Source organism: Malania oleifera, chromosome 3 (genome assembly GCF_029873635.1).
Source record: "Malania oleifera isolate guangnan ecotype guangnan chromosome 3, ASM2987363v1, whole genome shotgun sequence".
Classification (NCBI taxonomy): Eukaryota; Viridiplantae; Streptophyta; class Magnoliopsida; order Santalales; family Ximeniaceae; genus Malania; species Malania oleifera.
The window spans coordinates 121,862,377-121,969,954 of NC_080419.1; the positions used below are offsets into that span (position 1 = coordinate 121,862,377).

Below are 107,578 nucleotides of genomic sequence, written 5' to 3' on the forward strand. Positions count from 1 at the left end.
GTGCCGATCATACATAGATACGTCATTCTGAAAATGTCATTTTATCATACATTTATCAAAATCATAATGTACTGTACACTTCCATAATTTCTCAAATTATACTGTATTCATATCATTATCATTTCATAATATTTCTTTACGTAAAATAATATTCATGCCACATCTTGGGGTGGTTAGCACTAATTTGAACATAAATTTCTGATCTATATAACTACGGTACCGAGCTCCTGAACTGAACTAAACTAACATCCGGGTTCTGATAATATATAGTACATGATAATATAGTATCTTTCATAATTTCATAAATACGGTCTCGTACTGAACACTTCATAAATACGGCCTCGTGCCGATCATACATAAATACGTCATTCTGAAAATAGTCATTTTATCATGCATTTATCAAAATCATAATGTACTATACACTTCCATAATTTCTCAAATCATACTGCATTCATATCATTATCATTTCATAATATTTCTCTATGTAAAATAATATTCATGCCACACATTTTCTGTATAAAACTATACATCGTATTCTGAAAATCATGATTTCCGGCATCTCACACATATATACACGTTTCAACATAATAATAATATTTTTCTCAAACATGCATTAATTCCATAATATTCAAACATCGTACGTATTTTTAGGAAATCAATTTGCTCATAAATAATAATAATTTGCATGAAAAATAACTGTTTTAGTTTATTCCCTTACCTGGCTACTGAGAAAGCCCCTAAAATATCCTAACCTAACCCCCGTAGGATTTCCTGATCAATACCTTGAAACTGAAAACTCACAGTACTAAACTTCAGTAGTTCTACGTGTACATCGTTTCTTATAACTACCGTAAAACCAAATTTGGCTTAAAAAGTCTTACCTCAACTCAGGGATGATTTCCAACTTGCTTTCACCAAAGATCCGCTCCGGCAGATTTGGAGAGAACTTTCCCAAGAGCGTCGTGGTGACTTCGGATTGTTGATCTGGCGTAAAACTGGCCCAAAATTGATGAAAGAGAGAGAGAGAGGACCGAAGAGGAGAGAGAGAGAGAGAGAGAGAGAGAAGAGAGTTTGCTTAAGGATTAAGTTAAAAATTTGGATTTTTCATTTTTATAGAACTGGATTCGACGACGAGCCACGCCATTTGTCAACGAATCCTTCAATAATTTCGTCGACGAAATTCAGTCCTCATCGACGAAATTCAGTCGGTTCAAAACTCTCTTGGTATTTCTTCGTCAACGAAATTCAGTCTTCGTTGACGAATTCTCTTAAGTCCTCATCGACGAATCTCTTGTATTCATCGATGAAGCCCTGATGATTTTCCCTCGATTTTTCCTTCCAAAATGCAATGTTGTCGACGAACGCTAAGTCGACTTCCTCCTTCTGTTACTGTTTCTATTTTTATTCGGGTTGTCACATTCTTCCCTCCTTATAAAATTCGTTCTCGAATTTACTATTCACATAGTTTATCATCCCTTAGGAAAAATGGTCTAGTTACTTTATTACTTACCCTCACTTGTGGAGGAGGAATACTGTGGTTACAATTCAAGTGTTAGGAGATTACACATACCAAAATACCTCATACTACTAAACATTACATGTACCCACAAAAGAAAACTACATATTTACTCAAATTTTCTAATTACATCTAAACTTCATGAAATAATTGTGGATATTTCTATCTAATCTACTCCTCGAGCTCCCAAGAAGCCTTTTCTATCGCATGATTCCTCCATAGAACTTTTACCAGAGGAATCTTCTTACTATGTAGTTCATGTTTCCTCCTATCCAGAATCTACTCTAGTATCTCCTCATAAACTAGTGAGTCACTAAGATCAAACTCACTATAGCTGATAATATGAGAAGGATCTGGGATGTATTTCCTCAACATAGATATGTGGAATACGTCGTGAATTCTAGATAATGTGGGTGGCAAAGTTAGCATGTAAGCCACCGACCCCACTTTCTCTAAAATCTCAAATAGACCAATAAACCTAGGGCTAAGTTTACCCTTCCTACCAAACGTCATAACTCCTTTTAACGGAGCTATCTTCAAAAATACGTGATCACCCACATTAAACTCCAAATTCCTGTGGCGATTGTCAGCATAACTCTTTTGTCGGCTTTGAGCGACACTGATTCTTTCCTTGATGAGTTGTACTTTATCGTACGCCTGTTGTACTAGTTCTGGTCCCACAACTCGCCGCTCACATGTCTCATCCCAATACAAAGGAGATTGACATCTCCTACCGTATAGTGCCTCAAACGGTGTCATGCCAATACTAGACTGGTAACTATTATTATACGCGAACTCTACCAGTGGCATGAACTGAGTCCAGCTACCTCCAAGATCTAATACACAAGCACGGAGCATATCTTCTAGTGTTTGTATCGTCCTCTCAGTCTATTCGTCTGACTGAGGATGGAATGTCGTACTAATCGATAACTGAAACCCTATAGCCTCCTGTAAGCTCCTCCAAAATCGTGACGTGAATCGCGGGTCTCGATCTGACAATATGGATACTGGCACTCCATGAGAATGAACTATCTCCTAAATGTAAATCTCCACTAAACGGTTGAGGGAATAGCTAATCTTGATAGAGAGAAAATGGGCGGACTTAGTCAACCGATCTACTATCACCCAAATCGCATTATGACCATGCGATGTCGATGGCAGCCCTGAAACAAAGTCCATGGAAATATGATCCCACTTCCACTATGGGATAAATAGTGGCTGCAACTGACCTACTGGCCTCTGGTGCTCAGCTTTTACTTGCTGGCACGTCAAACACTGGGCTACATACTCGGCAATCTCTCTCTTCATACCACTCCACTAATAAAACACTCGCAAATCCCTGTACATTTTTGTACTACCGGGATGAACCATGTACAAAGATCTGTGGGCCTCATCTGAAATAGTCTTCCTGATGTCAGCCTTAGCAGGAACACATAATCTGGAATGGAATCGTAAAGCTCCATCACCTGAAATGCAGAATTCCTCCCCCTGACCACTTTGCACTATGTCCATCACCTCTACCAATTCTGGATCTTCTTTCTGGGCAACTTTAATTCTTTCCTGCAGAATAGGTTGTACCACTAGGCTGGCAATACATATTGGGGTATTACTCTCTATCAATTCAATGCCAATTCTCTCTAGATCCATCATGATGGGACGTTGGATCTCCATAGATGCCAACGCTGATACCCCAGATTTCCTACTCAGTGCATCAGCTACCACGTTTCCTTTCCCTAGGTGGTAATTGATAGTACAATCAAAATCCTTAATTAACTCTAATCACCTTCTCTGTCTCATATTCAATTCCTTATGGGTGAAGAAATACTTTAAGCTCTTGTGGTCAGAGAAAATCTCACACTGCTTGCCGTACAGATAATGCCTCCAAAATTTTAATGTGTGCACCACTGCAACCAATTCAAGATCTGGGTAGGGTAGTTCTTTTCGTACTCTTTCAACTGCCTAGACGCATATGCCACTACCCTGCCATGCTGCATCAACACATGACCAAGTCCCTTCAAGGACGCATCACTGTAAATAGTGTACCCCTCACCCCCAGATAGGATGATCAATACCGGCATTGTGACTAACCTCTACTTCAGCTCCTAAAAACTCTGCTCATAGTTGTCGTTCCATTCAAATCGAGTATTCTTCTTCATCAGTCATGTCAAAGGCTCTGATAAATCTAAGAACCCCTCGACAAAACGACGATAATAACTGGCTAATCCCAAGAAACTCCTAATCTCCTTAACGTTCCTCGATCTAGCCCAATTCACCACCGCCTCAATCTTACTAGGATCTACAGAAATTCTAACTCCTGAGATTACATGCCCCAGAAACACAACTTCCTCGAGCCAAAAGTCACATTTGCTAAACTTTGCATACAACTTCTTCTCCCTAAACATCTACAAAACCTGCCTCAAATGTATCTCATGCTCCTCATAGCTCCACGAATACGCCAGTACATCATCAATAAAAACAACCACAAATTGATCTAAATATGGATGAAAAATTCTATTAATCAAATCCATAAATATTGCGTGAGCATTCGTCGGACCAAATGGCATAACAAAAAACTCATAATGCCCATACCTGGTCCTGAAAGTCATCTTTGATACATCTTCTGCTCTCACCTTTACTTGATGGTAACTTGACCTGAGATCAATTTTAGAGTATACCCGTGTACCCTGGAGCTGATCGAACAAATTATCGATATGGGGTAGAGGATACTTATTCTTGATTGTAATTTTATTAATCTCTCTATAATCTATGCACATCCTCATAGACCCTTCCTTCTTCTTTACAAACAGCAGCACTGGAGCTCCTCACGGCAATACACTAGGTCATATGAAGCCCTTATCTAACAAATCCTGCAACTGATCTTTTAGTTCTACCAACTCTACTGGTGTCATTCGGTATAGTGCTTTAGAAATTGGAGTTGTATCTGGAAGTAGATCAATGGAAAAATCTACTTCACGATCAGGTGGCAAACCTGGTAATTCATCTGGAAACACGTTTGTAAATTCTTTCACTACAGGCGTATTAATAAGCTTTAATTCATTTTCTGACATTTCTTTTACAAAAGTCACGAATCCTAGATAGTCATTCTAAAGCAATTTCCTTGCCTAAACAGTTGAGACCATCTAAGGTAAGGATTGCACTCGTGACCCTGTAAATCTAAATTTTGGGGTCCCTGGAGGTCTGAATATCACTTCTCTTGCACGACAGTCTATAATGGCAGAATTAGCTGCTAGCCAATCCATGCCGAAAATGATATCAAACACGTGCATATCCAACACCACCAAATCAGTAGATAAAATTCTCCCCTGAACATCAACTAAGCAACCATGGAGCATCCTACTACATCTCACCGCTGACTCGGTCAGTGTAGCCACTAATAACCCGACATCTAATGATTGTGTTTCTACCCCACATAATTTAACACATCCCAAAGACACAAACGAGTGTGTGACACCAAAATCAAAAAGTGCAATAACTTTAAATGAAAATATACTAACAGTACCTGTCACCACGTCGCCAGCTGCATCAGCATCACCAGACGTCAAAGCAAAAACCCTAGCTGGGGCCATATTCCTCTACTGGCCTCCTCATGACGCCTAGTAACCTCCTCGTGTAGGTCTAGGAGTAGGAGCAGCTCCAATCTGTTTTGGGCACTCCCTCATCATATGTCCTTAATCTCCGCACCTGTAGTAGACACCTCGCCTGGCACGACACTCCCCCAACTGTCTCTTCCCACAAGATGGGCAAGCTGGAGATGGCTGCACACCCTGGAAACAGCGATTCCCGATCTCCTGTCTCTGGTCTCTATAATAGCCACCTCTCTTCCACGTAGCACGGCCGACTCCCTGTTGGAAACCGGAAGGTGCGAATCTCTTCTTCTATCTCTGTTCCTTAGCTTCCAATTGCTTACCAATCTCTGCTATAGTAGCCCTATCAACCAGCTCGGCAAAATCTTGCAACTTCAGAATCGTTACTTGCTTGTATATTTCTCTTCTCAGACCTCTCTCAAACTGTTGTACCTTCTTTAACTCATCTAGAATGATGTACAGGGCGAAGCGGGATAACTCGATGAACCTCACCGCGTACTGCTGTACTGACAGTTGTCCCTGCTTCAGATTCAGGAACTCCTCAATCTTAGCCTCCTTGGAAGAGGCTGGAAAATACCTGTCGAAGAATATTTCCTTAAACTGCTCCCACGTCATCTCCACAGGTATAGTCCTCTGCTGCTCTAAAAGTCTCACTACTAACCACCATCTCTCAGACTCTCCAGTCAGTTTATAGGTGGCAAACAACACCTTCTGCCCCTCTAAACACTGCAGCACCACTGCAAATATTTTCTCTATCTCCTGCACCCAGTTTTTAGCAATTGCAGGATCTGTCCCTCATGAGAAAGCCGAAGGATTCATCTTAATAAACTTCTCAATCAAACTACCATGGCCTGCCGATGGACCACCCGGTTCCTTCGAACTCCTGGCAATTTCTGCCATAACCTGCTATGCCACGTTGCGTAAAATTGCATTTAAATCACTACCCAAAGCGCTTGAGGGTCCAGCACCCTCACTCCCACTGGCATGGGCACTATTGCCACCAAGGTCCATCCTAAAAACAAATAACTTAACTCAGGACTCCTTTCACTATGTGTACCACTCAACTTATATAGTATATTTTCCTATAACTCGTCATTCCTCATCTTAATTCAAGGCTCAATCATGCAACCTAAATACCCAACCCAACGATAGTTTACAATGACTTTCCTGAAATCGTCACCCCAGGAAAATCACACAAACCACCATGGAAGTCCTGCATTTAGACTACAAAACCATACCTCAAATCCCCTTATCCTATATGAAATTAGGAATAGCTTCCCAAAAGGGGGGGTGAATTGGATTCTAAAAGTTTCTTTTAATTCCTTTTAAAATACTTTAAACTTCTTTTATTTATTTTAACCAATTCTTGACTTATTTTTTAATTCCTTAATCAATCAAGAACATAGTTCTCTTATCCAATCAATTAAACACAATCTTCAAAGCAAACAATCAATTTATTTGCCAAGTACAAGTTAAACAACAAACAACCAAACCAAGATATAAAGTATTCAGCAATTTGGTAATATAAGATCTTGAGATAGTTTATTTGTTTATATAAGCCCTGTGATTATGAATTATAATTTATGCTTACTGAAGTAAAGCCCTGTATAAATAAATCCAATCACTCTTTCCAAATATTTAGAATTCAAATAAACTCTTGGTAAATTTATCTTTGGGGTGTTAACCAAGTAACGTACTCCCGTATGGTTTCCGCAAGATATGGTGTAACCAACGTACTCGCTTTCGGTTTCTGCAACCCAAATCAAAATTGGATTTTAAGTTTACTTGATTTCCAAATATGCATAGTATGTATAATTTAGATATTTAAATCATCCACGCAGTTGTATATGAACTGAAATTAAAGAATAGGGAAAGAGAGAGTGAGACGGAGATTTTTACGAGGTTCGGCTTATACCCAGCCTACGTCCTCGCCTTTGGCAAACCACCAAAGGATTCACTAAACCTGTTCTGTTGACGGGTGGAACAAAACCGATTACAACACTCCTTGGTTAAGGATAGAGCCTGCCTTCTCCAAACGATATTCCCTCGTTCGGTCACTCCTTACATAGGCTAGAGTCTGCCTCTCTAAGCAATATCCCCTTGCTTAGCCAACGATCCAAACACCTTGGAACGTCAATGAACTACAAGAAACATAAGATAAAATCTACGTACAAGTATACTCTCTCAAAGAGCAAGTTAGTACAATTTCAGCACTATATACTTAAATGTAAAATATCAATAGGAAATAGAATGAAGATCAAGTGTAGAATTTACCAATATCCTTCTTAGAAGAGGATTAGCAGTAGGAATTCAAAGGAAGAAGGATCAACACTTCAGAGTTCTCAGCAAAGGAATTTTTCAATGAGTGAGCAAGAGAACTTAGGAAGAACAAGAATACTTTCAGCTTCTCAAAACAGATTTTTCAATTCTTGGTTTTTTTTTAATTTGTTTTCCAAAACCATGTATTTATAGGCTTTCAAACTTGCAAAAGTTTCCTTAAAGAATTTCCCTATTTATTAGAATATTTAAGGTTCAAACGGCTATAATTTAAAACATTCGAATTTTAAAAATTTGCCCGTTGATCAATTTTTAAATGTCTGACAGCAGTGACCTTGTTTCAGTGTTTTGGCTATAACTTTTTCTATATAACTCCAAATTAGGTGATCTTGGTGTCAAACGAAATATAAGAGAAAATCCTACAACTTTCGTGTTATCACTGTTTAAAATAATGAGTTATTGATAGAGAAAAATTCATCTCAATGCGGCTGTATAAAAACTGACAGCATTTGGGAAAAAAACTCTTTTTGGTGCTCTTTATTCCAAAAATGATTTTAACCTTTTTAAAATAATTTTTGACCTTATAAAAATATTATTTAGGTAATTTGAAAAGTATCTAGGTCTAAGAAGTTAACCTAAGAGCTTCAAAATATTTCAAATGATATTTTAAACATTAAAGCACTTACATGAGACTTCTAAAATATTAACATTCTAAGTTCTTGAGTCTTCATGCTTTGTCCTTTGATTGAATCCATCTTTTCTTCAAACTTCCATATTCTTTAAGCTTTGCCTTTCTTTGGATCTTTTGACTTTGATATACCTTGGCTTTCAACAACTTATTCATGTCCTCATGTTCTTCAACAAGTAATTCATGTCTTGGCTCATTTAAGCTTCATTTGATCCTTGTGAGCACTTTAACCTTGCTTCCATCATATTTGATCCTTGTGGGCACTTTGACCTTACTTTCACATATATGAATCCTGAAATATCATTACTCACACAATTACATTAAATTTCACTTGTTTGTTAGCATCAAAACAAGATAACAAGATTTTAAGCCTTGTAAGGCCAACAATCTCCCCCTTTTTGATGATGACAAACAATGAGCAAAAATTTGAGTAAGCCTTAAAAAAAAAAAAGGCTCCCCCTTTCAATAAGTTTCATCTTAATAAAATCAATATTAATTTCATCGATCGTGCTCATTACTTTCTTTTGGTTTTACAAGCTTTTTCAATCAATATTAAATACTTAAATACTTCTTTTGAATAGATATAATGTTCATGCTCAATTTTGCCCAATTTTTGCTTCACAACTTCTCCCCCTTTTGACATCAATCAAAAAGAAAAAAATGATTTAAATTCAAATACAAATCATTTTGAGTATATCAATAACCATGTATTCCAAATATATGTACACACTCAAGTTATTGTTTTTCAATATAGCATGTGTAGTGTGTAGCTCACCGCATTTATTCAAGATACCAACTAATATTAATTTGATGGTTTTTATGATACCAATTTAAAGTTTTAAAAAAATAATAATTCATGATATCAATTGATTAATGATTCATGACACTCCCCCCGAATTCAATACATTCAGTTTTGTTATTAATTTTGCTTTTATCATTTCATGTAAAATATTGAATCATATCACATATCAAATATCAATATCATGCTAAGATCATCAATGTCACATCATGCTCATAGACATAATCATGCTCATGAATAATTTGACTTTGTGATAACAAGTAAGCTTTTAGGTTTGATATCTATTGAAATTTTTAACATGTGAAACCAAAAATACTTTATAGATACCAAAGCTTAATATCACATAATATATAGTTCATAGATACCAATATAACTACTATTATCTTTCATGGCTCATAGATAAAGAGTAGTTTGTTTATCCATGTGATTCATTTAAAATCATGCATGTTCAAGAATTATCCTTATATCAAAAAAAATTTATGCTTAAGCTCAATAATCTCATTCTCAATTTTCAACGTAGTGAGCCATACTTTTCAATATAAATCAAGTCAAGTTAATTATTACACATGTAGCATATAGCATATCAACACATCACATATAGGCAAGCAAGCATGTAGCATGTAACAGCAAGGCGCTTATATAATAAGCTCAAATTTGATATTTTCTCTATATTTCTTGAGTTAAGCCTTGTAAAAAGTCATCCTATGATTTTGGCCAACAATGCCATTTTCAAATTTATATATGTGTGAAGTCATTATTTCATTTTTGGTACCCATATTTTCTTGGGTCCGGAAGATTTTTCAAGAGAGGTTTCTTTTATTTTCTATACTTGTTTGGTTTTAACACTTTTCCTCTTAAACGGACATTCAAACTTTATATGCCCCTTTTTCTTGCATTGATAGCATATGATGTTTGTGTAAGCATTAGAAGATGTGCAAGTATAGTCTTTGGATTCTTTCAAGAAATATCCCATGTAAGAATTCTTTTTCTTTTTATTTTCAATTCCATTGAAACCAATGCTTTCTTTATTTAAAGACATTCTTTGTAAGCCAATCATCTTATCAAGATTTTCTTTTCCTTTAGTGAAGTTATGAATGATCTTATCTTTATCTTCAATCTGACTCTTGAGATTTTCTATCTCTTTCTTGTTATCAACTTTCTTTTGTGATTTCTTTAACTCTAGAGATAATTTTCTTATTCTATCCTCTAATTCAGAAATATACAAATCTTTCTCATATACGGTAGAGGATAGAGATCGAAGGTCTTCTATCATTTGTTCATTCTTGATTTCTAGTTTCTCAATTTTCAAGTTGTTTTCTTTTTCAGCAAGATTTTTGGATTCTATTTCTTTCTTTACTGATTCATACTTATGTTCTAATTGCTTGAGTTTTGAGTCTTTATCTCTTTCAGCATTCTTCAAGAATTCTATTTCTTTCATTAAACTTTCATTCTTATTCTTCGATGAGGTGTTTTGTTTATTTGCTTTCATCAGCATCTTATGTACTTTGAATAGATCATTTTGAAGTTCATCATAAGATGGCATATCCTCATCACTTGATTCATCACTACAAGAATTATTTGAAGATTTAGTTGAGGAGCTTTCTTTGTTATCCCATGCCATAAAGCACGTGTAAGCAACCTCTTGGTCACTTATTTCATTCTCCGAACTACTTGTACTATCCCAAGTAGTGGCTTTCATGGCCTTCTTCTTTTTCTTCTTAGATTCTTTCTTTAGTAGTGGACATTCCGGTTTGATATGTCCAGCTTTGTTGCAATTGTAACACGTAAGAGTTTTATTCTTTGATTTCTTACTAACTTCTTCTTCTTCTTCTTCATCTGATTCAGATTTTTGAATTCTTCTCTTGAATTTGTTTTTCCTTCGTAGTATCCTTGCTAGCTTTTTAGATATAAAGGCTGCTTCATCTTCATCCATCTCTTCACTACTAGAGTTTTCTTGTGAAGTTTTAAAGGCTATTTTTTCTTGGGTTTTGGTTTTCCCACTCTTTTCATTCATTACCATTTCGTATGTGAGGAGAGAACCTATAAGCTCATCTAAGGATGTATTTTTCAGATTTCTACCTTCCGTAATAGCAGTAGCTTTTGGTTCCCACATGGAGGGAAGGCCTCGTAGAATTTTTCTTATCATCTCATAAGTAGTGTAAGTTTTTCCTAAGGCATTTAGGGAATTTATTATATGAGTGAACCTAGTAAACATATTTGTAATTGATTCATCCGGGTTCATCTTAAAGGCTTCATACTCGCTTGTGAGCATATCAACCCTATTATCCCTAACATCCGTTGTTCCTTCATAAGTAACTTCTAGCTTATCCCATATTTCTTTAGCTGATTTACAAGCCATTACTCGATTAAATTCATTAATATCTAAAGCACAATATAACGCATTCATAGCACTAGCATTAACTTGTAGTATCTTATAGTCTAGGTCGGTCATATCATTTTTCTCTTTGGGAACTTGTTTTCCATCAACTATCTTAGTGGGTATTTGGTCACCTTCCATGACAACTTCCCATGCTTTCCAATTCATAGTTTGAAGATATATTTGCATTCTCTTTTTCCAAAAAGTGTAGTTCAAACCACAAAAGATTGGTGGCCTAAGTGAAGATTGTCCCTCTCCAAAGGGAGCTATGCCTAAGTTAGCCATTTAGATCTTTTTATAGCTACTATTTAAGATTTGCTATAACCCCGCTCTGATACCAATTGAAATTAGGAATAGCTTCCCAAGAGGGGGGGTGAATTGGATTCTAAAAGTTTCTTTTAATTCCTTTTAAAATACCTTAAACTTCTTTTATTTATTTTAACCAATTCTTGACTTATTTTTTAATTCCTTAATCAATCAAGAACTTAGTTCTCTTATCCAATCAATTAAACACAATCTTCAAAGCAAACAATCAATTTATTTGCCAAGTACAAGTTAAACAACAAACAACCAAACCAAGATATAAAGTATTCAGCAATTTGGTAATATAAGATCTTGAGATAGTTTATTTGTTTATATAAGCCCTGTGATTATGAATTATAATTAATGCTTACTGAAGTAAAGCCCTGTATAAATAAATCCAATCACTCTTTCCAAATATTTAGAATTCAAATAAACTCTTGGTAAATTTATCTTTGGGGTGTTAACCAAGTAACGTACTCCCGTATGGTTTCCGCAAGATATGGTGTAACCAACGTACTCTCTTTAGGTTTCCGCAACCCAAATCAAAATTGGATTTTAAGTTTACTTGATTTCCAAATATGCATAGTATGTATAATTTAGATATTTAAATCATCCACGCAGTTGTATATGAACTGAAATTAAAGAATAGGGAAAGAGAGAGTGAGACGGAGATTTTTACGAGGTTCGGCTTATACCCAGCCTACGTCCTCGCCTTTGGCAAACCACCAAAGGATTCACTAAACCTGTTCTGTTGACGGGTGGAACAAAACCGATTACAACACTCCTTGGTTAAGGATAGAGCCTGCCTTCTCCAAACGATATTCCCTCGTTCGGTCACTCCTTACATAGGCTAAAGTCTGCCTCTCTAAGCAATATCCCCTTGCTTAGCCAACGATCCAAACACCTTGGAACGTCAATGAACTACAAGAAACATAAGATAAAATCTACGTACAAGTATACTCTCTCAAAGAGCAAGTTAGTACAATTTCAGCACTATATACTTAAATGTAAAATATCAATAGGAAATAGAATGAAGATCAAGTGTAGAATTTACCAATATCCTTCTTAGAAGAGGATTAGCAGTAGGAATTCAAAGGAAGAAGGATCAACACTTCAGAGTTCTCAGCAAAGGAATTTTTCAATGAGTGAGCAAGAGAACTTAGGAAGAACAAGAATACTTTCAGCTTCTCAAAACAGATTTTTCAATTCTTGGTTTTTTTTTTATTTGTTTTGCAAAACCATGTATTTATAGGTTTTCAAACTTGCAAAAGTTTCCTTAAAGAATTTCCCTATTTATTAGAATATTTAAGGTTCAAACGGCTATAATTTAAAACATTCGAATTTTAAAAATTTGCCCGTTGAACAATTTTTAAATGTCTGATAGCAGTGACCTTGTTTCAGTATTTTGGCTATAACTTTTTCTATATAACTCCAAATTAGGTGATCTTGGTGTCAAACGAAAGCTAAGAGAAAATCCTACAACTTTCGTGTTTATTACTATTTAAAATAATGAGTTCTTGATAGAGAAAAATTCATCTCAATGTGGCTGTATAAAAACTAACAGCATTTGGGAAAAAAACTCTTTTTGGTGCTCTTTATTCCAAAAATGATTTTAACCTTTTTAAAATAATTTTTGACCTTATAAAAATATTATTTAGGTAATTTGAAAAGTATCTAGGTCTAAGAAGTTAACCTAAGAGCTTCAAAATATTTCAAATGATATTTTAAACATTAAAGCACTTACATGAGACTTCTAAAATATTAACATTCTAAGTTCTTGAGTCTTCATGCTTTGTCCTTTGATTGAATCCATCTTTTCTTCAAACTTCCATATTCTTTAAGCTTTGCCTTTCTTTGGATCTTTTGACTTTGATATACCTTGGCTTTCAACAACTTATTCATGTCCTCATGTTCTTCAACAAGTAATTCATGTCTTGGCTCATTTAAGCTTCATTTGATCCTTGTGAGCACTTTAACCTTGCTTCCATCATATTTGATCCTTGTGGGCACTTTGACCTTACTTTCACATATATGAATCCTGAAATATCATTACTCACACAATTACATTAAATTTCACTTGTTTGTTAGCATCAAAACAAGATAACAAGATTTTAAGCCTTGTAAGGCCAATACTATACACTAGTATTATTACTGCTACACTCTAGAGTTTACAAAACCTAGTATCCTAGGCTCTGATACCAAATGTAATGTCCCCAAATTCTTAATATAAAAAGTAACATAATGAATAAAATGGTCAATCCGAACCCGTGGGTAACGGGGACACCTGTCAATCACAGCGAAAACCTAAGCAGCAACAAGCATAAAGTCTAAATCATCCATCCATAAGCATAATACCACATTTTACTACAATATCATTATTACGGTATTTTTATACATCCTCATAAATATCAAAATAACTCTAGGGTCAAATACAAAATAATTCTAACCCTAGTACAAAATCTTACCCTCCTAACGAGGTAATATCCCTAACTCAACGGCGGCCACGACGCGCTGGTCACACAGGGTCTCCTGAAAAATATATTAAGTTCAGGGGTGAGACACTTCTCAGTAAGGGAAAATAAACTAAATACAGCTGTGTAACAACATGAATATTTAATGCAATTATACATATACAATACATTTCATATATCGGTAAACATTCATCATAACATACTAAATTCTCATCTACTTTCATATATATTAATAAATCATAACGTACATAAAACATCTGTTATAACTGATAATACTAAAAACATAGCAAGGATGAATAGCTAGCTAATGTTATGTATTACCCCCCATGACAGGTTGTGCAGCCCGAAGGCGGTACCCGACAATGGCTAGCCAACCACTGCCGAATCAAATATGTCTGTAAGTATGATGAGCCCGCCACACCATGGTCCGAACTGCTAGGTGGACGTCCACACTCTACTGAAAGCCACATCGACTATCCATCTCCCACCCCCTCGTGGGGCAATTAGCACTAATCTGAACAAAAATATCTGATCTATATAGCTACGATACCGAGCTCCTAAACTGAACTAAACTAACATTTGAGTTCTGATAATATATAGTAAATGATAATATAGCATCTTTCATAATTTCACAAATACGGCCTTGTGCCGAACATTTCATAAATATGGCCTCGTTCCGATCATACATAAATAGGGCCTCGTATCGATCATACATAAATACGGCCTCGTGCCGATCATACATAAATACGTCATTCTAAAAATAGTCATTTTATCATGCATTTATCAAAATCATAATGTACTGTACACTTCCATAATTTCTCAAATCATACTGCATTCATATCATTATCATTTCATAATATTTCTCTACGTAAAATAATATTCATGCCACACATTTTCTGTATAAAACTATACATCATATTTTAAAAATCATGATTTCTGGCATCTCATTCATATATACACGTTTCAACATAATAATAATATTTTTCTCAAACAAGCGTTAATTCCATAATATTCAAACATCGTACATATTTTTAGGAAATCAATTTGCTCACAAATAATAATAATTTGCGTGAAAAGTAACTGCTTTAGTTTATTCCCTTACCTGACTACTGAGAAAACCTCTAGAATATCCTAGCCTAACCCCCGTAGGATTTCCTGATCAATACCCTGAAACTGAAAACTTACAGTACTAAACTTCAGTAGTTCTATGCGTACATCGTTTCTTATAACTACCGTAATACCAAATTTGGCTTAAGAAGTCTTACCTCAACTCAGGGATGATTTCCAACTTGCTTTCACCAACGATCTGCTCTGGCAGATTTGGAGAGAACTTTCCCAGGAGCGTCGTGGTGACTTTATATTGTCGATTCGGCGTAAAACTGGCCCAAAATTGATGAGAGAGAGAAAAAGGGAGGACTGAAGAGGAGAGAGAGAGAAGAGAGTTTGCTTAAGAATTAAGTTAAAAATTCAGATTTTTCATATTTATAGAACTGAATTCGTTGACAAGCCACCTCATTCGTCGACGTCGACGAAATTTAGTCCTCGTCGATGAAATTCATTCGGTTCAAAACTCTCGTCGACGAAATTTAGTCCTCGTCGATGAAATTCAGTCGGTTCAAAACTCTCTCGGTATTTCTTCGTCGACGAAATTGAGTCTTTGTCGATGAGAATTTCGTTGACGAATTCTCTTAAGCCCTTGACAATGAAGCCCTGATGATTTCCCCTCGGTTTTTCCTTCCAAAATGTAATGTCGGCGACGAACGCTAAGTCGACTTCCTCCTTCTATTACTGTTTCCGTTTTTATTCAGGTTGTCACAGTTTATCATTTATATATAATAAAAATAGTACGGAAGTATGTTTTACAGTTTTCAGTACCATGATTATATGAATTTTAGTACCATGATTGTACAATTTTCAGTGTTACGATTATACAGTTCTCAATACCATTGTAACATCCTCAAAATTCATACATTTTTTTTTATATATCTGTGTATCTATATCCATACCTAAGCAACGGAAACATAAATCACACAACCACATGTACATGTATATACAATATCAGAATCTAGTGTGTACAGACCTTAGTCATACAAAAATAACCCTCCAACATCATCTACTCAAAAATATACACAACTCTGTCAAAAACTCACCCTATAACCAGGGTAATCAAACTAATCTCTATCCGCGAGCCTGATCTGCTCGCCTAGTTAGCTCACCTGAAAAATGTTAAAGTAATGGGGTGAGTCGACGCTTAGTAAGTGGAAATATGCTATTACTAATGTGTGGCAACTAAGTTAAAGATACTTTTAAAATAGTAACTGAACTGTAATGTCAAAAATCATTTGTAAAGCATATCATTCTTTCACAATTTAAAATATACTGTATCGTCTGTTTTTCTACTTTTCATACTAATAATATCATACTATACTCATCGTATACTATAAAACTGTATACATATACATAACTGTGCTTTATCCCTGGGACTCTATATGTCATGATTTAACCCCTCATGACAGGGTTGTGCGGCCTGTAGGCGGGACTTCATCTGGTCGGCCCTCCAGATAAGTCAATATACTCTACACTACCTCAGCCCGGCCAAACTGCATCCTCTCCTAAGCTCGGGACTGGCTACTACCTCGTCAAACTGGCCCCCTCCACCCAGTGAACTGGGGAGTTACAAACTCTCCGAGCACGGCTGACGGTACCCACACACTATCTAAGATATGTGGTTGCACTCTATTTGTATCTAGTAACGGTACCGTGCTCTATATTCTATATTTGTACTGTATCTGTCTGAAATCTTTCCATAGGGATCTGATACTATATACATATCTACATACATATATATATATATATATATATATATATATATATCTATATTCTTTTACCGTTTTCTTCATCATGTTCCCAAAATTACCATAACTCTATCTTTCTGTACTGTAAATACTGTGATCTCTATATATTGTATCTGTAGCATCTTGATGCTACCTTCATATCTCTGTCTGTATACTCTGTCTATATACTCTGTATGTTATGGTAATAGGAAACATGGCATACTATAACTCTATATATACTGTTCTGTATAAAGTTGTGATATAAATACTGATCTGAGTAAAACTGTATGCATGTATACATATATATATATATATATATATATATATGTATATATCTGTTTCATAAAACTATTTATATAAAAATTGTATATGCATGTACATTTCTCTATATACTCTTTGTGATTATAAACCTATATCTGTATAATCCTAGATACTGGAAAAACTATAGAAACTGCATATATAATTTAGTATAAAAACTCTCTGTGTATTCAGTATAGTATGATACATTATAAAAACTATATAAATTTCTTCATCATATGAAAATCTACTCAGGCCACACAAATATTTAAACTCACATTCTGCAAATACTGTATAACAAACTAGTATAAATATGTGTCTATGAAATCTCTGTTAATATTATGAAAACTCCTAGCATAGCATATTTTCTTTACCTTAACTTTGAAAAGCCCCTATAAAATTCTGGCTCTATACCCGCAAAGTTCCTAGTTCAACATCCTGAAAACACAATATCTCAGAACAAAATATCAATATTTCTTCACCTACATCATTTTCTATAACTATCATAAGGCCAAAAATAACCTAAAAGGCCTTGCCCTGAATTTGGGATGAATTCCAACTCAATCCCACCAACGATCTGTCCTAGCAAACTTGAAGAGAACTTCGTCAGGAACGTTGTGGTGGCTTCAGATCTTCGATCCGGTGAGAAACAGGCCCGGAAACAAAAAGAGAAGTGAGAGAGAGTCGTAGGAGAGAGAGAGAGAGGGGCGCGGATAAGTGATAAAAATATGAGTTTTCCCCTTATATGTTGTGGCCTTTGTCGACGAGACACGTCATCTCGTCAATGAATCTTTCAATAAATTCGTCAACGAATCCCTGTATTCATCAACGAAATTCAGGCTGCCCCATAACCCCTCTCGGTATTTTCTTGTCGATGAGGCCCTGTATTCGTCGACGAGTTCTGGCAATTTCTTGAAATTATTATTATCATTATTATCTCCAAAATGCGATGTCGTCAATAAACACTCCGCGTTCATCGACGAAGTCTATTGCCTCCTTATGTTCCTATTTCCATTTTTCCTCTCTCTTTAATATTTAAATATAAGTATTTTCTAGGTCATTACAACCATGACGTATGAATTACAGTTCAGTTCAAAAATATAGCTGATACGGTTACAGTTTATTCAGTGTCATGGTTTATACAGTTATTCAAAATCATGGTAAATCAGATAGTTGTATATAGAAATATATTATATAGTATCAGACCCTGTTGGACCATACACTTACAGAGCACGGTACCGTAGCTACAAATATTTCAGTTATGAGTGCAACCAACTATTTAGATAATATGTGGTAGTAGATCGATCATATAGCGCCCTAGATGTGGACAAGCTCCCCATCAGATATGGGTTGAGGAGGGCAGATCAAACCGAGGGAGTATAGTGCTTTACCCTAGTCGGCTAGTCAGGGTAGATCCCACTACGGGCCGCACAACCCTATCATTAGGGGTTAAATCATGACACACAATTATCCACGGGAGAAGTTTTCAGTTATTATTATGTATATACAGATTTACAGAGACGGAGAATATATCTATGTACAGTAGAAGTATTTTAAATAGTAACCTAATATACTGATATGTTAAGCAACATGGAAAAAGTAGTGGTTTCTATTACTTGTACCGTATTTTTAGATTCAGTTATATGCGTTTATACAAAAACAGATTTTCATAGTATTATAACTCATTTGTCACACACTAGTAATAACATATTTCGTCTTACTGAGCGTTGGTTCATCCCAATTACTTTAACATTTTTTAGTTGATCCAGGTAGGCGAGTAGATCAGGCTTGCAGATAGAGGGGCTTCAGTATTGCCCTATCAGTAGAGAGTGAGTATATTTTTAAAAATATTTTTGTGTAACCCTCAACAGTTGAGGATATTTGAGGAAATAGTCGTATGTGTATATTTTGGGAAACATGTTAGCACTCTGGTATTGTATGTGATTACATATGGTTATGTTTATTTGATTTCTGCTTCTTGCTGCTTAGGTTGATGATTGGGTTTAATCTAGTTTGGTATCAGAGCATGTTAAATGTCATAGTATATATATATATATATATATAAAAAAAAACCCAATTAAATGGTAGGTTGTTACAGTGTGCCTTGTTTATATTTATGCATTTTATATTTAATGCACATGTATGTTATAGTGTGAATGATGCGCTTGATTTAAATTTCTGCACATTATATTATTGGTGTATGGGAATTGCATAAAACGACCCTAGTTCATATTATACGGGTATTTCATTTCACCTAGGAGATAAATTTTTAAAATTCCAATTCACCTCCCCCTCTTGGGAATACACCAATTCTAACAGATGGGTTAGATAAGATCTATACTGGTGGTATTGACAATGATATTAAATTGTGGGATTTGCATAGAAATGAGGTAACCATTACACTTCAAGGCCACCAACATATGATAACAGGTATGCAGCTGAGCCCTAATGGTTCATATCTCCTTGCCAATGGTATGGATTGCAAGCTGTGCATTTGGGACATGCGTCCCTATGCCCCTCAGAACTATTGTGTGATGATATTGGAAAGGCACCAGCACAACTTTGAGAAGATCTTGTTGAAATGTAATTAGTCACCTGATGGAAGCAAGGTTACTGCTGGTAGTTCAGATTGAATAGTGTATATCTAGGATATGACCACTCAACGCATCTTGTACAAGCTCCCTGGCCACATTGGATCAGTAAATAACGCCGCCTTCCATCCCACTAAACCTATTATTGGATCCCGCAGTAGTGATAAATAGATTTATTTTGGTGAGATATGAAATTTTGTTAACCTGAACATAACCAATGGCAACAATCCATTGTTGTGTCCTATTGTCACGGTCCGACTATTTTCACACCACCCTTGTGAAGGGTCGTGCGGCACTAGCGAAAGCACTTTTGTTTAACTAGCCAGCCTATTGTTTACCAACATTCATCCACGAAACACTTTCATTAGCATTCAATCAAATGGCAGCGAAAATAGTAAGCATTCATGAAAGTAGTGGCAAGCAAGCATTAAACATTGAATCTACGAAATTCATTAACAACACCTCTGTTGACATTGTGTGTTTAGCGAGGCAGGCAAGTAGGCTAAACACGTTGAAAATAGATAGTGAGTTTTATAATGACTGATGAACACTCACCCTCCCCTAAAGAGGTTTTTATGTAATTATCATCCTGACACTAGGAAACATCAAAGTGACCGAGGAGTCATACTGCCTTATTTGACATACAAAGACACTACTAGCAGAAAATAACCCTACTCTAGTATTTACATGATGGAAACTCATCCGAAGCACATGAGATAAGTGGTCACATGCAAGCATAATGCCCTGAAAAAGCTTAGATCGTGACATTCTCCCCCACTTATGTGGTCAATGTCCTCGTAGACTTTGGCGGTAGGTACACTTAGAGTTTGTACACGAACGGTTGAATATCTTTCGCAGAAATCTAGCTGATTTCTTTGTCACCAAGGCATTTTCACTTCACTAGGAACTTCTGCCGCTTCTTCCTTGAGGATATGAACTTTCTGTCTGCAAGAATCTCTTCAACTTCACGTCTGCTAGGTTGCACTGTCTTCAACTCTGCTTTGTTGAACTAACTTCTGCTCAGGTCATTGGTGTTGGCGTTGAACGGCTTGAGGTAGCTAACATGAAACTGCGGTCTTTGCCCTTGATCTGCTCACTTCTTCATCTGCTTAGAAGCTTTCTCCAGATTGACTTGAGCAAACTCTATATTCTGTCTCCATTATCTGGTGAAGATGTATGCCTTGGGACTCTTTCGTCTATACGGCTCGCCCACTGTGTGAGGTAACAGCGGCAGCTGGACTGTAACAAGCTCAAAAGGGCTTTTGTTGGTTATTGAGCTCTTTTGAGCATTGTCACAGAACAGAGCCACATCAAGTAGTTGCACGCCATTCTTCTGGTTTTCATTGACAAAATGGCACAAGTACTCTTTCAGTAGCTCTCTAAATCTTTTCATCTATCCGTTTGTCTGTCGGTGATAACTCGAAGAGATGTCAAGACGTGATCTGAATATCCTGAAAAATTCTATCAAGAAGTTGTCAGTGAGCATTAAGTCTCGGTCACAAATAATAACTTGGGGAAAACCCCAATGTTAGAATTGGTGTATTCCCAAGGGGGGGGTGAATTAGAAATTTAAACTTTTTCTCCTAGGTAAATCTATCCAATGACAATATATATACGTCCTATGATTTTTCTGTGCAATTTCCGAATGCATAGATAAAAATGATATGGAAATCAACTCAAATGCATCATTCACACCATAACATACATGTGCGGTAAATATAAAGTGTAGAAATATAAACAAGGCACACGATATGTTATCGGGGTTCGACCAACTATGCCTACGTCCCCGCCTCTAGCTCGCAAGCTAGAGGATTTCACTAATAGCTCACTTAAGGGTGGAGCGGCACCGTTTATAACCAAGTCAAATTAACACAGGGCTGACCTTAACTTTAACCAGGTCAATTAGCGGGGCTAACCTCAACCTACACGCCTTAACAGGATGATGCACCTAACTTTCCTAACCGGATCTAAGCCAATCCGGGACTATTCTAAGGCTAGTCTCCCTCTTCAGGCTCGTGCTTGGAAATACAACAAATGTGTATATAATCAAATGGTACAGTGATTGTGCTTTCGTGTAAAGCAGATTTGTATCCAAATATTTGCAATAACATACACCATAATATGATTCAATATGTAAGCTTAGTGTGGTCTAGATAGTTCAACTCTCAAAGGTATTTTCTATCAGTGTAATGCGTACGTGAGAATGTCAAACAATCAATCTTTGTATCACAAGATATTCAGCCAATAAGTTCACACAAAGATGCCAAGTCTTAAGTATTTCAATCAGTAGGTTTTCTCAAGCATGCAAGTATCAAATGATGTATATGCTTGGTTTGCAAAAGATGTGTAATCTTTGTATTCAGCAAGTAAGATATGAATGAGTGAAATATTGCAACAAAGATCATAATAACACAACCAAATATCTCCTCAAATATTTTCAAGATAAAGCACACTAGATATTTGAAAGTATTTTGAAAATATTTTGCAACCAAAAACAAATACAATCTTCTCAAGATATTGCAATAAGGGTGCAAGCTTAGAAGATCTATCAAAGTCTTATTAGGATAAACTTATCAACAAAGTCTCCTAAGAATCCTTAGGTTTGACTCTCAAGAAAATCGTGTCAATCAAATAGAACAAGGAGAGCAAACCTTTCAAAACAAACACTCAATCAACTTATAGATTGATGTAGGCACTAATAGAGAGTAAGCATGAGTGAATGAGTCTAAAAAATGAGTAGTATAGGCTTTTGGATTTTCAGAGAATTCTCCCCTAATCAAAGTAGTTAATTTCTATGTAATTTTCACAAATGATTTCATATATATAGACATGGGAGGAAATATGACCGTTGGGGACCTATTGGGTATTATTAAGAAAGTTTAATGATGTTTCAAATATTTTATCTCTGTTTAAAAAATATTTAACTGTGGTAAAAATCAGGGCAACCTGAGAGGTCCGGTCGACCAGAAAGGTTTCGGTTGACCAGATCTCAATGGTTTGGTCGACCATAAGTATTTTGAACTAAATGGTCAGTTGACTGAAAGTCCTCTTCCAAAGGTGATTTTCCTATTTTATAGAGGTTCAGTCGACCAGACCATTTTGAACTAGTTGGTTTGGTCGACCAGACCGTTGGGATTTCTCCCGATGACCCTCGGTCGACCAGGTAATTGGAGTACAAAACTGGTTTGGTTGACCAGATGGTCAAAATGTTGACCCAGGAAGGTTTCGATTGACCAGGGCTTTTTGAACTACCTAGTTGGGTCGACTAGGACCTTTATCAACTGTTGAACCAGGCCCAATTCGGTCAACCAGGGCATAATGAACTGTCTGTCGATTGAAAGTACACCAAGTGTGTATCTCGGTCTCATTTTGAAATATACAAACCCTATTCAAGTGCCTAACAAATATATGTGCAAATGTATGTGTCCTAGGGTCATTTATGTCCAAAATTAAGACACCGAAAAAGTCCGGTGTCGGTCGATCGAAACCTTAGGTCATTTCTCATTTTCGGTTTGTTTGAACATTACATATTATCATACATGTGATGTGTGTGAGCTTATTACAAACCAAAACCCTAGTTACTATTACAGATCAATTAAATGAAATATATTACAACATTGAATAGAAATTAGTCTTCAGGCTTTACTTGCTTTGTGCACATCTTGATCTTAACAATCTTAGTTCCTGCACAAAAACCTCAAACACCCATTAGACACAATGAGTATTTGTCATAATCAAAACCGAGCGTGATCAATAAGGTCAACACCCAATGTTTCACAACACTTACAAGGAACAATTGTGTCGTCTCCTCTACCGAACAGTACTTTGGTGCGCTCATGAAAGTACCATACTTCTTCCACTCCCCCTTATCTTGTTGGCAAGTGAGACAAGTTTTGGTATAATCAAGCACATCATCCCGTGTGTGCGGCCAACAATACCTCCCCAGTAGTCCTGTCATTGAAATCATTCTCCATGAATACCCCTCAACAAACTTCCTGCAATATATAGTAAGGTCAAGAAAGGAACGCAACTCCTTCACTATCGTGGGAATCTTCTGTTCTACAATTTGATGAAGTATTTTATGGATTTACAGTTGTAGACCTACATCTATGTAATAGTAGTTTCATTTGCTTCTTTGTAGTTTTGAAATGTTGTACCTTGCATAGTTGCTCATGGGAAAGAATAGATTTGTGTTGAGTACTTTCTCTAGGATTGGTATAATGTTGAGACCATTTTGTTCTTGTTAGTGAAGCTCTCTTTGATCTTGAGCATGACATAATTTTATGTATGCTTGTTTTATTTTCCAAGAAATTATTTTGCCAATCTTTTCTGGTTTCTTTGTTTGAAAAGTTGATTTCGGTTTGTTTGGAATTTGAAAAATTTTAGGAGAAGGAAAGAAAAATATTAAAAAAATCTTCATTTTCATGTTTTATTATTAAGGAAAGCTAAAAAGAAAAAAATATATTAAGTTTATAAGTAAAAATTTGATTTTATATATTATAAATATTAGATATTTTTTTTATATTTTAATCATATCAAAAGTATTAAATATAGAAGGAGAATATAATTTTAAAAATGAATTTTATTTTATTTTTCTTAATCAAAATTCTTAATTCCAAGGACGACACAAGTTTTTTTTAATGAAACCATTATGATTCCTAAGGTCTCAATCTTGACTGATTCAATGAACCTGGACAATAACCAAAAAATTTGAATGGAGACAAAATTTCCCCTTTAGAGAGAGAGAGGTGAAGGACATCTCTCCTTAATGAAATGACATTTGTGGTCACAACTCAAAACAATTTGTTTTATTATGGAAAGGCATTTAAGATAAATGAAGGAGTTTTAGATTTTTTTCATATTTTATTATTATTTTATAATAAAATATTAAAAAAATACTTTATTCGGAAAAAATCTTTTAAAGCTTACGTAATCTCGCAGTTAGATTTAAACCGCCAAGAAATTTGAGTACTCACGCGGCCAAATTTGACAGAATGGTCTATGAGATTTACATGGTCATTTGCATGGACATGTTTTTCCTCTTCCGGCAACTGGCACAAATCAGACAATCTCCCATCATGTGAATATTTGAAAAACCACCACAAAAAATTACGGAAGTTTATTCTGAGCAACACCCTGGCATAACTCATCCTCGTAGAACAAAACCTGACTTGATGCCAAAACGGACGGCACCATGCATCTTGAAGGAAGTGCCGACTCCGGAAAGAGAACGGCAGTAATCTGCCTCATCTCAGCTAGTTTGGTTCGAGGAGGCCGAGGGCCATGCTTCGTTGCCTTGGGGGTGTGTGGGCTTGGTATACAGATGCTCTTTCCATCTCTTTTGCTTATGATTGGCCAGTGTTCTGTTGGGAGTGGAGTCATTGTGCTCAACATCTCCTGTCTAGAGCGATCAGGGGTTGTGTAATTAAAGTGGAGCTGCCTGGCAAGCAAAACAGCCTTTCTAATCCTTTCAGAAATGTGAAGGACTACTCGCAGAGCTTTCCCTCGCGATTTACAGAGCCAAGATGCGAAGAAAAAAAAAACTAAAAACTAAAAAAAGAAGATAGAGATCAGGGAGGATTGTTGGCTCTATACCATGTGGATTAAGGTATTGAAAGGAAGAAGATGGGAGGAAGATTCGGCAGCCATAGCTGCGAGTTGGAGATCGGAGGCAGAGGAGATTAGCGCAGCAAGGTGGGCGTGTGCTGGCTACGCGCAACCTTGGAAAAAAAAATGAATATTAAAATTGAGGACGAGACACACTGTGGCACTGTCAAGAAGGCGTGCGCTTGCTACAGAGAGAGAGATGGGGGCGTTGGCGGGTACAGGCGCTGCGGAAAAAGGGTTAATATATGGGTTGGTAGGGATGGAGTATTTAATTTAATGGATGGGAGTTAATATACGGGTTAGTGATGGGAGAAATAGAAAATAGTTAAATGAGGTTTGATTTATTGAAGTGGAGATGTAGGAGATTGTTGCTCCAAGCAGTGAAGAAAAGAATATTTAATTGGGGAGGGAGATAAGATATGTAATGGGCAGAGAATTGTGTCAAATTTCATGTGCTGCGGCTGAAAAATAAAAAATTAGATTTGGGACTCTAGTGGCAATTTCAGAATGCCGAAGAGATGGTCGGAGTTGGACGGGAAGACGGATAGTGGAGAAAATGCCGAGAAGCTAATTGAAAAATAAGCAAGAGATGATTAGAGAAAGAAGACAATTTTAGAGTTGGGGCGGTGGGTGGTCCTCCCGCGAGATTTGGGCATCACGTGTCAATACATGAATTTTCCTAACTGTTTAAATGTCGTAAGATGATCGAGCAAGATTAAGTTTTTAATATTTTATTATAAAATAATAATAAATTTTAAAAAAAATTAGATATTTTCTCTAAGTTAGCCAAAAAGAAGAAACATGTTTAGTCAAATCTGAGAGCCACATCAATATGTTAAAAATTCCAATATTCTGAAGTTCGTGCATCAATAAAGTAGGATTTGTGAATCTGATTCTGGCACTGTTTTTTTATCTTTTACTTTACTTTCACTTCTTACCCAAAAAAATAAAAATAAATTATTAGATTCTTTTTGTTAACATTCCAAATTCATAAACAAATAGGCACATAAAAATTTACAAAATAAGGTTGGATTTTCTTTATTAAATTGATAGTTAATTAAGTAATAGTTGCTACATTAATTTTTTTTTATTTTGAAAATAAAAGAATAAGAGTAATATTAACTATTCGTTTAATTCAACGGAATAGTTATTCATTCAAATAAGATGAAATATGAATTAAATTTTAGAAATCAAGAGAATAACTATTTCTTAAATATTTAGATATTTTCCTAATGAAATTTGAAAATAAATATTTTTTGTATATCCTTATTATAGAGTCATAAAATGTTTCACATTGTTATTTATGTTATAGTAATAATATAATTTCTTATATAACTAATTGTAATGAACCTCCTAAAATTAATCTATTCTTAGGAATAAACATTTCACAAACCCATAACCTAAGTGAAAGAATGATGTTAAATATGTAATTAAATAGATTTAATTTATTGAATTAGTTTATAATTAGAAGTGTGGTATGAGAAATTAAGTGTAAACAAAATAATTTAGTTTATAATTTTTTTTTTGGGTAGAATCCGTCATTTGGAATTCAAATTTTAAATGTGTTTGGATAAAAATTTTATTTAAATTTTTTATAAAAAAGAAAAGTTATTCTTATTTAAACCAGATGATCATACCAAATATTTCGTTATTAAATGCTAGTATAGATTAGATGAGAAATTAATGACCATTCTAAAATTTCGCAATGTAAATATCTATTTTTATTACATCCATATCAGTTAGAATAATATCAAATTGTATAGATGCCAATTATCTCTCTTGAATTTCTAATAATAGCAATTATCTCTCCCACTTATTTTGAAAATAAAAGAATTTACTTCCCCTTCTGTTTAAAATTTTACATTTTATTTTTAATTTTAATAACAAGAGTTCATAATGGCATTCGTTTACTTTTTTAGAGACGAATTAGAATTAGAATATAAGTTGATTTGGGTTACGAAAAGAAATTTTAGAATCATTTTTCTTACAATAACTAGATCTATATACACAATATATAGTTTTGATCGTTTTAGAAGATTGGTTACCAAAATATTAAGCAACAAAGAAATAAAATATTAAGAAAAAATTAAGGTTGTAAGTCATTAGTTCATCATCTCGATTTTTGTTTAGTTGGTTTAGATTTTTTGATTTTAGTTTATTTTATTATTTTTATTTTTAATAGGTCTGTTTAGATTTGTTTTTTGTTTAACTTTATTTGGATTTGTAGTATTGTTTTGGTTGGTTGTTGGTGTTGTTTTTGGGAGGCCTTTAATTTATTTATTTTTATCTGTAATCCCCCAATGCTTATCTTGTAATTACGGTATTTCTCCGTCAAAAGTGAAGATATATCAATAAATAAATAGAGGTGCTGCCCTCCTTTAGTAAAAAAAAAAAAAAAGTGGTATTACTCAAAGGTTACGTTTGAGTTGTAAAATGAAATGGGTTAAAAATGAAATACAATAACCCTAAGTTTGGATAGACTTTGAATTTGAAGTTGTATTGGATTTGGATAAAATATAACATTACAATTGTATAGAAAATTTTTCAAATCCACTCAAATTCAAATTCAAAACTTGAAATTCATACTTCCAAACGTAGCATAAGAATATAATAGTATAGAGACAAAAAAAAAACATTATGATATGCAAAAGTTTTTATTAATTCAAATATGGATTCATATAAGAAGAGACATTCTTATAGTAACATTCTAAAGTGATCATTCTTCTTCTATTCTATGTTTATTTATTGAAAAAACACTAACTTTTGATTATAATTTGTTTTAGAGTGACACGTGTCTTAATATGCTTTCTACTTCTATTCCATTTTATAAACTAAATACGAATTAAAAGATAAATAAAGAAATGAAGAACCGTGGTTAAGTAAGAAAAAAAATAAAGAAAGCAATAATTATAATATTTTAAATACTTTTCAGCATAGGTCAACTAATGCATTGCAAGAGGTCTTGAGTCAATAATTATTAGTAAACAAGAATAAGACTCCGAGGTGTGGAGGAGAGGCCTTGGGAATGTTATCCGACATCAAGGGAATAATTGAGCGGTGCTTGTTATTATTGTTGTAAAAATATAAAATAAGTAAAATTATAGTGTTATACTTATTTTTGAAACATCACACTTATACTCGTTGAATCAAAATTTAAGAAACATAGCGTGCTTTCATTCTTAGGGAGAATATTTTTGTGATTAAAATTTTAAATTTTAAGTTTGAAAAATAAAACTTTTTATCATTGAGTTCATGCACACACTCATATAAGTATTCTGTATTTATTAAATTTAAATCATAGAAAAATATTTGTATGTTATAAGAGGACACTTTAACCCTATATTTAATTATTAAATCAAATTCTTTATGGTGACTGAAATTTAAGAGCACAAAATATTTTTAAAAAAATTCAAGAGAATTAAAATAAGATATATATATATATATATATATATATATATATATTTTAAATTTTAAAAAATAAAATAAATAAAATCCATGAACAGCTGCGTATAACAATTAACAAGTCAAACTTGAAACCAAAAGAATTTATTCTCGAGAGTTTATTGCGAGCCTTTTGTGGCCTATACGCAGCGAGAATCATAAGCGAAAGGGAAAAAGCAAGACGACATAGCTGACTGGCTTGAAGCAATCTCTCTCTTCTCCTCAACAATGGCTTCTGCTTCCTTGTACAACCCCTTGACGTCCCTCTGCTACTCCAAATCGGAGCTCCGTTCGGACAATCGGGTCCCGAAACAGCCTCGGGTGGCCCCTGCGCCTCTGAGCCCCAGCCAGTCTCAGTCCGGGAAGCTCTCTTTCTCTGTAGCCTGCAAAGCCGTGTCTGTGAAGCCTCAAAAAACTGAGACAGAACGCCTCAACATTGCTGAAGATGTGACTCAGGTGATGAGAAATGAAAAATGTTTAGTTTTTTTGAGTGATTCATGGGAAATACCAAGTGGGTCGTTTGTAATTCTTGACGTTTCGCTTGGAATTGTTTAACAGTTTAAAATTTAAGATTTTCCGTGCTTTAGTATGGTCGTCTTTCATCCCTGAATTTTGGCTCTGAAGTGCTCTAATTTTATCAATTTTTCTCGCGGATTTAGAAAATTGTTTGTTTTTTCTGAATTATTCATGAGAATTGCCAAGCGGGTCATCTTTCAATCCTGAAATTTGACTCTGAAGTCTGAAGTGCCCTAATTTTTCAAATTTCGCACAGCTTTAGAAGGCTTATTTAATATATATTTTTTTCTGAATTATTCATGAAAAATATGGCTGTCAAGCGGCCTAATTTTATCAAATTTTGTATAGCTCAGAAGGGTCCCAAGATTGCTGAATATGCCATTCTGGAAATGAAGTTTATTGGTTTTTTGAATGATGCACGAGAATTTTCATGTGGGTCGTCTGTAATTCTTGAAGTTTGACTTAGAATTGTTTAATAGTTCAAAATTTCCACCATCTTAAAATTGTTAATATTACTGAATATGTTATACTGCGATGAATGTGGTGTTTATTTATCTATATATTTGTTATTTATTGAATTATTCATGAGAATTGCCAATTTGGTTGCTTTCAAATTTTGTACAGATTTAGAAGGGCCCTAATATTACTGAATATGTTACTCTGGGAATGAAGTTAGTTGATGTTTGAGTGAAATGCTAAGTTAATTCTTCTACTATTGACTGGAATCTATTTTAGTCATTATACTTTTTCTGCTAAGTGAATTGTAATATTTTACTAGGAATTTTTGAATGAGGCGATGCGAGCTGTCAAAATTTACTGGTTAGAAGAAGAAAATGAACTAATTTTACATTTAGTTATTTTTAGGTAGTTTGGGTTTATCCTTTTCTGTTTTTTCCCCTTAAAGATTATTAACTTTTATTTATTGTTGACTATTTTCCCCCCTTTTGAGTTGGATTTAGATATCTTGTATTTGATAATTTTATATATCCTATAATGCTTTTTTTCCTTCTATTTTTTTTTTCTTTTGATTTTTGGGAAGGCATGGGGATTTATTTTGAAATACTTCCATTATTTTGTTAATACTGATCTTGAGCAGGGAAAAAAGTCTATTCTCTGTAGTCCAAAAAAATCAAATGATTGCTTTGGGTTCAAAAAATTGGTGGAAAAAGATTCATATTGCCGATCGCACATAGTGGGACTTAAGGGTTGTTATTGTTGTTGTTTTTGGGTTCAAAATCTGTGTCTCTCTGTGTTTTTATCCCTCGCCCCCCCCCCCCCCCCTCCTGCTTTCACGTTATGGTCATTACATGAATTAACATTTCGATTTTTTAATTTATTTTTCATATTACATTTTTGCAACACAGCTTATAGGGAAGACACCAATGGTATACCTGAATAATATTGTAAAGGGAACTGCTGCAAACATTGCTGCTAAGCTTGAGACCATGGAACCATGTGCTAGTGTCAAAGACAGGTGAGAAATGTTAACTGTTACCCAAGTTTTCGACTTTTATAAGCATCTTGTAGTCTGCATACATGGCATGCTAGCTTAATAATAGGACCAAACAGATACAGAGGTAGCAGCCGAGAGTATTCTGCATGAAGTGACTTGATCCAATGATGTCGGACCCTTTGCTTTTGATCCTTTCTTTAGAAGGTAGAAAATTTTACTAGAATATATTTTAAATCAGAATCTTCCATAGTTAATTGATCGTTCTGGAGATCCTGCACTATTATAACTGGACCATGTGTTCATTTTAAATTGGTTGGGGATGCTAAATGTTAAATCTTGGGTTTTAGAAGCAAGATGTGCCAGTATTACATGTATGTGATAAAAAAAAATCCTGATCCTGTACTGTTCCCAAAAGCAGTTGGGACTGGGATAAAGATTCACTTTAATTGTGACGTTTAGTTACTGTTATTAATTTTGTATGTTGTGTGTGTGTTAATTCTTCTAATATATGATTTCAGGATAGGTTACAGTATGATAGCTGATGCTGAGCAAAAAGGGGTTATTATTCCCGGGAAGGTACAGATAGTAGATAGAACTCATATAAACTAGTGTAGACTTAAGCAATTCACAATTTCTATTTATTTTATTGTTTATTAAACACTACTATTACGTTTCTCATAACATGAGAATATTGCTGCCGCTGTTTGTTTATCTTCTAAGGAGGATTTCCTATGCTTTTTTTTTCGTAAGTCTAGTTTCTCTTCAATAATATCTCTTATTTTTCGATAAAAAAATGATGTTGTTGCCTCCAAACACTCAAATCACATAAACATGTAATATAAGCAATATTTAATATATACTTAGTCTAAATGACATTGTTCCAGCTTAAGAATTTAGGTGGGTGGCTCTTGATATGCTATTAGGAATACTTTGTAACTCATTATTCAATCATTTGATTTGCTCTTCCTTGTCTTTTCCTGGTGTTAATTGTATTTGGAATGCTAAAGTTCCTTTGAAGTTCAAGGCTTTTGTTTGGTTGGCTGTCCTTTAGTAGTTAATATTAACAATCTGTTGCAGAGTAGGAGATCCTATAAAGCTCTATCCTAATGTTTTTAGCATGTGTTTGATATTGCTGGGACCCACTCTCATCTTTTATTGTACTGCTCAGCAGCTTGGAATTTTTGGAACGAATGGTTTGGTTTATTTGGAGAGAGTTGGGTATGGTCAGACTTAATACAGACTTTCTTGCTTATTTCTTTTAGAGGATTTGGAATAGTTAGAGCTTAATATGAGGAAAATTTTAAAATTTTGAGGGGTCTATATGCAAATTTTCAACCCTGCCACCCCTCCTTCCACTACTAAACATGGAGTTTATGACACAAAACTCTCCTGTTGTAGAAACTGAAGCCAGCCTGCTTTTCTGTTACTGACTTATATGTTGCTGTATTTGGGAAAAATATATCTTAAGTTCTTTTTTGTTTTCTTTATGCAATTTTTTATAAACAAATAAGATATAGCACATAATGACTGATTCGAAATTCAAATCGTTGGCAAGATTATTCTGCATATTCTGTTTTTTGTGGAGTGTGGGCTCAATGCATTCCTTGCTTCTGCAATTTCTAGAGCGTTCTGGTGGAGCCAACAAGTGGAAACACTGGCATTGGTCTTGCATTTATAGCTGCCTCAAAAGGATATAGACTCATATTGACTATGCCAGCTTCAATGAGCATGGAAAGAAGGGTTCTTTTAAAAGCATTTGGAGCAGAGGTTGTACTAACTGATCCAGCTAAAGGCATGAAAGGAGCAGTTGAAAAAGCTGAAGAGATTTTGAATAAAACACCGAATGCTTACATGCTTCAACAATTTGACAATCCTGCAAATCCTAAGGTTTGTGGCAACTGTTACCCTGTTGCTTCTGGGGTGCACTTCAGGACTAATTCTATTCCTCTTTTTCCAGTAATTTACTTTTATTCCAACCTTTTGACCATGAGTTCATTTAGTTATGTCAGGCAGATAGAATGCCATATGTACAGTTCGTAACTTCTTAACCAGCTTCATGATGGAAATGGGGCTCGAATCTTCCAAAATGAAACTTTCCTGCAAGCTTGAAGCTTATGCTCTTTAAGATTGAACTCTTCAGAATGAGAATTTATTTATTTTTTATTTTCAGACAAAATAAACAGTCAAAGTAGATTTAGTAAAAATGATCCACCATAGATATTCCCTATTTCTAGATTTTGTGTTGCCTGAAATGATCATGATTGTATCAGTTCTTGGACAATTAACCCCAAAAATTCAAAAAGTAATTCTTTTCATCTCGAGTGAATTCAAATTGTTCAAATTGGTCTGATATTTGAATTTTCTTGAACTGGTAGACCTTTTAGGTGACCCCCGCTATGTGATCATCATCAGAGGACTTGCATACTGGACATATGTTATTTATAGAGGTTTAAATACTCGATCCATGTAAACCATGGAAAAATGTCAGCATAGTGTGTTCCTAAATGATGTCGATATTAGATAGGACCATCTACAGGATGACTTCCTGGACATGGTCTCTTGAATCTCTTATATCTGTGGATTGTACAGTTGCATGGCGCTTTGCTTTGTCTATCCTGAAGAACAATGATTTTGAATCCATTCCTTAACTGTAGATTAATGACAATAAGACATTTTTGCTGGTTTTGTCTTTAACCCTTTTTGTAATTTTTGATTGATAAGGAGAAGACACTATTTCTTATTTTGTGAACTTGGCTGTAAATTCACTTATTTTGTGTAGATACACTATGAAACTACTGGTCCAGAGATTTGGGAAGATACAAGAGGCAAGGTGGATATCTTTATTGCGGGAATTGGAACTGGTGGAACCATTTCTGGGGTTGGCAGGTTCCTTAAAGAGAAAAATCCTAGAATAAAGGTAGATCTTCTCCCATTAAGAATGGGAAAACCTCATATTCATGTCCATTAGCATCCTTATATCACTTGGTAATTTATCAGGTTATTGGTGTGGAACCTTTGGAAAGCAATATTCTATCGGGTGGAAAGCCTGGTAAGTTACAATAACCGGAAAAAGGAAAAAGAAAAAGGAAACATTTTTAGCTCTCCCTAGTTTTGAATGATGTTTCTTTAATTCTTTCTTCCATTCAAAAATTTAATTTTTAATGTGTTCTTCATACTATTAAATGCAGGTCCTCACAAAATTCAAGGGATTGGAGCTGGTTTTATACCCAGAAATTTGCATCAAGATGTGGTTGATGAAATAGTCGAGGTTAAGTCTGATTCCCTTCATAATTGTTAGTATAAAACTGTCCTGTTCCTCCTTTATTCTCTAAAGAAGGTTATTCTTTGTGGTCCGCCCCTTCCCCGGACCCTGCATACGCTGGAGCTTTGTGCACATGGCTGCCTTTTATTTTTATTTTTATTTTATTTTATTTGGTATCTCATGAATTTGACAAATTATAGAGCTATTACAACTGCATGGACTTGTCCTTAATTTTTTTTTTGTTTGTTTTTGGGGGGGGGGGGGGGGGGGGTGGTGTGGAGCTATAATATTAGGAAGAAAAATGTGATGATTATCTTGTCTAATCTTCAAATTTCATATTTTTGGTAGGCTTACATTTGCCTTGGGCCTCACAATAGGAGTTAGCCCATCTCCCATTCCATACCCCTTCACAACCTTCATTTGACTGCTTGTTTGCTTTTGATGATCCTTGTCCATTAATTTGCACTTAGAAAGCAGTGGGGATCTTCCTAGGAACAGTTTTAAAGAATTCGGGATCCACTGTACAACAACAACAAAACCAAGCCTTATTCCCACTAAGTGGGGTCGGCTATATGAATCCTTTTCCGCCAATTTATGCGATCATGGACCATTTCTTTTGATAGATTCAAGGATATTAAATCCTTACTCACTATTTCCTCCCAAGTTATTTTTGGTCTACCCCTACCCCTTCTACTGCCCCCCACAGTAACTAAGTCACTCTTCCTCACAGGTGCACTATAAGGCCTACGCTGCAAGTGTCCATACCATCTGAGTCGTCCCTCCTTTATCTTATCTTCTATAGGAGCTACACCTAACTTACCATGAATATGTTCATTCCTTAATTTATCTTTCAATGTTATACCACTCATCCATCTAAGCATCGTCATCTCGGCAACTTTTACTTTTTGAATATTATGTTTCTTCGTCCCCCAACATTCCGATCCATATAGCATAACTGGTCTTATAGCTGTCCTATAAAACTTCCCTTTCAATTTTAAGGGTATTCTACGATCACATGGCACACTTGAAGCACTTCTCTATTTTACCCAACCTGCTTTAACTCTATGCATTACATCATCTTCAATTTCTCCTTCAGCTTGCATAATAGATTCAAGGTATCGAAATCTGCAAGTGCTATTTATTTCTTCATCATCAAGTTTAACTTTGTCTCCAATATTCCTCCTATCATTACTAAAATTACATTTCATATATTTTGTTTTATTTCTACTTATCTTAAAGCCTCTAGATTCCAAAGCTTCTCTCTATAATTCTAGTTCAACCTCTACTTCATCCCTAGTTTCGTCAATTAATACAATATCATCTGCAAATAACATACACTATGGAACTTCCTTTTGAATACTCTTAGTCAATTGGTCTATCACTAAAGCAAAAAGATAAGGACTCAAAGCAGATCCTTGATGTACACCTATGGTAATTGGAAATTCTCTAGTTTCTCCATCTATAGTCCTTACACTAGTCATTACTTCATCGTGCATATCCTTAATGACATTGATATACCTACAACATACACCTTTTTTTTCTAAAACCCACCATAGAACTTCCCTAGGTATCCTATCATATGCTTTCTCAAGGTCAATAAATATCATATGCAAGTCCCTCTTCTTTTCCCTAAACTTTTGCATTAATCTTCTTAAAAGATAAATAGCTTTTGTGGTAGATCTCCCAAGCATAAAACCAAATTGATTTTCTGAGATCTTCGTTTCTAACCTTAATCTTTGTTCAACTACTCTTTCCCATAGTTTCATCGTATGACTCATAAGTTTAATTCCACAATAGTTATTATAATTTTGAATATCTCCTTTATTTTTGTATATAGGTATTAAAGTATTTTTCCTCTATTCATCTGGCATTTTCTTAGTTTTTACAATTGTATTAAGTAAATTAGTTAACCATATAATTCCGTTTTCACCCAAACATTTCCAAACTTGAATTGGGATGTTATCTGGTCCCATAGCTTTCCCGTTTTTCATCTTTTTTAGTGCAAACTTAATTTCGTTAACTCTAATTTTGCGAATAAATCTTATATTTTTAGTCTTTTCCTCATTTGACAATTCTAAGTTTAAGCCTTCTATTTGGTTTTCGTTAAACAACTTACTAAAGTAACTTCGCCATCTTTCTTTAATATCTTCGTCCTTAACAAAGACAATATCATCCTCACTTTTTATATATTTTACATTTCCTAAGTCCTTGCTCTTCCTTTCTCTAGCTTTAACAAGTTTAAATATATCTCTTTCCCCTTCTTTTGTACCTAATCTATCATACAAACTATTAAATGATCTATATTTAGCTTCACTAACGGTCCTTTTTGCATTTTTCTTGCCTCCTTATATTTTTCAAAGTTATCTTTGTTTCTACATTTTTGCCACGTTTTATTCCAAATTCTTTTTGTCTTTATGATTTTTTGTACATCTTTATCCCACCACCAACTTTCTTTGCTATTCGAGAATCTTCCCCTTGATTCACCTAAAATCTCTTTTGCTATCTTTTTAATAGAGCTAGCTAATCTATTCCAAAGAGTATTAGTATCTATCCCATCCTCTGAGGTCCAATCCCCATCTTTGATCATTTTATCTTTAAATTTTATTATATTTTCTCCTTTTAGGTTCCACCATCTAGTTTTCTTACACTGGTTTATTTTATCCTTTTTCTTCTATTTTTTAATGCATATATCTAACACTAAGACTCTATGTTGTGTGGTTAGACTTTCACCTGGAATAACTTTACAATCCTATTCGGGATCCACTGTAAAAGTACAAAAATTATAGTCGTAGAATATGGTTGCAGAAAAGTTGTAGACTGTACTGCTTCAATAAGCAATGCATATTTTAGATTCCATTTACTGAGCCAGGAAGGGTGGGACTGAGGGGGAAGGCTCCTTTATTGAGAACTAAGTTGAAATGATTCTGTTTCCATTTTGTCTCCTTGCATGAAGTGTTAAATTATTAACAATATAATTTGATATATTTTGAATTCATTTAGATCATAGGTTTGAGAAAGGAGAAAAGTTGCAGAGAAGATAGGCCTTAGTATCTTGACTCATGAACCTAGTTCCGTTGGATGTCATTTGATAGATTAGTAAGCTTAGTCGCGTTCAGACCATTGAAAAGTTGGCAGCATAATACAGCTTTGATATCCACTAGCCCAATGTTGAGAGGTAGCTTTGGTCTCAGCTACATCAAGGTACTTAGCGAGAAAGAGAATAAAAAAAATTTCAAACGAAAATTAATATATATGCTAGTCAGAAAGCAGCCTTGATCCTGTGAAGTTGACATTTGATTTTCTTTTCTTTTCTCTTTCAACAAGAAATTAAATTCAGATGAAAATTAATATATATGCTAGTCAGAAAGCAGCCTTGATCCTGTGAAGTTGACATTTGATTTTCTTTTCTTTTCTCTTTCAACAAGAAATTAAATTCAGATGAAAATTTCCTATGATAGAACTGAAGCGAGTTCTTAGCAAAGTCCATCTTGGTCTGTTTGGAACTTGGAGAAAATTAGGGAAAAGAAAGGAAAATAAAATGGAATCCTCTCTTTCATGTTTGATTATCAAGGAAAGTGGGAAAGAAAATGAAGAATATACCAACTTTTTGATTTTACGCATAGTTAACATTTTATTTTTATTAATTCTTAATAATATTAGAACAAGTTTTCATTTTTAATTGTACTTAGAGAGAAAATACACTGAAAAATGACTTCCCTTCTTATTTTCCTTTCCTCAGACAAAATCGCTGATCCAAACAGACCCAAAAATTTCTGAGTCTCTAATTTAGCATCCTTATCAATGTAGATTTAGTTCCTTTCATTTCACACTGCCAAAGGTAATATTGTGCATAAAATGCTGGGTACCCGAATTGCTGGTAACTTGGCTCAAGGCTGTAGCCATTAGGAAATTAATGAAATCTCAATAAACTTGTACAAAGCATATCTTTTCTCTTTTTCTTTTTTTTTCAAGAAAATAGTTACCACAAAATGGAGGCTCAAAACCTGTGGACATGCCCTATTTCTTTAGGCATTCCTGGTAATGTGTTCTTCACATTTAACTGTTGTATGTGAATTTGCATACACAGATGATATATTATTATGTTCATAACATACGAGGTATATTATGTACGACTTGTACCTTGTAGGATATGTGGCTTGAATTCTGAGTTGCTGATATTCATGACTTTTCCCAGGAGCAGTGCTTTCACTATTGTGTATTTTAGTTCTCAATGGTTGTAAATTTTTTCAGATATCAAGTGGTGAAGCTGTTGAAACGGCAAAGAAGTTGGCACTCGAGGAAGGCTTATTGGTTAGTTCTTGCACTATATATATATATATATATATATATATATATATATATTCTTGGAAGAGGTGGGAGGTGGGAGGTGGGGGTTGGGGGAGAGCTGAGTTGTTCTTCTAGACTATATTTTTCATAAAATGAAGTTTTTGAATTTGCCTTGTTTCTGAATATAATTGTTCCGTTTTAAAATCTTTCCTCGTGTTTTTAAATTTCTTAACAGGTGGGAATTTCTTCTGGAGCGGCTGCCGCTGCTGCAATAAGGGTTGGAAAGCGAGCTGAGAATGCAGGAAAGCTTATTGCGGTGTGTATTTCTTCTCTGGTATTACAATTTGAGTTCGAAAGTAATACAAAACTACAAATGACACTGAAGTTCTATGGTTCCATCCATTCTTGGATGCCAACTGTTAAGAAGCTATGTAGGACTTTGGGTAGAAATTGGGGGGAAAATGCATCTTTGGTATATTAGCCATAGATGTTCCATCATCCTTTTTTACATTTTTCTTCTTCTGTTCTTCGTTTTTAATGAATTCCTTTGCTCTCATTCAAAAAATTGATATGCTTGAGCCAACCATATTTGAAACTACTCTTGATAATCAGTATAGCTAGAAAGCAATATGAGTTCCTGCATCTGCAGTTCAAGTTATTATCTTGAACATCTTTTGTTGTGTTCGGACACTTGCAGGTTGTATTCCCCAGCTTCGGCGAACGATACCTCTCCTCAGTTCTTTTCCAGTCAATTCGTGAAGAATGTGAGAAAATGCAACCTGTTCAGTGAAAATCCTTCTACCCAGAGAAATCTCTGAGACACAAATTGTTGGAGAAAAAAAATTCTTTTGGTGATCAAACAAACATCACTGGTTCTTATTATAGCTTTTCTTCCTTTTCCCTCTGATATCTGTACATACATTTTGCTCTTTTTATCCTCCAGGTTTGCCTGTAGGATGCATGGTGGTCTAACATTCTCCATTCATGACTGGTTTCTTCCTATTTGAAAGTTCATAATTTTATTGCTGAAATTTTCAGTATGCATTTCACTTGCAGCTTTGAGTGCAAGAAGATTTTATTTTTCTTTGAAATGTTTCCCCTCTATAAAATATATGTGTGTTTGGTTAACAGTAAAATGCTTTCTATTACTACCCTTTATGAAGTGATTTTCCATTGCAGTGTTTAAGCTTTGAAAATTTTTCGGTAAAAATAAAAGCAAGATCAATCTCTCCTATGCATAACTTTAAACATTGAGATTAAAATTTTTATGATAACTATTTTATGATTATGCTTTTTTGTTTTTCCATAATATATATTCTGCCAAAATTTTAATAAAACCATTTAACTTGGTAATTATTTTTTTTGGTATATTAACTTTAGTTTTGAGTGTTTGAGTTTATGGGTGACATATTTAAATTATATGACATTTTAAATAGTCTTTGAAATGTGATTGAAATATATATATATATATATATATATATATATATATATATATATATATATGAAAAATTGTTGTCAAAATAGATTTCAGTCCCTGAATGTTTCACACTAGTTTTTCCAGTTATTTCAGGAAAAAAATTAAAATTGCAATTTGCATCCAAAGCAATTGGGAAATAATGAAATTCTTTTCCGCAACAGAATAATTTTAATATCTATTTAATGAGAATATTTTGCTGCAAAACCATATATTAAATAATGAAATTGGCTAATCAAAACTTCTTAAGATGCAATCATACACTTTGAAGAACCGAAATTGAACCATTTTAAAGGTTAATCGGAATTTAATTAATTGATTTTTATGCTAGTGTAATAGTTAACTGGATTGAACCAAATTATTGGATATGATTTAAAAATTTTAAGTCATTAAAAATTAATATTTTAAAATTTATTAAAATTAATATGTAAATTTTAAAATTCAAGCATCAATAAGTTGTCTGCATAAAATTGATCGCTTTTTCATTCTACTATTTTGTTTTTTATTTTTTATTTTTTCAACCTGAAATTTAACTTTAAAAAATTGGAGAATGAATTAATTTTATTATTTTAAAACTTGGTGACATAGGAAATATTTTTATATCAGGTTTTATAGAAGCAAGCAATATTCGATTAATTTGGTAGTTTGCAAATGTGAAAAAACCAAAGCAAAATTTTATTTTTGTTTTTTTAAAAGAAGTTTCGACACATTGCGTCGAATTTTGTGAAGCTAGATGAAATAAAAACAAACTAAAGTGATGATATTACAGAGTATAAAATTGAAATAACCAATCACATGCTAATTAAGTACATTATAATTCATACCCATATGAAACTTACATATAATAACACAAAAAGAAGAACAGAGGTCCCCTACCTATAGAAAGCCACAGGCACATATTTTATGTATGTTATGAATTACATGCATGCAAAGTGAAAGGGTATCTATATTAATTCCAGTAAAGTATAGGTTTTTTATTTATTGGACTAACATTTTTGAATTAGACCATTTTTATAAGTCCAACATCTTTGGCAAAAGACATTCACCTCCCTTGAGATTTGACAAAAAGGCAGAGACATTTTCTGAAGTTTCAAAAATTTAATTGACATCTGCTAAGGTTTTAAAAATTTTAAGAGGACCTCCTTTGAGATTTGTCAAAACGATACAAACTTTCCCTTATATTTGTAAAAAAGACAAGTTTTTTTAAGGGAGTTTTGTGTCTTTTGCGAAACCTTAAAGGAGGTTTGTGACATTTTTGAAATCTCATAAGAGGTTTCTAGAATTTTTGAAATATCAAGGAAGGTCAATATCTTTTTGTCAAATTTGAGGGGAGGTCAGTGTCTTTTGTTCAAATAAAAATTATATGGGGCTGTGACATACTCTTTTGACTATTCTTTGACGTTATCTTTAGAGTGTTCTATAGTTCTATGTACAATCCAACCATATAATAATATTCTTAGGATGCCTTTGACATCAAATTAATGTAACAGTTTTGATCTAATTTTGATGAGGTATTATTTATTTTGCCCCACTAGATTTCCAATTTAGTTGTATAAAAGGAGCCTCAGAGGCTAAACCATCCTTGTAAGTTTTTTTTAAAATTTTTAAAATTTTATTTTATTTCTAATATTAATAAACCGAAAATTCACTATAAAAATAGGAAAATGAATTATTTTTATTTTTAAAACCAAAAGGGATACATATGATATATTATGTATATCAATATCATAGATGCAGTCAATATTTGATAGTTTGGAAATGCAAAAACCAAGGCAGAAATTTTTCTTTTTTAATTTTTGAAGAGAGATATATTGATCAATTCGTATAACTGATATTTTTAAAGCTGATTAAGGATGTAGAATTAATTAACTAATTAATTAATTAATAGTAGTTATGCTTTGCATGCTTGGAATCATGGAATCCACAAGTTGTCAAGAACCATATTGTCATATTATTTCATATGAGTTTATGTGTCTAAAAAAGTATGAAAAAAAAAAAAAAAATGTACATATTGTGCATTCATATCGATTGACTTAGAGTTGGCTTGAGAAACCCTTCAGTCCATTTTGATCGACAAGTGATGATGCACAAGGAAGGAAAAAAAGAGAGATAGAGAATTAGGGTAAAAGATATTACTTCATTAGAGACTTCTAGATTTTTGGGTACCTTAGCGAGGTAGGAGACGCTTCTCATTGCTCACAAAATCTCAGTGGCCCCTTAGTGAGGTCAGGGTGCCTTGACGAGGTAGCAACCTCTTCTCACTTGATGTCTATGTGGCCCCTTAGTGAGGTCAAGGTACCTTAATGAGATAACAACCTCTTCTCACAAAATCTCGACGTGGCCCTTTTGTGAGGTCAGATTAGCATCCTTTCCTCATCGCTTACAAGATTTTTACGTGGGCCCTTAAGGATGAGGCATGAGGTTGGCGTTATTGCAAGTAATTCATCTCCCCTTTAAAATTGTCATAAAGAATGATAAAACGCGGTAAAGGTTTTCAAGGATCAAATAAAAGTTCAAATAGGCATAAATCATATCCGCACTTCTTTGAATTTGTCTAATCCATATGGGTAGGAGGACTTCGCACCAAGCACTGGTTATTAGGTATATTAATTACTGTTTACGATTTTTTTTTTCATATCAATGAGTACAAATCTCTTTATTTGTATGACTTAAATAAATAAATCTTGTATTCTTGAAGAAGTGATTCAATTACAGGGATTTGGAATGATACTTATGAGACTTATGATATTGATCCACAAGATTGACATTCAAATATTCTTCTTAAATATAATACTAGAGCGTATTAACTTAAACCAACAAGCTCTAATTAATTTCTCTTACCTCAAATGGCAAGTGATTTTAAAAACCAATGGGAATACGTTTTATTTTCTTAAAATGGAAAATATATATTTACATGTACACTGAAAACTTAATAAAGAAAATAAAATAATGACAAAAATAAATAGATCGGTTCATTAATTATGTGGGTTGATGACTTGTGTAGTCACATGCTAATTTTTGTATAAGTGATATAATTTTAAAAGATAAAGTATTAAATGCTTAAACACATTTGTGTAATATTTTGAATACAGATACACATGTATATATATAGTAAATAATTATTTTTAATTTATGTTGGAGAGAGATCATGTGAGATAGAGGAAGAGGAATTAACCTAGAATATCTTCGATAATATGGTAAAAAGAAATTTCCAATTTTCGGCTATAATAACCTCTTCTTTGATATTTTTCAGCAAAGACTTACGAATTTGAAAAAGAATAAAAAAATGTATATACCTCGTAACCTCTTCGAATTTGATTTGAATAGCCACATCAAACAATAAAATGGATTAATATTCAATGGCAATTTTTTTTATTATTATGTTATAATTCGTCTTAACTTGATTTCTTAAATTATTAAAACGGCTTAAAATTCTACTATTAACATAAATTGTAATATATATATATATATAAATTGTGCACAATTGCGAAAGAAGATCCATATATATATAGACACAAGTCGATTTTTTGTAACAAAAATACACTTTTGCGCATGCCTGAAAAAAAGAGAGATCGATCCATACCCAATTTACTAAATACCATATCGATCGCAATTAATTAAGTTAAAAGTGAATTAATTTGATGGTCAATTGCTAGTTCATGAATGAGGCCCTGGTCAAATAAGTCAAGTTTGGATTATTTAAGAAACGATTACAAAATATATTAAAAAATAAGAAACTGTTGATGACCACGCGGGGTGGAAGAACATGTTTCCTAGCTGCCTTCCGTAGTTCACATGCATAGGGGCTGCTTTGCTCAGAAATCAATACAATACAAACAGCCCCTTAATTAATTCATTTTTTTATTATTAAAAAAATGGATTCAAACTGCAGGCTCCCAACTCCTACTTAATATAATTAACGTGATCTCCACACACCTACCCTTTGATCTTAATTCTCTCTCTCTTTCTCTCTCTCTCTCTCTCTCTCTCTCTGTACATATAGGGTTTGCAGTCTTGATCCCTTCTCCCATTGCCATTGCCTGTTCTTTAAATTGTTGCCAAATTGCTATATACATTTCCCTTAGTTACAATGGAATTAAAGGAACAAGAGATCTTCTTCTCTTCTCCTTCCTTCTCTCCTCCCACAAGGTATGATCTCTCTCTCTCTCTCTCACACACACACACACACACACACACATGTTAGGACCCTGTGAGCATCTAGAAGAAAGTGACACAAAAAAATTTACGTGTTTCGGTAAAAAACGACCTACGTCCATGGAGCACACACCAACTATTCAATAACTCGCCGAAAAATGTTACAATTCTCTCTCTCTCTCTCTCTCTCTCTCTCTCTCTCTCTCTCTCTCTCTCTCTCTCTCTCTCTTCCTCCCTTCTTCCTCACAACTCTCTCCGCACTCTCTATGCTCTCTCTGCACTGTGCTATGCTGTGCAATTGTCACTTTCCGCAACCTCTTTATATAGGCTTGGATTTTACATTGTAATTAAATGTGAATCAATACAAATTAATCACAAATTGGAAGTTTATAATCAAGAGATAAATGGAGAATAAATTCACACGTTTTCTGACTCAGCTCAACGTGTCTCCAGCTGTGTTTCTGGCTCCATCTCTAACAATCTCCCACTTGGAGAAAGAGACACCTCCTCAACCAGAGTATCATGAATAAATGATGTACTCATAATATGTGTCTTCAAGCATGAAGACCAACTGAAGTTGAACACAACTTCAGCTTCTCTGTAGTCGCCACCTTCCTGTCTACTCGATTCTTGCATACTAATCTGATGGCTGTCTTCACAACTGGTGTAAAAATGCCGGTGTAGTCAATCCCTTCCTTCAGTTTGAAGTCTTTGACTACCAACTGAGGCTTGTACCTTTTGGAGCCGTCATGCTCCTCTTCGATTCTGTACATCCACTTGTTATGAAGGCCTTTAGGCAACTTCCACATTCTGTTGGAGGTGAGGGACTTCCTCTCATCCTTCATCGCAAGCTCCCACTTGCTCGTATCTGCCACCTGACATGCTTCATCGTAGCATTCGGGCACTCCTCCATCTGTAGGAAGTAAGTAATCAATATACTTTCTGTCTGGTATATGGGACCGAGTAGATATCCTAAGCTCTGGAGTTGGAGTAGGAGATGGTGGTGCGACGATCTGCTCCACTGGTTCCTCCACCTGAGGATTCTCGGTATTCTGCTGATGTATCCCAACACATTCATGGGTGTTTATCTAGAAACTAACCCTCTTCTATTTCCTGACTATACAATCCTCACACATGTCAACCTGCACTGACTGTAGACCACTCAATTTTTCCTTTGAGTGCTTCACCCTAAGTCCCTTCTCGCTCATGTGACGAAGTCGTTGGTGCCAGATGTTGCTGTCACCATTTCCTGCAGCAACTAAAATAGACATGGAGGCATTGGAGGTTAGAAAAAGTGTTCCGCTTTTCTTACCTCGCACAATCATTAGTACACCCTTTGAGACTTTCCATTCATCACCAATGAATTTCCTCGTGTATCTCTTATCTTCCAGCTGACCAACTAAGATCAAATTCTTTCTCAGGTCTGGAATATACCTGACATCCTTCAGATTCCATATTGACCCGTTTATACTGATTTTCACAACTCCCTTGCTGGTTACGTCGCAAGGTTGATCGTTGCCAAGGTACACTTTACCAAAATTACTTGGTGTGTACTCCTCTAGGCAATCTCTGCAGCATGTGGCATGGAATGAAGCTCCAGAGTCTATGACCCAAGACTCCTGCTTGCTCTCCGAAGAGCATATCAACATCTCATCATTCTCAGAAGCAATATTTGCTTTTGTCTTTGCCCTCATCTTGAATTCTTTCTTCTGACTCCTGCACTGGTTCCTGTAATGATCAGTTTTTCCACAGTTCCAGCACTCAATAACTTTAGTGCTCTGGGAACTTGTGTCTTGAGTACCTCTGGGATTTCCGGATTGAGATCGCCTAGGCCTAGATCTGCCGTGGTTGTTTGATCGTCCATGCCTATTTCCTCTACCTCGATTCTCTATGTTCAAGGCTGAACTTGAATTGGAGTTATGGTTCGGCAGTATTCTTATTTCCTCCGTCAAAATCATGCTGACGACCTCATCGTATATAAGCTTCGATTTTCCTGCGGAGCTACTGATGGCAGTGACGACACCATTCCAATTTTCAGGTAGCTGACTGAGAATCAGTAGAGCCCAACTCTCATTATCAAACGTTATCCCGACTGAGGCGAGTTGATCAGACAACTCATTGAAATTATTTAGATGCCTGCTAAAACTCTCACCTGCAGACATGTTTATCGTAAATAGTCTTTTCATGAGATGTACCTTGTTTGCGGATGAAGGCTACTCGTACATATTTGAGAGCGCATCCATCAGAGACTTGGTGGATGTTATATGCTTGATATTGAAATCCACAGATTTCGACAACGTTATTCTGATGGCTCTAAGGGCTTTTCGATCAAGCAACTCCCACTCGTCCTCGTTCATGGATGTTGGCTTACCCTTCAACGGTAAGTACAATTCCTTCCCAAATAAATAGTCTTCTATCTGCATCTTCTAAAAACCGAAATAGTTCCCGTTGAACATTTCAATTTTTGAGCTCTTTTCATTTGACATCTTGATTCGCTAATTTAGAGATGGAATTAGCTCAAATGGATAGCACGGTTGGATCCGAAACGATTGAAAACCCTAGAAATGGTTCAAGTCGCTCGAACAACGGACTCAAAACGACCCCGAAAAGCTCAGTAAAACCTGGCCAAACCGCTGACGTGGCAGTGGGGTCCACCTGCTGACGTGGCTGTGGGACCCACTTGCTGACGTTGCAGCGGCTCTGGCTGACGTGGCTCTTGCTGGCGTGTCAGCTGACTGGGCCGATTTTGAGGCGCGGGTCGGATCCAGTTCGTGGATCGGATCTTGGGTTCGCTTGGGACAAAGAGTTTTTTGGGTCGGGTCGAGGCGCTCGGGTGAGGAAGACGCGTGCGGCGCATCGTCGGCCCATGGAGAGGCATCTTGCTCTGGCAAGACGCGTGGGGGAGCGTGCGGGCTTGTCTGAACTCCGTTCGAGCTCCGGCGGACACCCTTCTCTTCGTCTCAGCGAGGTGAGTGCGATGGTGGCCTCAAAACACACTTTCGATCTACTGGATAGAGCTCTGAATTTCGGGATCACTTCTGATATGGATTTTCTGCTCCAACCGGGCTCTGATACCACTTGTTAGGACCCTGTGAGCATCCAGAAGCAAGTGATACCAAGAAATTTACGTAGTTCGGTAAAAAACGACCTACGTCCACGAAGTACACACCAACTATTCAATAATTCGCCGAAAAATGTTACAATTCTCTCTCTCTCTCTCTCTCTCTCTCTCTCTCTCTCTCTCTCTCTTCCTCCCTTCTTCCTCACAGCTTTCTCTGCACTCTCTGTGCTCTCTCTGCACTGTGCTATGCTGTGCAATTGTCACTTTCCACAGCCTCTTTATATAGGCTTGGATTTTACATTATAATTAAATGCGAATCAATACAAATTAATCACAAATTGGAAGTTTATAATCAAGAGATAAATGGAGAATAAATTCACACGTTTTCTGACTCAGCTCAACGTGTCTCCATCTGTGTTTCTAGCTCCATCTCTAACACAAACACACACACACACACACACACACACACACACACACACACACACATCGTCTGTTTGTGTGGACATTCATTCTGATTTTGAGGTCTTAGCTAGCTTGAGTGAGTTTAAATTAAAATATGTTTATGTGCAGCAATAATATTATTCTTTCAAAAAAAATAAAAAAATAATAATAATGGAGAAGATAAGGTTAAGGGTGACCCATTAGATATATATGTGTGTGTGTGTGTGTGTGTGTGTGTGTGTTCTCGATCTCTCTTGATCATCTTGGTTCGACTTTGTGCCTATATGTTTGTCTTCAATTTCAATCCTCATGCATTTGGGGGTCTTTATGTGCAATAATATTTTTTCCAAAAGAAGAATGGAGGAGATAGGGTTAAGGGTGATTGATGATATATATATATATATATGTGTGTGTGTGTGTGTGTGTGTGTATGTATGTATGTATGTATGTATGTATGTATGTATGTATATGTATATTTAAGACAAGTTTTTTTAGGGGAGGTTTGTGTCTTTTGCTATACCTTAAAGGAGGTTTGTGACATTTTTGAAATTTTAGGGAAGGTTTCTAGAATTTTTGAAATATCAGGGAAGGTCAATATCTTTTTGTCAAATCTAAGGGGAGGTCAATGTCTTTTGTTCAAATAAAAGTTATATGGGACTGTGACATACTCTTCCGACCATTCTTTGACATTATCTTTAGAGTGGTCTATAGCTCTATGTACGATCCACCCATATAATAATATTTTTAGGATGCCTTTGACATCAAATTAATGTAACAGTTTTGATCTAATTTTAATGAGGTATTATTTATTTTGTCCCACTAGATTTACAATTTAGTCGTAGAAAAGGCGCCTCACATAACTGGAGGCTAAACCATCCTTGTAAGTTTTTTTTTTTTTTTTTTTAACTTTTTAAAATTTTATTTTATTTCTAATATTAATAAACCGAAAATTCACTATAAAAATAGGAAAATGAATTTATTTTTATTTTTAAAACCAAAAGGGATACATATGATATATTTTATATATATATATATATATATATATATATATATATATATATCAAATTTCATAGATGCAGTCAATATTTGATAGTTTGGAAATGCAAAAACCAAGGCAGAAATTTTTCTTTTTTAATTTTTGAAGAGAGATATATTGATCAATTCGTATAACTGATATTTTTAAAGCTGATTAAGGATGTAGAATTAATTAACTAATTAATTAATTAATAGTAGTTATGCTTTGCATGCTTGGAATCATGGAATCCACAAGTTGTCAAGAACCATATTGTCATATTATTTCATATGAGTTTATGTATCTAAAAAAGTATAAAAAAAAAAAAAAAAAAGTGCATATTGTGCATTCATATCGATTGACTTAGAGTTGGCTTGAGAAACCCTTCAGTCCGTTTTGATCGACAAGTGATGATGCAAAAGGAAGGAAAAGAAAACGAGATAGAGAATTAGGGTAAAAGATATTACTTCATTAGAGACTTCTAGATTTTTGGGTACCTTAGCGAGGTAGGAGACGCTTCTCATTGCTCACAAAATCTCAGTGGCCCCTTAGTGAGGTCAGGGTGCCTTGACGAGGTAGCAACCTCTTCTCACTTGATGTCTATGTGGCCCCTTAGTGAGGTCAAGGTGCCTTTATGAGATAACAACCTCTTCTCACAAAATCTCGACATGGCCCTTTTGTGAGGTCAGGTTAGCATCCTTTTCTCATCGCTTACAAGATTTTTACGTGGGCCCTTAAGGATGAGGCATGAGGTTGGCGTTATTGCGAGTAATTCATCTCCCGTTTAAAATTGTCATATAGAATGATAAAACGCGGTAAAGGTTTTCAAGGATCAAATAAAAGTTCAAATAGGCATAAATCATATCCGCACTTCTTTGAATTTGTCTAATCCATATGGGTAGGAGGACTTCGCACCAAGCACCGGTTATTAGGTATATTAATTACTATTTACGATTTTTTTTTTCATATCAACAAGTACAGATCTCTTTATTTGTATGACTAAAATAAATAAATCTTGTATTCTTGAAGAAGTCATTCAATTATAGGGATTTGGAATGATACTTATGAGACTAATGATATTGATCCACAAGATTGACATTCAAATATTCTTCTTAAATATAATACTAGAGCATATTAACTTAAACCAACAAGCTCTAATTAATTTCTCCTACCTCAAATGGCAAGTGATTTTAAAAACCAATGGGAATATGTTTCTATTTTCTTAAAATGGAAAATATATATTTACATGTACACTGAAAACTAATAAAGAAACTAAAATAATGACAAAAATAAATAGATGGGTTCATTAATTACGTGGGTTGATGACTTGTGTAGTCACATGCTAATTTTTGTATAAGTGATATAATTTTAAAAGATAAAGTATTAAATGCTTAAACACATTTGTGTAATATTTTGAATACAGATACACATGTATATATATAGTAAATAATTATTTTTAATTTATGTTGGAGAGAGATCATATGAGATAGAGGAAGAGGAATTAACCTAGAATATTTTTCAGCAAAACTTACGAATTTGAAAAAGAATAAAAATATATATATACCTCGTAACCTCTTCGAATTTGATTTGAATAGCCACATCAAACGATAAAATGGATTAATATTCAATGGCAATTTTTTTTTTTTTGCTTATGTTATAATTCGTCTTAACTTGATTTCTTAAATTAGTAAAGAGACATACAATTCTACTATTGACATAAATCGTAATATATATAATTCGTGCACAATTGCGAAAGAAGATCCATATATATATAGACACAAGTCGATTTTTTGTAACAAAAATACACTTTTGCGCATGCTTGAGAAAAAGAGTGAGATCGGTCCATACCCAATTTACTAAATACCATATCGATCGCAATTAATTAAGTTAAAAGTGAACTAATTTGACGGTCAATTTGCTAGTTCATGAATGAGGCCCTGGTCAAATAAGTCAAGTCTGGATTATTTAAGAAACGATTACAAAATATATTAAAAAATAAGAAACTATTGATGACCACGCGGGGTGGAAGAACATGTTTCCTAGCTGCCTTCCGTAGTTCACATGCATAGGGGCTGCTTTGCTCAGAAATCAATACAATACAAACAGCCCCTTAATTAATTCATTTTTTTATTATTAAAAAAATGGATTCAAACTGCACGCTCCTAACTCCTACTTAATATTATTAACGTGATCTCCACACAGCTACCCTTTGATCTTAATTCTCTCTCTCTCTCTCTCTCTCTCTCTGTGTACATATAGGGTTTGCAGTCCTGATCCCTTCTCCCATTGCCTGTTCTTTAAATTGTTGCCAAATTGCTATATACATTTCTCTTAGTAACAATGGAATTAAAGGAACAAGAGATCTTCTTCTCTTCTCCTTCCTTCTCTCCTCCCACAAGGTATGATCTCTCTCTCTCTCTCTCTCTCTCTCTCTCTCTCTCTCTCTCTCTCTCACACACACACACACACGCATCGTCTGTTTGTGCGGACATTCATTCTGATTTTGAGGTCTTAGCTAGCTTGAGTGAGTTTAAATTAAAATATGTTTATGTGCAGCAATAATATTATTCTTTAAAAAAAAAATAATAATAATAATGGAGAAGATAGGGTTCGGGTGACCGATGAGATATATATATATATACATATATATATATATATATATATATATATATATGCGTTCTTGATCTCTCTTGATCATCTTGGTTCGACTTTGTGCCTATATGTTTGTCTTCAATTTCAATCCTCATGCATCAGGGGGTCTTTATGTCCAATAATATTTTTTTTAGAAAAAGAATGGAGGAGATAGGGTTAAGGGTGATTGATGATATATATATATAGATAGATAGATATATGTATGTATATGTATATGCATTCATCGATCCCTCTTCATCTTGGTCCGACTTTGTGCATATCTATTTGTGTCTTGAATTCAATCCTCATGCATCAGGAGGTTGTCTTCTCTTCATTCCGATCACTTAACCCGACTCGATAATCCGTTTTCTATTTATCTAACATGCATGTATATAAAAATAATTAATATATGTAATTTACAAAGCTACATTTTCTTAATTTATATATACTTATGTTTGTTTTTTTATTATGTTATTGTAAATTATGGTAGATGAATTTTCTCAACATATTTGCAGGAGATGGTGGTCAGAGGAGACAGTAGCAATAGTGACAGGAGCCAACAAGGGCATTGGGTTTGCTTTGGTAAAGAGGCTGGCGCAGTTGGGACTCACAGTCATCCTCACAGCTAGACACCCCACAAGAGGACACCAAGCCTTTCATTCCCTCAAATCCCAACCTGGCTTCCAACATCTTCACTTCTTCCCCCTTGATGTCTCCAGTCTTGCTTCCATCGCCTCCTTTGTCTCTTGGTTCCAACGCCACTTTGGGCTCCTTGATATTCTTGTAAGTATCTTTCATATATATACCTCCATATATAATTATTAGAAAATAATTAACATCTCATTTTTATAATCTCGATCTGTTGCTGCCTCGGGTTTATATATTGGAGTGATCGTGCCGATCGTATACGTGGAATTAACATGGATCTAACTGGGGTCAGGCCACTCCTGTGTCTATTAGGGATAGCTGTCGAATACAAATACGCACACATGAGTTATCTGTCCAACGTTGTATAATTATTTAAAACCACCCATTTGATTTAGAAACTAAGTCCTGAGGCCATCGCAAGTTTACTCAAACATGACGTGGTGTATAATTCGATATGGCTCGATTATGTTAAACGTCAGATTTGATCGATCTGCATAATTAAGTATTGCTTTGACAATCCCAATTTGAACAACTTGAGAAAGTAATATCTTTTTACTTATATATATTATTAGTTAGTTGATCTCTTTACTATAAAGTGTTTAGTTTGACCTAAAGAATATATGGGAATATTATTAGCGCATTCAAATCTCTTCTTCCTTAATTAGTACTTCGGGCCATTATTCTCAAACTTAATTGTCAATTAATTAAGATATTAAATTATTAATGAAAAAAGAGACCTACATACCCTCCAAATCAATAATTTAGCATATGTAGGTATTTATTTATGATTTTATTCAGTATTTATTTATTTTTATTGATATATAGGTGAATAATGCAGCAGTGTCGTTCAATGACATAGATGAGAACTCAGTGGAGCATGCAGAGACAGTGATGAAGACCAATTTCTACGGACCCAAGCGGCTGACTGAGGCCCTCTTGCCCTTCTTTCGCCGCACCCCACCTTCCATGGCTCGCGTCCTCAACGTTAGCTCCAGACTGGGCTTATTGAATGTAAGTAATTCATTTACTTTTTTAAATGATTACTTGTTATTGCTCATTATATAAACTAAAATTAGTCGATTTATCTTATTTTTGATTCAATAAAAATCAATTCGTTTCAAAATTCACTTTTTTTATAGTTTAAATCACTCTTAATCAATATAAACTAGAAGTAGTTACTTAATTAGTTTGTTCGATTCGATTGAATGACGTATAAAAATGACTAGGAGCCCAGTCGGATCTGTTCAAGTGGTAAGGGCGACTTGTGATTTTGTGACCCCAAGGTCACGAGTTCGATTCCTTCTTGAGGCATTACGTCGGTTAATTACTAAGGGTGCGTCAATGAGCAAACGGCTTTCACCCCCCTTGGGTTTGGTACCGCACCATAATGTTTAAAGTAGCGCGATGGTGACTGAAGTTTCCGGATTATAAAAAAAAAAAAAAAAAGACTAGGATGACTTGGCAATCATTATTATTTATTTTTTTGGGTGGTATCTGAGTAATAAAAGGCAATTTATTTGAATCAAAAGTAACTTTTATAATTTCAAACTTAATTATTTGATTTGATGGAGAAACATGTATAAGTGACTCTTATGACTTCTTGGATAATTGGTTTTTCTCTCTGTCCCATCATATTATAAAAACGTAATTTGTTTGAGCTAAGGTGGTTTTATAGTTTCACGCTAGTTTTAATTTATGCAAACCAGAATTAGTTTTCTTAACTTACTTGATTCGATGTAATGACTTATAAAAGTCATTCTTAACTAATAGAAACAAGAACTAGTGTGCTTAAATTTGTTTATATAAACTAGAATTAGTTTGTTTAACTTATTTGATCGATGAAATGACTTATAAAAGTAACTTTTGTGACTTACCACTCAAAACAATTTATTTTTTCTTAGCATCTCTTGTGATGATAAGTAATTTGCTTGAGTCAAAAGTCACTTTATATTTTTAAATCATTCTTAATTAATATAAACCTAAATTAATTTTTAAACAATAAAACTGACTTTTATCTCAAATAATTAAATTGATTTTCAATATATAATTAAGGTACTCAAAAAATAAATTATTTGATTGATAAGTTGGAAAAATTTTTGAATGTGCTTGCCCCTCCACGTGTGCATATACCTATCGACATTCTATAATTTCTCTAACATGTCAATCAAATAATTTATTTATTTTTAGTCTGTTATATATTAAAATCAATTTAATTATTTGAGATAAAAGTCACTTGAATTGTTTCAAGTCACTCTATAAAATATGAATTAGTAATTTTAGTTTCAACTCGCTCTTATTTGAGATAACTTATTTGGTATGAAGTAAAATTAATTTTCTTAAATTATTTGATTTGATAAAACGACTTCTAAAGTGATTATGAGACCCGTCACTCAAATGATTAATTTTTTCTGTCTTATATAATAAAAAGCAATTCATTTGACTTTGAAATAATTTATACTTTTAAGCATTTTTAATTAGTATAAAATAGAATTAGTTTACTTAATTAGTTTATTTGATTGGATTGAAGTACTCATAAAATAACATCTCTACTTACCACTTAAATAGGTGAATTTTTTTTAGAAAAAATTAGTACCTCAAACGATAAAAAGTAATTTATTTGAGTTAAAAATGACTTTAAATTAGTTGCTTAATTTATTTGGTTTAATGGAATACTTAAAGACTTGTGTGAGTTATCACTCAAATAATAATTTTTGTTTTGTAATCTATTAATCGTTGTAGTATAATCATTTTATTCCTAAAAATAAATATCTCTCAAGCAAACATAGCCTTACCGTTTTAAGTTACTCTCAATTAATATAAATTGGAATTTGTTTACTTATCTTAATTGATTTGACATGACTTATAAAGATAATTAGTGTGACTTGTTAGTTAAACAATTAATTTTTCTTAGCAAATAAAAAGTATTTATTCAAGACTCAAAAAGTACTTATAATCTCAGGTCGTTTTTAATTGATTTAAAGTTAGATTGGTTGATGGAATGATTTATAAAGGTGTCCTATGTGACTCATCACTCAAATAAGTTGATTTTTTTTTTTTTCTCAATTTTATGATGAAAAGTAGTTTATTTAAGAATGTAAATCGAGAATTAGTTCACTTAGTTTATTCGATTCAATATGATGGCTTGCAAAAATAACTCATGTGGCTGCTTACTCATTTTCATCTTTAAATCAAATAATATTATAAAAATATGACTAAAATAATAAAAGAATAAATAATATACATTAAAAAAATTACTATAATAAAATAAAATTTATTGTAATTATTTTACTTAATTATTCTACTATCAAAATATACTTTACAATAAAAATTTTATTGAACATGACAATTGAAAAATAGTAAAAGCATTTTACAATTGACTTTATTATTATTTTTTGAAATTTATGTGCATTTCTCTTTTAATTATAATTAAAAATTCATACGACCATTTAATTTTTATTTTAATTTAAAAGTATATAAAATGAATAATTTAATCTAAAAAACATATTTATAGATATTAAAATTTCTGACAATAGGTTGTTAAAACAACTGAAAATCATAATTTTTTGACAAATAGCTGAAAATCGATAACAGAAACAAAAAAACTAACATACCCTTAGGGTGTGGTTCAGGTGGTAGTACGGGCTGTGGGAGTACCTCTCACGAGATCAGGTGTTCAAACCCTCCCGAGTTCGTTTCCGCCCCTGGACTCCTAAATTTACCCTCCCTTAGGAGTTATTGGGTCAACTTCAAGGGGCGCGGAATTAGTCACATGCACCGTAAAACGGACACGTGGATACCTGGTGCGTAATCCAAAAAAAAAAAACTAACAATATAAACAAACGTATTTTTATAATGTGTTTCTTCAACAAAAAATAATATTGATACCAAACATGCCCTTAGCTTATTTGATTTGATGGAATGACTTGTAACTCAGTCTGAACATCATTTGATTATTTGCCGACGATAATCATCCATTAATTATATGGTTATCGCAGAAGATGGATAACCCTAATATAGTAAAGATTCTACAAGATGAAGAAAGACTCTCAGAGGAGCACATCGAGAGCATGGTCAAGTTGTTTCTGGACAACGTGAAGAGCGGGACATGGAAGAACCAAGGGTGGCCAGCGATATGGACAGATTACTCAGTGTCAAAGCTCGCCCTCAATGCCTATTCAAGGGTTCTGGCGAAGCGCTTCGAGGGGCTGGGCTTAAGTGTGAACTGCTTCTGCCCAGGATACACACAGACCACCATGACTGGTGGCAGAGGCACTCATACAGCAGACACTGCTGCCATGGTAGCTGCTAAGCTAGCCCTACTTCCACCAGAAGAACTACCATCTGGGAAATTTTATAAAGGGGTCTCTCGTCCTCTTACATATTCTAGGTTGTAGAGCGCATAGACCATTTATTGACGTAAATTTTTCAAGAAAAAAAAATGGGATAATGTTCATACAAGCTTTCTTTTTAAAATAGAAAGTGGTATGTATGTGTTTTTTAGGAGTTCCAACATCGTTGTTTCTAATTTTAACAAGCATCGTAAGTGTGTTCTTGTGAGCTTACATTCTAGTTTATTTAAATAGAGAGGTTGAAGTCATATAGAAATGAGATTATTTATTATTTCATGGCATAAAGGTGTGGAAAGTTGAAAAAATTAAATCTAAAATTGAATCAAATCGAACTGAAAAAAAACATCAGATAATCATTTTTATGGTTTAGTGTTCATTGAGAATTTTTATTCTTTTTAGTTAATAGCTTGATTTCGATTTGGTAATAATTGTTTTTAATGTATTTTAATATTATTATTTTATTTATTATATTAGAAAAGAGCACGCATCTTGGAATGTGTTATGTATCTGCATTTAATTAATTAGGTTATTCATTCATGTATCTCATAAATTCATCAAACCAATTATGTGAGTGTATCTTAAAATTCGGTGTATACCTATTTAATATATATACGTCTTATTTATTAAATGCATGGAGAATGAAAATTTATTTTGTGCCTATAAATAAACCCTTAAGGCATTGGCACTACGCACCAATCTCTTCCTGTCATTCTCATCTAATCATCTTGCTTTCAAGTTTAGAGAAAATAACAAGCGAATAAAAGTGTTTTTAATGGAGCTTTGGACTCCTCCGTTTGTGTAAAATTGGAGAGTCATACGATTCAAATCGGGCATTTGTATCTTGGGGAGACAAGTCTCAAGCATTTCTGTTGCGCCGATTCATGGGCTAAACCAAAAAATCACAAAGAGCTTGAATCTCTTTAAAGAGAGTGAGATATTCATGTCTCAACTTATTTGTGAATCGTGTTTATATTTGTATTTTTATTTGTGTTTAAGTTTTATTTTTTTAGTGAGATATTCATGTCTCAACTTATTTGTGAATCGTGTTTATATTTGTATTTTTATTTGTGTTTAAGTTTTATTTTTTTTATTTTATTAAATTTCCTAAAAATTTTAAGGAGATTTTAAAATATGGAGCCTATAGTTGAGAAACAGAATGAAAATGTAGCCTATTTCAAGATATTTTAAAATATAAAGCTTACAATTGAGAAATGAAATGAAAATTTGGAGATCTTCTCCTCAAAGTTGCTTATGTTTTCACCGAGAAGGATCTAATAAAAAAGGTGGTACCAAAAAAACGAATTAGATGAGTTGGTCAATCACCATGAAAAATTGGAACAATACGGAAAAGATGAGTATATATGTCAGTATTACATTTTAAATTGTCTAGCTAATCATTTTTATGATTATTATGATACTACTTACTCATCCGCAAAGAAAATTTGGAAGGATTTGCGGAATTCGTGTGATACCGAGGAGGCAGGGGTGAAAAAATGTGCTACTAGCTTATTTTTTCGCTATCAAATGGTGGACAAAAAATCAGTAGTGGAGCGAGCACAAGACTTTCAAATGATAAGTGCAAGCATGTTTGTACTCCTTTTAATTCTAGTAATCACTCATTTCCAATTGAGAATGAAGACAAAGTGGTTATCAAAAGGAAAATAATAGCATTATTGGTTGCTTAAGATATGCAATTGATTTAATTAGATCTGACATTGCGTATGTAGTAGGAATACTTGATAGATTTTTTAGCAAGTTAGATAGAGAACATTGGAATGTTCTTGAACGTGTAATGAAATATTTAGTTGGTACCAAAAATTACGATTTGTTTTTTACTAAGTAACCTGCTATACTTGAAGGTTTTTGTGATATCAATTGGAATACTTTGTCTGTGATTCTCTCTCTACCACTGGTTATATTTTTATTTTAGGTGGTTGTGCTATTTTCTAGGAATCTAAAAAATAAATAATAATTGCTAACTCAACTAAAGTTGAATTTTTAAAACTCTTAATGATAATCTATGTCTTATGAGTAAGGTGTAAGAGTTACAGGAGCACTCTTGACAAATTTCACCTATATGAGCATGAAAGTGTGGCCACTCTTTATAAATTGGGCTTATTCTCAAATATGCTCATGAAACCGGGATTAACACAAGGACGAAACGTGTTGACTATTAAAAACTCATGTCAACACCTGAATGATTATGTGTGAGCAGTAATACTTTATTTCTCTTAAATAGTCATAGTTCAAGTTTGAGACACTACTGCCTCTGGAGTAAAGGTTATTGTTCACTAAGTGAAGGTTTAATATAGAACATACCTTAATTATACATAATTATTCATATTTAATTATTAAACTCTCTACATGCATGGTACATACATAATATTAAAATAAGGAGGAAATTGTTAGTGTATTTTAATATTATTATTTTATTTATTATCTTGGAAAATAGCATGCATGTATCTTGGAATGAGTTATATATCAACATTTAATTAGGTCATTCATTCATGTATCTCATAAATTCATAAGATTAATTATATATGTGAGTGTATCTTAAAATTAGGTGTGTACTTATTTAATATATATACATCTTATTTATTAAGTGCATGGAAAATGAAAGGTTGTTTTGTACTTATAAATAGACCCATTAAGGCATTGACACTATACACCAATCTATTCATGTCATTCTTATCATGTTATCCATTCAAGTCTAAAGAGTTTGACATGCAAAGAAAAATGTTATTTTTTTTTTCTTTGTAGAGCTTTGGACTCTTTTGTTTATACGGAATTGGAGAGAGTCATGTGATTCAAATCGAGCTGTTATATCTTAGGAGAAATAAGTCTTGAAAAGTTCTACTGCATCAGTCCATGGGTTAAGCCAAAAAATCGCAAAGGGTTTGAATTTCCTTAAAGAGAACGAGATATCCTCATCTCAGTCTATTTGTGAATCGTGTTTATATTGGTATTTTTGTTTGTATTTAAGTTTTATTATTTTTATTTTATTAAATTTCTTACCAACTGTGATTGACTAAACTAAATAGGTAAATTTTATAAATATAAAAAATATATTATATAATTATATATATATATATATATATATATTTCTAATATTAGAAAGGGAATACCCTTTGGTCTGATTTTTAATATCCCTATAATTATCCATAAAAATTTTTAAAAAGTTTTTATAACACCCATATATGTTTAATATCTTCAAAATGTTTCTATGACTACCCATAATTTAAAAAAAAAAAAAAAAAAAACCCTATGACCATCCATATAGGCAAGAGACATTCACTTCCCCTAAGGTTTGGTAGAAAGATAGAGATCTCTCTTAAGATTTTTAAAATATTTTAGACCTCCTCTGAGATTTTAAAAATGTCACAGATCTCCTATGAGGTTTGTCAAAAAGATAAAAATCTCCTCTTATATTTTGTAGAAAAAGAAAATTTTTTTTTAAGAGAGGTTTATGACTTTTTGAAAATTTTCATGAGAGATCTATGACATTTTTGAAATTTTAGAGGAGATTTGTAATATTTTTTGAAATCTCGGGAGAGATTTTAAATTTTAGGTGAGTATCTTTTGTTCTTTATAATATATTTATTATTTTTTATAAACCAAACACACTAACCTTTCACAAGGTTTAGTAAAAACATAATGATCTCCCTAAGATTTTAAAAATTTTAGAAACCTTTCTCGAGGTTTCAGGAATTAAAATTCTTTCCCTGAAATTTTAAGAATTTCAAACACCTATCCTAAGATTTATTAAAAAAGATACAAACATATTTCCTTTTATTTTATAAAAGATTAATTTTTTGAGAAAGATTTTTATCCTTTTTGTAAATTTAAGAAATTTTAGGTTTTATCTTTTTAGCAAAGTTGGGCGAGGTAAGTGTGTTTTGTCTTTTTTATTTTTTTCAAAGAATGTTTTGCAATTGCAAATTAACGAAGAATTCCACCCCTCACTCTGCTTCTCCCAGACTCTCCATCGTGCCCTCTCTCTCTCTGTCTCTCTCTCGGAGCTGCGGCCGACGAAGTCTTTGGTATCACCGCACGAATCATCTATAGAACCCTAAACCAGGTTTCATATGTTATGAGTTCTGTTTACATGTAGTTGTTTTAATTGGATTTCACTATTTTACTAACGAACTTCACTATTTGTGTATGTTGAGTTCGCCCTTTTTTGGGATTTATTAACTTTCCGAATTTTGTTCCTTTTTGTTTCAGATTGTATTTTGAAAGTCTCTGTTCTTTTTGCTACCCTTTTGAAAAGCCGCATTCCAAAAAAAAAAAAAATCTCAAGTTGCTGCTTCCAGCTTTTCCGGCCTTTGTTTTCTATTTGTTTCAAAGGAAAACGGTGCCTGGAATAAGACGTGTTTAATATAGTTCTTTAGGGCTTCATATAGTAGTAAGTTTTCCTTTTGTTGGACGCGCATTTTTTTGTTTTTAATAGTAGCTGAGTTGAAATTTATTTATTTCTCTTAAATTAGCTTCGTTGTGGAGCTTGGACATTTGGTTTCTCAAAGATGGAGCAACATTTTTGTTGAATATTTATTGATATTAAAAGGGGCTTTCTCAAAATTTAATCAGACTTTATTCCTTATAGATTCGTGCAAGAAATTTCTTGCATTTGAGATTGTTGAATTGTGCTTTTAAATCTCTCAAGTGGGTGAGTGATTCTTGCTTAGGAGGGATTTCTAGTAACTGGTTATTGGCATGTAGTTTGGGCTCTGATTTTTATAGGGATCTTAGAGGGATGAACCCCAAAATATTGTTGGTTTAAATCAGGTAAAACGATGGTCAAATGCTGACCAAAAATGATTGAACAAGTGATGCAGAATCAAACCAAACTGAACTAAAGATCTTATAAATCCTAAATATTCATTTTAAAAAGTTAAGCATTCTTTCTTGGAGATCCTTCATTTGTAAATGATTTCTAACATAATGGACCATGAGCCCTTTAAGGCACACTTAGCAAAAGATCTTTCATCTGTTTGTACCATCTTTGTGCATGCCCTAGATGGAGATGTGGCAAGGTGGGGTATAACCACGTAGCTAGGGTACTCAGCCAAAAGAAAGACAGGTGGCTGGCTGTGATAATCACAGTTGTTGAGAGCCAAAGATGCAGGTTGCCCACCCTATCAAATGTGAAGCGAAGAAAGTATTCAATCAAGGTGGATGGATGTAATTAGTCTCACGAAGAGTGTTGGTCAAGAGTGAGGCATGAACATAATAGCTGGCTGTAGATAAAGTTACGGCCCTAGGCCGAAGGATGGAGTTGATAATGAGTTATGGTGCCCATTGTCGCCCAAAGCACCAGTCAAGATTAGTCATTGTCTTGCAAGACCCAAGGCATGTCACCAGGATCACCAGTCACAATGAGAAAACAACTGATTAACAAGTCTTGGTCAAATTGGGACCCTATGAGTCAAAAAATGTAAATCACTTCCAAGATATTAGGACATGAGGTGTCATTACACTCAAATTTTGATTCAAATAAGTCATTTTATCATGTGAGATAAGGGGGAGAGCCGAAGAGGTTGAAAATGCCGAGATATGGGAACTTTAAATGGTGAAGATGAGGATGATGTAGGCTTTAAGATAAGTTAGTTGAATTATAGCCCTGGTTGTTAAAATAGTGACTTTAATGATTCTAGGATCCAATTTCATCCCCACGATCCAACTCCTAAGGAAAATCGCATTGCTGTAGAATCATGGCAGAATCGCTGGAATCATGGAATCGAAATCATAAGTGGGATCATAACAATCCTACATTGCTGCCTGGATTGGGTTTTTTCCCTCTTTGGGCTTTAATGATAAGGCCCAATATGTGTTTTTATTGTACCAGAGGGTCCAAAGATTTTACATTTAGCCCAAAATATTTAAATCTAGAGCAAAATAGCTCCCAGCAGCAGTTGACTTTGGTGTTCAATCAACAGCTCTGTTCTTTTCGATTTTTTGAAAATCGACTATTGAGTGATCACTGATTGAACAGCTCTGTTCAACAAGTACAACCAGAACCAGGGAGCTTTGGTTTTGGATCAGCAGCAAGCCAGCAACCAGCCAACCCTTCGAACACCTCTTGTCACTCTCCTCCAGTCGACTACTTGTCTACTCCTGTTCGTGTTCAATCAGCACTCGCCAGTCGCCACTCAATTGTTGATAGCTCTTTGGTATTTGAATCCACTCCTCAGCCCTCTTCTCTCCGTTGAACACCTCAACAGTCGGCACTATTCAGTCTTCAACTAGATTCTAGGTATGCTTGAGCCTTGAAACATTTTTTTCTTCTTGAATCTTGAAAAGAAATAACCATTCGGCAGAATCAGCATTCAGCACTAAGCACTCAGCACTCAGTGCTCAGCTCAGCAGTGAGCTACAGCTACAGCTACTGAGCTCTGTTTTTCTCTTTCTTCCTCTTCTGTTTTTTTTGGCTGAGCAGCTGTTCATCTTTTTCTTGAAGAAAGAATTGACAATCTCTTAAAGTTATTTAAGTAATTAACTTCATTGAAATTTTCTATTTTTAATTGATGATTGATTTGGTTATTTTTTTAACTTGATTAACTTATTAATTAAGCTTATAATCTTAAGAATTGTCATAAAATTCCATGTACATTGATTTTGAATATTTATTTTGCTCTGAAAGTAGAATCTTATGACTCTTGATCCGATTCTACGATCCAATCCTGCAGACCACTCCAGCGATCCTATTGTAGAATCCCGATTCTGACAACCTTGATGATAGCAGCTATAAATGGCCTTTTGATGATATTCTAAAACTTTTCGCTACAATCTCAATAAATATTATAAGTTTTTTTTTAGCATTTGACCTGTAAAAGCATGTCCTTGATTCATAGTTTTATTTGGAAGGCCAAAGGCCCCTCAAAGATTAAGGTTTTTATTTGGTTAGTTGTTCTTAATAGAGTTAACACTAACAATCTGTTGCAGAGGCCTTCTAAGTCTTTATTGATGGATCTGTGTTTTTATGTTTCGATTGTTTAGAATCTGCCTCTCATCTGCGCCTCCATTGCTCATTTTCATGGTGGTTATGGAATCTTTTTGGCTTATGTGGAGAGTTTTAGGTGTGTCTGAAGTCAATTGAGGATTTTTTGGCCCTCTCATTTTCAGATTTTGGGAGGGATAAAGATGGGTCAACTTTGTGGAGATGCACGTTTTTTATTCCCCTGTTTTGAGGGGATTATGGTTGGAGCTGAAAGCTTGTTTTTTTACGTCTTAGCTTCCACTCTTGTTTCTCCTCAAATCTGCCTCTCCTCTCTCTTATTCTCCCCTTCTTTCTATCCTGCCTCTCGCTTCTCTTCTTATTCTATAAGTTTCTATGATTCTACTACCCCCCCCCCCCCCCCTTCTCCTTGGAGAGCAATTGCCTTTTGAATTAGGGACACCTGCCCCTCTAGCAAGGTGACGCAAGTTCCTATTTTTGCTTGATCATCTGTTCTATCTTAAAGGGGTTTATTTTGTTATAAACAATATCACATAATTTTGATACTCTCAAGTTCTGTGCACATAATTTCTTCAGGAGGTTCATTAGGCCTATGCGACACAATGGGCGTCCCTACCACCCAACCCTGCTCCGCCTGTCTCCTCTTTTTTCCCCATAAGTTTGATTTCTCAAGTTCAAACTATTAGTGTGTCCACTAGATGACTGCTGTGCGCATCCTTAGTGACTGACAAAGTAAGCTGCTAAATATTTTAGTACCATTTATTATCCACATAGTATCACTTTGCTAAATTGCAAGCCAAGATGAAAATTGGAAAACTTCTGCTTTCAAAGGCCATAAGGTCCGCCGTGCTTCTACTTTGCTATTCCTTTTTTTTTTTTTTTTTCAATTCTAAAACTTAATTGGTTCAGGTTTTTACATTCTTAAAACTCATTTTGAGACTTGGGTGGTGACATGTTCATTTCACTTCAATTTACCAAAAACTAACTCTTACATGATTTTCACAAGAAATTACACATGAACCCCATAAAGATACTTGCAATTACAAATGAACCCCTAAAAGACACCTCTATTACAAAAAAAAATTGATGTAGGACAAAGCCAGGACCATGGAAAACCCTTGTTGGAGACTAATGCAAAAGAACTAGGTCAAGGGATTGTTGGGTTTAGTTAATAGTTTATTATGTGTTTAGTTTAATTAGTGTAGGATTGTGTGTATTTGGGGCTTGTTTGTAATGTTTGATTACTTTAGGGGTTAGTTAATAGCTTATTATGTGCTTAGTTTAATTAGTATAGGATTGTATGTATTTGGGGCTTGTTTGTATTGTATGTACTTTAGGAGTTTGTAATTTCATGTATTTTAGGGGTAAATGTGTAATTTCTTGTATGTTAGGATGTCTTGTAAATAGTGTGTGAAAGCCATGTAAGAGTTAGGTTGATGATGAATTTGAATTTAAAGTGAACGTGTGAGCCCCCTTGTATCTCCTCTCTCCTCTCTTCCCCTTCATTTCTTCTGTTTCTGCTAACCTTGGCCGCCGATCCTTGATGCTGTCGTGCATCATTTGGTTTCTTTCTCCTCCCTCCTTCTTCTCCCTTTTCCTTTTCTCTCTCTTTTTTCTGGTCTGTTTTGTTATCCTCTTTTTGTCTCTCTCCCCTGTTCCTGTTTCATTTTCTCCTCTGTTCTGTCTATAAATATGTCTTGCAGTTTCATTTATTTTCCCCCCTTCATTTTATGCTTCTCCCCTACTCCTCTTATCTCTTTGATTCTGATTTTTCTGTTCCTCTCTTCAATTTCTTCCAATCTCTCTCTTTAGGTTGCAGATTCTTGATGCTGTCCTGCATCATTCCCCAAAGATGCATAAGCCTACTATTGAAAAAAAAAAAACTACTGATTAACTAAGCACATTTGGGTTTAGGACCAAACAATCCTTGATCTGGGGGAGGGGTGTGGGGTGTTGGGGGGCTGATAAGGGATACAATTGTGCATATTATGTCATTTCCCTCTAATTTGTTGGGTTTCATTGATGTCTTTTAACGTTTCATCGATAGCATAAAAATAGAGTAGTGTGGAGTCCATAGGTGAACCTAGACCTCCTTTTTCAAGTTAACATCCTTACTCATAGGACCATTAACTGCAAATACTTTATCTGGTTGACCATAAACCCTTTGAGGCCCCTTCATAGCAGCAGATTTTATATCTCTTAATTTTACTGTCTCTGATGCTGTGCACATCCTTTGTGGCTGAGAAATAAGCTGCAAAACATGTTTTAGTACAATTTATCATCACTGTTGTATCCAGTAGGAATTCAATTGGAAATGTTTTGCTCCCACCGGCCATAAGATGCCCATATACCTGTGCTGCAAATCCTTTTTTTTTTTTTCAATGGAAAATTTAGGGCATGTTTTGTGCTTGAAAAGAGTTTTATTATTATTATTATTATTATTATTTATGAAAGGAAGATCTGTTAAGAAAGAAAGAGCAGTTACATCCAGGTTAGTTTGAGAAATCCTCAAAAAATTGAAATAGAAATAAAAGTAAAATAAAAATTAAAAAAATAAATAACTGCAAGAGTCTATCATGAAAACTCCTCTTTAAACCTTTCCAATCAAAATTTACTGAACTCTTCAAATTTGCTAGTTCCCATGGCCCTTCTTTGCCTTAGCTTAATGGCATCAAGCTAAATTTTGTTTCATCCAGAATAAGACTGGCAAGTCCATCTTATCCATCAAATGCTGAGCTTCTGGATCCTTCCAGAAATCTTCTCTACAAGAATGGGCAAAATTTATTTCTTACACATTTGCTTCTCATCCACTCCATCATTTACAAAAATATTTATCTCCTCCTATCAATCCTTCCATTTTAGGTGGCAACACGTACAATGAATCCTTTAGAAGATCAGATCTGAAATATGTTCATATTGTCTTAGATCTCATTTACAAGCAAACCCCAATCACGATCAAAGTCACTCAGGACTTCACTCTCATTAACCAAGACCTCATTTCTTCTTTTCCTTGCCTATGCTAACCCCCTCACCTGTATTGCCCTTCTCGACATTTGGCTGTTCTACTGTACATGAATTTCCTCCTATATCTCTCAGAATTTTTTTCTTGCTTCTTTTGAACTTTTTCTTCACTTCCACACCCATCTGTTCCAAGGATAGACCTTTTGTCCCTAACTTATCAAAACTAGTTTCCTTACCACTAGATTTTTCTGCAGAACTACATTTTTCCCTTGAATCTTTCTGACACAAGCTTTTTGGTTTTTTGTAAAACCTTCCCTTTCTTTTCCTGCTGGTAATTCTCTCCTTTACGCAGATTTCCTATCCCACTTAACTAGTAATCATCAATAAAACTTTCGGAGTTGTTGGAGAAGAATTTGGCTATTGTCACATCTTTCTTTCACAAGACTTGTGGAAATGTTCTCTTGTTGTGATATGTGGCTCATATACTTAATGGGATGCATGCACAAGGGAGAGAACATGGTAGAAAATCAAAGTGCTGAGGAGCAGTAGAGAAACTGTCAACAGATTTCGTTGACAGTTTCGCACCTGATTTCAGACAATTTACATTATGTCTGAAACCGTCAAACGGATTGGCCCAATCCGTCAATGGTTTGGCTCGGGATACTGAGCACAAATTTCAAATTTTGAAAGGGGGGTGTTAATATGGTTGGGGTTTAGAGGGAAAACCTTTGGTAACTCTATTTATATGTCATATCAGATGTATTTGTGGAGGATGTTTGTAAATGGTTAGGAGGGTTGATGTATTGTTCATGTAATTTGGACAAGAAGACAGTGAATCTTTGCCATTTGCTTCCGTGGATGTAGGCTTTGTCGAACCATGTAATTTCTTGTGTTCTTATTGTTGTTATTGCTTTTATATACTTGTTGTGGTTGTGGATTGTTCTGTATATTTATCATTGATTACTGTATTGTGCGTTTGATCCTACATACAAATATATTCCGCTGTGCAAATTGGTTTTTCACAACAAGTTGGTATCAGAGCATTGTTGTAATGACCTTGGGATTTTCATATGCAAAATTTGACGTTGTCAAATTTGATGGAATCGGGAATTTCGGTTTGTGGCAAAGAAAGGTGAAGGATCTCTTAGTGCAACAAGGCATGGTAAAGGCCTTATACGGAATTCAACCGGAAGGCATGGATGAAGCAAGTTGGAATGAATTGGAGGCAAAGGTAGTATCAACCATTCGACTTTGTTTGGCTGATGACGTGTTGTATCACATCATGGATGAGGATTCTCCGATAGCAGTTTGGTGTAAACTGGAAAGTCGCTATATGTCTAAGTCTTTATCGAACAAACTATTTCTTAAGCAAAGGCTGTATTGGCTTAAGATGGTGGAGGGTTCAGATTTGAACCAACATATCAACGCATTCAATCAGATTGTGAGTGATTTGATGTGTGTTGATGTGAAATTTGAGGAGGAAGACAAGGTGCTGATGCTATTGAATTCCCTACCAGTCTCTCACACGTATGAGAACTTGGTTACAACTCTTACATGGGGCAAAGAAAGCCTGAATTTGAAAGAGGTGACAAGCGCATTGCTTGGTATCATCAAAGAAAAATGGTTAGCGATGAAGTTTTACATGGTAAAGGGCTTGTGGTGAAAAGTAACCAAGAACATGGAAGACATAATTCCTGAAACGGATCTCGGTTGCAGTCCGAGAAGAGGAAGGACATAAAGTGTTTTAGTTGCGGTAAAATTGGGCGCATAAGACCGGGATGTCCAGAGTGGAAGAAAAAGAATGCTAAAAATCAGCAGGGTCCGTCAAAATTTGCAAATGTAGCGGAAGGAGACTCAGGAAGGAGTGATGGTGATATGCTATGTGTTCCATTGGGTTCGGAGTGCCTCGCGGATTATTCTTGGATTCTAGATACTGGTTGCTCTTATCACATGACAGCAAATAGAAAATGGTTCAACACCTACATATCAGTTAATACTGGTTGTGTTTTAATGGGAAATGATATTTCATGCAAAATAATTGGTATTGGAAATGTCAAAATCAAAATGTATGATGGTGTTGTGAGAATCTTATGTAAGGCATGTACCGGATGTAAGGAAGAATGTAATTTCATTGGACACTTTAGATTGTAACAAATATAGTTATAGGTCTGAAAGTGGGAAAATGAAAGTGTGTGAAGGTGACTCGATAGTGAGGAAAGGACAAAAGGTAGCGGGAAATATCTATGCATTGCAGGGTACAACAGTTGTAGGTGGAGCTGCAACTGTAGAATCTGAGTTAGATGTTCTGTGGCATATGTTGTTAGGGCATATGGATGACTACATGTATTCAGATGTTTGGGGACCGGTGAGGATAGCATCATGGGGCAAACATATGTTTTTTGTGGGTTTATCATGAAAGGTCCTGGTGTATCTCATGTGGCACAAGTTTGAGGTATTTACCAGGTTTAACTTGTGGTTGAGGTGGAGAATCAAATCGGGAGAGAGATCCTCGGGTCAGACATTGGGACCAAGTACGCTGATTTTGTTCAAGGAATTTTGTAAGCAGAGCTGGTTACATGTAGGGCTTGTAAGGAACTTCTTGGTGAAGTCAGTGAATATGACGCGTTTTCTGTTTAACCAATCGCCAAAGGTATCGCTAGATAGGAGAGTTGCAGGTGAATTGTGGGTAGGTTTTGCGATAGACTACTCGAGTGTGAGTGGATGTCCACAGGTGCACGTTTCTAATGATATTGGATCTAGGCTAAGTGTTATGTCCGAACAATACATCTTTCTAGGGTATAAGAAAGGTGGGTTCAAGCTAGATGATCAGTAGAGATATGACTTTTGGTGAGAAAGTCATAAGGCAGCGTACTCAGTTAAAGGAAGAGAAACAAATTATAGAAAACCGCGACAGCAGCAAACATGTAATTTATGTGGAGTTAGATACTCAGGGCAAAAATGCAAGGAGTTGAGTTTAGGTCAACAATATCACAATATAAATGGGCATATGATGTAGGTAGAGCTATAGACTCAGGGCAGAGATGGCATTATTCATATTGCAGGGAGTTTCAGCTTGGGAGGCTAGCAAGATCACGATGCGTCCAGGTGCCCTATTAAACCACTACTCAAGTATAAATTTGACATTCTGGTGTTTTATGCATTCATTACTACCAGTAGCAAGATTCCTACTATTTTTTAAGTTGCAGTGCACAGAAAAGGGAAAAATAGATGGATAAATGTTATGGTGGAGGAAATAAAGTTATTGCATAAGAATCAGATGTGGGAGTTGGTGAGGCTTTCAATGGGAAAGAGGGTGATAGGATGCAGTGGAGTGATGTATCTGTCATTTGTGAATGACATGTTATTGGTTGGGAAGACTCTGATTAAGGCTAATTAGTTGGGAACTCTGTTGAAAGGTTTTGACATGAATGTGTTGGGTACGACCAAAAAGGGTCTTGGTTTGAAGATTCGCATGGACAAAGCTGCAAGGAGATTAGTGTTATCTCAGGGTGACTTTGTGGACAGAATTGCAGGGAAACTTTGTTTGTCGTCTTAGGGGAGTTATATGGAGAATCAATGTAAAATGTCTACTGCTCGGTACCTAAGGACGGACTTTGATGTTCGAGATATGTCAAAGGTCCCCCATGATAGTGCAATGAGATGTTTTAGCAAGCAACAGAGTGGTTTGTCAGTTGTGAGATTTGTTGAAGACTATGCAGGGGGCTTTGGTGGTAGAAGGCTTACAGCAGGTTTTGTGTTTACTGTTGTGGGAAGGCCTTGTTGGAAGCCTAGGGTGAAGTCTTCGGGTGTAACATCTATGACTGAATCGGGGTTCATGGCAGAAGTCAAAGGTGCCATAGGCAAGTTCAAGCCTTGTTTGGACTTGGTGTTTGTCTTCAGTTGCTAGACGGGAGGCGGTTCCAACCTAACGTTCCAAGGTCAAGGTGGAACAGCGGGTTCATGTTTTCAATTTCTCCTAAGGGGCATATATTCGCCAAGGTGGACATTGTTGTGATATGTGGCTTATATATTGAATGGGATGCATGCACAAAGGAGATAACATGGTAAAAAATCAAAGTACTAAGGAGCAGTAGGGAAACCATTGACGGATTGGCCATAATCATCGACGGTTTGGCACCTGATTTCAAACAATTTACATTTGTTCTGAAACCGTCGACGGTTTGGCTTGGGATACTCAGCGCAAATTTCAAATTTTGAAAAGGGGACGTTAATATGATTGGGGTTTAGAGGGAAAACCTCCGGAAACTCTATTTATATGTCATATCAAATGTATTTGTGGAGGATGGTTGTAAATGGTTGAGAGGGTTGGTGTATTGTTCATGTAATTTGGACAAGAAGATAGTGAATCTTTGTTGTTTGCTTCCGTGGATGTAGGCATTGCCGAACCAGGTAATTCCTTGTGTTCATATTGTTATTATTGCTTTCATATACTTGCTGTGGTTGTGGATTGTTTTGTATATTCATCATTGATTACTACATTGTGTGTTTGATCCTACATACAAATATATTCCACTGTGCAAATTCGTTTTTTGCAACATCTCTCTTCCTTGTGAAGAGGAAGTAGCCACTTTTGCTCCACTTGTGGAACATAACTAAAATTGGCCCCAACACATTGCGAATTAGGAGTTGGAACTTGGGTCTGCTTTGGAGACAAACAACTAACCGTGTACATGGGCTGTTCAGAAAAAAAAAAATTGTGAACTCTGGCCAAACTATTTGCAGGCACTCTTGTACAACCTAAGATGGAAGTTGGGCCTGGTTTGGAGGAGATGAATGAGTTTCAAAGTTATCCCTCAAGCTTAAATTGGGTTGTGTGCCTTGGAACATGAACTTTAAATTCTAATTTATGAGGGGCACAAGGGGCCTCATTACCTCCCAACTGGCCTGGAGGCCCATTCCAGACCTTCACCGGAAGCATGGTTTTAAATAACGGCCACTACCGTTACGTAACAGCGTTGTGTAACGGTTTTTTGGGTTACCAATACCATTACACCACGAAATCAGTGAGAAGAAAAATCACGGCTATAGCGGCCGTTATGGACCACGACCGTTACGTAAAGGCCGCTACAGCCGTTATGTAACCGCTACAGGATTGTTATGCCAAAAAATTATTTTATTTTTTTACTTTTTTCTCTCACTTTTTCCCTCTCTTTCAAAAATCATCCTCAATATACCATGTAGTGAGAGGGGGAAAAGATTATAATGAGGATGACAATGATACAAAATTTACTATTTCTTTAAATACTCACAAGAGATGCATTAATTAACAATTTGAAAATATTAACTTGTTAGGAAAATATTTTATTTTGATGATATTAGTAATTTGATATTTATGTTTTATATTTTTCAACTTCAACCTTCTTCTTTTCTAGTTATTTTATATTTGTATTATCCATATGTCTTATGTGTCTAATAGATTAATGGACTGTATACTGTATTTTGTTTTATTAATTAATTTAGCACATATAAGACTTTATCACAGATAAGAACAATGAGAAGTATAAATACGCACACTAATGTAATTTTTCTATCAATGTTGGTTTAAAACAAATGTAAACTTGTTGCCCTTACCAAGTAACCAGTTAGTCAAACTCAAGGATCCAAAATATACTAAAACTCTTTCTAAAAAGGGTTAAAAGCTTAAAACATGCAAGTATGCTTATATGCACAAGGTTGTGTGTGCTTGAAAAAAATTCACAGCCGTTACAACCGCTTTCCGTTATGTAACATCCGCTACTCCCACTTCTCGTTACACCCGCTACCGTTGCGTTACGCTACCCACTACCGCAATTTAAAACCATGACTGGAAGAGGCCAAATGACCCAAAAGCTGCTCATTAGTCACATACATCTGTGATAGTCTTCTTTTGCATATGCTTGCCACTCTGCATATAGATGACTAATCTCTGGAGAAACGATTTCCTTCCAAACTGCTTTATTTGCTGCCCTGCCATAAAATTTCCAATCACTGTATAACTGTCTTCCTAGTCCTGCCATAAAATTTCTATTCACTGTATGCTATTTTCCTAGCCTGTATCAGTGTATCCAACATCAACAGACAAAATTATCATCACAAACACCACCTGGGATGAAAACGTAGAACTTTTCTCGTTTCCACACTAAACCCAAGTACTGTACCTTTCTCATCAAGCTTACCACCATGGAATAATTCTTGTTTTTAACAGTGAATAATTTTTTATTAAAATGACATCAAGGGGATGCATCCAAGTACAACAAACAAAAGATCACCCACACTACAGGGTGTCACAAAAATCAAGAATTACAAGAAAATCATTCAAAAATATCCCACTTTGCGACCTCGTATCTGTAGCTACCATTGGTCTTTACTAATCTGCAGGGGCGTAGCTGATCCTTGAAGGCTCTCCTATTTCTTTCCTTCTGAACACACCAAAAGACGGCAAGGGGGATAAGGGTCAAAACTTTCCTCTTCTCTACAGAACTGGTGCCTGCATAACTGACAGTGCCCTACTGCTGCCTGGTCAAGGAAATGGCCATGCTCTAAATGTTCCTGGCGCAGGGGCAGTGCAGGAGGACATGGTCAACGGATTCAGCATTAACCATACATAAAAACCACTTGTGACAAGGAGCAGCCCCTTTTCTGCAAGCTATTGAGGGTCAAAATCTCCCCATGCGTTGCTTCCCAACCAAGAAAAGCAGCCTTTGTGTGGCTGCTGTTTTCCAGGTGTGATTCCAAGGGAAGTTGCTGCACGTTGTTCCCTGCAGGGGTGAGTTTCCTGTGAAGGGATCTGACCATGAATACTACATCTCATATGTTGTTTTACGAGAAATAAGTCCCAACCACTGAAGCATGGTAAACAATAGGCGGTCCAATATCTCGCCAAAGATAGTCTAACTCATCGATTTTGAAGAGGTTCTTTCAAGCAATAAAACAAATCCACTCTTCCCAACTTCCTCTAGTTGCTGATTGAAGGAATTTTCTTCAATCTGGACATTTTGAAGACATCATCTTCCCTCATGGTAAAGAGTAGGCATGGTCAAACACAACCCAGAAGCGGCCAAGGACTTTGAGAGAGAAGGGGAGAAACAGTGAGCATCCATCTTTGAGAGGAGTCACTTGGGTGAAAAAAAAAAAAAATACTAGTCATTTGTGGAAATCTGTTTCCATTTTCATTTCCAGTTTTTCAAAGAACTATAAAAATATGCCTCCTTATTTTCCAGTTCTCCAACATTAATATGGAAAACTTGGAAAGCAATAAAATGTTGTTAGAGTTTCCTATGCAAATGTTTGGAAAGGAAGGTGCCAATTTTGTAATTCTTTGGAAAATTGAAATAGACAATAAAATATATTATCTGCAACTAAACATGCCTATAAATGCTTTTAGTTTTTGTACACTCTTAGAGTGCATTCTGAGAGCAGGACTGATTATTTTGAGACCAGCACATTTTTGAGGTCGTCTGTATTTAAGTACTTTACTACTGGGAGGTTAGAATATTGCAGTTATGCTGAAAACCCTATTTATGATGAGCATGGCTCTAATTTCTAAGTTCATGCTAGCATTTATGTTTTAACATTTCCGGTTGGGATTTGGATCACCGAAACATAGAATTATTCAATAATTTTTCCTGGATAATATGTGTGCAGTTTCTAAAGCTTTACTGGAACAGGCTTGTGGAATTTTGATTGTTGGATGGCCGGGCTTATGGGATTTAGCAGCTTTGCACCTAAGACCAAGAATTTGGTTGTTGCTGGGGGATTGACAGCTTTTGTCTTTGGGGTGTATTTCTACACCATGAGAGCTGTTGGAGGTACAGATGAACTTCAGCTAGCCATTGATAAGTTCGAAGAGCAGAAAAACAAGAAATAGGCTGCGGCAACAATTCTATCAAAGATCTGATCTTGTGCTACTTAACATAACAATGTAATAAGGGACTACATATGGCTTCTTCTTTTTTTTGGGTGAAAAAGACCACTGGCAACTGCAGCATTCTTGAAGATGCATTTTGGTATATTTGCTTTGAAAGTAAATGAAAGAACATAGCTTGATAAACCTTGTTTTAAGTTCATGCTTTTTGAACTGGATAAAACAAAATGAGAGATCACCTTGGGTGAGCACATTCCAACACAATGTATGACATTTTTAATTTTACTGCATTGTACAAGATAACTCTTGCTTTAATTTTAGTTGAACTTTTGCTACATCTAGTAGCATGAGTTTTTCAAAACTTTTGAATAGTGGCATCCAAACTTTTTTCCTTTTAATCCTAAAAATGAAAGTATATAGAAGTATACTATCACTACACTCGCTATGGCTCTGTTCTCTTGAGAAGTTACCAAAAAAATAAAATTCCTAAATTGACCACCCTCATTATAGGGGATTTTGATATTGGACAAACATTCAAGATAGTTGCAATACTCTATTTTAGTGGCTACACCAAAGAATTAGGCTGAGGGAATTAGCAGCCATTCACAGTTGCTGCAGATCAGCAAATGAGCATTGACCAATATTTCTCAGTATAAGAATACGAAGGAGATGAGAACAGAGTCAAATTATGAACTTCTGGTTTATTCATCGATGGATAAGGTAGCCTTCAATCCTGCGACTACATGTGGCAGTGCTTTGATGCGGTCATCGAATGCCTGGTCGATGCACGAGTCCAAATCATTCGTAGCATCCATCGGTGGCTGAAATCCATTGGAGCTCAGCTGACACAAACCTATCTCGGCAGACCCTTAGAGACCTATACAACCTCTTCTGCAACGATCAGAAGAAAAGTTAATGCGGAAAAAGAACTGTATCACCATGAAATGTTTTTTCCCAAACATGCTAATAATGGGACGGAATGATATTGAGTTTTTTCCCAATTTAACTTTTTAAAAAATATATATATATTAAATAATACCTTATTTTGAAAAGCATTTCCCTGAGTAGTCTTTCTACTTGAAGTAGCGAGATTTACTTTGGATGAAAGATGGTGCAATGAACGCGTGGCAAATCTCGCTGGTTCATCTAGCGAGATTTTCTTGGGAACATTAATTACTCAACCACCTGATGTTGGGCGCATGGCGAATTTCGCCAGTTCATCTAACAAGATTTGTTTCGAATTTAAATTTGTTGATCCATTCGTCTTTGGACGCGTGATAAAACTCGTTGGACCATTCAGCGAGTTTTGCTTACCTATTGAATTTCTTCCTTGTCTGTGCTCGCGGACGAACCAACAGAGAAGCAGCACTTTGTAGAGGAGACTTCACTTTGCAGAGCTGTCGGGCGATTGGATGGGAGAGCAAAGCAGGTGACCGTTGGACTCCGACCGTTGCTCGTCGAACGTTGGGGTGAAGGCATAAAAGGGGGAGATGAGGTATGTGATTCGTAGATAACCCTTTTCAGCTCATATTTTTATTTTGTTAGAATCTGTTATTTTGATTTAAGTTTTAATTCTTTTGATTGAAAGCATTTTCTGGAAACTCCCAACACTGAGAAAATTAATAATAAAATGAAAAAAAAACTCAAGTAATTCCTCCCCCTCATCATAAGGTCGAAATGGATCCTTCTTAACATTAAGTGATCGCACCATCATTAGAGATCCCAAATGATGAACTTTGTCCATATAGAATTGCATTAATATCTTTTCGGTATATTTAAATTGATGAACAATAATTACGTCATTTACATGTTCAATCTATAGGTCAAGACAATATTTTGTTTTTCCTAAATCTTTCATCTCAAATTCTGTCATTAAATAATTAACAACTTTAGTGAACTCTTCAGGATTCTTAACTAAATTCAACTCATCAACATAAACAACAATTATAATAATTTCAAATTCTGATATTAAAAAAAAAAAAAAAACAAATGGACAAATTAGATCATTAATGAATCCTTCTTCCATAAGGTACTGACTTAATCGATTGTACCACATGCGTTCAGATTGCTTTAATCCATATAAAGAACATTAGAGTTTAATTGAATATAAATTTATAGGTTTTACTTCAGGTAATTTAAATCCTTCAAGAATTTTCATATAAATTTTATTATCTAACAATTCATATAGGTATATTGTTACTACATCCATAAGACGCATGCTCAGTCGTTCAACGACTGCTAGCCTAGTTAAGAATCTAAAAGTGATTCCCTCCATTATAGGAGAATATGTCTCCTCGTAATCAATTTTGGGTTTCTATGAGAAACCTTGTGCCACAAGCCTTGTTTTATATCGAGTAATTTCATTATTTTCATTTCGCTTGTGCACAAATATCCATTTGTATCCAATGAGTTGGAAATCTTCTAATGTTTGAACTACAAGTCCAAAAACTTCTCTTTTTAATAGAGAGTTTCTACAATGATAGTCTTTTTCCATTTTGGCTAATCACTTTTATATCGACATTCATTAACAGATTTAGGTTCACGATCCTCATTACTTCTGGTAAAGTCAGTAGCTACTGCATATGCAAATATGTTGTTGCCAACAAATTTATTTCTATCCCACATTTCTCATGTGTAATGAATTGAGATCTCATTATTATTTCCAGGTACCTGTCCATTTTCAAGGGATCTCTCTTCAGGAGTTTTCTCTTTAGGAAATTCCTCTTTAGGAGGTTACATAATAGGGATTTCATTTTCAGGAGAAACAGGTTTGTGAATGTCGAATAGATTATCCACCGTTATAACCTCATCTGGAGTATTCACAGATTTCAATTTTCTCCTTCTAGGAGTTTTATCTTTTGCACCAATAGGCCTTCCACACTTAACTTGCCGTTTAGGTTTATTAGCCGGTTGTTGTTCTTCAAGGACATCAATATGTGTTAGAATATTTGCAACAGGTTTATGAAATTTTAGTATGGCCTTGGTATCTGCAAAAGATTTTGTTAATTGATTTGCAATCCCTTGCAAATATAAAATCTTCTGAACTTCAAGTTCACTTTGATTTGTGCGAGAATCTAAATGAGATAAACTCATAACATTCCATGTGATTTCATGTTATGTTTCAGGTACTGATTTTGCTCCCCCTAATGTAGGAAATACTGTTTCATCAAAATATTGTTTCATCAAAATGACAATCTTGAAACCGTGCTTTAAACGAGTCACATGTTAAAGGTTCATGATATCTAATAATAGAAGGAAAATCAAAACTAACATAGATACCAATCATACGTTGAGGACCTATTTTAGTTCTTTGAGGAGGGGCAATAGGAACATATACTGCAAAACCAAAAATTTTTAAATAAGAAATATCAAATTGTTGCCCAAAAACTAATTGCATGGGTGAAAGTTTATTATAAGTAGTTAACCTTAAATGAACTAAACATGCAACATAAAGAATAGCATGTCCCCAAACAGATAAAGACGATTTGGTTCTCATAATCATAGGTCTAGCAATGAATTGAAATCTCTTAATAAAGATTCAGTTAAACCATTTTGTGTATGAGTATGAGTAACATGATATTCAACATCTATTCCAAGTGACATGCAATAGTCATCAAAAGTTTAGGATGTAAATTCACCAACTTTATCTAAACGAATTGATTTATTTGGATAATCGGAAAAATGAGCTCTTAATCTAATCAGTTGAGAAAGAAGTATAACAAATGCAATATTACGAGCAGAAAGTAGAGAAACATGTGCCATCTAGTAGATGCATCAAATAAGATCATGAAATACCTAAATGGCCCGGATGGCGGATGTATTGGTCCGCATATATCACCATGAATTCTTTGTAAGAAACTAGGAGATTCAAGACTTACCTTTAAAATAGATGGTTTGACAATTGATTTTCCTTGAGAGCAAGCTAAACACATGAAATCACTTGATAAAAGAATCTTTTGGCTCTTTAGTGGATAACTATGTGAATTCTTAATGATTCTTCACATCATTACATCTTCAGGATGTACAAAACAATCATGTCAAAGTATAAATAACTTTGGGCTATTGCATTTCTAGTGCAAGATATTATATGATTCAACTACTTTAATTTTTGTATAATACAATCCAGAAGATAAGTTGGTAGTTTTTCTAAAATTTATTTTTTTCCAAAAACAATATAAATAATATAAATGAATTCTTTACTGCCTTCATTTGTAGTTTCAATGATCTATTGAGTCTTATATCTTTAAAGTTTAACAAGTTTCTTCAAGATCTGCTAGATCAATATAAAGTTTCATCAATTTGTAATAAAGTACCATTGGGTAACTTTATATTAGCTCTTTTGGAGCCTTCAATCAAATTTGTAGAACTAGATATTGTATTAACATTTGTTGAATATATATTCAAGTTATGGAAATATTTCCTATTTCGAAAAATTGTGTGCGTTGTAATAGGCTAAACAAACTTCTTGCATGGACATCTAGAATTGATCAATGTAGTAACCCAAACAGAAAAATAAATAAATAAATAAATAAATATAATAATAATAAATATCTTGGAGGAGATATTTTTAGATATTTATATATATATACATATATATATATATATATATATATATCTCGGAGGTGATATTTTTAGATATTTATATATAAATATCTTGGAAAAGATATTTTAAGTTATGTTTTTATTTTATAACTCTCGTTTCCTCTCTCTCTCTCTCTCTCTCTCTCTCTCTCTCTCTCTCTCTCTCTCTCTCTCTCTCTCTCTAAGTCCCCCGGATCACTCACGAGTGCTCCTCGATTCTATCTCCCTCCTCCTAGCTCATGGGATCTCGTTTTCAGGCCCCACTTCAAAAGTTAGGGTTTCATTTTTCGGGAGTTTTGGGTCGTTTTTCAGGAATCAGGTAAGGGGATTATATTATGTCAATTACTTTTGCAAGTTTTAACTGATTGAAATACTGGATATGTTTATATATATATATATATATATATATATATATATAGTTATGGCTTTTCCTAGGTTTTTGAGCCTAGGGTTCGGTTAAAAGACTTTATTTTCGAAACCAACCGATTAAATTCGAATATGATATTTTTGGATTAAAGTAATGGACTTTCTTAATGTTTTCACCGATTGAAAATTTGGGGTTTCAAATCGTAGGTATGTTTTAATACGAACCAAAGGCGGTAGGGTTGATTTTCTCCATTTTTTTTGTACTTAACTACGTATCTATATTTTAGTAAAATAACAACTTGGAGATACTCATACCCCTATTTTCAGCACATCTATTTTATTATGATTTACCAGGTGAAAAATTGTCTGGCATGAGTATAGTTTTAATTAGCATGAATGAACAAGTTTTGTGTAATACTGAATTGTAACGGCTATGAGCCGAGATTAGATATGTAATGACCCTGACCCGCCACGTGGGTCTGGAGTACTACTTTAGTGATGTCTGTGTACCTAATACCTTGTTCATCATATATAAAACACATATATGCAACGAAAATAAAATACAAAATCCCCAAATTATATTACCAAAGTTCTAACTATTTTTATATACAAATATATTCATTTCCACATAATTACATCCCATAAAACTAAACAAGAATAAAATCTATCTACACACTACCTACATAAATTTACACCTCTAACCCGACTTTTCTAGCCCGGCTCCTCTAACCTGCTAGACCCGATCTCTAGGATTTCCTGAAAAGATATTGTAAAGTAGGGGGTGAAGCACATCTCAGTATGGGAAAGACTAAGTTAATGTCAGTGTGTGGCCAACATGCATTTAGTGTACAAAAAATAACCAGTTCACTAAATAGATAAACACATTTATGAAAACATTCTTAATTTACACACACACACAATTAGCCGAGGATAGGAAAAATTACTCGCTCATATAAGTAGCTTTCCTCTGCTCTAATACCATTACTGCTACTATGGCACTCGCCTTTCTCAGTGAGCCCTCGAAATTATCTTATTAATTATTTGTATTCACATAAATTAACAGATATGCATATAAGACACTCCCTGTGACAAATACGTCATTTATTTTCCCCATGGTATGGGTTGTGCAATCCGAAGACTGGACTAAACCTGGGTGATCAGTCCAAAAAAAGTAAAAAAAATAACATCCTCCGCAAACACATCTGAAGACATCCACAGCAAAGTTGCAGGTTCGACGCCCTTACTTCAACCTCACGCAGGCAGTTGGTTGGACCCCCCTACACTTCTGTCCAGAATAGTGTGGGTGCACATGGTCTAACTAGTAACGGTACCGTACTCACATTACACTGATCCCCAGGGTTCTTAAAGCATATCATGCAATTTAGATAATAGAAATCACCATTTAAAATATTAATTCACATATATTTTCTGTTATTCCAAAAACTTGGCCCCCGACCACAAAATACAATCCGACATATAGCCATCAATTAAAACTCGGCCCTCGGTTGTTAAATAATAATCCTGACCCTTGGCCAATCAAACAATACCCAGCCACTGGTCGTTAATTCAAACACCTGGATTTCATAAACAGTTCTAGTATTTTCTCAAGCATTTCCAGTATTTCTCAAACAATTTAGTATTTCAAAATTCCAAATCTAGATATACAATAATCCATACCAATTAAATCATCCGCCACACAATTTTCCATGTTTTAACATATCCATATAAACAAACAAGTTTTCCACCATTCATTTTATTCAAAAATGTCATACCATATATTCTAGGTTTGTAAAATCCATTTCGAATGATTGGTTTTCAAAATAGCCTTTAAATTTCCAAATGAATAAATAAATATATATATTTATATAAACATAATGTAGTTACCCGAAGAATAATATTAATTAAATAATAATGAGGGAGAGAAATGGAAACATGAAGAGAAGGAGGTCGTAGACTTCGTCGACGAGAAAATACCGAGAGACGGATTTGGGCTACTCTGAATTTCATCGACGAATACAAGGGTTCGTCGATGAATTTACTGAAGGACTCATCGACGAGGTGACGTGTCTCGTCGACGAATCTGGCCCTATAAATAGAGCAAACCCGTATTTTTATTCAAATTTCAGTCTCCTCTCTCTCTCCTACGAATCCTCTCCCTTCTCTCTTCGATTCTGGCCCCGTTAGTTGCCGGATCGACAATCCGAAGCCACCACAACGCTCCTGGTGAAGTTCTCTATAAGTCTGCTAAAGCGGATCGTTGGGAAAACAGAGTTGGATTTCATCCCAAATTCAAGGTAAGGCCTTTTAGCCCATTTTTTGGCCTTCTGACAGTTATAGGAAATGATGTAGGCAAAAAAATATTGATATTTTGTTCTGACAAACGTTGTTTTCAGGGTGTTATGTAGAAGGCCTTACGGGTGTTAGACTAGTAAACTGTAGGGGCTTTCCAGTAGTCAGGTAAGGGAAATATGCTATTTTAGGTATTTTTAAAATATTATGCAGTTTATTAAATTGTGAAAATTATGTATTAAAGTATGGTATGGCTTGAGAATATGAATATAGTACAGAAATATGTTTTATGAATTTCAGTATCATGATTTTACGAATTTTAGTACCATGATTATACGAATTCCAGTATTATGATTATGCAGTTTCAGTGTTATGATTATACAGTTCTCAGTATTATGACGTATGAGTTATAGTACAGTTTATACAGTATCATGGTTATTACAGTTATTTCAAAATCATGGTAAATTAGATAGTTGTATATAGAGATATATTATATAGTATCAGACCTTGTTGGACTATGCAGTTACAGAGAACGATACCGTTGCTACATATATTTATGTTATGAGTGCAACCACCTATTTAGATAATACGTGGTATTAGGTCGATCACCTAGGCCCTTGACGTGGACAGGCTCCCCATCAGATATGGGTTAAGGTGGGCACATCAGACTGATGGAGTATAGTGATTTATTCCTAGTTGGCCAGTTAGGATAAATCCCGCCTATAGGCCGCACAACCCTGTTATGAGGGGTTAAATCATGATACACAATTATCCATAATTAAAGTTTTCAGTTACTATTACGTAAGTACAGATTTACAGAAACAGGGAACATACTTATGTATAGTAGAAGTATTTTGAATAGTAACCTACAATACTGCTATGTTAAGCAACATGGAAAGGGGTGGATTTTATTACTTATACTGTATTTACATATTCAGTTATATGTATTTATATAAAAACATATTTTCATAATATTGTAGCTCATCTGCCACACACTAGTAATAGCATATTTCGTCTTATTGAGCGTTGACTCATCCCAATGTTGATTCATTTTTCAGGTGATCCAGGTAGGCGAGCGGACCAAGCTCACAGATAGAGGGGCTTCAGTGGTGCCCTATCATTGAAGTGAGTATTGTGGAGGATTTTTGTATATCCCAGCATAGTTGGGGATATTTTGGGAATAGTGATATGTGTTGGTTTTACAAGGCTTAAGATCTTCTTATCTTGTTTTGATGCTAATAAACAAGTGGAATTTAACTTATTTGTGTGAGTAATATTTTTTTAGGGCTCATATATGAGAAAGCAAGGTTAAATTGCCCACAAGGATCAAATATGATGAAAGTAAGGTCAAAGTGCTCAAGAGGATCAAATGAAGCTTAAAAGAGTCCAAGCATGGATTTAAAGACGATATATTAAACTTTGAAGAATATGAAGACATGAATGAGTTATTGAAAGCCAAGAAATATTAAAAGTTCCAAAGAAAGGCAAAGTGATAAAGTTCAAAGAATATGAAAGTTTCAAGAAAATATGGAAGCTTGAAGAAACAAAACATGAAGACTTAAGAATGAGAAAAGTTTTAGAAGTTTTCATGTAAGTACTTTTAATGTTTAAAATATCATTTGAAATATTTTGAAGCTCTTAGGTTAACTTAGACCTAGATACTTTTTAAAATACCTGGAAAATATTTTTTTTAAAGCTAAAAATTATTTTAAAAGGGTTAGAATCATTTTTGGAATAAAAAGCACCAAAAAGGGTATTTCCATTTGCTGTTAGTTTTTATATAGCCATATTCAGGTGCAGTTTTTCACTATTAAAATATCATTATTTTGAAAAGTGGTAAACATGAAAGTTTTAGTATTTTTTCTTATCTTTCATTTGACACCAAGAACACCTAATTTGAAATTATACAGAAAAAGTTATGGCCAAAATATTGAAACAGGGTCACTGCTATCAGACATCTGAACACTGTTCACGGAAGGGACTTCAGATGACTAAACAGACGACCTCAAAAGTCTAAAGATTTTCAGGACAGAATAAAAAGAAAGCAGTAGCAGTTCAGGCATCTGAACTCGTGACTTCAGACGTCTGAACACTGTTCAATGGGCAAAAATTTTAAAACTCTTATTTTTAAATTATAGCCGTTTGAACCCCAAACTTTCTAAAAATTTGGGAAACTCTCAAAGGAAACTTTTGTAACATGGAAACAAGTTTGAAAGCCTATAAATACATGATTTTAAAAATCAAAATACATTCAAGAATTGAAAAATCTGCTTGTAAAGCTGAAAGTATTCTTGTTCTTCTAAAGCTCTCTTGTTCACTCATTGAAAAATTCTTTTGCTGAGAATTCTGAACTGCTGATCCTTCTTTCTCTGAGTTCCTACTGCTAATCCTCTTCTAAAAAGGATATTGGTGAATTCTACACTTAAGCTTCATTGTAATTCATATTGATATTTTACATTCAAAGTATATAGTGCTGAAATTGTACTAACTTGCTATTTGAGAGAGTATACTTGTACGCAGATCTTATCTTGTGTTTCTTGTAATTTTTTGACGTTCCAAGGGTTGTTTGGATCATTGGCTAAGCAAGGGGATTTTGCTTAGAGAGGCGGGCTCCAACCTAAAGGAGTGACTGAACGAGGGGACATCGTTTGGAGAGGCAGGATCTAGCCTAAGTGAAGGAGTGTTTGAGCGTGGGGTATCGCTTGTAAAGGTTTTGTTCCACCCATCAAAGGAACAGGTTTAGTGAATCCTTTGGTGGTTTGCCAAAGGTGAGGACGTAAGCTGGGTATAAGCCGAACCTCGTAAAAATCTCCGTCTCATTCTCTCTTTCCCTTTCTCTTTATTTTCAGTATATTTAAATTGCGTGGATGGTTTCAATTTGAAAATCATATAGACAACATATATTTAGAAATCAAACAAACTTAAGGTTTAATTTTGATTTGGGTTGCGGAAACCGAAAGGGAGTACTTTGGTTACACCATATCTTGCGGAAACCTTACGGGAGTACGTTACTTGGTTAATATCCCAAAAATAAATTTATCAAGAGTTTATTTGAGTTCTAAATATTTGGAAAAAGTGATTTGATTCATCTATACAGGGCTTTACATCAGCAAGCATAAATTCTCATTCACTACAGGGCTTGGTTCAAATTTGGCAAATATAAACAAACAATCATCTTAAGTTGTTATATTACCAAAGTGCTGAATACTTTATATCTTGGTTTGGTTGTTTGTTCTTTAACTTGTACTTGAAAAATAAATTGATTGTTTTGCTTGAAGATATTGTTTAATTGATTGGTTGTTTAATTGTGTTATTGATTGGATAAAGGAACTAAGTTCTCGATTGATTAAAGAATTAAACAAATAAGTCAAGAATTAGTTAAAAGAAATAAAGGAAGTTTAAGGTATCTCAAAAGGAATTAAAAGAAATTTTTAAAAGCCAATTCACCCCCCCCCCCTCTTAGGAAGCTATTCATAATTTCAATATGTGTATATTTTGGAAAACATGTTAGCACACTGGTATTGTATTGTATATAATTATATGTGGTTATGTTTATTTGATTCTGCTTCTTGCTGCTCAGGTTAATGATTAGGTTTCCCTAGTATGGTAGCAGAGCATGTAGATTATCATAGTAAAAAAAAAAAAACTCAGTTTATTAAGCAGGTCGTTACACATAACAATTAAATTGATTCAAGTTTCATAAGATTACTGACTTAACTTAATCCCCTTACCTGATTCCTAAAAAAGCTCGCTAACACCCCAGCCTACGCCCCATGACGTTCAAAATCCTTGAAATCTTAAATTTCAAATTTCACTACATTACTCATCACAATCTTTAGAGTAACTTTTGCTAAAATTCTTCTAAGCTCAGAATACCCTAAATAGCCTAATAAAGTCTAAATTATTAAACTTACCCCTGATTTAGGATTGGTACCCGGAGCTCCAATTCGAAAACCCGCTATGACTAGATTGTAGAGAATCTCCCCACGAGTCTCCTAACAATTTTTGTTCATTAATTGGGCTTATAATTTAAGAGAAATTGAGGTAAGTTTGAGAATTAGCCTTACCTCAGGAGATATACTTACGCCGCTCCCACGACAGATCCACTCTTGTAGAAGTGTCGGTGGTGGTGAGTAGAACCCAATGGTATTTTTGGATTTTCGATCGGCCGAATATCGGAGACAAAATTGTGGAGAGTGGGAGAGAGGAGACAAGGAAATGAAGTGGGTGCCTCTGTCTGCTGTGCGTGAATCTTGAAGGATCAAAAGATCCTTCATGAAGGTTTACTATGTGTGTGTATATATCTTTATAATATTATATTATATTATATTATTTAATTAATAATAATTTATTTATTTATTATTTTCTTAATTTTTTTTAATTTTTAATTTTTTTAATAATAATTTTTAAAATTTTTTTTTAGGATCACTACAAGATATGACAATCGGGGGCTAGATTATAATTGACTGCCGGGGGCTGATATTAGTAAATAGCATATGACAGATATTTCACAAAATTACAAACAGTTTATGTTTTATACAATTTTATGAAAATGAATCATCATTTCAATTTTATGATGTAAATTGTCATATATGATTTTAGAGCCCTATGAACATGATGTTATGTTATGAGCATGGTACCGTAGCTATATATTGAGAGATAGTGCAACCACACGTCTTAGAGAGAGTGTTGGTATTGGATAGTCGATTGGAGACCTAGGTAGTACTCCTCGATACAAAATTTCGGGGCCCCATCCGATGCAGAATTTCGGGTATAGGGTAGGCACAATCGCACTTACTACTTAGTTTGACTTAGCTATAGTTAGCCAACTATATGCTAAGTCTAGCCTATGGGCCACACAACCTGTTATAGGGGGAAGCATGTCGTAGTAGTATGTGAACGCGTGACGACACTAATTCAGCAATCCAGATTGTATCTTCTAGGCATATATGGGCATATTTACTATAAAATGAGCTATATTCAGCCAACCGTAATTTATTATGAAATTATGGGTTTGCCGACAGATATATTGTAGTACTATTTTTAGAATGCCTATTAAATTTATTTAAATGTTAACAGTAATATGTGTACACAACAACTCATGCTAGCCACACACTGATAATAATATAATCTATCTTACTGAGAGATGTCTCACCCTATTATACAAATCATGTTTCAGGTCCTTCGAGGGATCGAGTCTAGCGTACTGTCGAGCTAGTGTTAGACAGTCGATAGATATTGTCAAAGCTGGTGAGACATAGATAATAGGATATGGAATTAGTTATGTATGTATGTGGGAAATAGTTAGAACTCTGGTAAGTGTTGGATGTATTAGTATGTAATTTTCACTGTGTATGTATATGATGATCAGTATGGAACACCCGTTTCCCCTTATTTGGGCGAGTTGTATATGTAAGGTATCAGAGAGACGTGTATGTTATGTTTTAGTAGCACTGCGGGGCCACATGGAGGGTCGGGGCGTTACAATCAAAGCTTTAGGATAATCCACGCTACAATACATATTTTAAAAAACTCATTATTATAATTGATCAGAGCAACAATAAATGCGATAATTTATTTATTGAAATCCAAATACAATATTACTTACTTTATATCTTAAAATATTACATAATTATTTTCGTCTTGATTTACAAGGAAATTAGCAACATCAAGATAAATAGAGTTGGATGGTCCAACATCAAGGTCTATTGGAACAACATTATTAGCAAAATTTGTTTCAAGTTCTTTACTCTTTTCCTTTTCTTTTATAGAAGCTTGGTATAGATCTACCACGTGTCTAGACGTATGATAGGTATAGGACCAACGGTTCTTTTCTCCACATCTATAGCATTTATTTTCATGATACCTGGGTTGTTGATCCTGATCATTATTCCGCTTCTGGAGTTCATCCCTTTTATGATTGCAACCTCACGTCAATGTCAGTTATTATTTTGACCATGCCTATGACCATGCCCACGACCATGCCTGTGGCCTCGTCCTCGATCACGAGATGTATTCATATTCACTTTAGGGAATGTGGTTGAACCACTTGGATGAGTTTGGTGATTTTTCATCAAAAACCCATTATTTTGCTCAGCAACAAGAAAACATGATATAAGTTCATAAAATTTAGTAAATTTCCTCTCCCTATATTGCTGCTACAAGAGCACATTAGTGGGATGAAAAGTAGTAAATCTCTTTTCAACCATGTCTTCATCAGTAATATTTTTACCACATAATTTTAATTTCGAGTTATTCTTATGCAAAGCTGAGTTATATTCATTGACTGTTTTAAAATCTTGCAATTTTAGGTGCAACCATTTATGTCGAACATTTGGTACAATCAAGGTCTTTCGATGGTCAAATCTATCCTTTAAATTTTTTTCGTAAGATAAGTGGGTCTTTTATAGTGAGGTATTCTGTAGAGACCCAGAAAATAATAATAATAAAAATAATAAAGAAAAAGGAGAATTTGGTTTGGTGTAGGACCAAACCGTCAATGGTTTGAGAGAGCCTCAGGAAAACCGTTGATGGTTTTGTGTAAGTACGGTTTGGTGAGGCCAAACTATCAATGGTTTTATCAAGGTCTGGAAAACCATCGACGGTCTTGATTTACCGAGGATCGTTAAGGGTGAAAATGTGCTAAAGGGTTTGATTGAAAACCAAACCGTCAACGGTTTTCCTCAGGACATCAACTTATAAATAGGATTTAAGCTCATTTTTTTCATAGAAAATTAAAACACACACACACACACACACACACACACACACACTCTCTCTCTCTCTCTCTCTCTCTCTCTCTCTCTCTCTCTCTCTCTCTCTCTCTCTCTCTCTCTCCCCTAGGGATGCGGTGCTCTCTCTCTCCCTCTCTTTGAAATTTCACCTAGATTTAGCCCAAATCAAAGGAAAAACATCGTCTCAGGATCCCGACGTTGATTCTATGCAGTTTAATTAGAGCGATTTTGTTGTATAGGCATCCTAGGAACCACTCCAAAGCTAGGGTAAGGAAGATGAATTATAACAGTTGTTTTTAAAGTTTAACCTATTATTGGGGGTATGTGGGCCTAGGAATGTTAAAATGGTTATCATTCCAAGGTTGAACTGATTAAACTAAGGTATATGAATACAGGGTTTTGTGCGAACGCCTCTGGTACTGTTATAGGATCATTACAAGCATTCCTCCAAAAATTAGGTAAAAGGATAGATTATGTCAAGTATTTTTAGAAAATTTACTAGTTAAAGTGCAATATTTGATTACAGAAAGTATCTATATGATTTTCTGGATAATCAGGTATATGGAAATGGTGTTTATAAATTAATGTGTATTTTTGGGAAACCAGGTGTTTGAGTTAAGTAAACCCTAGAAGTTGATTTAATGATATTTTTCAGCAAAATATGTTTCTCCTAGGCAGATAGTATATTATAGAGTAATACTCACTTGTGTGGCATGAGTATGAATATTTCATAGTATATATAAGCAGGCCAGATTATTTTATGATTAGATAGAACAAGTACGGTTTGATAATGATTTTTATAAAATGTTATAAACATTACAGAAAGTATGATATTGTTCAGTATAATGTGATAGTTCAGCCGGCTCAGTGTCGTGATAGTTCAGTCGGCTAAGTGCCGTGATAGTTCAGGCGGCCCAGTGCCGTGACTGTTCAGCCAGCCCAGTGCCGTGATAGTTCAGCCGGCACAGTGTCGTGATAGTTCAACCAGCCTAGTGTCATGACAACTCAGCTGACTTTATGCCATGATCAATTATGATAATACAATTTATTCAGAAATTATGATATGATAGTTTATTTATAAATTATGATATAATAGTTTTTACGTAGAAATATGAAAATGATATATGTTACAGTTATATTATGTATTATATGGTAACAGAACCCTGATGGATTAGTTTAGATTCAGAGCACGGTACCTTAGCTATTATTTCGGATTAGTGCCACCACACGTCTCAGATAGAGTGTTGGTGTATGGTAAATGATTGGGTCATTGAAGAGTAGTATTTCCCTTTTGGTAGTCCGGACCAGGTTAGGGTGGCCAATCGTACTTACAAACAAGTCAGTTTTGGTTTAGCGTGGTAGGCCAACCATTGCTAAGTCTCACCTACGGGTTGCACAACCCAATCTAATGGGGGTAATACATGATATTAGCTAGCTAAATCCATTCAAGAGAAAATTTCAGTATTATACAGATATAGCATACGATTTACATGTATATAGAAACTTATTATGCCAGAATAAGCTATTGTTCAAAATATGATTTTACCAGACTTTTATAAGTATGAGTTCAGATTTACATGATTTATTAGTTATAGTTAATTATTCTACAATTAATTATTTACAGGATATGTTTATAACAATCTAGAACTTATGTTGTCATACACTAATGATAATCTATCTCATCTTACTGAGAGGTGTCTCATCCAAGAATTTAAACATTTCAGGAAACCCAAACAATCGTGTGAAGCGAACTCCAAGGTAGAGGATGTAGAGACCCGAGTAATTATTGTAATTTAATAATAAGAAGATGAGAGGAAAGAAGAAATTTAAACAGGGTCTCGTTGATGAATACAGGGAGTTCGTCGACGAGCACCCTTGAGGGGTTCATCGACAGGGAAACATGTCTCGTCGACAAAAAGATACTGAGAGACTATATTTCAGTTCTGAATTTTGTCGACGAACTTCCTTCTCAACCTCATCGACGAAGTGACATGTCTCATCGATGAAGGCCAATGTATAAATAGCTTAAACTTGATTTTTCATCCAGATTCTCACTCGCAAACCCTCTCTCTCTCTCTCTCTCTCTCTCTCTCTCTCTCTCTCTCTCTCTCTCTCTCTCACCCTCTCTCTCTCTCTCCTGTACGTCTATCCTCCTTTCTCTCTAAGATTTTGGGCTGAATTCTTGCTAGTTCGATGATCTGAGGCCACCACGACACTCTTGGGAAAGTTATCTTCAAATCTGCTGGAGTGGATCGTCGATGGGGTTGCCTTAGATTTTATCCCAAATTTAAGGTAAGACTTTTTATTCAAATTTTGGTTTTTTCATATTTATAAGAAATGTAGTACACAAATAAATACTGAAGTATTGTTCAAGAAAATATCGTTTTCAGGCTGTTGAGTGGGGAACCTTGCGAGTGTATACACAGTAGGGGCTTTCCAGTTGTCAAGTAAGGAAATAAACTAAAGCAGTTATTTTCCATGAAAATAATTACTACTTATTAGCAAGTTAAATTTTTAGAAAGCATGTATTATATATATGAATATGCTAGTAAAAATGTATATTTGGAAAAATACTGCTGTTATACAGGAATATGCATTTTCAGTATAAATTGTCAGCAAATATGATTTTAGAATGGAATTTATGGTTTTATTCAGCATTGTGTGGCATGGATATTATTTTATGCAAACTGTATTACGTTAAGACAATTTTACAGATACACTATGTTTTGAAGATTTCAAAAATTACGGAATAATTCGGTACATTATAATTTAGAATACATGATAAATAATATATCTGTTCAGATCAGTATGTATGAATTGTTCGACGCAAGGCTGTGGATTATGTATGTTTCGGCGCAAAGCCGCAGATATGAATGTTTTCGGCGCAAGGCCGCATTTATTTATGTTATTACAGAAATAAGAAAATGCTATCAATCTATTTACGTTAAATAGTATATTATTATGTGTAACGACCCCTATAAAAATGGAATTTAGTTAATAAAGAGAGAGAAAAAATGGAAACAGGAACAGAAGGAAAGCTGCCAAGCTTCATCAACGAACACAGGGTTTCGTCGACGAAGGCTTTAAGGATTTCGTCGACGAACACAGGGCTTTGTCAACGAGAAAATATCGAGAGGCGGTTTGGGCTACTCTGAATTTCGTCAACGAACACAGGATTTCGTCGACAAAGTGACGTGTCTCGCCGACGAATTTGGCCCTATAAATAGTGAAAAATCGGGATTTTTATCACTTTCAGCGCCTCTCTCTCTCTACGTCTCTCTCTCCCTTCTCTCTTCGATTCCAACCCCGACAGTCGCCAAATCGACGATCTGTAGCCACCACGACGCTCCTGGCGAAGTTCTCTGCAAGTCTGCTGGAGCGGATCGTTGGTGAAACGAAGTAGGAAATCATCCCTAAGTTGAGGTAAGGTTTTTTAAGTCAAATTTGATCTTATGGTAGTTGTAAGAAATGATGTCCACGTAGAAATACTGAAGTTTAATACTGGGAGTTTTCATTTTCAGGGTATTGGTCAGGAAATCCTACGGGAGTTAAACTACATCATTTTGGGGGCTTTCTCAGTAGCCAGGTAAGGGGATAAACTAAGCTAGTATTTGTTGAAATTATGTATACTGCTATAGCATCTAGTTTCAGTAAAAGTAAATATGTGTATATGTATATATGATTTATATTTGGGAAATTATTGTTAAAATGATGATATGTTGAATATGGAAAATCTCTTCAGTGTGGCATAAGTATAAAATGTTATGAATTACTATTTTCTGGAATGGGATGGTGATATGGATTTTTATAATGGAAAAACTGGCGTACGGGCCGAGATTTTTATATATGATGTGATTTGCCAGTGTACGGGCTGTGCTATGATATGTTTGCCGGCGTACAGGCCGTACTATGATGTGATTTGCCAGCGTACGGGCTGTGCTATGATATATTTACCAGTGTACGGGCCATGCTATAATGTGATTTGGCAGCGTACAGGCTGTACTATGATATGTTTGCCGATGTATGGGCCGATGATTTTCATGATATACGTATCTATGCGAAATGAAATGATTAAAGTGGAAATTAATGATATGAAATATCCATGTATCACAGTTTTAGTATATGCTATATGGTATCAGAACCTGGTTGGCTTGGTCTAGGCTAACACTTGCACGGTACCGTTGCTATGTATCCATGGTCTTCATGATCATGATATTTGTTTTAACGCCGCTATACGGAGTGGTGTGAGAATGGATGGTCGATGTGGTTTTTAAAGAAGTGTGTATGATCACCCCTGGTGTATGGACCAGGTCGGGCAGACCCATCAGACTTACAGACTGTATGTTTGACTTGGCAGTGATCGGCCAACCATTGTCAGGTCCCGCCTTCGGGCCACACAACCTAGTCATGTGGGGGTAATACATAACAACAGTCAGCTAACCTATTAGGATTGTTTTTATGTTATTATCACTATATGAGATGAGATATGTTTATGAAAATGCAATTTGTTCTGCCATGATTTGATATATACATGTTTTCCCAGATTTGACAAAACAGTTATTGAATATGTTATGTATGGTATATGTACAACACGAATACTCATGTTACCACACACTAGTATTAGTTTATTTCCCTTACTGAGAGGTGTCTCACCCCTAAATTTTATAAACTTTTCAGGAACCCCGGATAGGAGAGCGAGAAAAGCCCGCAGAATTAGTGCAGTTATTCTGCCCTTTTTGAAGGGTGAGTTTTGTAGGGACAGATAGATTTTGTGGAAATGTTCTTAGATATGATTTTTGGGATGTATATACAGAAATACAGTGATTGTAGAAACTCTGATATTGTGATATATGGTATTGAGATGTATATGATTGTATGTTTTCTACTGCTTAGGCTTCCGTGTTGTATACAGACTTATCCCTGGTACCCACGGGTCCAGGTGTATTATGATCTGCTGAGTTGGGATATGAGAATGGTGATATTGATTTATTTATATATTTTTTTAAAAAAATATGTGAAAATTAAGCAGGTCGTCACATTATGATTTATATGTTATCAGAACCGAGATGATAGTTCGGTTCAATTTCAGGAGCACAGTACCGTAGTTATACAGTTCAGTTCAGTTTAGTTCAAACTTGTGCTAACTGCCCCTACTAGTAGAGGGGGTGGGAGATGGATAGTCGATGTGGCTTTTAGTGTAGAGTTGTAGACGTCCACCTGGCAGTCCGGGTCAGGGTGTGGCAGGCTCATCGTACTTACAGGCATTTTTGACTCGGCAGTGATCGGTCAGCCATTGTCAGGTCCCGCCTTCGGGTCGCACAACCCGTCATGGGGGGTAATACATGACATCAGCTAGCTATATATATCCTGGGTAAATTTCAGTATTACTAGTTATATCAGACAATTCATGAACAGTATGATTTATTAAAATTATAAAATTATATGTTTACTCAACTATGTTATGATCAGTGTTTTCTAATATATGAAATGTACTGTATATCTACTATAACATTAAATATTCTTGTTGCCACACAGCTGTATTTAGTTTATTTTCCTATACTAAGAGGTGTCTCACCCCAGTTTAAATCATTTTAGGAAACCCAGAAAGACCGACGGATTGAGGCCATCGTTGAGATAGTTGTGCTACCCCGCTAGGAGGGAAAGTTTTTGAACTAGGATCAAGATATTTTTGTTGTGGGATCCTAGGCATATCTTTTGATGTTTTGGGGATGGTACATAAACACAGTATTATGATGGATTGTAGATAACTCTGGTATTATGCACTTTACGATTTGGGGAATGTAATTTATTTTATTACTTCTTAGGTTTCCGTTGTGCATGATAGGTGTGTCCCCATTGCCCACGGGTTCGAGTTGACTTTATTATATGTAATTAATTATATGGTAAGTTAAGCAGGTCGTTACAGAGGAGACCTTGGTAATATAGTATCAGGGTAAGTGTTTTGAGTTGGGTGATATGCTTGTGGAATCCTCAGGATATTTTATGGATTTTTGGGGGCAAGTATGTATATTTATGGAAAGAGTAGAACTCTGGTATTGTATCTGAGGTTCAGGTACATTATGATTTCCGCTGCATGAATAGTATGTATTCAATTACAAGAATACCCCCGATACCCCATTTTGGGTCTGGGTTGACATTGTAGATATTATTATTATTGGTATCAGAGCATTTTTATATTCATAGCAGTAAAATTTTCGGGTCCTAACATATTTAGTTTTTAATTCTTCATCTAAATGAGGATGAAGGAAGATCATAGCTTTTGTATCATCCTGCACGGATGCGGTATTTCCATCTAAAATAATGTTTCCCAAGTTCATTGCATTTAGATGGATATCAACATCAAGAATTCATGATAAATGATTATTGTCTTTGATATCAAGGGGAACAAATTCAACTTTATTTAGGCTCGACACCTGAATAAATTAATAATAATAAAACAACTGAGAAAAAAAATATAAAAACTAAAATAAAAATGAAATAATAATAGATATAATATTACTTCTACCCTTCTGAGGGTACTTAAATATGTTTTTTCAGGAACATTATTTTTTTCCTCAATTTGTACTCTTCCGGAGTAGGATTTCAATTAGAATATGAAAAATTGGTAAATTATTAACATCTCTTCTGAAGGTTAAATGTACTACCTCATTTGGAGGATAAACGTTTCACCTTTTCAAGATGTCGATTTTAACATCTCTTTGTGGGGTTAAAAATATACCCTATTCAGGAGGTAAATATTTACCATTTCTTATGGAGATTAGATACATCTCTTCAGGAAGTTTATCTTACCATCTTTTCTAGAGATTGATATTTTTTAAACTTTAAAATGCATATTCTCTTCTGGAAAATATTATACTCTTATGGAGTAAAACTTACAAGAAATAAATTAAATAAGATTTAAAGAAATATCTCTGATTTTTAGAGTCTTGTTTTGATAACATGCAGAAAAATAAATAGAGACAAGACAAAAATTTTGCATAGTTCTGCTATGCCTACTCCAGAGGCAGATGTGATAAAAAATTTCACTATCTTGAGAGGAATTACAAGATAATCTGGAACCGATCTTGTACAAAATCTCTCTCTTTCTTTCGATCTCTCCTCTTCTCTCATCCTTTCTACTTTTTTGCACACTGCAATCTTTTTGTGTGGATATCAAAATGAGAGGGAGAGAGGATCATTTTATAAGGCAATAAGTATAGCACATAATTTATAGTAGTGGAAAATGAAGGGATGACAATCATTAATTTTTATTCTTTTCATAACAGTATTTAAAATATATTTAAATATAAGATATAAAAGTATTAGGACTTGTGAAGGGACCAATTAGTACATGAAGGGATAGAGAAGTAAAAAACAAAACAAATTATTTTCGGTGGAGGCCATCCACCTCCCAATTTTTCCCTAAAAGAAATAGATTGCTTAAAAAAGATAAAAGAGCAAAATTTAGTGGGGCCCATGGGGATCCCCTACTATTTCTACCCGTGTGACTTAAAGAGAGAAAGAGAAAGAAACAAAATAGAAGAAAAAGATAAAACCGAATGAGGGAAAAAAGAGCTATTACTTAGGAGTGTGTAAAATTTAATTTAAACCAATGAATCCGATGGAGCATAACTAGTTTCGCCAATTCGGTTCAATTTGCACACTTGTTTAGTTTGATTCAGTTTTAATTTTGAGAACTGAAAAAACATACTAGTTTACTTTTCGATACTAGAAATATAAGTTTGGTTTAAATAAAAAAAAAAATTGAAGCTATTCCTTCCTTCTAAATGCCCCAAGCCTAAAGCAACAAAGTCCACCCTCATCGGTCACAGTTAGCGTTCTACCGAGAGTAACAACTCTTTGATACAATGAAAGTAAATTTTACATAACCAAATTTATTATCTAAGAATTTGTTTAGTATCCTTAATGTTTTTTGTTTCTATTTCTGCATAATGAATAAACTGATTATAAAAGCATGTTTGTTTCTATTGTCATATTTCTATTTCTGTTGTTGATTTTTGGTTGTTTATTAAAAAACTGAAAACCAGATTTTATGATTTTTAGTTGCTTTGATAACCTGTTGCCAGAAATTTTAATGTTCAGAAATAATTTTTTTTAATTAAATTAAAATCAAAACTAAATAATCATATGAATTTAAATATAATTAAATTAAAAATATACATAAATTTTGAAAAATAGTGATAAAGTCAATTGCAAAATACTTTTACTATTTTTAAATTGTTATGTCCAATAAAATTTTTATGGCAAAGGAAAACTTGATAGTAGAACAATTAAAGCAAACTAATTATAATAAATTTTATTTTCATTATAGTAATTTTTTAATGTGTATTATTTGTAATTTTATTATTTTAATCATATTTTTATAATATTTTTTTATTTAAAGATGAAAGTGAGTATTTGTCCAATGTTAACCAAACAGGTTTCTAGTTTCCAGTTTTAGTTTCTGTCTGCTTTTTGGTTTTCGTTTCGAATTTTTGTTTCTCTTATTTTTGATAGTGATACAAAACGATTTCTAAGCTACTTGTTTTTAAAAGTTAAAGAATCTACAAGTTATGTTTTCTACTAGAAATACAAGTCCGCATTTTGCAATAGGTATAAATTCTAACAATATATTAAATTTTTAAAAAGCATGAGAGAAAATTATTTAAAACTCAAGTCTTTACAAAAAATACATCAAAATGAAATACAGGCCTTTAAAATCTCATAAACTGTTATAACATTTCAAAAAAAAATTATATAATTTTTTTTATTTTATGAAATTTTAATCATTTTAGTGCCCAAAAATTGGAAATAATAAAAAAAATGTGAAACAAAATTCTACTACCAATAATTACTGTATAAACTATACTCAAAGGAAAATAGTGTTTAAAATAATGATTTTTAATTTAGCTATATTTATAATTAACATAATCGTAATAGTAGTAATTTTATTATTTTTATTATTAATATTAAACCTAATAGCAATAATTTTTATTTTTATTTTATTATTTCAATAACTTTTTATAATTTTAATGTATGCAAACACAAATGCTACATGGTATACATAATTCTATATTTTTTAATAATTTGAATTTGAATTAATGATATAATTTTTAATGTATGTAAACATAAATGTAATATTTTTATATATTTTTCATATTTTAGATTTGAATTAATTCCATTTGAGTGTATGTAAAAATAAATAAAGAATGAAGAGAATGAGAACTAATAATTTATATTAGTTTTATATTTTCAATTTATGTAAATGCATTGTTTAAAAATTAGATTATTTTATGTGAGATTCTTTTATCTTTTTTTGTTTCAAGTTTTTTTTTTTTTTTTTGGTGTACGTGTGGCTATCATCTATATATCATTATATCTAGTGTAATTTTTTTTTTACTAAATAAAGAATAAATTTGAAAACAACAAACATAAACAAGTAGATTGTGGGAAAGGGTGGTTCAAGTTACAAAAGACGGTTCAAATGATTCAACCTTTTTCTCAAAACTAAAAGGTCAACTGTTTCAGCTCAATTATATTTTCACCGTAAAAATCGAAATAAAATTGATTGATTCAATTCGATTTTTTCCTATATAAAATTGAAAGTTTTCAATTCTATTTTTTCCACTCAAATCGACACACCGCTATGTCAACTTAGGGGGAAAAAAAGAGTAAAAATTCATGAGTCCCAAAAGGGGCCTGCTCCTAGTCCCCTTTTCAATTTTTAGAGACTGAGGAGTGGACGGATGAAAAAATAAAATAAAAATAAAAATAAAATTTTATACATATATATATATATATATATATATATATATATATTTTAGATAAGCCGAATTTCCTGAACTTATGCGGCAAACTAATCCCACACCTGCGCCAGTCGTGCCCTCAGTCACATGAGCTTATGCCCAGAAACGAAAATAAAATAAAATAAAATAAAAATAAAACTACCATTGTATAAACATTAAGTGCATCCCCTGCTCCATAATCAATATAATAGTTAGTCACATTCAGAATGCAACAAAAAAAATGATATTATAAAATTAGAAGTAATCGTTCATTGTTTATTTTTAAATAATTTTTCATTGCATTTGTTCTATAATTTGACGTCACTTATCCTTTTGGTGAACAACAAATTCCAATATAAAGGCTATTCTTTTCTTAAGAAAAAGCAATCAGCAAACAAAATGCAACCTAAATATGGAAATCAAATCCAAGTGCATGCCTGGGATATCCGTTTGAAGATTTGAAAACTTGAAAATATTTTTCACTAGTTTATCACACATTGTAAGAGTAGAACAATGTGGTGCTCTGGTTGGACCTGCAGCAGCAAGCAGCCACAACCCCGGTTATTAAAGGGTTCGAGTCTTGTTTTGTGAGATCGACATCCCTGGACATCATGAAATATACTCTCTAGTTGCTTTTGAACTCAGAGGACAGACTAAACATGAAATTATCAACTCTTTCACAACCTTGTTCGCAATTTTCTCAACTACAGGCAGGTTCTCCGATTATTAAAAAATAATGCCAATGAAGATCAAAATTTCCAGTCCATAAAAACAAAAATACGTATGTGAGCACACAGCTCATGCACGCAGCCATCCAAAGTTGCTGTAGATCAGTGTATGGAGCATTGACCAATATTCTCTACGACTCCGGAAGAGGTCAAACCATACTGTCAAATTACACCTTTTTGGCTTTCTATTCATTGATGGATAAGGTAGCCTTCAATCTACCAACTATATGTGGCAGCGCTTTGACGTTGTCGTCGATCGCCTGGTCGACGCATGACTCCAAATTACTCATAGCATCAGTTTTGGACTGTTGGAGCTTAGCCGACTCGAACTTATCTTGGCAGACCATTAGTGACCTGTTCAACCTCTCCTGCAACCATCAGAAGAAAAGTTGAGGAAATAAATCAACTAGAATTCTTAATTATCAATCATACAAGCTATCCCAACCGTTCGAAGATGGAGCCATTATATAAGCTTTCTCCAAAGAACTAAACAAGGAAGCCACATAAAATACTTAAAAACTGAAGGACAGAATAAATCTAACAAAAATATTTTATATGATACAAAATCCTAACCAAGTTTGATCCCCATCATTTCTCCTGGAGAGAGAACTCAAGCCTGTTCATTTGTGCCATGTGGAAAACAGTTCCATAATTTTCATTTCCCATTTCCAAATATCCAAAGAATCACAAAAGATGCCACCTTATTTTTTAGTTTTCCAACTATTGTATAGAAAAGCTGAAAACAATAAAAAGATTTTTTTTAATTTCAATAAAAATGTTGGAAAACTAAAAACCAAGTGGGGTTCTTGTAGTTCTTTAGAAAACTAGAAATAGATAGTAAAATTACTTTCCACAACTGAACAAGGCCTCATGACCCTCAACTTTGGCAAGCAAAGACAAATCTGCTACTTTGTGGTGAAATGTGCGGTAATTATGATGTATTGTACAAAAAATACAGAGATAAAGCAACAAAAACAAACGGATTTAATGTGATTCGACAGTATGCCTACATCCACAAGAGTGAGCAACAGCTACATTTCACTATATCGAAAGTAGGGTTACATCATATGTATTTATACTAACCTAACCGTACAGAGGTATTAGAAAAATTCCTCAAATACCTTTGTACCGTATTGTGGGGGCCATCCCCAACACATTATTCGTCCTAGCCAATAAAACAATAAATCACAAACCCAAAAGGCTGATGCCGGAAGTGGAGCGAAGTACATGTTCTACTTAATATGAGCCACATACTACCTGTAGATGTCAAACCAATCTATATTGGGTGTCATGTGATAGAAGCATGCTGAATCCAGAATCCAAGAATCCGTGAGATGATCTGAATTGGATGAAACATAAAGCATATCCCCGTCATCGTTCTCTGAGTCTTCTTCTTCCACTACATTCGCAAACTTTGATGGTCCCTATTTATTCTCTGTATTCCCCTCCTTTTTCTTTGAACAATCTCGTTTTATGTGCCCCTTTTTCCCGCACTTATAACACTATATGTCTTTCCTCTTCCTGGATATAGATAGAGATTTATTGTTATTACTCGAGTCGCTCCGGGACTTGTTTCTCCCACGTTCTTGGTTACCCCTCACCACAAGCCCTTTACCTTATAAATTCTCATCATTGTCTTTCTTCCTCTGATGAAAACCTAATAGAGCTCTTCTGATCTCCTTCAATTCGAGAGTTTCTTTTCCCCCACATCAGAGTTGTAACCAAATTTTCATACATAGGAGAAGCAGGTAGAGAATTCAGTAACATCAATGTCTTGTCTTCGTCTTCGAACTTCACATCAACTCGCTTCAAATCACTGATGATCTAGTATAACACGTTGATATGCTGGTTCAGAGTTGAGCCCTCTGACATCTCATGACCATACAGTTTCTACTTAAGATAAAGATTGTTCGTTAACGACGTCGACATATACCAACTTTCTAGTTTCAACCAAACTGCCGCCGGTGATTCCTCATCTCCATGACATGATACATAACGTCATCAGCCAGACAAAGTCTAATAGTTGCCATAGTCTTCGCTTCCAATTCCTTCCAATTTATGTCGTCCATGCCTTCCGACTGCTTTCCGTATAACGCAAGAATAATTAAGTAAACACACTGGATATATACATAGCATCACATAATCACTAATTAATTTTAACATGCCAACAATGACCATTAGAAGCTAGCCTAGTGTTTATAACAATTTTTCGCCTAATATAGTAATATTAGCATGAAAATCACAAATATGTTGGCAAAAAAGTCGACTAACATGGATCAGTCAGCTGTCAAGGGGAAAAATCACGGACAATCTCAAAAAGGCTATTTCCAGTAGACAATTCCACAGTATGTGGCAACAAATCCCAAATTATAAATTTTTAATTCCCATTTTGCACGTGAGCAAATCAATCAAACTACGATTAACCACCCAATTTGGGCCATTATATTATGATCTAGCATAATATGAGGGGGAAACCACTTTCAAGACCCACGATGGTCTCTATAAACAAGTTGTCATGCCTTTTGTCTAGTTCGCTGAGCACATTTATGAGGGTCAAAACCACGCATCTTCAACCTTTTTTTAGGCAAGTTCCTCGCCATCTACTTCAATGGCATCTTGACATAAAACCAATCTAGTGATGAGCAAGTGGGCCATCTTTGAGAGGTTTTGTTTACACTTATGTCCACTAAGACATATGTTCCAAGGAAATGTCATGGTGAAAGCTATTATGGATTGCCCATATAGTAAATCTAATTCCAAAGGCATTTAATTCGCATGGATGAGCCTCCTTGTCCAAGTGTTCATTAGGATTTTTTTAGCACCATCATGACTTCTCTCGCTAATTATTATTGGACAAAGGGGACTTTGGTTGGTCCACCAGTAACAAGGAGATGAGGCTCAAGATGTCGGAGTCACCTATTAAATCATATTCGAAATTCCCTAGTATTAACGGCTGCCTATGATGTGTCTAGTATAAATATTGGGGGAAGGTTAAATGTTCAAATAATCACAAGTATGTCAACTTTGTGATATGGACAGTTATTAATCTAGGGGATTAGACTTCACTTCATTCCACCTCCCTTCATGACTTCTTGGTTTGGGAGGTACATGTTGGCTGCTTTACTGGCCATTTTAGTAGAGATAAAACCACCATTCCAGTGGAGGGTGGATTCTATTGGCCTTTCTTATAGAAAGATGCCACTTGAGTTGTGTCTCAATGTCAAACCTACCAATTGGCCAAAGTTAAAATGAGAAACACTAATCTATAAACTCCACTTGAACTCCCCCAAGCACCTTGGAAGAAAGTATTAAGTTCATACAGGGATTGCTTAAGACTACCAGGGAGCATAGGTGAGAGGGTGCTTTATTTTCTTTATGTGAGCATATTACAATTGTTCAAGCTTGCCTTGCCATTATTCCTTTTTATTTCTTGTCTATCTTGGGAAGATCATGAGACTTTCTTCGGTCTAGTGTGAGTGAGAGAATCTTTTATTTGGTTAGGGAGGTTGTTTGTAGGACTAAAAAGGAGGGTATTTGGGCTTTTGGGAAGTTGGTGTCCAGGAACATTGCTTTAATGGGCAAATGGTTGTGGCTATTTCCCTTAGAGAAGTCTTCCCATTGGCACAAAGTTATTAAGAGTAAATTTGGCCAGCAGGATAATGGGGGGATGCTAATTTGGGTTCGAGATGTTCTTGTCTAGCCCTTGGAAGGGTATTTCATAGTTATGTCCTCTTCTTATTCCTTATACGAATTTTGTTGTGGGAAATGGGTATCATGCTTCAATTCTGGGAAGAGATATGGGTAGAGAGTTCTTTGCTCTATTCATCTTTTGCCCATTTGTTTAGATTATCCTCTTTGCACAATGAATCAATTTCTTCTTTCTTTGTTTCTAATAGGCTGGTTTCTATTGTGATTTCCATTTTCGTAGTGCTCTTAATGATAGGGAGGTTTTGAAAGGAGAGACTGTCATTCTTGGATTCTTGAGTCTTCTAAGGATTATTCTTGGAAATTCTTTTTTGAGCATTTAACCAATAAAAACTTGTTTTTCCCGCTTCATAGATCCATTTTGAAGACAAAAGTCCCCTCTAAGATTAGGGCTTATAATTGGTTGGCCATTCTTAATAGAGGTAACACTAACAATCTATTGTAGAGCAGGAGGCCTTTTAAGGCTTTATCTTTAGATTGTTTGTTACCTCTTTTTTTATTTATTTTTTATAGATAACAATAAAGGATCTATTAATGAAAAAAATAATTACAGAGAATTGAATAAGAGAAATCCTCTAGGTAAAACAGAGAGCTAACAAAGAAATGCAGTTACATTATAGCTGCCTTCCAACTCTTTGGACATCATACAGCAATAAACCCTCAAAAATCCCAAAAGAATGTGCCCAAAAAGAGGCATAAAAGAAGACTTTCTCTCACAGTAAAGGAGGAGGGTCTTCTTATCTCAGAAAATTTTGGCATTCCTTTCAATTCACAACACCACGGCACTGAAAAAACTGCGCAGACCCAAAACTTCCTCGCTCTTTCTTCTCTTTGTTTTCAGAAACGCAGAATCTACTTCTCACATTTTCCTTCATTGCTCTTCTTCTTGGAGGGCATGGAGCAATCATTTTGGTTTATTTGGAGAGAATTGAGTGTGCCTAGAGTTGGTGGATGCTTTGGCCTTGTGACACTGCAATTTTTTTTGCAGTTTTGAGGGGGATTTGGTTTTGGTTGGAACAGAATGCTCGTATTTTTACGGGAAAAAGAATGTATTCAGTTATGCATTGGGATAGGATTCAGTATTTGGCCTCTTTGTGGATTTTTGCAGCAGCGCATTTCAACGGTTTCCATTTTCTGATTTACAGTATGATTGGCTGGATGCACTGTCTTGATTTATTTTGATTTTGTTTTTCTTTCTTCTAGTATCTTTTAAGGAAGATTACTTATGCTCCGTGTTATTCTTTTTCTTCTTCTTAGTAAGATCTTCTTTTCAATCCCAAAAAAAGAAAAAAATCCAAAGCTATTGTGTTTTCCACATTTCCTTTTCTCCAATTTCAGAAAGAAAAATGAGTTCTGAACCAACCCTATTTCCTCATTTACTTGGCAACAAAACAGATGCAATTATTACAAGAAGAAAATCAACTTACTTGAAATTTTGACATCTCGCTCTCAACCACATTCTGAGCATTAACAACTGGGACACTGCAATTCTCGACGCAACTGCCTATCTCTTCTTGCCGCAGCCTCCTATCAAAGCACTCGTATGCGCACTTGAAGTAAGCTTGCTGCAATGAATCACATCCAAAAAACACATCTAAAAATGTTAAAAAACAAGAGTATGAATTTTCATAAAGGTAATGGAAAAGCCCATTTAGGTACAAATATTCCCGCCTTCGAGAAACAATCACAGGTCCGAAATGGCGAGAGAGAGAGAGAGAGAGAGAGAGAGAGAACCTGAAGAGTGAAATTGACGTGGTCTTGGACGCCAGAGAGTTGGGTTTGAGCAGCTGTGTTCACTTCGTTCAGCTTTCGCCTCAATCTCTCCGTAACAATTTGCTCTTCTGCTGCCGCTATGTGATTCATCTCCTCCCTGTGTTAGGGTTTAGGGCTCCTCCGGCTTGGGAAGGTTTTGGGTTTTGGGATATATATACCTACTCTGTTTAATTAAAGTTGGCTCAAAATTTAATAGCTTCACCATCCAAATTCACACCGGATGAAAATAAAAATTATTTGGGCATCAAGAGTGGAGACTTTTCTTCAAAAAAGAAAAAAGAAAAAAGAAAAAAAAAAATTGGAGACTTGATCAAGCAAAATGGTCATTTTAGTTTTAAAGAGGAAAATATAATTTAAAAAAGATAATTATAGAAGAAAATTATGGAAGAAAATTACAAAGGAAAATAAAGAATGTACCTCTTTAGAACTAAATTTTTCTATAATTTCTTTGAAAAAAAAAAGTTTTCTACACAAAAATCGTGTTGTATGAGGTAAGAATATGTTATAATACTGTTAGGAAATGTTTAGTTTACAAAATTTAAAATTTTAGAAACTTTCAAATTATTAAAATTTATTATAATTACAGTAATGTAATTACCAATTCTGTATAATTCCCGATTCCTGCTTTAGACCAAGTGATGAGGAAGTAAGAATTCTCACATTATTCCTACATTTTTCATGTTTGATTAAATGAGCAAGTAGACATTCAGGGGTGGGTTAGGGATATATGGGTAAAATCGTCAAATTTACACAAAAAGAATAGGGCCATTTTAGTCTTTTCAATTCTTTAATGCATTTTCTCATCGGAAAATTGAAATAATGCCTACAATGCATTAAACCAAACATAGGTACATTTTAATATTATTGGAATATTACATTACTTGTACTCACATATTACAAACCAAATGCTACTTTAGAAAAATTATTATTGCAAATTTTTTAATATTAATTTGAGCATTGAAGGGAGGTCATCTTGTTTCTTTCGCTTGGTTGTAGGTGATCGTCATGACTTAGAGAGGCAAAGATGGAGATACAAATTTTTGACATTAATATATTAGTGTACCATGTAAAGGAAGTTTACTTCCCAAATGATAGTCCTTGTACTTGGAGAGGGGAAAAGAAAAAATAAAGGAAGTGGGAAGCATTTCATAGACGGAAGATGTAGTAACAGGAAAAAAAAATAATAATATAATAATAATAATAATAATAATAAAATTAATTAATTAAATTAATAAGTAAAATGAACAGTATGATAAGGAACAAATATATATATATATATATATGTGTGTGTGTGTGTGTGTGTGTATATATATATATAAAAGGTATGAAAGCTTCTTAAAGAAGCTTTACTTTACTTTACTTAAGGTTTATTATATATATATATTATTAAATTAACACAAGCTTCTTTAAGAAGCTTTGAAAGTAAAATCCAAATTTAATTGGATTTTTGGTGGATGTGAGTTCACTCTCTCTCTCTCTCTCTCTCTCTCTCTCTCTCTCTTCTCTCTCTCTCTCTCTCTCCTACGACTCTCTCTCTTCGATTCCAGGCTAGTTTTACGTCGGATCGACAAACCGAAGCCACCACGACGCTCCTGGCGAAGTTCTCTACAAGTCTGCCGGAACGGATCGTCAGGAAAACGAAGTTGGATTTCATCCCAAATCCAAGGTAAGGCTTTATATTCAATATTTGGATTTTTGACAGTTGAAGAAAGTAATATACGCGTAAAAATACTGAACTTTAATACTGAAAATTTTCAGTTCCAGGGTATTGATTGGGAACGTTAGGAATCATTCCTAAGTTGAAGTAAGACTTTTTAAGTCGAATTTGACTTAGTGGTAGTTATAGAAAATATTGTACGTACGAAAATACTAGACTTTAATTCTGCGAGTTTTCATTTTCAGGGTATTGAGTTGAGAACCTTGTGGGTACGGGAAAGATTTTCTTAGGGGCTTTTCAGGAATCAGGTAAGGGGATAAACTAAGCTAGTTTTGTTTTGAGAAAATGTATGTATATATATATAGCATCTGGTTTCAAGAAAAATAAATATATTTATATATATGATTTATATTTGGAAAATACTGTTTAAATGATGATATGTTGAATACGTAGAAAATTTGTTTAGTGTGGCATGAGTATAAAAATGTTGTGAAATACTATTTTTTTTTGGAATGGGGACGATATGGATTTCTATGATGGAAAACCGGCGTACGGGCCGAGATATTTTTATATGTATATGTGATTTGCCGGCGTATGAGCCGTGCTATGTGGATGAGATTTGCCGGCGTATGGGCCGTGCTATGTGATTTGCCAGCGTACGGGCTGTGCTATGTGATTTGCCGGCGTACGGGCCGTGCTATGTGGTTTGCCAGCGTACGGGCTGTGCTATGTGATTTGCCGGCGTACGGGTCGTGCTATGTTAAAATGTGTAATACCGGCGTACGGGCCGATGATTTTCATGATACACGTATATATGTGAAATGATATGATTGATGTGAAAATAAATTATATGAGATATTTATGTATTACGGTTTTAGTATATGTATATGATATCAGAACCTGGTTGGCTTGGTCTAGGCTAGCACTTGCACGGTACCGTTGCTATGTGTCCATGGTCCTCGTGATCATGATATCTGTGTTAACGCCGCTGTACGGAGTGGTGTGAGATTGGATGGTCGATGTGGTTATTTTCAAGAAGTGTGCTGTTATCGCCCCTGGTGTACGGACCAGTCTGGGTAGACCCATCGGACCTACAAACTACTGTTTGACTTGGCAGTGGTCGGCCAACCATTGTCAGGTCCCGCCTTCGGGCCACACAACCCAGTCATGTGGGGGTAATACATGACAACAGCCAGCTAACCTACCAGGATTGTTTTTATGTTATTATTATTATGATGTAAGATGAGAAATGTTTATGAAAATGCAGTATGTTCTGCCATGTTTTGATATGCATATGTTTTCCCATATTTGATAAACAGTATTAAATATGTTATGTATGGTATATGTAGAACATAGAATACTCATGTTGCCATACACTGGTATTAGTTTATTTCCCTTACTGAGAGGTGTCTCACCCCTAAATCTTATACATTTTTCAGGAGCCCCTAATAGGAGAGCGGGAAAAGCCCCGCTGATCTAGATCAGTTGTTTGCCCTCTTTGGAAGGGTAAGTTTTTGATAGGGACAGTTAGGTTTTGTGGGAGATTGTCCCTAGATTTCATTTTTGAGATGTATATACTGTGAGATAGTAATTGTAGTGACTCTGATATGTGTTATGCACTTTATGATGAGATGTATATGATTTTATACTTTCTGCTGCGTAGGCTTCTGCTGTATGTTTTGTTATATCCCTGGTGCCCACGGGCCCAGGTGGATTGTTACCTGCTGAGTTGGGATGTATGATGTGATGATAATTTATTTATATATATAAAAAAAAAATATGTGAAAAAGGAGCAGGTCGTTACAGAAGAACACCTTTCCCCTATGGTTTGAGGAGGCAAAATAAAAAGAAAACAAAGGCGAGGAATACCTCAATTCCAATGTCTGAGAGGGCAAAAAATTGAAAGTGGAATGTCGATTTGAATATGATCAACCCCTTTGGATCATTGTGTTGAGCTGCAATAGAGACGTTGGCAGCCACCTCCACCAACCCAGTCGCTTCTGTTGACTTGTTGAGTTCTAGTGGAGATCAACAGCCACCACCACAAACCACAGCCTATCTTGGTTGAAATTAAGTCAATTACTC

General features: G+C 34.7%; 5 protein-coding genes across 9 annotated transcripts; 3 read left to right on the top strand and 2 right to left on the bottom strand.

Moving 5' to 3' along the window:
- Positions 1-24,867: 24,867 nt before the first annotated feature.
- Positions 24,868-25,407, bottom strand: LOC131151536 (F-box protein At4g35930-like). The gene is made up of 2 exons (XM_058102777.1): positions 25,354-25,407; positions 24,868-25,308 (listed from the first exon to the last, which is right to left on the bottom strand). Exons 1-2 carry the CDS (start codon positions 25,405-25,407, stop codon positions 24,868-24,870), a joined length of 495 nt encoding a protein of 164 aa, XP_057958760.1.
- A 3,453-nt stretch (positions 25,408-28,860) lies between these two features.
- LOC131150501 (cysteine synthase-like) lies at positions 28,861-39,364 on the top strand. 2 transcript variants are annotated; one of them, XM_058101245.1, is made up of 10 exons: positions 28,861-29,262; positions 30,687-30,796; positions 31,294-31,351; positions 32,399-32,662; positions 33,555-33,692; positions 33,773-33,824; positions 33,964-34,043; positions 38,289-38,348; positions 38,560-38,640; positions 39,022-39,364. In XM_058101245.1, the coding sequence occupies exons 1-10, from the start codon at positions 29,035-29,037 to the stop codon at positions 39,112-39,114; spliced, it is 1,164 nt and encodes a 387-aa protein (XP_057957228.1). In that variant the 5' UTR covers positions 28,861-29,034; the 3' UTR covers positions 39,115-39,364. The 2 variants fall into 2 exon arrangements, with proteins under 2 accessions (XP_057957228.1, XP_057957227.1); XM_058101244.1 differs by having other exon boundaries at positions 38,560-39,364.
- Positions 39,365-50,604: 11,240 nt separating this feature from the next.
- Positions 50,605-56,380, top strand: LOC131150502 ((+)-neomenthol dehydrogenase). The gene is made up of 4 exons (XM_058101246.1): positions 50,605-50,866; positions 51,614-51,881; positions 52,572-52,757; positions 55,742-56,380. Exons 1-4 carry the CDS (start codon positions 50,808-50,810, stop codon positions 56,138-56,140), a joined length of 912 nt encoding a protein of 303 aa, XP_057957229.1. The 5' UTR covers positions 50,605-50,807; the 3' UTR covers positions 56,141-56,380.
- Positions 56,381-60,005: 3,625 nt separating this feature from the next.
- On the top strand, positions 60,006-74,061 carry LOC131150503 (uncharacterized). Of its 4 annotated transcripts, none has more exons than XM_058101250.1 (3): positions 60,006-60,173; positions 60,320-60,500; positions 73,679-74,061. In XM_058101250.1, the coding sequence occupies exon 3, from the start codon at positions 73,702-73,704 to the stop codon at positions 73,876-73,878; it is 177 nt and encodes a 58-aa protein (XP_057957233.1). In that variant the 5' UTR covers positions 60,006-60,173; positions 60,320-60,500; positions 73,679-73,701; the 3' UTR covers positions 73,879-74,061. The 4 variants fall into 4 exon arrangements, with proteins under 4 accessions (XP_057957233.1, XP_057957232.1, XP_057957230.1 ...); XM_058101249.1 differs by having other exon boundaries at positions 60,008-60,173; positions 73,656-74,061; XM_058101247.1 differs by lacking the exon at positions 60,320-60,500 and having other exon boundaries at positions 60,010-60,173; positions 73,656-74,061.
- Positions 74,062-98,284: 24,223 nt separating this feature from the next.
- LOC131150504 (uncharacterized) lies at positions 98,285-104,131 on the bottom strand. The gene is made up of 3 exons (XM_058101251.1): positions 103,798-104,131; positions 103,491-103,628; positions 98,285-98,726 (listed from the first exon to the last, which is right to left on the bottom strand). The coding sequence occupies exons 1-3, from the start codon at positions 103,924-103,926 to the stop codon at positions 98,544-98,546; spliced, it is 450 nt and encodes a 149-aa protein (XP_057957234.1). The 5' UTR covers positions 103,927-104,131; the 3' UTR covers positions 98,285-98,543.
- Between the last annotated feature and the right edge of the window lie 3,447 nt (positions 104,132-107,578).

Excerpts from the sequence above, each read along its gene's own strand:
- LOC131150504 (XM_058101251.1), bottom strand. The coding sequence starts at position 103,926 with ATGAATCACATAGCGGCAGCAGAAGAGCAAATTGTTACGGAGAGATTG. Across the intron at positions 103,629-103,797 it reads ACGTCAATTTCACTCTTCAG|CAAGCTTACTTCAAGTGCGC; the intron begins GTTCTCTCTCTC and ends GATTCATTGCAG. Across the intron at positions 98,727-103,490 it reads GCGAGATGTCAAAATTTCAA|GAGAGGTTGAACAGGTCACT; the intron begins GTAAGTTGATTT and ends TGATGGTTGCAG.
- LOC131150503 (XM_058101250.1), top strand. The coding sequence starts at position 73,702 with ATGGCCGGGCTTATGGGATTTAGCAGCTTTGCACCTAAGACCAAGAAT.
- LOC131150502 (XM_058101246.1), top strand. The coding sequence starts at position 50,808 with ATGGAATTAAAGGAACAAGAGATCTTCTTCTCTTCTCCTTCCTTCTCT. Across the intron at positions 51,882-52,571 it reads TTGGGCTCCTTGATATTCTT|GTGAATAATGCAGCAGTGTC; the intron begins GTAAGTATCTTT and ends ATTGATATATAG. Across the intron at positions 52,758-55,741 it reads CCAGACTGGGCTTATTGAAT|AAGATGGATAACCCTAATAT; the intron begins GTAAGTAATTCA and ends TGGTTATCGCAG.
- LOC131151536 (XM_058102777.1), bottom strand. The coding sequence starts at position 25,407 with ATGGCTGCCGAATCTTCCTCCCATCTTCTTCCTTTCAATACCTTAATC. Across the intron at positions 25,309-25,353 it reads TCAATACCTTAATCCACATG|TTTTTAGTTTTTTTTTTCTT; the intron begins GTATAGAGCCAA and ends TTCTTTTTTTAG.
- LOC131150501 (XM_058101244.1), top strand. The coding sequence starts at position 29,035 with ATGGCTTCTGCTTCCTTGTACAACCCCTTGACGTCCCTCTGCTACTCC. Across the intron at positions 31,352-32,398 it reads GGGTTATTATTCCCGGGAAG|AGCGTTCTGGTGGAGCCAAC; the intron begins GTACAGATAGTA and ends TGCAATTTCTAG. Across the intron at positions 32,663-33,554 it reads ACAATCCTGCAAATCCTAAG|ATACACTATGAAACTACTGG; the intron begins GTTTGTGGCAAC and ends TATTTTGTGTAG.